The sequence below is a fragment of the Macaca mulatta genome, chromosome X (genome assembly GCF_049350105.2).
Source record: "Macaca mulatta isolate MMU2019108-1 chromosome X, T2T-MMU8v2.0, whole genome shotgun sequence".
NCBI classification, from domain to species: domain Eukaryota; kingdom Metazoa; phylum Chordata; class Mammalia; order Primates; family Cercopithecidae; genus Macaca; species Macaca mulatta.
The window spans coordinates 23620016-23764194 of NC_133426.1; the positions used below are offsets into that span (position 1 = coordinate 23620016).

Sequence of the window (144179 nt, forward strand, 5' to 3'; positions counted from 1 at the left end):
TATATTTGGAAGTTAGAAACAGGGACATGTACTCTGAGGGTGAGGACAAACAAATCAAATACCTATGCATATCCTATAGAGGTTTTGATTGAAACAGAATTAATGCAATTTTGAACTTTCAAGAATTCACACATTCACAATGTATATATCACTGCATTAGGTCAGCACTGTGGGAACACTAAGAAGGACACTTGTCCCGGCCTCAGAAAGATTATAGCCTACTAGGGGAAATCAGGTATGAACAAAAAGGGGTAGAACATGCATGAAGCCATAAGAAACCTAGAATGTGATCTAGGAGTTCAGAGAGAAAAGGTTTTCATGTCTGGAAAGTCAGCTCTTCAGAAAGGTACCAGTGATGGTGAATTCAACAGAAGTACAAGTAAGTTTAAAAGGGTTTGAAAGGGTACAAGCTTTTCCTACATCTCCCATTCTGCACATAAATGAGTAACAAGAACAGAACCTGTCCCAAGGGGAAAACAGCAATCACACAAAGAAGACTGTTAGTAGTAAGTCAAACATCTTTAGGTCAGCAGGACCACCAAGAGCCAGTAACACAACATGAGGAATGGAAAACAATACCATGTTTGTTTGGTAAGATAGAGAGGAAGTATGGAAAGGAGAGGAGGTACAAACAGGAGACAAGTGGGGTGTATGAAGTAGGGAAGGCTCCCAGGAGCACGATGCTTCCAGTTCTGAAGAGCACCTGCAAGGGCAACAATATACTAAGTGGTCTCTGCTTTTCTTCATAAAATGACACAACTTCCAATCCAGGGAAACAGGTCCACCAACAGGCTACAGCTTCCCTCTTGAGCAATGTTGGAACTGAGGGTTGTATTCCTGACAGAAGATTCAGAAAATGAATCAGAGCTTTTTTTTTTTTTCTTTTTTTGAGACAGGGTCTCATTGTCACCCAGGCTGGAGTGCAGTGGTGCAATCACAGCTCACTACAGCCTTGACCTCTGGGGCTCAAGTGATCCTCCCACTTCCGCCTTCTGAGTAGCTGGGAATACAGGAACACATCAGCACAACTGGCTAAGTTTTGTATTTGTTGTAGAGACAGAGTTTCACCATGTTGCTCAGGAGTTGTCTTGAACTCCTGGCTCAAGCGATCCACTCATCTCAGCCTCCCAAAGTGCTAGAATTACAGGCACGAGCCACCACGCCTGGCATTTTTTTCTTCGCCTTGGAGACAGGGTCTCACTGTCGCCCAGGCTGGAGTGCAGTGGCACAATCATGACTCACTGCAGACTCGATCTTCTGGGCTCAAGTGACCCTCCTGAGTAGCTGGTACTATAGGTGCATGTCACTAAGCCCGGCTAATTTTTAATTTTTTATAGAGATGGGGGTCTCACTGTGTTGCCCAGGCTGGTCTCAAACTGCTGGGCTCAAGCAATCTTCCCATCTTGGCCTCCCAAAGTGCTAGGATTACAGGCATGAGCCACTGCAACTGGCTGAATCAGAGCTTTGACAAAGTGCCACAGACACAAAGACACCTATAACTTTCTAAATTTTTTTTTAAATGGGGAGAAATCTATCATATGCTTTCACTACACGAAGGGTCCCAGTGGACACACAGAATCAAAGTTTACAAAATAAATACTATATATATATATATATATATATATGTATATATATATATATATATATATATATTTTGAGACAGAGTCTCACTCTGTGGCCCGGGCTGAAGTGCAGTGGCGCGATCTCAGCTCACTGCAACCTCCGCCTCCCAGGTTCAAGCAGTTCTCCTGCCTCAGCCTCCTGAGTAGCTGGGATTACAGGCACCCACCACAAATTAGCCCAGCTAATTTTTCTATTTTTTAGTAGAAATGAGTTTTCGCCATGTTGAACTCCTGACTGCGAGATCCACCTGCCTAGGCCTCCCAAAGTGCTGGGATTACAGGCTTGAACCACCGCACCTGGCCAAATACAGCATTTTAACACTAACTTCCTTGCCTTTTGTAGAATCCGCTTCTAAATATTTTCATTATTTTTATTTGTGGCAATGTTACATGGGTACAGAGTTTCAAACAATTCTGCTGAGTCTGTTGTGAAAAACAAGTCCCATTGTCTCCCTCTCTCCATCCTTTTTTCTTTCTTTTAGTGATAGAGTCTCCCTCTACGTTGCCCAGAACTCCTCCGCCATCCTTTTCTTACATGCGAATGCTACATAAAAATCCCTTTCTTCCTGTCTTCCTGGGGTTTCAGGAGTGAGTGAGGTATGTATTCACACATACCATTACCTGGAGGCCATTCTCTCATAATTTAGAAGGGATATGGGAGATAAATTAAATAGCTGATATTAAAAAGCTGATGCTTTTTCTGTAGTAAACAAAACATTTAAAATCACCCTGTGACCATACACAAATTGGGGGTTCCTCCTAAGAAAATCCCAGTATTATGTCATCTAAGCATTTGAAGGGCTCACTATGACTTTTGAGTGTGGAGAGCAGTCTTTGAATTCTGTATTTTTCTCCTTCTTTGCCTTTCCCTTGTTCTTCTATGTGTTCTCTACACCTATCAACAAATCAGCATTGAACAGCAAGTCTCACCAGGCATACCTGAGAGGAGAGAATTTACAGACTGACTATAGGGATACTGAGTCTTAAGACTATATATATATGTATTTTTGAGATGGAGTCTTGCTCTGTCGCCCACGCTGGAGTGCAGTGGCACGATCTCGGCTCACTGCAACCTCCACCTCCCGGGTTCAAGCGATTCTTCTACCTCAGCCTCCCGAGTAGCTGGGACTACAGGCACGAACCACCACACCTAATTTTTGTATTTTTAGTAGAGACGGGGATTCACCATATTGGCCAGGCTGATTTGGAACTCCTAACCTTGTGATCCGCCTGCCTCGGCCTCCCTAAGCGCTGGGATTACAGGTTTGAGCCATTGCGCCTGGCCTGAGTCTTAAGACTATTTCACAGGTTGCAGGTGGGCAGGAAAAAGAGTTACTTCCTTGGCTATTCTTCTGTCTTCCAGAGTCACAGCTAAAGTCCAGCAACAAAACTCTACAGTCAGTTAAGATAAAGACCCCTACATGTGAAATACAGATGACTTATTCTGCACTGCTAAGTGAATGAAATGTGAAACACCTGCTTATAAAAACAAACTTTTCTTCCACCCAGGCATTTCCTTGGCTATCATTTCATAAACATAATTAAGCCTGAACTTTGGTCACATCTGGAGTTTGACCTAACTGTATACCGTTAGTGTTATGTGTTGGTTAATTACAGGTTGAGCATCCCTACTACAAAAATCTGAAATCCAAAACACTCTGGAATCCAGTTTTTTGAACACAGACATGATGCCACAAGTGGAAAATTCCGTATCTTACCTTGCGTGACAGGTAACAGTTAAAATATAGTGAAAACTGGCCGGGCACGGTGGCTCACACCTGTAATCCCAGCACTTTGGGAGGCCGAGACGGGCGGATCACGAGGTCAGGAGATCAAGACCATCCTGGCTAACACAGTGAAACCCGTCACTACTAAAAATACAAAAAACTAGCCGGGCGTGGTGGCGGGCGCCTGTAGTCCCAGCTACTCGGGAGGCTGAGGCAGGAGAATGGCGTGAACCCGGGAGGCGGAGCTTGCAGTGAGCCGAGATTGTGCCACTGCACTCCAGTCTGGGTGACAGAGCGAGACTCTGTCTCAAAAAAAAAAAAAGTGAAAACTGACCAGGCGCGGTATCTCACGCCTGTAATTCCAGCACTTTGGGTGGCTGAGGCGGGCCATCACTTGAGGCCAGGAGTTTGAGACCAGCCTAGTGAATATACTGAAACTTCGTCTCTACTAAAAATACAAAAAATTAGCCGGGTGTGGTGGCACATGCCTTTAATCCCAGCTACTAGGGAAGCTGAGACACGAGAATTGCTTGAACCCAGGAGGTGGAGGTTGCAGTGAGCCAAGAGCATGCCACTTTACTCCAGCCTGGGCAACAGAGTGAGACTGTCTAAAAAACAAAACAAAAACTATATATATATATATATATATATGTACACACACACACACACACACACACTCACTCAAAACTTTAATGCACAAAAGTATTAAAAATATTTTATAAAACTACCTTCACCCTAAGTGTATAAGGTGCAAATGAAACAAATGAATTTCATGGTTTTAGACTTGGGTCCCATCCCCAAGATATCTCATTATGTATACGCAAATATTCCAAAATCTAAAAAAATTCCAAAATCCAAAATATTTCTGGTCCCAAGCATTTTGGATACGGGATACTCAACCTGTACTGACTTGAAAGTTGAACATATCAGAAGGGAAACAAAACATCAGACAGGAGAAGGTTTACAGGGTGAAAACCAAAACCTGAAGCAAGTTTCTTTCAACCACTGGTGAATGAAAACATGATTTCCAATACTTACTTTAAATGAAAATCAAGCCATAAGGAGAGTTTAGTCCTACACATGTACTACCAGTCCCCTGACAGTGGTTTCTGCATTAGACTGGATTGGTACATTGAATTAAAAAGTGGAAACTTGGGCTGGGCACGGTGGCTCACACCTGTAATCCCAGAACTTTGGGAGGCTGAGGTGGGTGGTTCACCTGAGCTCAGGAATTCCAGACCAGGCTGGGCAACATGGCTCTACAAAAAATACAAAAACTAGCGGGGCATGGTGGCATGTGCCTGTGGTCCCAGCTACGCAGCAGGTTAAGGTGGGAGAAGCATCTGAACCCAGGGAGGTCAAGGCTGCAGTGAGCTGTGATCGTGCCACTCCACTCCAGCCTGGGCAAGAAAGTGAGACCTTGCCTCAAAGAAAAAACAAAACAAAAGACTTTCCAAAATGATGAGTGCAAAGTGCATTCATTAAGACAAGGTGGAGGCCAGGTGCAGTGGCTCACGCCTGTAATCCCAGCACTCTGGGAGGCCGAGGTGGGAGTTCGGGACCAGCCTGGCCAAGGTGGTGAAACCCCGTCTCTACTAAAAAATACAAAAATTAGCTGGGTGTGGTAGCAGGCACCTGTAATCCCAGCTACTCAGGAGGCTGAGGCAGGAGAACTGCTTGAACCCGGGAGGCGGAGGTTGCAGTGAGCTGAGATCGTGCCACTGCACTCCAGCCTGGGCAACAGAGCAAAACTCCATTTCGAAAAAAAATAAAAAAATAAAAAAAATAAAAAATTAGCTGGGTGAGGGGGTGCACACCTATAGTCCCAGCTACTCGGCAGACTAATGCAGGAGAACTGCTTGAGCCTGGGAGGTTGAGGTTGCAGCAGCTGTGACCGTGCATGCCACTGCACTCCAGCCCAGGTGGAAAAAAAGAAAGAGATAAGATGAGGAAAATATAACCCCTATCTATTACTTTTTCTGAATTAAAGGATTCTGAATTATATGTTTAGACTAATAAAAATCAGTAATATTCACTGCATGACCTAATTTTACCTGTCATTGATTTGCTATTTAACCTCGAGCAAGTCACATTTTTTCATTTATATATGTGAGCACAGGCATTTTGCCTACATTTTGAATTTTTTTTTTTTTTTTTGAGACAGGGTCTTGCTCTGTGGTCCAGGCTAGAGTGCAGTGGTGTGATCTTGGCTCAATGCAACCTCCTCCTCCTGGGTTCAAGCTATTCTTGTGCCTCAGCCTCCTGAGTAGCTGGGATTACAGGCACCCGCTATCATGCCCAGCAAGTTTTTGTATTTTTAGTAGAGACAGGGTTTCACTATGTTGGCCAGGCTAGTCTTGAACTCCTGACTTCAAGCAACCCGCCTGCCTCGGTCTCCCAAAGTTACAGGCGTGAGCCATTGCACCTGGCCTTCTTTCTTTCTTTTTTTGAGACAGTCTCACTCTGTTGCCTAGGCTGGAGTGCGTGGATTGATCTTGGCTCACTGCAAACTCTGCCTCCTGGGTTCAGGCAATTTTTCTGCCACAGACACTCGAGTAGCTGGAACTACAGGCGTGCACCACCACGCCTGGTTAATTTTTGTATTTTTAGTAGAGACAGGGTTTCACCATGTTATCCAGGCTGGTCTCAAACTCCCGGCCTTAAGTGATTCACCCGCCTCGGGTGATTACAGGCGGGTGATTACAGATACCACTGTACCTGGCCTAAAATGTTTTAAAGCAATGTTTCAATACTGAGTAAAAAACTAAAAATGGGAGGTAATATCTTAGATAGGAAGCACTCAAATTATTGATTAATGACCTAAGCATGCTGACGTGTAGGCCATTTCTTCTTAATCTTCTCTAGGTCAGGCAATTGCAAGGAAGAAACTCAAGGAATCGCTACTTTCCAGAGGTGACATGGGAGGCCAAGCCAAATGGAGAAAGCCTGGAACAATAGCATATTTATAATGAGATATAGGCATGGCTTTCATATATTTGGGTGATTGGTACAATAACACAAAAGTACTTTGGCCTAAAAGGAAATAAAAGACTTCTGGGTGACTATGGAGATCATTCTAGGGACAAATTTGCTTCAGCTCATTAATCCGGTAACAATGCTGCCACTGTTCCTGCCATTTTGGCTCTCTTAAATATATATAACACGAATATGTGCATGTCCATCTGTGTATTGCTATCTTACTGACTGCTATCAGTTCTGGAAGGTCAACGATTAGGAATTCAATTGATGATACAAGTATACAAGGAAGATTTAAGAGTTCCCAAATCTAATTGAAATCTGGAAATTCTAAATTCTCTTTGACATTCTGTTCCCCTGCCATCCTTACTGGCTGGCTGACAAGTCAAAAGAGGCTCCTGCAGTGGGACTACAGAGTTCAATGAGCTGTGCATTCAGGCGCCGCAGAGGAGGAAAATACAAGCCATACACATACAGAGAATCCAAACACACACCACATCCCCATTCATCCACTGGCAGAGGACAGCGACCTCTTCATTCTGAATCTCCCACTGGCAATCAAGAATTGCAAGTTCTGTACAAACTAGGAGGTGACAGCCACAATAAGGGGTCACTGTTACTGTTTCCTTTTATATGTCTTCTAATCATTGTCAGGGAAACTGTATTACAAGTTTTGGTCCTTGTGCTGGTTATTGAAGCATCTTTCGGACTCCAGAGCTACTCTTCTATAGTATGTGTTGTGGGGCCCAGACTCTGCAGGCTGCAAGCTGATACTTCCCTAAGAAGAGTTACCTGTTGGCTCTAACTCACATACACCATCCATACCACACACACACACACAAACATGCACCACACACACAAACCATGCATACACACACCATACACACAGGCACCAGATACACTTAGACCGTCACTCAATGATACCGGATTTTTTTTTAACTTGGGTTTTAATTAGGTACATAAATAGCAACATGAGAACGAGGAGTTCTAAGGCTTGTACATTATCTCTAGGTGAAGGGATTCCAGATTAGTTTGCTTGTAGGATGATATCACAGAAGATAACAGAGGTCTGGTCTAGTTTTTCCTGAAGAAGAAAGCCAATTTAATACATTCAATACTGACTTCTCTGCCATTTTTCTGTAGAAATACTGATTTATTCTATGGAGTTTCCAATGTTTACCTATAACTAAAAGAAGGAAAAGAAAAACATAAGTAAACTGTGCCAGAAAAAATTTTGCATCATGAAAATTCTTCAGATTTAAATAGAGAAACCAGGCTGGGCGCGGTGGCCCATGCCTGTAATCCCAGCACTTTGGGAAGCTGAGGCGGGTCGATCACCTGAGGTCAGAAGTTCGAGATCAGCCTGGCCAACGTGGTGAAACCCCATCTCTACTAAAAATACAAAAAAATTAGCTGGGCATGGTGGCAGGTCCTGTAATCCCAGCTACTCAGGAGGCTGAGGCAGGAGAATTGCTTGAACCCAGGAGATGGAGGCTGTAATGAGCTGAGATCATGCCATTGCACTACAGCCTGGGCGACAAGGATGAAACTCTGTCTCAAAATAAATAAATAAATAAATAAAGAGAAACCATAGACAATATTTACATCACCATTATATAACCATAAGAAACATGAGCCAGAGAAAACTATAATTATTCCCATTTTACAGATAGTTAAACTAAGAATCAGAAAGAAGGCCGACTGTGGTGGCTCACGTGTGTAATCCCAGCACTTTAGGAGGCCGAGGCAGGTGGATCATCTGTGGTCCAGAGTTCGAGACCAGCCTGGCTAACATGGTGAAACCCCATCTCTACTAAAAATACAAAAAATTAGCCGGGCATGGTGGTGGGCGCCTGTAATCCCAGCTACTCGGAAGGCTGAGGCAGGAGAATTGCTTGAACCCGGGAGGCAGAGGATACAGTGAACTGAGATTGAGCCATTGCACTCCAGCCTAGGCGACAGAGCGAAACTCTGTCTCAAGAAAAAAAAAAAAAAAAGATTTTGCGTTCCATCAATAGTACATATACTACATTCAGATCCTCAATTGGCTGTGTATCTGAGCGTAATTAACCAAATGGATGGGTGAATAAAAAATAAATGTCTAAATGGCACAGTACACATCACATCTGAAAATTAAACAACTACATTTCCATCTATCTGCTGGAAAGCATGATTACATCACCCTCAGTTTGATGTGTAATTTTCCTCACATCACCCTCATCATACTTTTCTGGAATAAAATACACATATATTCAAAGACAAGTCAAAGACAAACCGAGTCTTCTCCAGATTGGTTTTTTCATAATTTTTTTTTTTTTTTTTTTTTTTTTTGAGATGGAGTCTTGTTCTGTCACCCAAGCTGGAGTGCAGTGGTGCGATCTCGGCTCACTGTAACCTCTGCCTCCCGCGTTCAAACGATTCTCCTGCCTCAGCCTCCTGAGTAGCTAGGATTACAGGTGCCCGCCACCACGCCCAGCTAATTTTTTATATTTTTGGTAGAGACAGGGGTTTACCATGTTGGCCAGGCTGGTCTCAAACTCCTGACCTCAAGTGATCTGCCTGCCTCAGCTTCCCAAAGTGCTGGGATTACAGCCGTGAGCCACCACGTCTGGCTTTTTTTCATAATTTGTAATGAATATACTCAGCAATTAGAGATTTCTTTTTTTTTTTTTTTTTTTGATTCAGAGTTTCGCTCTTGTTGCCCAGGCTGGAGTGCAGTGGTGCGATCTCGGTTCACCGCAACCTCCACCTCCCGGGTTCAAGCGATTCTCCTGCCTCAGTCTCCTGAGTAGCTGGGATTATAGACATGTGCCACCATGTCTGGCTAATTTTTTGTATTTTTAGTAGAGATGTGGTGGGGCAGGCTGGTCTCGAACTCCTGACCTGAGGTGATCCGCCCGCCTCAGCCTCCCAAAGTGCTGGAATTACAGGTGTGAGTCACCGTGCCTGGTGCAATTAGAGATTTCTAAATATTTTAGAGGCCAGTGACTATTCACTTGATTTTTTAATATACAACTAAAAATTCTTAAACATGTAAACTACTAGCTTATTTTTTCTATCTCAGTTTATTAATCTGTTTTTGTCTTCGGTAGGAATTTGACAGATTTATTGCATTGTTAAAAACTAAAAACTGGAAACAACCTATGTTGATAAGGATTAAGTAGATCATGGTAGTCCATACTAGGAAACCATTAAGCAACTAGAGAAGGAATGGGTAGATCTATAAGTACTGAAAGGGAAATATTTACACAATATGTTATATAAAACAAGTTCATTCATTCATTCAACATAGCTTAACATAGTACTGTCTATGGCATTCTTAGCAAAAAAAAAAATTGAACCTAAGTCTAACTAAGCCTTCAAATCCAACTATAAGTTTATGGGAAATATAGAGAAGAAAGGAACCAAGAGATAAACAGAATGATACTAAATGGATACATTCGGCCACAGCCAGAACATGAGAAATTCTTTTTTTCCCCTCCCAGCTCAATCCTTGTAGAACACAGGAAATTCTAAAGGACAAATAAGCCAGGTTTTTCAACAAACAAATAGCAAGGAACAGAGAGGGAGCAGAAACTTTTACAGTTCTAAGAGACCTACCAAACACAACAGGCAGATCTTATTTGGATCCTGGTTCAAACGAACCAACTGTAAAAAGTTATTCATGGAACAACCAGGAAAATGTGTACATTGACTGGATATTAGATGATGTTAAGGAATTAGTGCTAATTTCTTTCTTGCTTGCTTTTTTTTTTTTTTAGACGGAGTCTCTCTGTGTTGCCCAGGCTGGGAGTGTGCAGTGGCACGATCTCGGCTCACTGCGACCTCTACCTCCCAGGTTCAAGCAATTCTCCTGCCGCAGCCTCTTGAGTAATTTGAACTACAGGTATAAGCCACCATGCTCGGCCTTAATTTCTCTTTTTTCTTTTTTTTTTTGAGACGGAGTCTCACTCTGTCACCCAGGCTGCAGTGCAGTGGTGTGATCTCGGCTCACTGCAACCTCTGCCTTCCGGGTTCAAGCGATTCCCCTGCCTCAGCCTCCCGAGTAGCTGGGACTACAGGTGCACGCCACCATGCCTGGCTAATTTTTGTATTTTTAGTAGAGACAGGGTTTCACCATATTGGCTAGGTGGTCTCAAACTCCTGACCTCATGATCCACCCGCCTCAGCTTCCCAAAGTGCTGGGACCACAGTCGTGAGCCACCGCGCCTGGCCCCGGCCTAATTTCTTTATGTATGATAATAAAATTACAATTATATGCCTTCAGAAAGTTTTCTGTGCAGCTACTCAGAAGGGTGAAGTGGGAGGATCACTTAAACCCAGGAGTTGAAGTCCAGCCTGGGTAACACAGCAAGATCCCATCCCACCAGATAAATAACAGTAAAAAGAAAGTTTCCTGTGAACTTGCAGAACAATATGAGGAATATGATCCCATTTTGTCAAAAAAACAAAAACATGCATGTATGCATGAAAATATTATAAATATATAAATTTATTTAATTTATACATTTTAAATATAAATAAATACATATATATTTGTTTTTGAGACAGGGTGTCACTCTGTTGCCCAGGCTGGAGTGCAGTGGAGTGATCATGGCTCACTGCAACCTGTTTCTCCCAGGCTCAGGTGATCCTCCCACTTCAGCCTCCAAGTAACTGGGACTACAGGTGTTTGTCATCACACTCAGCTAATTTTTAAGTTTTTCTGTAGAGACAGGGTTTCGCTATATTGCCCAGGCTGTTCTTGAACTGCCAGACTCATGTAATCACCTACCTCGGCCTCCCAAAGCGCTAGGAGTACAGGTATGAGCCACTGCACCCGGCCTATCTATCTATCTATCATCTATCTATCTATCTATCTATCTATCTATCTATCTATCTATCTATCTATCTATATTTAAAAGTCTGGAATGATACACCAAACTATTAACAAAAATTACCTCTGGAAACAAGAATAAAGCGGCCAGACATGGTGGCTCATACCGGTAATCCCAGCACTTTGGGAGGCCGAGGCAGGTGGATCACCTGAGGTCAGGAGTTCGAGACCAGCCTGACCAATATGGTAAAACCCTGTCTCTACTACAAATGCAAAATTAGTTGGGCATGGTGGCGCATGCCTGTAATCCCAGCTACTTGGGAGGCTGAGGCAGGAGAATCACTAGAACCTGGGAGGCCTCTGAGGCTGCAGTGGGCGAGATTGCACCACTGCACTCCAGCCTGGGCAACAAGAGCAAAACTCCATCTCAAAAAAAAAAAAAAAAAAAAGAAAAGAAAAGAAGAAAGGATAAGACAAGCTTTTAAAATAGTTAGCTAAAAACATTTTTTACAACCAACACGAATCACTTTTATAATTAAAAGCTACACCTCCTCCAATGAAGATCTAAAAACAATAAAGAATGAAATCAAGGTTGTGTATTACAGCAAGCTGAACTCTGGTGCAGAGTATCTTTGAAAACTGAAATGGATACTTACCTAATTTCCCTTTATTCTATGTCTTTTTCATTGTCCCTGTACAGAAATATAACCATTCTGGCTGACAAGGATTTAAAAAAATGAGAGAAATATAACCGTATTAAAAGTCAAGTCCCTAGAGGACATGTGTCACTCTGTGGCTGCTCACCCTCTAGACATCCTTCTAATGGCACATCCCATGCATAACTGGCAGATATGCATTCCCATGCATTCAACAGAGATACTGATTCTGGGGTGGCCTTTGCCTTTTACCAACTCCCCGGGTAATAGTTTGTATCTGAGAACCTACTGATTTTGGGTTACTGTATGAACGGCTATGCAGTGAAAGAGGAACTGGATTTGTTTTCTGTGACCACTAAGGAGACATATTTTTGCTTAGCAGAAGAAACAGCTTCCAAAAAATCAGAATTGTCCCAGGATGGCTGCCCCATGGGGTGAGTTTCCCATCAGTGCTGGTGTAAAAGGAGGAACATACAGGGCTTCAGGGGAGTCTGCTTGAGGCTGGGGGTTCACTTTCAAATTCTCAGTTTATGTGACTCTTTGGGTCTCCAAAAATATAAAGAAAGCTTGAAGAAAAAACCCTTCAAACTCAGGGTTTTCCTAAATTTTAAGTAGGGGCCATGATTTACAATAAATGTAACACCAATTTTCAAAAAATTTTCTGATTATAAAACACATATTCATTGCAGAAAATTTTTAAAATACAGAAAGTTATAAAGAAGAAAAAATAGAAAAATCATCATACCACTGAACGATATACACTTTCTGTTGTATCTCCTGGCTTCTTCCCCTCTATAAACATATCACACTACCTTTTTTTCATTTAACAATAATTGTGCACATGTTCCCATGCAATTAAATACTGTAGAAACAGAATAATAATATTCCACTTTATGGATATACCATAATTAAGCCATTTTCCTATAGTTGAATATCTAGGTTGTTTCCTATTTCAATTATAGTCTTCTAATTACCAGGAAATCACAAGTGCTATTATACAATTTTTCAAATATACACAAACAATATAACTACTGTTTTGAGCCTCTGTGTAACTGTCATGCATTCCAGTGTACACTGAGTACAAGTGTACTTACTATAATAAAGTGTTGTTTGAAAAAAATAAACCTAAGGAATAATGACACTTTCCAATTGTTTGAAATACATTTGTAGACAAATCCCAACTGTCTGATTCTAGCTTGTCTAAAAAACCCAGGTAATATCAGTGGAACAAACACAAATATATAAGTCACAGCATTTAAGCCCAGAAATTAAAGATGGAAGAAAATATGACCCTTATGTTTTCTTTTTTTTTTTTTTTTTGAGACGGAGTCTCGCTCTGTCGCCCAGGCTGGAGTGCAGTGGCGCGATCTCGGCTCACTGCAAGCTCCGCCTCCCGGGTTCACGCCATTCTCCTGCCTCAGCCTCCCGAGTAGCTGGGACTACAGGCGCCCACAACCGCGCCCGGCTAATTTTTTGTATTTTTAGTAGAGACGGGGTTTCACCGTGGTCTCGATCTCCTGACCTTGTGATCCGCCCGCCTCGGCCTCCCAAAGTGCTGGGATTACAGGCGTGAGCCACCGCGCCCGGCGACCCTTATGTTTTCACATCAGTGAAACTGTTTCACAACAGTTTCAACTGTTACAATTAAATTAAATTAATTAAACACAACTCATTTCAGCTGGCACTACAATGCTGAGAACAATCACAGAGATTTCTTGTTCTTTACCTGATTAAGATGGCAGAGCAAGGAGTTTTCTACTTAGTTCCAGGTGAATTCTTCACATTTCCTGGCTTTTAAAACAAAAGAAAGAGCTTGAATGCAGTTTGAAAAGAAATAGTGCAACTCCTTAGTGTCCTGAGTATTTGGCTGAACATGAACATTAAAAATTATTATGCGGGACAGGGTCAAACTATTTTATTGAGGACTTGGGGGGTTGTTGAAGAAAGGCTGAGGAGGACAATGAGATCCCACATTCTCGCAGTTGCTGACCATTAAATATTATTATACTGCAAAGTGATCCATCTCTCAGTAAATTGAAGAAGTTACTAGGGCTCTCTGAGGGCCCTGCTGTAGAATGACTTGGGCAGAGAGAGCAGGAAATAAAGCGCCATTAATCCTCATTATGCAGATTCAGCCAAACAGTTGATTCTATTAAAAAAATCAATATATCTTCCTATTTTATTTCCTGAAATAAAGGTTTTACACCTACGGGAAGGCTTCCTGTAGGTATTTACTCCATGCGTTATTCACCATTATCCACCATAAGGGCCAATCCACAAAACATGTTTACTGTGAAAGAAGTTAGACCACACCCATTCTGCCTAGTGGCCATCCGAGAACATATAATTAGGTCATGTAATCCATAAGAAGCAGTGTAAGAAAAGCTTCTAGTGGGAAAAGTTCACGTGCTAAACTTTTAAGGCCTTTCTTTTCTATATGTTTTTTAGACTTTAATTCTCAAAACACATTAATAGAGATCAGATGGCAGTGTGAAAAACAGGAGGCTGCAGCTGGGTGGGCTACAGTGCTATGATTCTGTTGTATAGACTTGGAGCAGTTTCTCCCGGTGCCCCTCGTTCATAGTTATTCATGGTTGAAGGAAGGGGAAAAGGTGAGAAAGCAGGAGCACGTGACTAACCCTGTCATTTCAGAGCACGGTTTCTAGGCAACTTTGGGGCTCCCTGGAGTGGCTGAGAACTGGTCTATAAGTACTGTTTTATATCCATTGTCCCAGCATAATTAATAGTGTCCCCTTTCACTCTCAAGAGTATCCTGGTTTGCTGCGTGTGTTGGCTCACGCCTGTAATCCCAGCACTTTGGGAAGCCGGGGTGGGAGGATCCATTGAGCCTAGGAGTTCAAGACCAGCTTGGGCAACATTAAAAAAAAAAAAAAAAGTTTTAAAAAAATGAATATCCTGGTTTTGATGATAAAGTATATGGTCACCACATCCGCTTGATGATGGAGTTCTGGGAAACAAGGCCATACGAACTGCTTGGTGGACCAATGATCAACAGACAATTCTCAGCTCTACTTGACATTCTGAACAGGAGTGCTACAGGACTGAGAATCTGCGCCCTTCTCCTCCAGAGCCACTCCCCACCCCGCCTCCTCACATGCATGCACACAAGCAAACACACATACACATACGTGAACACACACCCACCGACACCCCAGAGGCCTTTTTGCTGTTGCTCGAAATTGCCACACTCCCTACTGGGACAAGACCTTTGCAAAATATACCCCTTGACCAAGACCAGTCAATCCCAATTTTTGCCTAGCTAAATGTTATTCATCCTTTACATCGAGGCTTTCTTTGTACCCTGTCCTTCAATTTTGCAGAATCTTCTATTCCCTTTCACAGCACTCATGTACTTCCTGATTGTGTAATTATTTCTTTCATGTTTGAGTCTTTCATTAATCTGTAAGCTTCATGAGGGCACACTATCCCTAGGGCCTCCTAGCACATACTATTCAAATATTTGTTGCATAAACAAATCGAAAGCCGGGGCAGTGGCTCACATCTGTAATCCCAGCACTTCAGGAGGCTGAGGCAAGTGGATTACTTGAGCCCAGGACTTCAAGATCAGCCTGGGCAATGTGCTGAAATCCTGTCTCTACAAAAAAATACAAAAATTAGCCAGGTGGGATGACACATGCTTGTGGTCCCAGCTACTCAGGAGGCTGAGGTGGGAGGATCATTTAAGCCAGGGAGGTTGAGGCTGCAGCAAGTTGTAACTGCACCACTGCACTACAGCTTGGGCAACAGAGTGGGACCCTGTCTCAAAACAAACAAACAAACGGAATGGGGTAGAACTTAGAGATATTATGACTGTAAAAAAGTTTGGGTTTCTATTTTCTTAACACGTTCATGAACACGAATAACACTTTCTGTTAGCAAAATTAAAACTTTAAAAAAATCAAAACATTGATTTCTAATTAGTATGACTGCCATGTGAAGGCTGATTGCCAGCCAAACCTTTGAGGTACAGCAGCCTGCTGAAATGTCTGGGTCCCTCACCAGATTAATGAAGAACAAGAAGAGAGAAAAAAAGGCTTATGAGGGCCAGCGAGATAATCATGTCCAACAATTGGGTCTGGCATAAAAACAAGGTGGTTCTCGGCAGGGCGCAGTGACTCACACCTGTAATCCCAGCACTTTGGGAGGCCGAGGTGGGCGGATCACCTCAGGTTGGAAGTTCGAGACTAGCCTGAACAACAGGGAGAAACTCCAACTCTACTAAAAATACAAAATTAGCAGGGCATGGTGGCGCATGCCTGTAATCCCAGCTACTCGGGAGGCTGAGGCAGGAGAATCACTTGAACCCAGGAGGCGGAGGTTGCAGTGAGCCGAGATCACGCCACTGCACTCCAGCCTGGGCAACAAGAGCGAAACTCCATCTCAAAAACAAACAAACAAAAAAACAAGGTAGTTCTCTACCTAAATATAGTTTAGGTCTGAATTAACATACTGCTTGCCAAATACTTCCAATGATAATCTTATATATTCTACTATCTATACTCGCCAGTACCTCAATCTCAAAAAAAATAAGATGCTAAATTCACAAGCTTTTTTATCTTTTGGACAATAAGAAAATGAGCAAACAAAAGCATTATTCTGATTCAGGAAAACAACTTTGTTGCTAGGAAAATTTCCTTGTTTGGTTACATATCACTTACAGTATAACAAAACATCACAGTCCAATATCTCATTAAAAAAACATTGAGCCCATCCACCACCCTATTACAAATCAGATCTCTCTTGGCAGAGAACTCCAAGATCTCGGACAAAACAACATTCTGACTTCAAAAAACAGTTCGTGATTTAGCACAACCCAGAAATCAATTTTTTTTTTTGCATTTTCAGACAGAGAAACAGTTTTATCTAGAATATTTTATAACTTAACCATTTTAATACATATCTGATTTCAGTTTTTATTTTCTTACCACGTCTATGAACACAAATGACAACTTTTTTTCTTTTGAGACAGAGTTTCCCTCTGTCACCCAGGATGGAGTGCAGTAGTGCAATCTCAGCTCATGTAACCTCCACCTCCTGGGTTCAAACGATTCTCCTACCTCAGCCTCCCGAGTAGCTGGGATTACAGGCGCCCACTACCACGCCCAGCTAATTATTATAGTTTTAGTGGAGACAGGGTTTCACCATGTTAGCCAGGCTGGTCTCAAGGTCCCGACCACAGGTGATTCACCTGCCTCGGCCTACAAAGCGCTGGGATTACAAGCGTGAGGCACCGTGCCTGGCCACAAATGACAATTTCTGCTAGCAAAACTGAAACTTTTTAAGAAAATCAAGACACTGATTTCTAATTAGTATGCCTGCCATGTGAAGGCTGATTGCCAGCCAAACCTTTGAGGTACAGCAGCCTACTGAAATGTCTGATTCCCTCACCAGTTGAATTATTTTAAACAATTACTTAACTTCTCCAAAATGCAGTTTCCTCACTTATAAATGGAGATAATAATAGAACCCACCTCAAAGACTCTTCCTGAGCAAAGAGCTTAGCGCCAAGGGCCAAGCTCACAGCAAGTAAGTGCTCAATAAACATTATCTATCCTATATGGTAGGCCACTTTATTTTTTGGATGAAGAAAATAAAAGGTAAGGATAAATGACCTGTTAAAGATCCCAACAAAATTCTAGTTTACTGGATGAGTAGGCAGAATAATGGCCCCTCAAAGATGTCTTCTATTTCTGGAACCTGTGACTGTTACCTTACATGGCAAAAGGAAATTAAGGTTGCATTGGAATTAAGTTTACTAATCAGTTGCCCTTAAAATAGTGAGATGATCTTGGATTATCTGGGTGGGCCTGATTCAAACATATGAGTGCCTGTAGTCTAAGAGGGAGGCAGAAGAAGGGGTCAGAGGGGGGACCTGCAAAGGACTTGTTGCAGGCTTTGACAATAGAGGAAGGAAGCTGGAAACAGCCCTCAGCCAGCAAAACAGACCTTGGTCCTACAACCTCGATGAACTGAGTTCTGTCAACAATCTAAATGATCAGGAAAGAAATTCTCCCCTAGGGCCTCGAGAAAGGAACGCAACCGTGCTGACACCTTGATTTAGAATTGGACTTCTGACCTACAGAACTAAGATAATCATTTGCATTACTTTCAGCCTGTAAATTTGCAGTCATTTATTTTGGCAGCAATGGAAAACTAAAACAATGACATAAGAACTCCTGACTACAGGGTATGGTTCCATTTTCTATTAGTGGACATTATCTTCTCAGGCAGAAGCGAAAATGTGCAGTATCACATGAGTGGTGGTTAATGACAATCATGTGGCTAGAGTCCATCCATTGCATATGTTCCTCACACAGATAACCTTACTTAATCCTCAAAACAGCTCCAGGAGGGACTATGCCAGTTCCCACAGTGCTGGGGTAACTTCCCAAGGTTTCAGGGCTAGTTAGAGGCAATGGTGGGGTAGGAGTCTGGTGCTCCTGCTCCTCAGTCCACTGGACAACGCTCTATCCTGCCCACTGATACCAATAGTGCATTCCTTTCTAAGGAAGAGATGACAATTATTATTCAGGATTTCTAACTTTTCGTTTTGCCAAATAATGGTGTTTTTTAAAAAGAAAGAAAAAATCATTTCAAAATCATTTCCTAATACCTGTAGTTCTTAGAATTTTAGACAGCAAAAAATTACAAAGAACACAAATTCATAACTTTGTGGAAAACCCATCAAGCTGTCATTTAAAAAAAAATACAGTGGTAAGAATACTTAACATGACATCTGCCCTCTTGGCAGCTTTTTAAGCGTACAATACAGCACTGTTATCTATAGGCATGATGTTGTGCAAGGGGTCTCTAGAACTTATTCTCCTTGCTTGACTAAAACTTTGTTGATTACCAACTCCCTATTTCTCCCTCCCCCAATCCCTGGCAATTGCCATTCTATTCTCTGCCTCTATGAGTTTGACTATTTTAGATACCTCATACAAGTAGAATCATGCAGCATTTGTCCTTCTGTGACTAGCTTACTTCAAAGATGAACATTTTAAAACCACATGACTTACTTTCAGCCAAACTTTGCTGTGTTTAGAGAGCCGAGGAATTTCTAATGGAGGAAGAAAAAGCAGTGCATGTTTACTCAGGGTGGTGGTTGCTGCTTCCCTTTCATTTTCCTGCTGAGCCAGCAAGGGCCTGAATAAAACTATTAACAGCTCAGCTTTAGAAGTTCTGCTCAGTTTTCATGTTGGTAACAGGTTTATGCTTCTTTATTAATTTCCTGCCCTTTAAATAATTAGTGTTGGCCTTTAACAGTCATTCTACAATTCTGTGATAGTAATTTGTTGCATTAAAAAAAAAAGATAGTGAAAAACTAAAATATGATATTTATTGAGACATACTGCTGTGTTTAGCTAATTATAAGACAACTCTAGGCCGGGTGCGGTGGCTCACACCTGTAATCCCCTTCGAGGCCGAGGCAGGGGGATCACCTGAGGCCAGGGGTTTGAGACCAGCCTGGCCAACATGGCAAAACCCCGTCTCCACTAGAAGCACACAAAAAAATTAGCCAGGTGTAGTAGTGAATGCCTGTAATCCCAGCAACTTGGGAGGCTGAGGCGGAAGAATCGCTTGAACCCAGAAGGCGGAGGTTGCAGTGAACCAAGATGGTGCCATTGCACTCTAGGCTGGGCGATAGAGCGAGACTCCATCTCAAAAAAAAAAAAAAAAAAGACAACTCTAGTCTGGTGCAGTGGCTCACGCCTGTAGTCCCAACACTTTGGGAGGCTGAGGTGGGTGGATCACTTGAGGTCAGGAGCCCAGGACCAGCCTGGCCAAGATGGTGAAACCCCGTCTCTACTAAAAATACAAAAATTAGCCAGGCGTGGTGGTGCATGCCTGCAATCCTAGCTACTCGGGAGGCTGAGGTAGGAGAATTGCTTGAACCCAGGAGGTGGAGGGTGCAGTGAATGAGATCGCACCACTGTATCACTGCACTTCACCCTGGGCTATAGAGCAAGACTCCGTCTCAAAAAAAAAAAAAAAAAAAAAGACAACTCTAAAAGAGCCATCTGTGACCCTGAGGACTGACACCCACAACTGGCCTTCATCTCTGATACTGAGACCTTGGGTTAGGACTATTCTGAAAGGGTTTCAGATTAGCAATGGACAATCAATAAGTATTTCATGCTTTTATTAAGCTCCTAGAGTCAAAGAGTGAAAAACCATAATGGAAAAGGTCAATAAATCAACATGAAGAACTTCTGATCATCGAGACACCAAAACTGAAAAGACAAGTCATATTGAGAAAAGATATCTGCAAACATCTGGCCGAAACTATTAATATCTAGGAAAAAAAATAAAGAACCCTTATAAATCAATAAGGGACAAATGACCCATATAAAAAGTGGCCAAAAGACATGAACAGGAATTTCAAGAAGAAGTCAATAAACCTGTGAAAAAATGTTCAACCTCATTAGTAATCAGGGCAACGTAAATGAAAACCACGATGCGAAATTCTGGGAACATCTTCACATGCTAGATAGTGAGGTAACTATCCAGACTACTTGGGTCATGTCAAGAGGACTCAGAACCAACTTCCACTAACAAAATGGGACAGTTTGAACTTGAATAAAGACCAAGAATTACAAAGCATTCAAAACTATCAAATATGTTTAAATCTATAAACCCATAATGATTTTTAATTTATTATTTTAAGAAACGGTCTCAGCCAGGCGTGGTGGCTCACGCCTGTAATCCCAGCACTTTGGGAGGCCGAGGTGGGCAGATCACGAGGTCAGATCAAGATCATCCTGGCTAACACGGTGAAACCTCGACTCTACTAAAAATACAAAAAAATTAGCCGGGCGTGGTGGCGGGCGCCTGTAGTCCCAGCTACTTGGGAGGCTGAGGCAGGAGAATGGTGTGAATTCTCCTGCCTCAGCCTCCCGAGTAGCTGGAACTACAGGTGCATGCCACCACGCCCAGCTAATGTTTTTATTTTTTTTAGTAGAGACGGGGTTTCACCACGTTAGCCAGAATGGTCTTGATCTCCTAATCTTGTGATCCACCCGCTTCGAACCCTCAAAGTGCTGGGATTACAGGCGTGAGCCACCGTGTCTGGCCCTATTTTTTTGAGACAAAATCTCACTCTGTCACCCGGGCTGGAGTGCAGTGACGTGATCTTGGCTCACTGTAACCTCCACCTCCCAGGTTCAAGTGATTCTCCAGCCTTAGCCTCCCGAGTAGCTGGGACTATAGGTGCGTGCCACCACACCTGGCTAATTTTTTATTTTTTGTAGAGATGGGGTTTTACCATGTTGGCCAGGCTGGTCTCGAATTCCTGACCTCAGGTGATCCACCCGCCTTGGCCTGCCAAAGTGCTGGGATTACAGGCATGAGCCACCGCACTTGGCCGATATTTTTAAAGAAAAACTAACAGGTGATCTTCTGAGGAAAGGGAATGAATTCATTATTTTGAAACTGGATAAATAAGAGAAAAAAAATCAAGTAATTATCTTGTTTTTCCTATATAAACTATAACCGGGTAACTAGTAGATAAGGGGTTCTTTATCAAAATATTTCAGCTAATATGAAAAAATGAAACAACAGAAGTAAAACATCACCATTTTCTTTTTTTTTTTTGAGACACAGTCTTGTTCTGTCACCCAGGCTGGAGTGCGGTGGCATGATCTTGGCTCACTGCCACCTCTGCCTCGCAGCTTCAAGCAATTCTCCTGACTCAGTCTCCTGAGTAGCTGGGACTACAGGCATGTGCCACCATGCGTGGCTAATTTTTTTTTTTTTTTGAGATGGAGTCTTGCTCTGTCCCCTAGCTGGAGTGCAGTGGTACGATCTCAGCTCACTGCAAGCTCCGCCTCCTGGGTTCACACCATTCTCCTGCCTCAGCCTCCCGAGTAGCTGGGACTACAGGCGCCTACCACCACGTCTGGCTAATTTTTTGCATTTTTAGTAGAGACAGCGTTTCACTGTGTTAGCCAGAATGGTCTCAATCTCCTGACCTCATGATCCATGTGCGGCTAATTTTTTTGTATTTTTAGTAGAGCTGGGGTTTCACCATGTTGGCCAGACTGGTCTTGAACTCCTGATTTCAAGTGATCTACCCTCCTCGGCCTCCCAAAGTGTTGTGATTACAGGTGTGAGCCACTACGCCCGGCCAGTATCACCATTTCTATCCCCCAAAGATTCAATGGGTCTAGGCATTGAGCATCCACAGCTGCTAAAACAAACAAAAACTAAGCAAAAACCAAACATATGTGCCTACGTGGATCTAGAGCCTTGCCAAAAGAATCAAACAGGATCTGGATCAAGTAGCCTGTGGATCTAGCTGCCAATGTGCAGCGAGTACAGAGAACACGTTAAACTACAGCATAAACATGTGCAAAACCCAAACTGTTAGAAACTCTATGGGTGAAATGTGCCAGATTGTTTTAACAGATAAACTGTAAGGAAGTCAACTCCAAAATATGGAAGGGGAGCCTGTAGATTAAGAGAGAAGAAAGAAAGAAAGAAAGAAAGAAGGAAGGAAAGAAGGAAAGAAGGAAAGAAGGAAAGAAGGAAAGAAGGAAAGAAGGAAAGAAAGAAAGAAAGAAAGAAAGAAAGAAAGAAAGAAAGAAAGAAAGAAAGAAAGAAAGAAAGAAAGAAAGAAAGAAAGAAAGAAAGAAAGAAAAAAAAAAAAAAAAGGCCGGGCATGGTGCCTCACGCCTGTAATCCCAGCACTTTGAGAAGCCGAGGCGGGTGGATTGCCTGAGGTCAGGAGTTTGAGACCAGCCTGACCAATATGGTGAAACTCTGTCTCTACTAAAAATACAAAAATTAGCCGGGTACGGTGGTGTGCGCCTGCGGTCCCAGCTACTCGCCAGGCTGAGGGAGAATTACTTGAACCCAGGAGGCAGAGGTTGCAGTGAGCCGACATCACGCCACTGCACTCCAGCCTGGGCGACAGAGTGACACTCCATCTCAAAAAAAAAAAAAAAAAAATCAAAAGTTGTTTAAGGCAAGTACGTTATTGGGGCAACTAGGGAAATTTGAACATGGGCCATATATTAGATAACATTTGTGTAAATAATGAAGTGTCAACTTTCCTGAGTACAATAACAGTATTGTGATTATATAAATGAATGTCCACGTTCTTTGGAAATACATGCTGAATTAGATACAAATGGAAAATGCAATGATATCTACAATTCATTCTCAAATGGTTCAGGAAAATAAAATATACTCGTGTGTATTAACACCATGCATAGGTAAAAAATAGATTATGCAAATGTAGCAAATGTTAGTGAATCTAAGTGAAGGGTATATTCATTGTACTAGTCCTGCATCTGATTTGTAGTTTTAAAATTTTCTCAAAATGAAAATTGGGAAATAAAGTAAAGCCACATACACATATACTCCACAATGAAAAACTCTTTTAAAGTTACCAGACTGGCAAAAATGGAAACAATTACTTGGCATCATCTAGTAAAACTGAAGATATGCAGACCTTATGAATCAGGAACCCTGGTCTAGAAAAACTGTTCACAAATTATGAAGCCATGCTGTGTTGTAATAGTAATATACTGAAACCCACCCAAGGAGCCACGAACATGGGTATTTTCCCATAAAGAAAATATGACCAGGCACGGTGGCTCATGCCTGTAATCCCAGCACTTTGGGAGGCCGAGGAAGGCGGATCACCTGAGGTTAGGAGTTTGAGACCAGCCTGACCAACATGGTAAAACCCTGTCTCTACTAAAAATACAAAAATTAGCCAGGGATGGTGGCGCATGCCTGTAGTCCCAGCTACTCAGGAGGCTGAGGTGGGAGAATTGTTTGAACCCAGCAGGCGGAAGTTGCAGTGAGTCATGATTGCACCACCGCACTCCAGCCTGAGCAACAGAGTGAGACTCCTAAAAACAAAAACAAAAACAAAACAAAACAAAAACACAAAGAAAACAGTCTACAGCAGTGAAAATGAATGCACTGCTGCCATACATAATCCATAAACAAAATGTTAAGGGAACAAAACAAGTTGCAAAACAATATGTAGTAAGACCCACCTAGATAAACTTATATATATATAATATGTTTATTTAGACTTAAATTTGGTATATTTTTATAAAGGCAAAACCAGGCAGGCTCAACTACAGTATTTCAGAATATATACATATATGGTTAAACTGGAAGAAAAGTTTAAAGAAAAACAAGGGGATGAAATAAAATTCCAGATAGTGGTTCCCTCTGGGGAGACTTGGGGGTGAGGGGACCCATGGAAGACCTGAAAGGCACTGGTAATTTCCTTTTTTTTTTTTTGAGATGGAGGCTTGTTCTGTTGGCCAGGCTGGAGTGCAGTGGTGCGATCTCGGCTCACTGCAACCTCCGCCTCCCGGGTTCAAGCAATTCTCTGCCTCAGCCTCCCGAGTAGCTGGGATTACAGGCACCCGCCACCACGCCTGGATAATTTTTTTGTATTTTTAGTAGAGATGGGTTTTCACCATGTTGTCCAGGCTGGTCTTGAACTCCTGACCTCGTGATCCACCTGCCTCGGCCTCTCAAAGTGCTGGGATTACAGGTGTGAGCCACCGTGCCTGGCGGTAATTTCCTATTTTTAAAGGTAGATGATTGATTGGTACGTACATGGTCATTATAGTGTTGGACTTTAAACTGTATATATACGTTATATATTCTTGTAACTTAAAAGAAAGCCCCAGACTCTACCAAGATGACAATATTTTTGGACACACCTATCTTTGCTTCACAGTTCTGACAAAAAGTTCATTTTAACTAAAGCAGATAAATTCCTCTTAAGTAACCAATGATGACAAACTGAAACACCACTTTATTGGTAGAAGACTCAGCATAAACATTTAGAATTATTTTGTAAGAGGGAAAAGGGATGTGGCAGAGCAGCAAAATGCCACAGACTTGTTTGGGGTATTTCAGAGTAATATAGCCCCATGGGAAAAATACCGTTATGAATTGTGCCATCATTCCTAATTTAAAAATTTTCAGTGCCCTGTTTTATGTATGTATGTAGATATGTATTTAGAGACCGAGTCTCGCTCCTTTGCCCAGGCTGGAGTGCAGTGGCACAATCTCAGCTCACTGTAACCTCCGCCTCCCGGGTTCAAGTGATTTTTGTGCCTCCGCCTCCCAAGTAGGTGGGATTACAGGTGCATGCCACCACGACTGGCTAATTTTTGTGCTTTCAGTAGAGACAGGGTTTCGCCATGTTGTCCAGGCTGGTCTCAAACTTCTGGGCTCAAGTGATCCACCCATCTCCACGTCCCAAAGTGCTGGGATTACAGGCATGAGCCACCACACCTGGCCAGCGCCCTGTTTTAAACACAATGTCCACAATTTCTCTGACTATGTACAACCAAAAGCCAGTACATCTGTTACATGATTAGAATACAAACAATTGGCTGGGAGCAGTGGCTCACGCCTGTAATCCCAGCACTTTGGGAGGCCGAGGCAGGCAGATCACGAGGTCAGGAGATCAAGACCATCCTGGACAACATGGTGAAACCCCACCTCTACTAAAAATACTAAACCCTGTCTCTACTAAAAATTAGCCAGGCATGGTGCCATGCACCTGTAATCCCAGCTACTTGGGAGGCTGAGGCAGGAGAATGGCTTGAACCCGGGAGGCAGAGGTTGCAGTGAGTTGAGATCGTGCCACTGCACCCCAGCCTGGGCCACAGAGCAAGACTCTGTCTCAAAACAAAAACAAAAACAAAAACAAACAAACAAACAAAATATATATATATATGAATTAGATGATACCTAATTGAGACTGGTAATTAAAGCCAGACTTGAAAACCAACTCCCTTGAAACAAGCTAAGAAACAAAAAAGTCTCCTTCATGAAGTGTCCCTTAATTCCCCTCAATGAAGACAAGATATCTTCATCCAAAAATCATACCTTTTTTTCTGTGCCTTTCTTCTGGCATTTATCACATTTTACCTTGTATTTTGGTCATATGCTTTCCTCATCTCCTTTACTAGATTATGAATTATTTGATAGTCTATGAAGAGAATATACTCAGCTCCAGGGTCCCAGAAAGATTCATTTTCCAGGGTAGCTTAAATCTTAGCTCTCATTAAAAAAACAAAAACAAGTCCGGGCCCGATGGTTCACGCCTGTAATCCCAGCACTTTGGGAGGCTGAGGCAGGTGGAGCACCTGAGACCAGCCTGACCAACATGGTGAAACCCCCATCTCTACTAAAAATACAAAAATCAGCTGGGTGTTGTGGTATGGGCCTGTAGTCCCAGCTACTCAGGAGGCTGAGACAGGAGAATGGCTTGAACCCGGGAGGTGGAGGTTGCAGTAAGCCGAGATTGCGCCACTGCACTCCAGCCTGGGCAACAGGGTGAGATTCCATCTCAAAAAGAAATAAATAAACCAAAAAATAAAAAACAAAAACCGGCCGGGCGCGGTGGCTCAAGCCTGTAATCCCAGCACTTTGGGAGGCCGAGACGGGCGGATCACGAGGTCAGGAGATCGAGACCATCCTGGCTAACACGGTGAAACCCCGTCTCTACTAAAAAATACAAAAAGCTAGCCGGGCGCGGTGGCGGGCGCCTGTAGTCCCAACTACTCGGGAGGCTGAGGCAGGAGAATGGCGTGAACCCGGGAGGCGGAGCTTGCAGTGAGCTGAGATCCGGCCACTGCACTCCAGCCTGGGCGGCAGAGCAAGACTCCGTCTCAAAAAAAAAAAAAAAAAACAAAACAAAACAAAAAAAAAAAAAAAAACCCCTGAAGCCCATGAAATCTAAAGTGGGGGTGAAACAAGATCAACAAAAAACAATGACACTTCATTATATCAAGTAATTCCTGAACTCTAAGAATATTGAACTTTGAATTAATAGGGCCCTCTGCTATTTTTTCCTTTAAAACTTGTAATAGGCCAGGCATGGTGGCTCACGCCTCTAATCTCAGCACTTTGGGAGGCCGAGGCGGGCGGATCGCGAGGTCAGGAGATCGAGACCACCCTGGCTAACATGGTGAAACCCCGTCTCTACTAAAAATACAAAAAATTAGCAGGGCGTGGTGGCGGGCGCCTGTAGTCCCAGCTACTCGGGAGGCTGAGGCAGGAGAATGGCGTGAACCCAGGAGGCGGAGCTTGCAGTGAGCCGAGATCGCACCACTGCACTCCAGCCTGGGCGATAGAGCAAGACTCCGTCTCAGAAAAAAAAAAAAAAACTTGTAATAAAAATTTAATGCAGTCAACATCAATTTTATTACCTTTTATTTTAATTTTATTTTTTTTGAGACAGAGTCTTGCTCTGTTGCCCAGGCTGGAGTGCAGTGGCACGATCTCGGCTCACTGCAAGCTCCGACTCTCGGGTTCATGCCATTCTCCTGCCTCAGCCTCCCGAGTAGCTGGGACTACAGGCGCCCGCCACCACGCCCGGTTAATTTTTTGTATTTTTAGTAGAGACAGGGTTTCATTGTGTTAGCCAGGATGGTCTCGACCTCCTGACCTTGTGATCTGCCCACCTCAGCCTCCCAAAATTGTGGGATTACAGGCGTGAGCCACTGCGCCCAGCTGTTTTTTTTTTCTTTTTGTTTTTTATACAGGGCTTCACTCCCATTCCCCAGGCTGGAGTGCAGTGGGGTGAACACGGCTCACCACAAACTCCACCTCCTGGGCTCATGAGGTTCTCCTGCCTCAGCCTCCCAAGTAGATGGGACTACAGGTGCATGCCATCACACCTGGCTAATTTTTTTTTTTTTTTGGTAGTTTTTGTAGAGACGGGGTTTTGCCATATTGCCCAGGCTGGTCTTGAATACCCAGGCTCAAAGCGATTTGCCTGCCTCAGCCTCCCAAAGTGCTGGGATTATAGGTATAAACCACTGTGCCTGGCCCTGATTTTATTACCTTCTACTGAGAACAGACAGCTGTCAGTAAAATTATGCTTGGAGAGTAACAAACAGGAGAAAGTCTTAAGTTCTCAATGACTCTGAAGAAGGCAAGGGTATAAAGAGAGAGAGAAACACAAACCAATTAAAAATCTTTATCACCTCACTCCAAAAAGATCTGCATACAAATTTGAGTAGTTTTAATATCTAATGTTTTCAAATTATCAGAAAATGTTGGCCTGCTTAACTGGTATTCTAACCACAGTCCAGTTGCTTCTGCACTGGGCTGAATTCTTAGCGCAGTCAGAGAATGCTGTTTCCAAGCCAGAGGCTCCCACAGCCCCCACTTTAGCTTTGGTGTGCGTGTGTGTATGCACAGACACCACAGTGAGCACTCCAGGGAGCCTACGGGACTCCCTCCAGCTTTGGTGTGCCTCAGTCTGCAGTCACACCACAATGAAGGCTCGCAGTTGAGGCTTTTAGGCTCACTTTCCACATTTCTGTCTAGGGCTGTGTAGAGATTTCTTGATATTTTACTTCCTTTCCCATATAAAATTTAGTGGGCATTTGTTTTTTTGTTTGTTTTTGTTTTTTTGAGATGAAGTCTTGCTCTGTTGCCCAGGCTGGAGTGCAGTGGTGCAATCTTGGCTCACTGTAACCTCCACCTCCCAGGTTCAAGCAATTCTCCTGCCTCAGCCTCCCAAGTAGCTGGGATTACAGACGTGCATCACCATGCCCAGCTAATTTTTGTATTTTTTTTAGTAGAGACAGGGTTTTGCCATGTTGGCCAGGCTGGTCTCGAACTCCTGACCTCAGGTGCTCCACCCGCCTTGGCCTCCCAAAGTGCTGGGATTACAGGCGTGAGTCACCGTGCCCGGCTGCATTTGTTAAGGAATTTTTTAAGAAAGGAAGCTTCCATAGAAAATATCAGAGAAATAAAACAAAACAAAAAAACACCTATGAATGTTTACTCTTTAAAAGGGATTGCCAAAAGACACTTGATATTGGTATAGTACTTCCTATTCAAGAGCTAGTTTAAATAGGCTCAAGAGGGACTAATTCCTTTAGAAACCACCAGTATAAAAAGTAGTGGGTTTTTTTTCTTTTTCATTTATTTATTTATTTATTTAGAGACAGGGCCTCACTGTGTTGCTCAAGCTGGAGTGCAGTGGCGCAATCATGGCTCACTCTATTTAGCCCCTTACCTTCTGGGCTCAAGCAATCCTCCCACCTCAGCCTCCCAAAGTATGCTACCATGCCTGGCTAATTTTTTTATTTTTTGGAGAGATAGGGTCTCACTATGTTGCCTAGGCTGGTCTCAAACTCCTGGGCTCAAGTGATCCTCCCACCCTGGCCTCCCAACGTGCTGGGCGTGAGTCACTGCACCTGGTCAAAAAATGAGTCTTAAGATTTCACTGGAAGATTACTTATGTAAATAATAAAGGGGGCTTATAATTTATTCTGTTACTTCCAAATCCCAGTTCAAAATTCTGGATTTTAATTCTGAGATAGTTATTTATATGTATTTTTAAACTTCTCAGTGATTTGAAGCTCATTTATATTTTTTAAAAAAGTATTTTCAGCCGGGCGCGGTGGCTCAAGCCTGTAATCCCAGCACTTTGGGAGGCCGAGAAGGGTGGATCAGGAGGTCAGATCGAGACCATCCTGGCTAACACGGTGAAACCCCGTCTCTACTAAAAAAAATACAAAAAATTAGCCGGGCGTGGTGGCGGGCGCCTGTAGTCCCAGCTACTCCGGAGGCTGAGCCAGGAGAATGGCGTGAACCTGGGAGCTGGGAGGTGGAGCTTGCAGTGAGCCGAGATCACGCCACTGCACTCCAGCCTGGGCGACAGAACGAGACTCCTTCTCAAAAAAAAAAAAAAGTATTTTCATTGAAAAATGAATTTTCTTCAATTTGTGATGTAGAAGGTATATTAATTTAAGAAGTCCAATTCTTCCTTAGCTGGCTGTGCTTCTGAGTGCTTAGTAGAGACACGATACCTTATTCTCTACTCATTCTTCCTTATCAGTGGGAGGAAGGGAATGTTCCAAGCGAACATAGGCAAGATTTAATCAGCTATGTGGCCACTAAAAGAGATGAAAGGTGACAAGTTCTTGCAATTACACAACTTCTTTCCTCTGTTGCTCATGTACTAGACAGCACAGAGAACGTGGTCTTTAGCTGGTAGCTAGTCCTCAACATACCATGGCTCACACCCTCAGCTGAGTTGAGAAGCCTGGGGGATAAACAGAAACGGCAGTGCTAGGGAAAGAACAGAACTTATGATAAGTGAAAAACCAAGAGGAAGCGGCTCTCAATTATGTCTTTTTCCTGGGAGCACAGTACATTCCCTTTGAATTCAGTTTCAATAAAACTTTTAAATAATATGCTATACTTGGAGGAAACTATGAATACACTATAATGGAAAATATGGTCTAAGACTATGGTGGAATGCATTGCATTTTATGGTCAGCACTTATTTGGCCCTGCTGATAATAACCAAATGCTCAGAAGTTCTACTGCTCTACCAAGGAAGGTCACCTGAAAAATCTGAGCTGGAGACATAACTAGAAGCAAACAGAAAAAGCAATAAATCAACAGGGTTATCAAATATTTTACAAAACCCTAGAGAAACCACATATTTAAACCAAAAGGAAGAAGATGAAAAAGATGTTTCTCACCTTTTGAAAGTTCTCCTTCCACAAATCTTCTATGACTATATATCCTCGTAAACCCCAGTCATATAATCTCTCCCCACTGACCTTGAAACAAAATAGAAAAGATCTTACCATTTGACCCAGCAATCCCTACTATTGGGAATAATAATGGAATGATGGAATATAAATCATTTTACTATAAAGATATATGCATGCATATGTTCATCATAGCAGTATGCATAATAGCAAAACATGGAATCAACCTAAATGCCCATCAATGGTAGATTTTTTTTTTTTTTTTTTGAGATGGAGTTTTCGCTCATTGCCCAGGCTGGAGTGGAATGGCGCAATCTTGGCTCACTGCAACCTCTGCCTCCTGGGTTCAAGCAATTCTCCTGCCTCAGCCTCCCAAGTAGCTGGGATTACAGGCACCCGCCACCACACCCAGCTAATTTTTTGTACTTAGTAGAGACAGGGTTTCACCACATTGGTCAGCATGGTCTCGAACTCCTGGCTTCAGGTGATCCACCTGCCTCAGCCTCCCAAAGTGCTGGGATTACAGGTGTGTGCCACCATGCCCGGCCAATGGTAGACTTGATAAAGAAAATGTGGTACTTATACACCACAAAATACTATGCAGCCAAAAAGAATGAGCTCATGTCCTTTGCAGGGACAGGGATGGAGCTGGGGGCCATTATCTTAAGTGAACTAACATAGGAACAGAAAATGAAATACCACATGTTCTTACTTGTAAGTGGAAAATTAACCTTGACAACAAATGGACACAAAGAAGGGAACAGAGACCAAGGCCTACTTGAGGGTGGAGGGTGAGAAGAGGGCGAGGATCAAAAAACTACCCATCAGGTACTAGTCTAATTACCCAGGTAACAAAATAATCTGTACACCCAACCCTCATGACACACAACTTACAATAACAAACCTGCACATGTACCCCTAAAGCTAAAAGTTAAAATAGAAAGAAATTAAAAAAAAAAAAAAAAAAAAAAAGACTCCTACTCTGGAGACAGCCACATAGGCTTCTCAACCAGCAACCAAGTTCACCCTCTCCACTCCAGCCATTTACTGCTTAAACCATAACAGGCTGAAATAATGTTTCATTATTTTTATATCTAGGGCTGGAAGATGTTACTCACTGTTCCTGACCTGGGGCTGGAGCAGGGACAGAAGCATTAACTATCTGCCTCCAGGACTGTTACAAACAATGTTGAGCAAATGCTGGAAAGTATTGGTATTTGTCACCAAAGCCATCAAGCTCCCTGAGCTGGGGCCACTGGACTCCCACATACAACCGTAGCCCACTTTAGGCATCTGGACTCAATTCTGTCATGAACAACCAAGGGAGCGCAGTCTCAGGTCAGTCTGGCTCAGAGTCCAATTCGGGTGACTGCACTGCTGTCTGCTCCTGGAACTGAGTTTCCGTGTGATGTGGTAGTTCGAGCAACTAAAGTCCCTGTGTCCACAATCTGCCCAGGACCTCAAAACCTAGAGCCTGCCTTGCTCTTACCAGTTTCTGAGGGACACCATCTCTAGCGTTCCACTAACTCCAGGTATCACCCTTTTCAGACTACCTACTGGTCTCCATCAGTGGTTCTCAAACAACATAGGCATTAATAACAAACCACCGGAGGGCTTGCTAAAACACAGACTGCTGGCCCTTATTCCCAGAGCTTCTGATTCAGCCAGTCTGGGGTGGGGCCTGACAGTTTGCATTTCTAACAAGTTCTCAGGTGATGCTGCTGCTTCTGGTCTGGTAATGCACTTTGAGAATCGGTGGTACAACTTTATCCATGTTGCCTGCCACTGTGATCGACCTGCCTGCCAGGGTACCATAAGACTGAGGCTTCAAGGGTAAGAAAGGAGCAGTCAATTGAAAGCCCCGAAAAGGGCACTCCCAGCAGAGGGGATTACAGTCCCCAAAGTCCTCAGCAAGGAAAGCAAGGGCACCAGCACCAGGGAGTAGAGGAGGTCCGAGCAGTCTGTGTCTACAATACCAACAAGAGCAGGTTGTGACTGGACACGCATAAACTGAGTGACCCATAATTACCAGCTTTGGAATTTGAGTCTGTAGACTTTCATGTAAGTATACAAAAAATTTATCTTAAATTTTTGCTGATGAATATTCAAACAATCATGCAAATTCGTGTTCAAATTCTGTGAACACTGGCATTACTGGAAGAAGGACCAGAACTGAGACATATAGTGGAGAAAATAATTTAAATTTGCTGTATTCACCTATATGTACAAACAAATTTTAGTCTGGTGTTATAAGAACTGCAAAATAAAATAAAATTAAGCGTCAGATTCATACACACACAAACAAGAATGAGGGACATCAGGGATTACAGAGTTTCTCTTACCTGGGCAAACACGATGGCTTGTTGTGGATAATAGAGGGAGGCAGCTAATCCCATGAAACCAGGCGGATACACTAGCTTCTTTATTTTTGAACCTAATAAATAAAAGGTTGTACACGCCATCAGATGATTCTTTATCCTCACCATCACAATTTACCTTATCCATTTAACACGGAACGAGGCCAGGCACAGTGGCTCACGCCTGTAATCCAAAAGCTTTGGGAGGCCAAGGCAGGAGGATCACTTGAGGCCAGGAGTGTGACACCAGCCTGGGCAACATAGTCAGATCCTGTATCTACAAAAGTTAAAATAAAAAAATTAGCCAGGCGTGGTAGTGTGTGCCTATAGTCCTAACTACTTGGGAGGCTGAGGTGGGAGGATTCCTTGAGCCCAGGAGTTCGAAGTTACAATGAGCTATGATCACACTCTGCACTCCAGCCTGGGTGACAGAGCAAGACCGTGTCTCTTAAGAAACCCAAACAACAAAACCAAAATAACCCCACCAATGAATAAGATTTCTTTGGTCCTAAACTGAAAGAATGTGCCAAATAAAGTCGTGTGCACCAAAACGCTTTTGCACAGCTTTATTGAGATAAAATTCACATTCATCCATTTAAAGTACAGTTCAATGGCTTTTAGTATATTGACAGAGGTTTGTAACCATCATTACAATTAATTTTACAGCTTTTTCATAAATCACCAAAAGAAACCCATTAGCAGTCACTCCTCAACTCCCCTGTACTGTCCAGCCCTAGGCAACCACTGATCTACTTTCTATCTCTTTATGTTTGCCTACTCTGGATATTTCTTTCTTTCTTTCTTTTTTTTTTTTTTTTTTTTTGAGAGTTTTGCTCTTGTCACCCAGGCTGTAGTGCAATGGTGCAATCTTGGCTCACTGCAACCTCTGCCTCTTGGGTTCAGGCAATTCTCCTACCTCAGCCTCTCGAGTAGCTGGGGCTACAGGCACACACCACCACGCCCTGCTAATTTTGTATTTTTAGTAGAGATGGGGTTTCGCCATGTTGGCCAGGCTGGTCTCGAACTCCTGACCTCAGGTGATCCACCCGCCACAGCCTCCCAAAGTGCTGAGATTACAGGTGTAAGCCACTGCGCCCGGCCCTCTGGATATTTCATATAAATGGAATCATGCAGTAAATATATGGTCCTTTGTGACTGGCTTCTTTCACTCAGCACCAAGTATTTTCAAGAGAACACCTTTTTTTCCCTAAGAGAGCAGAAAAAAAGATCGTTTTAAAAACAAACAAATGAGTATTTTGGTTTCTAGGGTTTATGTTCTTTTACAGCAGTCTGGCTTCCTATTTAAATATTAAACACAAGCGTTCCTCTTCTCCCCTTTCTGCAACCCTGTTAAAAAAACAGTAAGAAAAAACATTAATAAGCCAGGCGTGGTGGCTCACACCTGTAATCCCAGCACTTTGGGAGGCCGAGGTGGGTAGATCACAAGGTCAGGAGATCAAGACCATCCTGGCTAACATGGTGAAACCCTGTCTCTACTAAAAAAAATACAAAAAAAATTAGCTGGGCGTGGTGGTGGGCACCTGTAGTCCCAGCTACTTGGGAGGCTGAGGCAGGAGAATGGCGTGAACCCAGGAGGCGGAGCTTGCAGTGAGCAGAGACCATGGGCCACTGCACTTCAGCCTGGGTGGCAGAGCAAGACTCCATCTCAAAAAAAAAAAAAAAAGGAAAAAACATTAATAAATCCACTATGAAGAGAAAATGTGTGGAGGGGCCACTGGCAGACAGGAAGTGTCAATCAATTTTCAGAAAATGGAGAGTGAATGGAAATAAGAGGACACACTGCCTTGAAATCTTGAAATCTTGAGGAGGAGTGCGGCCTCAGAGGGAGCGGATCTGTCCCAGGCAGCCCCAGGGAGATGCCAGATCCAGAGACGGCAGGTACTGTGGGGAGTGGAGATGGCAACCAGGGGGCAAGACAGGGGGACAGGACAAATGCAAGTCCGATGCAGGGACCAGCACGGCCCTTGCTTCCCCTATGCCATCCCAGTACAAAACTACCCCTGGCCAGGAAGTCACACCAGGTCAAAATGTTAAAAAGGGGCAGGGTTACTGGACACGGTGGCTCACATCTGTAATCCTAGCACTTTGGGAGGTCAAGGCATAAGGATTGCTTGAGGCCAGGAATTGAGACCAGCTGGAGTAACATAGCGAGACTCCGTCTCCATTTCTTTTCTGTTGAGAGAGGGTCTCACTTGGTCTCCCAGGCTGGAATGAAGTGACACAATCATGGCTCACTGCAGCCTCGACCTCCCAGGTTCAAACTATCTTCCTGCCTCAGTCCCTCAAGTAGGTGGGACTAGAGGTGCAAGCCATCATGCCTGGTTAATTTTTTTTTTTTTGTAGTTTTTGTAGATACGGGGTTTCCTCACATTGCCCAGGCTGGTCTTGAACTCCTGAGCTCAAGCAATCCACCTGCCTCAGCCTCCCAAAGTGCTGGGATTACAGGCGTGAGCCAGTATGCCTAGCCCCCTATCTCTATTTCTTAAAAAAAAAAAAAAAAAAAAAAAGTGAGCCAGATGCAGTGGCTCACACCTGCAATCCCAGCACTTTGGGAGGCTGAGGTGGGAGGACTGCCTGAGCCTAAGAGTTTGAGACGAGCCTGGGCAACTTAGGGAGACCACATCTCTACAAAAATTAAAAAATTATCAGGTGTGGTGGCATGGGCCTGTGGTCCTAGTTTCTCAGGAGATTGAGGCAGGAGGATTGCTTGAGACCAGGAGTTCAAGGCTGCTGTGAGCAGTGTCTATGCCACTGCACTCTAGACTGGGTAATAATTTGGATGTTGTTCCCTCTGAATCTCATATTAAACTGTAATCCCCAATGTTGGAGGTGGGGCCTGGTGGGACCTGACTGGATCATGAAGGTGGATTTCTCACAGATGGTTTAATGCCATTCCCTTGGTGCTGTCCATGTGCAACAGTGAGTTCTCTTGAGATCTGGTTGTTTAAAAATGTGTGACACCTCCCCCACCTCTTTCTCTTGGTTGCACTCTTGCCATGTGAGATACCAGCTCCCCCTTTGCCTTCCACCATGATTGTAAGCAGCGCAAGGCCTCACCAGAAGCCGAGGAGATGCTGGTGCCAGGCTTCCTGTACAGCCTGCAGAACTGTGAGCCAAATAAACCTCTTTTCTTTATAAATTACCCAGTGTTAGGTTATAGCAATGCAAGAATGGCTTAACACACTGGGTGGCAAAGCAAGATCCTGTCTCAAAAAAAAAAAAAAAGAGTTAAAACAGTAGGGGCAGGGTATCACTAAAGAAACACCACGGATTTCCTGCTGAGAACCAAGAGAGCTGGAAGGGGTGAGTATGTCAGTGCCTGAGAGTAAAGCCCTCCTCACACTGGCACCCTCGTATATGGTCACTTCCTGTCCAGCTCCCCTGAGGTAGAACCTGCCTGTCAGTGGGTCCCATGTATGGACAGGGAGTTCTTTTTTTTTTTTTTTTTTTTTTTGAGATGAAGTCTCACTCTGTTGCCCAGGCTGGAGTGCAGTGGCGCCATCTCAGCTTACTGCAACCTCCACCTCCTGGATTCAAGCGATTCTCCAGCCTCAGCCTCCTGAGTAGCTGGGATTACAGACACCCTCCACCACACCTGGCTATTTTTTGTATTTTTAGTAGAGATGGGGTTTTGCCACATTGGCCAGGCTGGTCTTGAACTCCTGACCTCAGATGATACTCCCGCCTCAGCCTCCCAAAGTGCTGGGATTACAGGTGAGAGTTCTTATTAGCATTTCAGCTGCCTCACTTTGAAACATGACTGGATAACCCAGAATCACCAGTCATTTGTGGAAAGCCTGAAGCATAAAGGAGAAAGACCAAGACAAGCCCAAAGAAAAAAAAAAAAAAAGACCCCACAGGAAACAGAATTTCAAAACAAAAATAAACCTATTACTAAGTATCATCAAATAAATTTTAAAAGCCACTACATTAAAATAAAAAAGAATTCTATGAAAAAAAGAACAAAAAAAGAATAGGAAGGAGCTCTTGGAAATGACCAAAGCAAAAAAAAATTCAAAAGGAACAAAAGTAATCAAGAAAATATAAGAGACGCATAGGGTCCTTTTAAATAACCCAATTGCTAATTAATGAGTTGAGGAAGGAAAAAGAATGAGAGTAAATTTTCAAAGATACACAAGATAGGCTGGGTGTAGTGGCTCATGCCTGTAATCCTAGCACTTTGGGAGGCTGAGGAAGGAAGACTACTTGAGCTCAGGAGTTTGAGACCAGCCTGGGCAACATGGTGACACCTGGTCTCCACAAAAAATACAAAAATTAGGCGTGGTGGTGCACACCTATAGTCACAGCTACTCAGGAGGCTGACATGGGAGGACTGCTTGAGCCTGGGGAGGTCAAGACTGCAGTGATCCTTGATCATGCCACTGCACTACAACCTGGGTGACAGAGTGAGACCATCTCTCGGGAAGGGGAAGGGAAAAGGAAAGGGAAGGGAAGGATAGAAAGAAGGAGGGAGGGAGGGAGGAAAATAAGATACTTTCCTTCAGCTGGATGCTGCAAGCCACCATATTGTTTAAGCAAGAATGAAAACACCTATATCCAAGGCCGGGCATGGTGGCTCATGCCTGTAATCCCAGCACTTTGGGAGGCTGACGCGGGTGGATCACTGGAGGTCAGGAGTTCAAGACCAGCCTGGCCAACGTGGTGAAATCCCGTGTCTACTAAAAACACAAAAATTGGCCGGGCGCGGTGGCTCAAGCCTGTAATCCCAGCACTTTGGGAGGCCGAGACAGGCGGATCACGAGGTCAGGAGATCGAGACCATCCTGGCTAACACGGTGAAACCCCGTCTCTACTAAAAAATACAAAAAACTAGCCGGGCGAGGTGGCGGGCGCCTGTAGTCCCAGCTACTCAGGAGGCTGAGCCAGGAGAATGGCGTGAACCCGGGGGTGGAGCTTGCAGTGAGCTGAGATCTGGCCACTGCACTCCAGCCTGGGCAACAGAGCGAGACTCCGTCTCAAAAAAAAAAAACAAAAAAAAAAAAACAAAAAAAAAAACACAAAAATTAGCCAGGCGTGGTGGTGCATGCCTGTAATCCCAGCTAATCAGGAGGCTGAAGCACGAGAATCACTTGAACCCAGAGGTGGAGGAGGTTGCAGTGAGTGGAGATTGTGACAGTGCACTCCAGCCTGGGCGACAGAGTGAGACTCTGTCTCAAAAAAAAAAGAAAAGACCTCTATCTAGTCACAACACCACAGAAATCCAGAACACTAAAGATTCACAGAAGATCTTCAAAGCTTCCAGGAAGAAAAAAAAAATGTATCACCTGTTCAGAAGCAGCAAATATCCAGACTGGCTATTGACTCACATCTACAATGCCAGATGCTAGAATACATGGCTTTGAAAGTTTCGATGGCAAACAAATTCAGCGTCCAACCAAACTATCACATGGTATGAGGGCAGAAAGTGATTTTCAGACATGGAAGGTCTTGGGAAGTTTACCTCCAACTTGGTATGCTTGGGAAGCATACCTGCACATGCTTTTTTGAAAGTGACTTAAGCATGTAGTTCGATAGCATGGCAGAGTAAACCAAGGAGAAGATGACATGGAACCCAGGAAAAGAGGGCTTAAACCCAAGAAAGTGTGAAGAAGACCAGTCCCAAAACAAGAACTGTGTTGAAGTCTCAGGCCAGATTGTAGGAGGATATAGAGCTGTGGAGCAAGGGGAATGGACAGAAGAGATAGCAGGACACAGAACTTGGAGAAACCTGAGAATGAGGTTTAAAAAACCAGTAGAGGATGAAACTAGAGAACACACATGGCCTTGACTCCACTGAGAGGCACAGTGTTTTTGTCATGGGACCCATATAGATGTTAGCAGCATGTGTGTGTTATTGATTTTTTTTTTTTTTTTGGATAGAGTTTTGCTATTGCTGCCCAGGCTGGAGTGCAATGGTACGATCTCGGCTCACTGCAATCTCTACCTCCTGGGTTCAAGTGATTCTCCTGCCTCAGCCTCCCAAGAATCTGGGATAACAGGCATGCGCCACCATGCCCAACTAATTTTGTATTTTTAGTAGAGATAGGATTTCACTATGTTGGTCAGTCTGGTCTCGAACTCCTGACCTCAGGTGATCCACGTGCCTCGGCCTCCCAAAGTGCTGGGATTACAGGTGTTAGCCACCATACCTGGCCGATTTTTTTTTGAAATGGGGTCTCGCTCTGTTGCTCAGGCTGGAGTGCAATGGTGCGATCTCGGCTTGCTGCAACCTCTGCCTCCCGGGTTCAAGTGATTCTCCTGCTTTCGCCTCCCAAGTAGCCAGGATTACAGGCGCCAGTCACCATGCCTGGCTAATGTTTATATTTTTAGTAGAGGTGGGGTTTCACCATGTTGGTCAGGTTGGTTTTCAACTCCTGACCTCAGGTGATTCATCCGCCTTGACCCTCCGAAGTGCTGGGATTACAGGTGTGAGCCACTGTGCCCCGCCAGAATGTGTATGTTAATCCTTAAACAGTTCTAATCATGTAAGTGCTGCTTATTGGCTTTAAAACTTTAAACAGACAAATCCCCAAAGATGGAACTGGGGTTGCTGAAGAGAATACAAATATTATCAACCTAGACTATTAATGATTTACTGTTTCTCTCTTGATCCTGTTGCGTGAATTGAAAGGGTGTAATTCTCCTGGAAGAGAAAAGCCTGTCATAACCCTGCATAGTGCTTCTCCCCTGCTCCCACCCACTTGAAGCAGCTCACCCAAGTGAGGACCAGGGAAAGAGCAGCCAACCTGCCACCCAGTCATTTCTCACTCCTCCAGGGAGAGCCGAGAAGTGGCAGCTCTCGGGCCTCCAGCTCCTGCTGGTTCACACAATGAGCTGGGGACCCCAGAACTTCAGGAAGGAGGTGTAATCATATTCCCCGGCCCCTACTTCCATGCCCACATCTCCCAAAAGGCCAGTGGTATGGGTTGTCACTATCAGCACTGCCAGGGGCTGGGGGAACCACTGGTGCCAATGCTGGGGAGAGCCACCAGAAAGCAACAATAGTGTCAACAACCATGTGTCATCTTGGAGTGGTCCGGCTGGGCCCACCTCCTCTGAATGAACATCCATTCACCTCTCTGAGAGCCTCTTGTCACCATCACAGTCATGGCAATCCTCATCAACTGAAGCAGACTACCTTAGCAGATATGCTCAAGAAACCCCACCAGGCTGGGCATGGTGGCTCGCAACTATGATCCCAGCACTTTGGGAGGCTGAGGCGGGAGGATCACTTGAGGTCAGGAGTTCAAAGACCAGCCTGGTCAACATGGTGAAACCTCGTGTCTACTAAAAATACAAAAATTAGCCAGGCATGGTGGTGCACGCCTGTAGTCCCGGCTACTTGGGAGGCTGAGGCAGGAGAATCACCTGAACCCAGGAGGCGGGGTTGTGGTGAGCCTGAGATCATACCACTGCACTCCAGCCTGGATGACATAGCAAGACTCTGTCTCAAAAAAAAAAAAAAGGAACCCCATCAGGAGGGACCTTCTGCACCCACCCATCCTGCTGCTGCCCTCAAAAGGGACCATCCACCTGGAGGGGCCTGCAAACCACTCTGGCTACCCACAGACATCCCTACCACCCCACTCATCCTGCTTGGTGAACCCCTCTGATGCTACTCACCTCAGGCCTTTCTATACCCAGAGCTCAGGGGAAAAGACCTGCTAGTGCACATGTGTGTGTGCGTGGCTGCATGAAATATTTGTGAAAAAGAACTAAGGTGTCAAATTATTTTAATACTACCAAGCTCTCCCCAGGAAAAGGAAGAAGAGAGATAGAAACAAACAAAATCAGAGAACTAGGACCCACTGTAGCAGATATCCTCATGCTGCTGCTCTGGCCAGGAAAGCACGGTCTCCAATCCTCCTTAGGATGGTCACCCTAGTGGGTGTGCCGGGGACAAACTCTCGGCACTGTAGGAACGTACCCACAGCACAGAAAAAGTTTTCTTTGGACCTGGAAGACTTCCCTAGGGCCACGCTCTAACCACGGAGAGGGAGGGGGAAGCTCCTCTCACTCACTTCTACATTCCTATCTCCCTAACAATAGCTGAAATCCCAACACCCTGGCCTTGGGATGTTCATCAATCTCAAACACTATCTAAATAAGACCGAATGCTCTTTTGAACAGCTTTGCAAGAAATGAGGTGAAAGAAGTTTAGGGGAAAATGTTGGTTCATACGTTTATTACAAAAAATAAGCTGGAAATTTAATTCTGACATATTCTGCATGAGACGGGAGGAGGGCATGAAGACTGTGACATGAGTTGCTTTCACAGGTGAGCTGGTAGCGCCACCAGGGCAGTGTCTACCCTCCAGATTAAAAAATAACAGCCATTAGCAGGGCACGGCAGCTCATGCCTATAATCCCAGCACTTTGGGGGGCACCAAGGGAGGTGGATGGCTTGAGTTCAGGAGTTCAAGACCAGCCTGGGCAACATAGTGAAACCCCGTCTCTACTAAAAATACAAAAATTACCTGGGCATGGTGGCAGGCGCCTGTAATCCCAGCTACTTGAAAGACTGAGGTGAGAGGATCACTTGAGCCCAGGAGGTCCAGGCTGCAGTGAGCTATGATCACACCACTGCACTCCAGCCTGGGTGACAGAGTGAGACCCTGTCTCAAAAAAGAAATCAACTTAAAAAAATAAAATAAGGCTGGGCGTGGTAGCTCACACCTGTAATCCCAGCACTTTGGGACATTGAGGCAAGCCAATCACTTGAGGTCAGGAGTTGGAGACCAGCCTGGCCAACACGATGAAACCCCATCTCTACTAAAAATACAAAAATTAGTTGGGCGTGGTGGTGCACATCTATAATCCCAGCTACTTGGGAGGTTGAGGCAGGAGAATCATTTGAATCCAGGAGGCGGAGCATGCAGTGAGCTGAGATTGTGCCACTGCACTCCAGCCTGGGCGACAGAGCAAGATTCTATCTCAAACTAAACTAAACTAAAGTAACAACTATTGCATGTAGAGGGAAGATTTTTTAAATTGGAGGAATAGGACTGATACAGTTTTAATGATTCTATCCTCCAAAACTCATGTTGAAATGTGAATCCCCATGCTGGGAGGTGTTTGGGTCATGGGGGTGGATCCCACATGAATGGCTTGGTGCCCTCCCAGTGGTAATGAGTAATTTCTCACTCTGTTAGTTCACACGAGGGCTGGTTGTTTAAAAGAGCCTGGCATCTCTCTAGCTCCCTCCCTCACCATGTGACGCACCTGCTCCCCCTTTGCCTTCCACCACGATTGGAAGCTTTCTGAAGCCCTCAACAGAAATAGATGCTGATGCCATGCTTCTTGTACAGCTTACAGAACTGTGAGCCAAATAAACCGCTTTTCTTTTTTTTTTTTTTTTTTTGAGATGGAGTCTCGCACTGTCACCCAGGCTGGAGTGCAGTGGCTCGATCTCAGCTCACTGAAAGCCCCGCCCCCCAGGTTCACGCCATTCTCCTGCCTCAGCATCCCAAGTAGCTGGGACTACAGGCGCCCGCCACCACGCCTGGCTAATTTTTTTGTATTTTTAGTAGAGACGGGGCTTCACCGTGTTAGCCAGGATGGTCTCGATCTCCTGACCTTGTGATCCGCCTGCCTCGGCCTCCCAAAGTGCTGGAATTACAGGCGTGAGTCGCCATGCCCAGCACCTCTTTATAATTACCCAGCCTCAGATATTCCTTTAGAGCAATGCAAAACAAACTAATACAGGGACCAAACTAGTCTCTATGGTTCTTTTACTGCGGTCTGATTACAGGGTTCATAAACTTTCTTCATTAGGAACGATGGTAACGTCAGAATTTTATATCATAAACATTAAGTTTCCAACCAGTGAAACTTCAAGTAGTTCATAACAAACTCATCTCATCATAGCAAAGTATTTTATCAGCCTTTATTTCCTATAGATATTTTATAATTTAGCAGTATAGTAATACTTTTAAGTTGGCATTTGTTAGCATTTAATTTTAAGCATTTTTAAAGTTTTTGTCATCACTGACTGAAGTCATGACAAATCAAGAAGGTAATAAAATCTCTATTAAATCACTGCTGTATTTACTGTGATTAATATAGCCTGATCTTAATAGTGAAATGTTTAGGAACAGTTTCTCAGGTGTGAAAGACTTTAAAATTTTGCTCTTTCTGGACCGAAGAATAGTAGAGATTTGATCAAGTAAATGTGCCTATAAAGGATAACTTCTTTTTTTTACCAAGATTATACAATTTCTATTTATGTTTAAAATCAAATATGATAACCGTATCAATTATACATTAAGAAAGCCATATTTAGGAACCAACTCATTATTCTGAAACCTGGTAAATGAAGGGAAAGAATGAAACATATATTCTATCTCTGCTTTATGAGCTGACTGTTAAACCCACAAAATTGCACCTACCTCTAGCCAAAAGGAGTCCAATAAGTCCAGCAAAACCAATAACACCAAGTCTTGGAAAAAATCCAGGAGGTGCATTTTGGAGATAATCATAGCTGTCTACAATAGAATTAGACCAGGAAGCAGTTCCATAAATTTCTCATTAAAAAACAAAACAAAAAGTCTTATACAGTATATAATATGTATATACAATATCAAGGGCTTTTCAAATCACATATTCTCTGCATTCTGCTACTGTACTTCTTTTCAACATATTCTTTTTATATAACATATAAACAAGATTTACTATTCACATAACAAGTGTCCAATTTTCTTTTCTTTCTTTTTTTTTTTTTTTGAGATGCAGTTTTGCTCTTGTTGCCCAGGCTGGAGTGCAATGGTATGATCTCAGCTCACAGCAACCTCTGCCTCCCAAGTTCAAGCGATTCTCCTGCCTCAGCCTCGAGTAGCTGGGATTCCAGGCGCCCACCACCTCACCCGGCTAACTTTTGTATTTTTAGTAGAGATGTGCTTTCACCATGTTGGCTAGGCTGGTCTCGAACTCCTGACCTCAGGTGACCCACCCGCCTCAGCTTCCCAAAGTGCTGGGATTACAGGTGTGAGCCACTGCGCCTGCCTGCAAGTGTCCAATTTTCAACTACCTTTGGTCCAACAACTTACTGACAATGAAGTAATGTTAAATTACTTTCATATTCCTGAAAGCAACAGATCTGAATCAGCAATTTGCACAGGGAGGAATACAAACACAGGGATCCTATGCTATTCAAATTCTTGTTATGTAAACACAAAAACAGAATAGATTTGGATAAATCTTTGGATAGATCTATTGCTATCTGAAGCTTTGCTACTTGCTCTCTGAAACTCAGGAACCAAAAACAAGCTGTGAGTGGTGGCTCATCCCTATAAGCTCAACACTTTTCAAGGGTAAGGCAGAAGAATCACTTGAGTCCAGGAGTTCAAGGCTGCAGTGAGCTAGGTCCGCACCACTGTACTCCAGCCTGACAGCCTGAGCCACAGAGCAAGACACAGCCTCTTAAAAAAAAAAAAAAAAAAAAGGCCAGGCGCGGTGGCTCACTCCTGTAATCCCAGCACTTTGGGAGGCCGAGGGGGGAGGATCACAAGGTCAGGAGTTCGAGACCAGCCTGACCAACATGGTAAAACCCCATCTCTACTAAAAATACAAAAAAATTAGCTGGGCGTGGTAGCACATGCCTGTAATCCCAGCTACTCAGGAGGCTGAGGCAGGAGAATTACTTGAACCCGAGAGGTGGAGGCTGCAGTGAGCCAAGATCATGCCACTGCACTCCAGCCTGGGTGACAGAGTGAGACTCCTCAAAAGAAAAAAAAAAGAAATCAAATATCTTAGACTCAGAAAAATAAGTATCCTTTGCCATCTGAACTCATTATTCAAACTCAAGAACAGAATAAATTTGGATAATAAAGGAAACTTGTAAGTTCACTCAGGAAATAGCCACTGTTGACCACCGCTGATGGTGATAGAATCAATAAAAATAAGTACAACATGTGAACCTATTCATCATGCCTGAACATGCCTTCTGACTTCATTCACATAATGCCTCCTCTCCTTTCCACTGAGCCAATCCCACCTCATAAAAGCCAGCTTGAGTCCTACCTCTACACAAAAGCCTTTCCTAAGCTCATCAGTCCATACCTCTCTCCCTCCTCTAAAGTCCCATCATATTTATTCTCTGTACCATCACTTGGTACCTAATCCTATAGTACCCTGTGTTTAATTATTCAGGTGTGTATCTGGTGTCTCCCCAAGGAGAATGTAAGCTCCATAATGATGGATTGCTTATACTCCTGTGTTATCTTCCTTCAGTGGTAATAACGGATGTTCATTCAATAGATATTTATTAAGAATGATGGCCGGGTGTGGTGGTTCACACCCGTAATCCCAGCACTTTGGGAGGCCAAGGTAGGAGGACTGCTTGAGTCCAGGAGTTCAAGAACAGCCTGGGCAACATGGCAAAACCCTGTCTCTCCAAAAAGTTTTAAAAAAATTAGCCAGGGGTGGTGATGCATGTCTGTGGTCCCAGCTACTTGGGAGGCTGAGGTGGGAGGATTGCTTCAGTCCAGGAGGTCAAGGCTGCAGTGAGCTATGATCATGCCACTACACTACAGCCTAGGTGACTGAGACCCTGTCTCCAAACAACAACAGGCCAGGCGTGGTGGCTCACGCCTGTAATCCCAGCACTTTGGGAGGCTGGTGAGGGTAGATCACAAAGTCAGGAGTTCGAGACCAGCCTGACTAACATGGTGAAACCCCGTCTCTACAGAAAATACAAAAATTAGCCAGGCGTAGTGGCGTGTGCCTGTAATCCCAGCTACCCAGGAGGCTGGGGCAGGAGAATCACTTGAACCTGGGAGGCAGAGGTTGCAGTGAGCCGAGATCATGCCATTGCACTCCAGCCTGAGCAACAGAGCAAGACTCCGTCTCAAAAAAAAAAAAAAAAAAAAAAAAAATCACACTGCCAGGAGTTGATAAATACTGGATGAATTAACAAATGATTTTTAGCTAGGTCATGACTTAAACAAAGCCCTTGTCTCCTTCTCAATCTCATCTTCAGCACTCCCTATCTGCTTAGGGTTCCTCAAACATCCAATACCAACTCACACCTCTAAGCCTGATCATGCTGTGACCAGTGCGCAATGCCTGCTTCCAGCAGTCCCATCCCCACCTTTTGGTGTGGCTAACACTGTTCCTTCAAGATTCACTTCAGAAATCCTTCCCTGACTGCTCCCACCTCCTCAATTTCGATTAAACTAATTTCCTTCCTCTGAACCTTCAATAACGGTCTGTGATTATCTCTGTATTTGCACTAGTACTGAATAATGTGTTACATGCATCTCAGTGGTTGTGACCACTGTCTTAACCAATCTCAATTTTCAAGGTCTGGCAGAATGGTGACTTAGAAAATATATGCAGAACTGAAGTAATAAACTGGAAAATTCAGTAATTCTGTCCCCTAAGTAATACCAGATACATGCCAGTTTTCCTTTTCCTGGGTTCTTTGGGAAATGTGATCATTTTAAATACGACTATAGGACTTGTATTATGTTTGCATTAATTACTGTCTGGCCTGTTACTTATTTTGCCTTTAGCCTAGTTTTTACTTTCCATCCTCTAGTCTGGGTCATTTGAGGCAATTTTTTACTTCCCTTTATTTTTGCCTACTAGCCCAGTGTTGCTCAATTCTAGATGTGTACACAGAGCAGTTGACAGAGGGACACCCAGATGGCTGTGGTGAGCTGGGCCAAAGTGGGTAAATCACAAAGAAAGGGGAAAGAAGATATGTTTTAAGACTGCACAGAGTCTGGGCAACAAAGTGAGACCCTGTCTCTACAAAAAAATGGAAAAAATTAGCTGGGTGTGATGGCACATGCCTGTAATCCTAGTTATTCGGGAAGATGAGCTGGGAGGATTGCTTGAGCCCAGGAAGTCGAGGCTGCAGTGAGCTATGATCATATCACTGCATTCCAGCCTAGATGACAGAGTAAGTTCCTGTCTCAGAAAAATTTAAACAAGAGACCTCTCAGCCACACACGTACAGATAAAAGACTATATCAGGAGTTCTCTAATTTCCTCAGATAAAAATGAAGATAATAAGGTATCTGTCAGGTTGTTATGAGGATTAAATTAATATATATATATATATTTCAAATTTTTGTGGGTACACAGTAGGTATATATATTTACGGAGTAAAGGAGGTATTTTGGTTCAGCCATACAATGCATAATAATCACATCAGGGTAAATGAGGTATCCTTTACCTCAAGTATTTATCATTTTTCTTTGTGTTACAAGCATCCCAATTCTACTCTTTTAGTTTATTTACAATAACTAAAAGAGTATAGCTTTTTTAGTTAAATAAAATGTACAATAAGCCAGGCACGGCGGCTCACACCTGTAATCCCAGCACTTTGGGAGGCCGAGGTGGGTGGATCGCCTGAGGTCAGGAGTTGGATACCAGCCTGACCAATATGGTGAAACCCGTCTCTACTAAAAATACAAAAAATAGGCTGGGCGTGGTGGTGTGCGCCTGTAGTGCTAGCTATTCGGGAGGCTGAGACAGAATTGCTTGAACCTGGGAGGCGGAGGTTGCAGTGAGCCAAGACAGTGCCACTGCACTCCAGCCTGGGCAACAGAGTGAGAATCTGTCTCATAGAAATAAAAAATAATGGCCGGGCGCGGTGGCTCAAGCCTGTAATCCCAGCACTTTGGGAGGCCGAGACGGGCGGATCACTAGGTCAGGAGATCGAGACCATCCTGGCTAACACGGTGAAACCCCGTCTCTACTAAAAAATACAAAAAAAAACTAGCCGGGCGAGGTGGCGGGCGCCTGTAGTCCCAGCTACTCAGGAGGCTGAGACAGGAGAATGGCCCGAACCCGGGAGGCGGAGCTTGCAGTGAGCTGAGATCCGGCCACTGCACTCCAGCCTGGGCGACAGAGCGAGACTCCGTCTCAAAAATAAAATAAAATAAAATAAAAAAATAAAGAAATAAAAAATAATAAAATAATAAAAAATAAAATGTACAATAAAGTATTGTTGACTGCAGTCACCCTACTGTGCTATCAAATACTAAGTATTATTCATTCTAACTATATTTTTGTACTCATTAACCATCCTTACTCCTCCCCCAATAAACTGGAATTTTTAAAGCACTTAGAATAGTACCTGACATTTAAGTATTAAATAAGTGTTTATGAAATTAATAAAATTAAGATGTTACTTATTAACATGCCTTAATAATTTAAAGAACCAGTAGGGGGCCGGGTACAGTGGCTCACACCTATAATCCCAATACTTTGGGCCAAGGTGGGCAGATCACTTGAGGTCAGGAATTTGAGACCAGCCCGGCTAACAAGGTGAAACCCCGTCTCTACTAAAAATACAAAAATTAGCTGGACATGGGGTGCACGCTTGTAATCCCAGCTACTCGGGAAGCTGAGGTGGGAGAATCGCTTGAACCTGAGAGACAAAGGTATTAGTGAGCTGAGATTGTGTCACTGCACTCTAGCCGGAGTGACAGTGAGATTTTGTCTCAAAAAAAAAAAAGAACCAGTAGGCAGCTATTACTATGTCTGTCTTCTAATGATAAATTTATCTGACAGTCTCAGAAATATCAGGACATCAATACACTATGATGATCTTAGCAAAGAAATAAACTGTATTCATGTTTATTTTGTTCTATCATGGAAACAAACCCTTGTAAAAACAAGATTTTGTTTCCGAGATACCAAATAAGGGGAATGAAATACGATCGGCAGCTTTACTAATTCACCAGTCTCTGATGAACATTAGTCAGAACATGGACTGTGAATCCAGTTTGTGAGTATATGTGATAAGTGGCCCACAACTGAAAAACAATCAAGGAAAATAAAACCAAATGAAAAAAAAAATGTAAGAACACTATCAATTATGCAATAAGACCTTTCACAGGAGTACCAGCTCAGCTCCTTCCTGCTTCAAAACTTCTAGAGCATGTAATTGCAATGCAAATGAACTATTCCGATTCAGAAAATCTATTGATGAATTAGTATGGTGTATTACACTGCACCTGGAAATGAGATTCTTTTTTTTTTTTTAAGCAGTGTATCTGTACTTGCTAGCCCAAGAATCCTAACGATCTGGAAGAGACTTACCTGACTATTTGGGGACACTAGTTGCCTGAAATCTGATGAAAACAACAGTTCCTCTTCCCAGAAAAATCCACATAGCTCTGAAATTCTGCATATACTTTTAAGGAATCCACAGATTTCTTGGAGCTCATTCATGGAACTCCGATTAAAGAGTTCAATGTTAATGAAGTAGCTGATTATGCCTAATTTAAAATCAACTTACCTAACCCCCATTGAACCAAATTTTGCATCTTGGGCTTAGTTTGGGAGTACGTTTCCTAAAAAGGTAAAAAGAAACTGAATGAAACTATTCACAGGATCTGCTGATTAGAAAGTTAACAGAATAAATATACTTGTCTTTACTGAATAAATTATCATGTTATTAACACTTTTTGAACAAAGGGATACACTGTCTATCTGGGTCTTTTTGTTTGTTTTTCCTATTATAATCTTCCCTTCACTGCAAATAACTCAGCAGAATGGCTTATTACTGCCACAGGAAGCAGATTCCAAGCAGAGTGGTTTCAACAATCCAGCCGTTTCACTCTTCCATTAAAATGGAAAAAACAGACTAAAAACCAATCTCCTTGATACTTAACTGGCAAGCTTTTCTCCATGAGATTAAATCTGTCTTTCATATTAACTACTTCCTGATCTGCCATTAATTAGAGCCTACATCTGGAAACTGCCCATTTGAAGCAAGAATGACCAGCTTTAATGAGACAAAGAAGCCTATAGCCCAAAGCAAATGAGGTGTCAACATTCTCTTAAAAACAATAAAAAGGCTTTGTGGCCAGGAATGATGGCTCCCTCCTGTAATCCCAGCACTTTGGGAAGCCAAGTTGGGCAGATCACCTGAGGTCAGGAGTTGGAGACCAGCCTGACAAACATGGTGAAACCCTGTCTCTACTAAAAATACAAAAATTAGCCGGGTGTGGTGGCACGCGCCTCTAGTCCTAGCTACTCAGGAGGCTGAAACAGGAGAGTCACTTGAATCCAGGAAGCGGAGGTTGCAGTGAGCCGAGATGGTGCCACTGCACTCCAGCCTGGGTGACAGAGCGAGACTCTGTCTCCAAAAAAAAAAAAAAAAAAAGGCTTTGTACATGAACATCACATGATCCTAAAGAAAACAAGGGGACCGCTAGAAGGTACCCACCTTCAAGAAGTCTACAGTGAAGACAAGAAGAAATACATGGGTATCAGAAGGTATCAAAACTAGTTGCCATTTGGAAAAGGATTTTTTTATTTTTATTTTTATTAATTTTTTTTTTTTTTGAGATAGAGTTTCGCTCTTGTCGCCCAGGCTGGAGTGCAGTGGCGCAATCTCTGCTCACTGCAACCTCCGCTTCCTGGGTTCAAGTGATTGTCCTGCCTCAGCCTCCTGAGTAGCTGCGATTACAGGCGCCCACCACCACACCCAGCTAATTTTTGTATTTTTGGTAGAGACAGAGTTGCACTATGTTGGCCAGGCTGGTCTCCAACTCCTGACCTCAGGTGATCCGCCTGCCTCAGCCTCCCAAAGTGCTGGGATTATAGGCGTGAACCACTGCGCCCTGCCTGGAAAAGGATTTGTTTTGTGTGCTTCAGTTTAAGTCAGGACAAGCTATCCTCATTCTTTTAAATGACCTGAAACAATAAATGCCGAATTAGGCAGAAGATCTAAAGAACTGAGTATCACTTCATTAGAATCCATTATTTCACACCTGTAATCCCAGTACTTTGGGAGGCTAAGGCAGGAGTATCTCGTGAGGTCAGGAATTTGAGACCAGCCTGGGCAACAGCAGAGACCCCATCTCTACAAAAAAATAAAAATATTAGCTGGGCATGGTGGTATGTGTCTGTAGTCCGAGCTACTTGAGAGGCTGAGGTGGGCAGATCTCTTGAGCCCAGGAGTTCGAGATCAGCCTGGGCAACACGGTGAAACCTTGTCTCTACTAAAAAAAAAAAAAGAAAAAAGAAAAGAAAGGAAAGGAAAGGAAAAGAAAAGAAAGGAAAGGAAAGGAAAGGAAAAGAAAAGAAACGAAACCTTCAGATCAATATCTAGAATGATTGCCCACTTCTTTTGATAGCTTAATATTTTTACTATTAAAAAAAATTTAAGGCTGGGCACAGTGGGTCATGCCTGTAATCTCAGCACTTTGGGAGGCCGAGGTGGGTGGATCACAAGGTCAAGAGATCAAGACCATCCTGGCCAACATGGTGAAATCCCGTCTCTACTAAAAATACAAAAATTAGCTGGGTGTAGTGGCACATGCCTGTAGTCCCAGCTACTTGGCAGGCTGAGGCAGGAGAATCACTTGAACCCGGGAGGTGGAGGTTGCAGTGAGCTGAGACTGCGCCACTGCACTCCAGTCTGGCGACAGAGCGAGACTCCGTCCCCCCAAAAAAAAACAAAAAACAAAAACAAACTTAAATTGGTTCTTCAAGAAAAGGGCCAGAAATTCCTGGTCTGAAAAAGGAACCAGGAATTAGAAATATTCCTATTCACGAAGACTTTGTTCTACCCAGGAAAATAAAACCATTATAATTACAAAAGCTATTATAATTACAAGAAAGTTTTTATATTTAGTAGTAGTGGAAATAAACATGTAGATAACTAATCTATCATCCAGAGAGCTATTTTGCTGCACTGAGTATCACGCATGGAAGAAAAGGTAAAAAACAAAAAGCAACCTTAGGCTAAAAGGTACAAAGTACTTTTATTGCCAAAAAAAAAAAAAAAAAAAAGACAGACTACAAATAACAGTAGTCATGCCTACATGATACAAAAATATCCACACAAATTTGCTGACTATATCTTAACTACCAGAAGTTTAAAAATCTTTTAGAACAAGAGAATAAAATCTAGTCATTTTACAACACATTATGTATAAAGTCTTTAGGTATTACTTAACTCAATAATATGGTTATGATACTTAAGTATAACGGCCTAATTTATATTGTTGATAGAGTCCATGCTTACTATTTTCTTTCTAAATTGGTGAACAAAAGTTCAACAGCAGCATAGGCAAAGGAAATTAAAAATTTTTAAACAAGCTCTGGATGAAAATTGAATTTAGGCCAGGCATGGTGGCTCACACCTGTAATCCCAGCACTTGAGGAGGCCAAGGTGGGCAGATCACTTGAGGTCAGGAGTTCAAGATCAGCCTGGCCAACATGGCGAAACCCCATCTCTACTAAAAATACAAAAATTAGCCAGGCATGGTGGCTCGTGCCTATAATCCCAGCTACTCGGGAGGCTGAGGTGGGAGAATTGCTTGAACCCGGGAGGTGGAGGTTGCAGTGAGCCGAGAGCACACTACTGCACTCCAGCCTGGGCAACAGAGCGAGAATCCGTCTCAAAAAACAAACAAAATAAAAAAACAAAAACCAGGCCGGGCGCGGTGGCTCAAGCCTGTAATCCCAGCACTTTGGGAGGCCGAGACGGGCGGATCACGAGGTCAGGAGATCGAGACCATCCTGGCTAACACGGTGAAACCCCGTCTCTACTAAAAAATACAAAAAACTAGCCGGGCGAGGTGGCGGGCGCCTGTAGTCCCAGCTACTCTGGAGGCTGAGGCAGGAGAATGGCGTAAACCCGGGAGGCGGAGCTTGCAGTGAGCTGAGATCCGGCCACTGCACTCCAGCTCGGGTGACAGAGCGAGACTCCGTCTCAAAAAAAAAAAAAAAAAAAAAAAAACCTAAAAACCAAAAAGACTAAATTTATAAATCTCAAGCAAGGTAAATCTAGACAATTTCCCACACATCTACATCTATTAATTTTTATTAAATTTGTCCTCAATTTTCAAAATCAGGATCAAGTATAGCAAATATATGTATCAAAGCCTACAAAAGCATTCTATAGATTGTAAACGTTGGTTACTTATGTTAAAAATCACATAAATACTTTTCATTTACGTAATGACAAATGCCTGACCTAAAACCCAGGCAGGGACAGACACCCATCTGTATATGTAGTTCTTTGGTCACTAGGACAAACAATTCAGTAATCTAGTATGGAATTCTACCCTATTTTAGTATCTACCCTCCTATTATGGCATTCAAAATGCCATATCCACTCCTGGTTTAAGTGGCACTGATTTGTATACTGGGGGAGAAAAACTTCGCAATTTTTATGTAAGTGTTTACACTGCATCTTTTTCCTTTGTTTAGAGTTCCAGGCCACAAGCCTCCCCTGGTAGACAACAATGTTTTCATAACTGCAAGCAACAAGGTAGTTCCTAGCCCCTCTGCTCTCTAGTCAAGGTGTTACGCACTGCCCAGGGAGAGGGAAATTCTCTCTGCAGCTGTGGCAACAGCTGTCACCAGGAAGCTAGAGCATCTCTACACCCCCTCCTCAGATGGCACTGAAGAACATCTGTAAGTCAGGCACTTTTAACTTGGAGCCTGTTATTTAAAATTTTTTTGTGGGTATGCAGTAGGTACACACATTTATGGGGTACATGAGATGTGTTGACACAGGCATGCAATGTGAAATAAGCACAATATGGAGAATGGGGAATTCATCCCCTCAAGCATTTATCCTTAGTGTTACAAACAATCCAATTACACTCTTTAAGTTATTTTAAAATGTACAATTAAATTATTGACTGTAGTCACCCTGTTGTGCTATCAAATAGTAGATTTTATTCATTCTTGCTATTTTTTTTTTGCACCCAGTAGCCATCCCCACCTTTCCCCCAGACCCCCACCCACTACCCTTCCCAGCCTCTGTCAGCCATCTCAGGGCCCTTTATCATGCCTTTTTCCAAAAACATGCAGCCAATACAGACTTTTCTCTATTGACTCTAAACAGAAATGCGTTCACTCCATTTTCAGAACAGTTGTACCTGACACCAGGTTGTGTATGGCTCGCAATAGTGTCGGAGCTGTGAGATGCTTTCTTCAAGCTGGCTCCTTGCCTCCTCCACATACTTCGATTGACCCTCGGGAACTGAATAGAGTGAAAGCTGCACACATTAAAACAAAACAAATATTTAAAAGACGTATTTTCTACAGGATAAATTTACCAAATTTGTAAGTATTTAATATAATATTTCTAATAATTCATGAATTACAGTGACTCTGTGGTCGGGTGTGGTGGTTCACGCTTGTAATCCCAGCACTTTGAGAAGCCAAGGCAGGCGGATCACTTAAGGTCAGGAGTTCGAGACCAGCCTGGCCAACATGCCGAAACCCCATCTCTACTAAAAATACAAAACTTAGCCAGGTGTTGCGGTAGGCGCCTGTAAACCCAGCTACTCGAGAGGCTGAGGCAGGATAATCGCTTGAACCTGGGAAGTGGAGGGAGCGGTAAGCCAAGATCTTGCCACTACACTCCAGCCTGGGCGAGAGTGAGACTCCATCTCAAAAATAGTAATAATAACACTTCATGAATTCCAGTGACTCTTAAGGGTTACGAGCAACCTGAACTTTACCTCGAACCATCTCTGCACCTTATTTCCTTAATCAACAAGGCCAAGGCCAAAAGGGCAGGGCTATGAGGTGTCCTACCTTCTCCCCACCCACTGACTGCAAACAAAGCAGCTCCTCTTTATCCATTTTATATACTGGTATTTGGTATTCCACCTTAGATTGAGTTTGGAAAAAGGATTTTATTACTCTAAAGGGTGGGTAAAGGGGTTAAAAAAGCTTGAGAGTAACCAAAGGGCATGTCATTCAGTTCAAATGATTGGTCTGATGTTAATCAAAGCAGGAGAGCAGGTTTGTTCCCCACCCAGAGAACTTCTCACAGCCACGGCTGGCTGCCTTCTTCACCCTCAAAAAATGCCACTGTGCCAAGGCCTGAGAAGAGAGTAAAGGGCAAAAGATAAGCTAATTAGCTTTATGTAAACACCAATCAAGTAACCCTACCCAGGACTGAAGGTAGATCCTTACCTCACTTTATTCAAAGGCAACAGAAACTGAATATCCAAAATAGTTAGTGGGAAGTACAGACCAAAAAGGAATGTAAACAGTAGAGAGAAGATTTCTTGTTTTTTTAAATTTAGTATTTATTAAGTATATACTTATGAGCGTCTCCTCTAGCCAAGAAACAGAAAGGATCCAGATCTCTAATTTCTTAGAGAAGAAAAAATGTGAGTATCTTCTTGGCTTGATAAGAATCAAGATAAGCCAAGAATCAGAGAGACCACTTAGAAAAGTGAGTTGTGCTTATAACCTATCTGGACACAGTGGATTCCCCAGTAAACATTTATAAAGTATTCCTTAATTGTGCCCTTAGCTAAGTATCATTAAAGTTTACCTGTTGAAAAAGCCATAGTTTAATAATTTCCCACAAATTAAACAAACTATAAGGAAATATATTTTCTCCGTTTAAATGTCTTCCGGCTGGGCACGGTGGCTCATGCTTGTAATCCCAGAACTTTGGGAGGCTGAGGCGGGTGGATCACCTGAGGTCGGAAGTTTGAGACTAGCCTGGCCAACATGGTGAAACCTCGTCTCTACTAAAAATACAAAATTAGCCAGGCGTGGTGGCACATGCCTGTAATCCCAGCTACTTGGGAGGCTGAGGCAGGAAAATGGCTTGAACCCAGGAGAAGGAGGTTGCAGTGAGCTGAGATCGCACCATTACACTCCAGCCTGGGCAACAAGAGCGAAACTCTGTCTCTAAATAAATAAATTAATTAATGTCTTTTAAACAGTCACATCTTCCTGATATACAATTTGAAAAAAATTATCCTACAGTAACTAAATCAGACACTCAAAATATATCACAACATGAACAACATGTTACCTCATCAACCTTCACGGAATTTTTGGGAGGTGAGTCCTTTTTTGGTGCTGCATAGACTTTGAAGGTGAGCAAGCTCAGGCTGGCTGGCCCCACGGACCTCTGAATTACCTGAAATGCAGAAGCAATCTTAAACCTTCTATCTTACAAACCGAAGGTGAAGAACGTGAGCATATTTATAACCTCAGCCACTCCACACCCTGAAAAGCTTACTGTGCTTTATTTTAATTTATTTTTATGTTTTCGAGATGGAGTCTTGCTCTGTTGCCCAGGCTGGGCTGTAGTGGCATGATCTCAGCTCACTGCAACCTCCACCTCCCAGGTTCAAGCGATTCTCCTACCTTAGCCTCCCAAGTAGCTGGGATTACAGGCGTCTGCCACCACACCCGGCTAATTTTTGTATTTTTAGTAGAGATGGGGTTTCGCCATGTTGGCCAGGCTGGTCTTAAACTCCCGACCTCGGGTAATCCGCCCGCCTCGGCCTCCCAAAGTGCTGGGATTATAGGCGTAAGCCACTGCATCTGGCCTACAAAATATACTTTTTAAAAATCAGCCAGTCATGGTGGTATGTGCCTGTAGTCCCAGCTACTCAGGAGACTGAGGTGGGAGAACTCTTGAGTTTGAGGCTGCAGTAAGCCATGATTATGCCACTACACTACAGCCTGGGCAACAGAGTGAGACTCTGTTTCACACACACAAAATAACTGCTCCAAAAAAAAAAAAAAAAAAAAAAAAAAATGATGGGCTGAGAGGAGGGGAGAGCTTTGGGTTTATTAATTTAAACTGTAAATATAAAAAATCTGCTCACGCCTGTAATCCCAGCACTTTGGAAGGCAGAGGCAGGTGGATCACCAGGTCAAGCGTTCGAGACCAGCCTGACCAACATAGTGAAATCCCGTCTCTACTAAAAATACAAAAAAAAAAAAAAAAGAAAAAAAATTTAGCGGGGCATGGTGGCAGGTGCCCATAATCCCAGCTACTCAGAAGGCTGAGGCAGGAGAATCACTTGAACCTGGGAGATGGAGGTTGCAGTGAACCGAGATTGTGCCACTGCACTCCAGCCTGGGTGACAGTGCCAGACTCCATCTCAAAAAAAAAAAAAAAAAAAAAATTCGGACCCCTCCTGTGAAGGTCGTGGCAGTTTTCTAGGAGGGATATTGCTCTCCTTAGGTTGTATCCTGGTGCTGCTGGTTCTGCCTAATAACTGTGATGGGCACAAACCACACGAACAAATGTAGCTGGCTAACACGTATTGCAGAAGCAAAAGAAATCTATAGCAAAACTGCCTTGAAATTAAGACCTCAAGCTGCATACTTAATACTTCAAGATGTATCAATTATTTTTAAACCAGTTAAAGTAATAACCACTCTTTTTTTTCTTAATGGCTTTCAGCTCTTTATTTGCTTCTGAAATATGGGAATTTGCAGGCATACATTTCAACAGACATCTTTGTTATATTTTAGCTGGTATTACGCTTTGCATTACAGAACAGCCTCGTCTTTCACATTATAGGCACTGCAAATCTCAGTAATATGATTTCCAAGATACTAAATCATGCCCAAATAGTTAGACAGAAATCAATCACTCATTTATTTTTCACCTCTCCTCCATCCATTTCCTTTGTCTCATTTGAGCAGGAAATAAACAATTATTGAGCATGCCTTGTGTGTTAGGTACAGCCACAGAAATAGGAATATGGAGTAAGACATATCCTCACCCTGAAAGGGCTTCCATTCTGGTAGGAAGAACTCGATAGATGTAAAAAAATGGACAAACTTTTTTTTTTTTTTTTTTTTTTACACAGGGTCTTACACTGTCGCCTAGGCTAGAGTGCAGCGGCAGGATGCCTGCTCACTGCAACCTCCCCATCCCAGGTTCAAGCACTCTTCCTATCTCAGTCTCCCAAGTAGCTGAGACTACAGGAGTGCACCACCATGCCCAGCTAATGTTTGTATTTTTTTGTAGAGACAGGGTTTTGCCATGTTGCCCAGGCTGGTCTCAAATTTCTGGATTCAAACGATCCACCCACCTTGGCCTCCCAAAGTGCTGAGATTATAGGCATGAGCCACTGCACTTGGCCTGGGACGAATTAAAAAATAAAATAAGGGAGGCTGAGGCACAAGAATCGCTTGAACCCGGGAGGTGGGGATTGCAGTGAGCCAAGATACTGCCACTGCACTCCAGCCTGGGCGACAGAGCGAGACTCTGTCTCAAAAAAATAAATAAATAAAATAAAAGTGATAGGGGAGGGGCAGGCAGGGAAATGCTGGGTAGAGAAAGGCATGGTCCCTGGCTAGGGCTCCACCCCGGGCCTGTGCCCACAGACCTAGGTGAGGACAGGCATTTCTGTTTTTGTGCCCAAATGCTGCATTTCCCAAGACTACCCTGGCCCACCACACCCCCAATCTTGTGCCTATAAAAACCCCGAGACCCTAGCGCGCAGGCACACAAGTGGCTGGACGTCGAGAGGAACACACCGGCAGAAGAGCACACAAGCAGCTGGACGTCAAGAGAAGCAGAGGCGAGGAAGAACACACCAGCAGAAGAACACACTGACAGACGCCGGCAGGCCACCAACAGCAGAATGGCAGGACAACGCAGAGTTTGGCTGAGGGCGGTCGGAGGAGAGCCCGGCTGCTAAGCGGTCTGACTCCAGGGGAAAACCACCTTCCCACTCCATATCCCTTCTGGCTCTGTTTCCATCTGCTGAGAGCTACTCCCACCATTCAATAAAACCTTGCACTCATTCTCCAAGCCCACGTGTGATCCTATTTTTCTGGTATACTCAGGCAAGAACCCCAGGATACAGAAAGCCCTCTGTTCTTGCGATAAGGCAGAGGGTCTAATTGAGCTGATGAACACAAGCTGCCTACTGACAGCAAAACTAAAAGAGCACATGGTAACACATGCCCACTGGGGCTTCAGAAGCTGTAAACATCCACCCCTAGATGCTACCATGGGGTTGGAGCGCACACTCCCCAGAACCTGCCTGTCTGCCTGCTTCCTCTAGGGGTTTTCGGCAGTGGGGCACCTAAGAAGTGAGCCACACCCCCATCACATACCCTGTAAGAGGGACAAGGGAAATTTCCTCGTTTCAAAAGCATGAATTCTCCCTGCTCTTAGGCAGTTCTACAGAAAGACAAAACAAGCATAGGACATTACAGACAGAGGAATCAGCATGTGTGAAGCCATGAAGCTAGGAAACAGCATGGGAGAAACATAGGGAGTTGGAGTTTTGTGGGAGGGGACAGAGTGACAGAGACTCAGAGAAGCTGGTTGTAGCCAGATCACAATGCGACTCGTGTGGCTCACATGAAAGTCCTCGGTAATAAATACCAAAAGATCTCAAATAAGGATACAATATAGAATCGAGTTTGCCGTTTAGAAAGACACATTTCTCAGTGTGGTGGTTTAAGTCATTAAAGGGCCAGATGACCAGTTATGGTGCTGCTAAAACAATGCAGGAAAGAAATGAGGGCCCAAGGAAAGACTGCACAGGAGATGAGAAAGAGGGGAAAGTAGAATTGAGATAGTTTAATAGGCAGAATTAGCAGGACTTAGTGACCAAGGGGAAAGGAGGAGTGACAATGACCTTGGTTTCTTTTTCATTTTTCATTTATTTTTAAATTAATTTTTAAACTGACAAGAATTGTATATATTTATTGTGTACAACATGCTGTTTTGAAATATGTATACATTGTGGAATGGCTAAAATGAGCTAATTAACATATGCATTACCTCACAATTTTTGTGGAATCTAAAAATGTTGAACTAATGGAAGTAGACAGCACAGTGGTAGCTACCAGGGGCAGGGGCTGGGGGGAGTTGGGGAGATACGGGTCAAAAGTACAAAGTTTCAGTTAGACAGGACGAGTAGTTCAAGAGATCTGTTGTACAACGTGGTGACTACAGTTAATAACAACGTATTGTATTCTTGAAAATCAGGAAAAGAGTAGATTTTAAGTGACCTTGGAGTTTCTGATGAGTTTTTCTAGTTGGGTGGTGACACAGCATTCCTGAGAGAGGAAGTAGAAAAAGAGGGGCAAGTCTGAGGGAAAAATGATGAGTTGGTTTTGGACATGTTCCAGAGACAGAGAGACAGCTAGAGTCTAGTCATCTATCTATGTATCTTTTATTTTACTTGTAAAGCTAAAGTAGACAAACTTAGAAACTGTTGTATTTTGGAAATTAAGAAAAAGTTGACCTGAAATTTTAAGTCCATGAGAACATGTTTTTTGGGTCTGGACTTCCTCAGCACTTCAGGGGTGCATTTATTTCTCACAAAGCACAGTAAGGCTGGATGCGGTGGCTCACGCCTGTCATCCCAGCACTTTAGGAGGCCAAGGTGCGCGGATTACCTGAGGTCGGAGTTCGAGACCAGCCTGGCCAACATGATGAAACCCAGTCTCTACTAAAAATACAAAAATTAGCCAGGCATGGTGGCAGACGCCTATAATCCCAGCTACTCGGGAGGCTGAGGCAGGAGAATTGCTTGAAACTGGGAGGCGGGGGTTGCAGTGAGCTGAGATTGCGCCACTGCACTCCAGCATGGGCAAATATACACATATATATTATATATATTTCTCTCTCTATATATATATGTATATAACTATACATGTAACTATATATATATTACACTCTCTCTATATATTACTATATATATAGTACAGACAGGGTCTCATCATGTTACTCAAGCTGGTCTCGAACTCCTGAGCTCAAGCAATCCTCCCGCCTTGGCCTCCCAAAGTGCTGGGATTACAGGTGTGAGCCAACATGCTCAGCCTATCTTTGATTTTTAAATCTCAGCTCATTTACTTTAACATTTTATTGGATTCTTAATTATTAATTTCTACTTTACCTTTCCCTCTTATCTTACTTGTTTTTCTAGTTTTAATATTATTCTAGGCCTGCCTCCCTTTACTGCCTAAACTGTTTTCTTCTTCCTCTTCTCCTATTAGTTTTCCTCCCTAAGCCCACCCTGATACCCATCCCGCAGCAAGAATTGTGGCCACAAGGATGGTAGCACCAAAGAAAGCTGGCTCCTGCAGTGGCCTTCTCAGCTTCCAGCAGGCTCTCAACAGACAAGCAAACAAAACAAAGAAAAAGCAAACCTCACCCCAGGAGACCTGGGAGACCTACAAATGAACACTCCCCAGGGCCATAATTCCTAGGTTGCAGAGAACACATGATTTACTCGAGGATTTCTCAAACTCAGCACTACTGACATTTGGGCTGGGTCCTTCTTCGTTGTGGGGCTGTCCTGTGCACTGCAGGAAGTTTGGCAGCATCCCTAGTCTCTACCCACTAGATGCCAGTAGCACCTCCTCCCAGTCACAAGAGTCAAAAACATCTCCAGACACTGCCAAATGTCTCCTGGGGAGCAACTCTCCCACTGAGAACCTCTGATTTACTTGAGTAAGTATTACTTTCTGACATCTCTCACCATCCAGACTTGAAGAAAATCTGTATGTTTTAAAACCCATGGCTTCGGCCGGGCGCGGTGGCTCACACCTGTAATCCCAGCACTTTGGGAGGCCGAGGCAGGCGGATCACAAGGTCAGGAGATCGAGACCACGGTGAAACCCCGTCTCTACTAAAAATACAAAAAATTAGCCGGGCGCGGTTGTGGGCGCCTGTAGTCCCAGCTACTCGGGAGGCTGAGGCAGGAGAATGGCGTGAACCCGGGAGGCGGAGCTTGCAGTGAGCCGAGATCGCGCCACTGCACTCCAGCCTGGGCGACAGAGCAAGACTCCGTCTCAAAAAAAAAAAAAAAAAAAAAACCCATGGCTTCAAACATAGTGAAAGAAACCAGAACAATCACTACTAGGCAGGGGAGGTGGGAGTTGGAAGTGGACTTACTGAGAAGGGGCACAAGTGAACTTTCTGGGGTGAAATAATCTGTATCTTGATTGGGGTGTGGGTTATTCAAGGTGTATACATTTGTCAAAGCTCAAATTGTACAACTAAGATTGTACAACTTAAAAATCTATGTATTTCACTCTATGTAAATCAGACTTTTAAAAAAATCCATCAGCTCTAGCATACCTAATCCATGCCAAGCTCATTCCTAAGAAGGAGCCAGCCACACACCTGACCATGGTAAGGAACTGGTATAGATCTGTGTGATGGAAACCCATGGGAGGAGCCTTGGTAAAAGGTCCCCAGGCGGACAAGGTTGAAGGTGATGCACTCAACATCTTGGCTGATTCATCTTCCTTTCTGGCATCAAAGGGGGCTCCTCCTGGTGCGAGATGACCCCACCCTGCCTCAGCATGCTCACCACCTTTCCCTCTAACAGTAAAAAGGAAGCTGGCCAGACGATGTCATCACAAATGGCCATCTTCGACACTGTGTGCCTGCCAGGTGGTTATCATAATTTGTTAGGGCTCATATTGAGTATTCAGGCCAACCTATTCAAAATCAGGATTTAAGAAGGGAAAAGCTAAGATGCGTAGAGATCACCCCAGGACAGTGTAAGGGCACAAAGAGGAGATGAAGAACCTTCTTCAATATTTTGTCTCCCCAAGGAAGAACAATTCAGTTCTTTGAAGAAACATAATCAACTTTCAGGGTCTGGGACATAATAAAAAAAATCTCTAGCTTTATCAACTTTCCTCCTGTTCACACTCTGGATGGGTTGCTTTCTAAGACATGAACACAAAGGTATTCTTCTCTCCATGAGGAGTCCTGACCCATTATGGTATGATGGGACTGAATATACCTCCCAAGAAGTGAAATCTCCCCCAGACTTTTTCTTTTTCCCATTTTTTTTTTTTTTTTTTTGAGGCGGAGTCTCCCTCTGTTGCCAGGCTGGAGTGCAGTGGCATGATCTTGGCTCACTGCAACCTCCGCCTCCCGGGTTCAAGCCATTCTCCTGCCTCAGCCTCCCAAGTAGCTGGGACCACAGGCGTGCACCACCACACACGGCTAATCTTTGTATTTTTAGCAGAGACGGGGTTTCACCATGTTGGCCAGGATGGTCTCAATCTCTTGACCTCGTGATCCGTCTGCCTCGGCCTCCCAAAGTGCTGGGATTACAGGCGTGAGCCACCGTGCCCGGCCTCCCCCAGACTTTTTCTGATGCAGGGCTGGAATCTCTAAACTGCAAGTACCCATGCCCTGAGCACTCCCTGTCCCAAGTGACAGTCCTTGAGAAGCCTGTTGCCAGGTACACTCCCCGGTCAGGGCAGAAGACTTGGCTCAGAAAATGAGTACATATGCACCTGCCAAGAACTGATTAGATATGGTCTACTTTGCATTATATGAGTTAGGCTTGCTCAAAGTCAAGCAAGCTCTGTTAAGAGCTGAATCTCCAATTAGTGCTAAGTTATAGGCTAGATCAAAGGTGGCATTTCTTTAGATCCAGCCCCTCAGGAGTGTACCCTTCAGTTACTAAATGCCTTTCTTGGAATTCAGCTAGTTGGGAGTCTCAAAGTAAGGGCTCTAACGTGTTGGCTTCTCTGAGGTTTTGAAGCTGTAAGACCCATAGTTACAGAGAAAATGAAAATTTGGCTTAAAGGTAAACTGGTGGCCTTTAGCTCTGCAAACCTCAGAGGGAGTGTCATTGAGTTTTCTCAGTCTTGTGGCTAACTCTCCTTTCTTTCTGGTCTGATCCTACTCCCCAGCAAAGTATCACGGTACACTCTATCTTGGACCTTGGACTCTCTGCGTCTCAAAACTTTTGTTTCACACAGACCGCAAGGTGCTTGTCAATGGAAACAGAGCTACCAGGATTGGTGCTGGGTTAGATGAGGCGCTAACAAGAAATGTAAAGGGGTAGGCTGTCATTATCTTAAAGACATTTATTTGGTTCTTACTCTCTCTCCACTGAAGCTTGCCAAGGACTGATGTCGGCAAAACAAATCTGGTCAGGCAAGCGAGGTCATATGTAACAATTAGAAGAGGTCAACCAGGGTTTTATTTCTAAAACAAATATTTACTGCACACCCACAACATGTCAGGCATGGTGCTAAACAGATACAACATATAAGCAGACATGGTCCCTGCTCTTACAGAGCTTCCAGGAAGCTTACGAATGTAAACAGAGAGTCAGGCCACAATTTAAAAAATAAATTAACATTCAAAAAAAGATTCAGGGCCTAGCACGGTGGCTCACACCTGTAATCCCAGCACTTTGGGAGGCTGAGGCGGGTGGTTCACAAGGTCAGGAGTTCAAGACCAGCCTGGCCAACATAGTGAAACCCCATCTCTACTAAAAATACAAAAATTAGCTGGGCATGGTGGCATGTGCCTGTAGTCCTAGCTATTCGGGAGGCTGAGGCAAGAGAATCACTTGAACCCAGGAGGTGTAGGTTGCAGTGAGCCAAAATCACACTACTGCACTCCAGCTTGGGCAACAGAGTGAGACTTCATCTCAGGAAAGAAAAAAAAAAAAAAGATTCAGGCTTAAGATTGACTTTATTAGGAGGCTGAGGTGGGAGGATCACTTGAGGCCAGGAGTTTGAGACCAGCCTGGGCAACATAACAAGACTCCATCTCTACAAAAAAAAACAAAAAAAAAAATTAGCTGGGTGTGGTGGGGCATGCATATGGTCTCAGCTACTTGGGAGGCTGAGGTGGGAGCATTACTTGAGCCCAGGAGGAGGTCAAGGATGCAGTGAGCTATAATCGCATCACTGCATTCCAGCCTGAGTGACAGAGCAAGACTCTGCCTCAAAAAAAAAAAAAAAGAAAGAAAAAGATTGAGTTTATCAGTCAGCTCCCTCAGCTTTAAAGGTAGATTCTTAGACACAGATTACCAAGACATGAATCTGGTGAGGTTGTTAACAAACAAATCATAATGGGTACCTAGAAGGCTAAACTGTTTCTTGCTTTGCAAATAAAAGTACACTGCCCAGGATTCCATAGCTCTGGGATCACATTGTGATCTGTAAAAAAAAAAATATATAGGCTGGGTGTGGTGGCCTGTATTTTTCCAGTAAAACTGCCTTAAAGACAAATAAAAACCTTAAGCTAAATAAGACATCCTCAGAATTATTCAGACTCTCATGAATGGTGGGGCTCAAATCCCTAACAACTAGTTTTCTTTTTCAAGTCTATAGAGAATCTAGTGTATAGTCTCTCCCATTTAAAAAAAGGGTGACTCTTTTCTCCCACAATTACAGAACTATTATCTTATTAAACTTCCATTTATAATATATGCCAGCTTCATGATAGAAGGCCTTTGCAGGCCTGTGTACACAAGAGGTTTCAGAATTACCTGGGGATTTTTTTTTTCTTTGAGACAGAGTCTCACTCTCTCGCCCAGGCTGGAGTGCAGTGGCACGATCTCGGCTCACTGCAAGCTCCACCTCTTGGGTTCCTGCCATTCTCCTGCCTCAGCCTCCCCAGTAGCTGGGACTACAGGCGCCCGTCACCACGCCCGGCTAATGTTTTCTATTTTTAGTAGAGACCGGTTTTCACCGTGTTAGCCAGGATGGTTTTGATCTCCTGACCTCGTGATCCACCCACCTCGGCCTCCCAAAGTGCTGGGATTATAGGCGTGAGCCACCGCGCCCGGCCCACCTGGGGAGTTTTTTAAAAGCATAGACTCTAACACCTTCCCCCAGAGTGTCTGACTCAGCGAATCTAAGAGGAGCCCAAGAATCTATTCCCAAGATAAGCAAAGTTTTGAAAACCACTATTCCACAAACATATGCTTAAAGAACAGTTATTCAACTTAAGTTTGTGCAAGTACTCAAACATACTTTTAAAAACATTTGAAAGTATAAAATGAAAACTGTCCTAAACATAAAAAGAAACAGAGTGACTGGTCACCCACTAGAGAAATTATGACATTTATTTACATTCAAGAAAATCTCTCCCATCTAAACAAAACACAACAAATACCTTCCACCCCTAATTCCCTCTCTAAGTACTACCTTACCCTTCTACCAACCTCCATTGACAAATTATTTTAAAAGTAGACTATGGTTAGAAGGCAGAATAGTGGATACCCTTAGCAAGCCGGGGAGTGACTAGAAGGGCCATGAGAAGAGCTTCTAGAGTGCTAGTATGTTTAGTTTGTAAAAATTCACTTATGACCCGTTTACTTTCCTATATGTATGTTATACAAATGGTCTCCGACTTACAAATGGTTCAACCTTACGATGGTGCAGAAGCGATACGCATTCCGTAGAAATCGCACTTTGAGTACCCATGTAACCATTCTGCTTTTCACTTTCAGTACAGTATTCAATAATGTACATGAAACATTCAATAGTTTATTATAAAATAGGCTTTGTGTTAGATGGTTCTGCCCAACTGTGGGCTACTGGAAGTGTTCTGAGTACATTTAAGGGAGGGTAGGCTAAATTATGATGTTTGGTAGGTTAGGTGTGTTAAATGCATTTCTGACTTAATGATATTTTCAACTTATGATAGGTTTATCAGATGCAACCCCACCACAAGCTGAGGAGCATACACATTTAAGCACAAAGTCAAAAAGACAGACTCTGCTTTCTCAATTTTTATCTCCTCCTCCTTTTACTACTCAATACACCTAAAACCTTTCTTCCCAAGGCCACCAATGGCTTCCCAGTTGCTAAACCCCAATGGACATCTGGTATCCTGGTTGCACCCTGAAACTGGTGACTACTCTACATCTTCAAACCCTTTCTTCGGCTTACAGGATTCTACCCTACCCCTATTCTAGAAGCTTTCTAGGTACTCTCCTCCCCTTTTGGGCCTTCTCTTCCTCTGCATAGCTCTTCAAGGTTGATGAGTCATGGAGTAGTCTTTAACTCTCTCCTCTTCTCACTCCAGGGCAATTTCATTGAAATCTAATTCTTTTTTTTTTTTTTCTTTCAGACAGAGTCTCCGCTCTGTCACCCAGACGGGAGTCCAGTGGCACGATCTCGGCTCACTACAATCTCCACCTCCCGGGTTCAAGGTATCCTCATGCTTCAGCCTCCCAAGTAGCTGGGATTACAGGCACCCGCCACCACGCCCAGTTAATTTTTGTGTTTTTAGTAGAGACAGGGTTTCGCCATGTTGGCCAGGCTGGTCTCAGACTCCTGGACTCAAGTGATCCACTGTGCCTCGGCCTCCCAAAGTGCTGGGATTATAGGCATGAGCCACCGCGCCTGGCCAAAATCTAAGTCTTTAACTCCCACCCATATGCTACTGATGCTCATATCAGTATCCCTAGCCTGGGCCTCTCCCTAAGCCTCAGGCTTGTGTGTTTCTTGTGTTTCTAACTCCCTGATGGACATGTTACCAGGCTTTTCAACTGCTACTTCAAACAGACTATATCCAAAGGTGACCTTTTTTTTTTTTTTGAAGTGATGGAATATATTATTTCTTTTATATTTTCCATATATATAATTTAAACTCTCTCTATATAAGTATATACTTACACTACCTTACCCTTCTACCAAGTTTATATATGTATATAAACGATATGTCTATACATACTTATATATACATATATACTTAAAAATAGTTTAAATATATATATAGTTTAAGTATATATAATATAGTTAATGTATTTCTATATATAGTTTAAATTTATATATTTAAAATGTATGACATTATGTTTTCAACTATCTTTCTCCAAAACCTGTTTTCCTGAGATTGTCTACCTTATTTAATGATCCTACAAGACACACAAAGGACAACATAAAAGCAACTCTTCAATGATAAAGAATGAAAAAAAAAAAAAATTTTGTTGAGACAGAGTTTTGCTCTTTCGCCCAGGCTGGAGTGAAGTGGTGTGATCTCAGCTCACTGCAACCTCTGCCCCCCTGGGATTCAAGCAATTCTCCTGCCTCAGCCTCCCAAGTAGCTAGGATTACAGGTGGCCGCCTCCACACCAATTTTTTTTTTTTTTTTTTTTTGAGATGGAGTCTCGCACTGTCACCCAGCCAGGAGTGCAGTGGCATGATTTCCGCTCACTGCAACCTCCATCTCCCGGGTTCAAGCAATTCTCCTGCCTCAGCCTCCCAAGTAGCTGGCATTACAGGTGCCCGCCACCATGCCCGGCTAGTTTTTTTGTATTTTTAGTAGAGACAGGGTTTCACCATGTTGGCTAGGCTGGTGGTCTCAAACTCCTGACCTCAGGTGATATGCCTGCCTTGGTCTCCCAAAGTGCTGGGATTTGCCGAGGCGGGCGGATTACAAGGTCAGGAGATCAAGACCATCCTAACACGGTGAAACCCCGTCTCTACTAAAAATACAAAAAATTAGCAGGGCATGGTGGCAGGTGCCTGTAGTCCCAGCTACTCGGGAGGCTGAGGCAGGAGAATGGCGTGAACCTGGGAGGTGGAGCTTGCAGTGAGCTGAGATCATGCCACTGCACTCCAGCCTGGGTGACAGAGGGAGACTCCATCTCAAAATAAATAAATAAAAATAAATAAAAATCAGGAGAAATAAAATGAGTCCATAATTCTTGAAACGTCAAAAGAATATAGAATACTCTCCTCCATAAGGAGCATTCAGGACAGTACTTACATTTTATACAGCAATCTCTTATTTTATTTTTATATTTTTTATTTTTTGAGACAGAGTTTCACTCTTGCCACCCAGGCTGGAGTGCAGTGCCGCAATCTCAGCTCACTGCAACCTCCGCCTCCTGGGTTCAAGTGATTCTCCAGCCTCCTGAGTAGCAGGAATAATAGGTGCCCGCCACCACGCCCAGCTAATTTTTTTTTTGTATTTTCAGTAGAGACAGGGTTTCTCCATGTTGGCCAGCCTGGTCTCGAACTCCTGACCTCTGGTGATCTGCCCGCCTCAGCTTTCCAAAGTGCTAGGATTATAGGCATGAGCCACCAGGCTCGGCCAGCAATCCTTTCTAATCTGGAGGGTCACACACCAAACAGAACAGAGGCTTTCTCTGGGAAGGGGGCTGGCAGGAGGCGGACAATAGCAACCTGATCAACTGCACTATTTTGACTTTTTACAAGGAAAAGGTATTTCAGTATTACTTATAACATTTAAAAAAAAATAGACGTTTTCTTTTCAAAGCAGTTACCTTGATAAATCATATGTGGAGTCGGAATTTATTGCAACTATTTATATAAATTTCATAAGTGAAATTTATTTTTTAAAATTATTATTATTATTATTTTTTGAGACAGAGTCTCACCCTGTCACCCAGGCTGGAGTGCAGTGGTGTGATCTCGTCTCACTGCCACCTCCGCCTCCCGGGTTTAAGTGATTCTCCTACCTCAGCCTCCCAAGTAGCTGGGATGACAGGCACACGTCACCATGCCTGGCTAATTTTTGAATTTTTAGTAGAGATGGGGTTTTGCCATGTTGGTCAGGCTGGTCTTGAACTCCTGACCTCAGGTGATTCACCCACCTTGGCTTCCCAAAGTGCTGGGATTACAGACATGAGCCACCACACTCAACCAAAATTTACTTTTAATATGTAATCATATGGCTTCCATTTCTAAATGCCTTCAGATCACATTTTAAGCCTAAAAGACAATCAGTCTCAGCCAGGCGCAGTGGCTCACACCTGTAATCCCAGCACTTTGGGAAGCCAAGGTGGGTAGATCACCTGAGATCAGGAGTTTGAGAGTAGCCGGGCTAACATGGTGAAACCCCGTTTCTACTCAAAATAGAAAAAATTAGCCAGGCATGGTGGCGTGTGCCTGTAATCCCAGCTACTCAGGAAGCTGAGGCAGGAGAATTGCTTGAACCCTGGAGGCGGAGGTTGCAGTGAGCCGAGATCACGCCACTGCACTCCAGCTTGGGCAACAAGAGTGAAACTCCATCTTAAAAAAAAAAAAGTAAAGAAAACCACTCTCAATTTTATTTTATTTTATTTTATTTATTTATTTTTTTTGTCGCTGGGGCTGGAGTACAGTGGCCGGATCTCAGCTCACTGCAAGCTCCGCCTCCCGGGTTTACGCCATTCTCCTGCCTCAGCCTCCCAAGTAGCTGGGACTACAGGCACCCGTCACCTTGCCTGGCTAGTTTTTTGTATTTTTTTAGTAGAGACGGGGTTTCACCGTGTTAGCCAGGATGGTCTCGATCTCCTGACCTCGTGATCCGCCCGTCTCGGCCTCCCAAAGTGCTGGGATTACAGGCTTGAGCCACCGCGCCCGGCCAACCACTCTCAATTTTAAATAAGACTGGTAAAGAATAGAAAATGGGCCGGATGCAGTGGCTCAGGCCTGTAATCCCAGCACTTTGGGAGGCCAACGCAGCCAGATCACCTGAGGTCAGGAGTTTGAGACAAGCCTGGCCAACATAGTGAAACCCTGTCTCTACTAAAAATACAAAAATTAGCCGGGCATGGTGGTGGGCTCCTGTAGCCCCAGCTACTCAGGAGGCTGAGGCAGGAGAATCGCTTGAACCCAGGAGGCAAAAGGCTGCAGTGAGCCGAGATCGTGTCACTGCATTCCTGCCTGGGCAACGAAGTGAGACTCTGCCTCAAAAAAAAAAAAAAAAAAGAATCACTATCTCCACACACACACACAAAGATTAGAAAATGGCATCTGTACACGTATGTTTATTGCAGCACTATTTACAATAGCAAAAACTTGGAAGCAACCCAAATGCCTATCAATGATAGACTGGATAAAGAAAATGTGGCACATATACACCATGGAATACTATGCAGCCATAAAAGAGAGTGAGTTCTTTGCAGGGACATGGATGATCCTGGAAGCCATCATTCTCAGCAAACTGACACAGGAACAGAAAACCAAACACCACATGTTCTCACTCATAAGTGGGAGTTGAACAGTGATAATACATGGAAGGGAACATCACACACCGAGGCCTATCAGGGGGTGGAGGGCAAGAGGAGGGAGACCATTGGGACAATTACCTAATGCATGCAGGGCTTAAAACCTAGATGACAGGTTGATAGGTGCAGCAAACCAACATGGCACATGTATACCTATGTAACAAACCTGCACATTCTGCACATGTATCCCAGGACTTAAAGTAAAATAGAAAAAAAAAATTACAGTATTAGTCATCATTAAAACAATCTCTACTTGAATCTTTTCTACATCTCCCAATTAAACATAGTGTCCAACATAAGCTTTTCTTTCTGTAGTGGTGGTGGTAAAGAATCAAGCTTTATGTAAACTTGATCAATAATAAGATTATCTCATTCTACAAAAAAAAAAAAAAAAAAAGAAAAAAAAATGGCATTTGTTTTAAAAAAAAAAAAAGGGGGGGGGGAAGGGGACTTGTAGTATTATTCCACTGAGTTTTTTGAAAATGTCATACCAAGGGTATATTTGAATATGTCCAGAATGGAGTATAAAAAGATGTTAGGGTCGGGTGCGGTGGCTCACGCCTGTAATCCCAGCACTTTGGGAGGCTGAGGTGGGCAGACCACGAGGTCAGGAGTTCGAGACCAGCATGACCAACACGGTGAAACCCTGTCTCTACTAAAAACACAAAAATTAGCTGGACATGGTGGCACGCGCCTGTAATCCCAGCTACTCAGGAGGCTGAGGCAAAAGAATCACTTGAACCCGGGAGGCAAAGGTTGCAGTGAGCCAAGATCATGCCACTGCACTCCAGCCTGGGCAACAGAGTGAGACTCCGTCTCAACAACAACAAAAAAAAGATGTTAACAGTGGCTGTCTATAGGTGGTGATATTAAAGGTAATTCTTAATATTATCTGTATTTCCTAAAGTTTTTACAAAAAAACATTGATTTGTTTTGTAACATGCAAAGAACAAAAATGGCTTGCTCCTGAGAATATTCTAAAGAGCTTGCCACAAAGTTTGAAGATAATTCCAAACGAGGAAGAGCAAAAATGCTTTGATCAGTAATAGAATTTTTGGAATAAATATATTGACAGTATAATTAAATCTATCCTCTCAAAACAACTGTTTTGATGCATTCATTTGAATGTAAAATTTGAGAGCACTCATACTTAACAATAACAATAAAAGCCATAATCATTTTGATCTGTTTCACAGCAAAGGAGGTTATAAAGCCAATAATTTATCCCCCTTTGTCACTCAGGCTGGAGTGCAGTGGTATAATCACAGCTCACCGTGGCCTTGAACTCCTGGGCTCACCTGATCCTTCTGCTTCAACCTCTCAAATACCTAGGACCATGGGTGCAATGGAGCACACTCGGCTATTTTTTTCTTTTCTTTTTTTTTGGTAGAGATGGGGGTCTCACTACATTTCCCAGGCTGGTCTCGAACTCCTGGCCTCAAGCAATCCTCCTGCCTTGGCCTCCCAAAGCGCTGGGATTACAGGTGTGAACCACCATGCCCAGTAAAGTTCAGACTTTAAACAATATAAAAAAACTCTTCCTGCTGGGGCAAATGTAGAACTATTTTATGAGAAATTTTTAATTCTTTAGTTCTGTACTACAGTAATTGGTATTTCCTAGTTCTTTCTCACCCACTATAAACAGACTACAATCTAAAGAGATAAGCAAAGAAAAAAATGAGACTGTTTTCGAGACTAATATTATCTTTTTCTCACAGAAAACCGAGTTTTATCTTATCTTTGGAGGGTAGAATTCACCACAAAATTAGGTCAGCAAAGCAAACAAAATGTCTCATCTGCAATTGTTTCATTTTCTAGTCTTTAAAAATAGCGATTAGATTTTATAAAATTCATGTAGAAAAATAATAAACTTGTGTGATAAACGGGAAGAAAACCTCAGGGCCAAAGAGTGAGATAATTGTTCATTTAGGCAGGTTTTGAGTCATCCAGTTGGGCTATACTGGTTTCAAAGACTTGGAACACAGATAATATGTAATTTATCAGGTTCAGAATTTATTTTGAACTTCCTCATCCAGACAGAAATTTACTGCTACCTAAGACTCCTACATATATATGCTTTTTTCTCTATTAGAATGGCATCCTGGGATCCACTCAATCTTTTCTGAATTAAGGGAACATAGGGAGGAAAAAATCATAAGGGAACATTTACTTCAAGTTTAGCTTTTCTAATGCATCTATGTTTTCAAGCAACTAATAAAATGTACATCATTTAATAGGAGAGCTATTCTGTCAAAGTAAAATCTATCTGGGCTGGGTATGCTGGCTCACACCTGTAATCCCAGCACTTTGGGAGGCCGAGGCAGGCAGATCCTTTGAGCCCAGGAGTTCAAGACTAGCCTGGGCAACAGGCTGAAGGTGAAACCCCTTCTCTACAAAAAATACAAAAAATTATCTGGGCATGGTGGCACGTGCCTATAGTCCCAGCTACCCAGGAGGTTGAGGTAGGATTGCTTGAGCCTGGGAGGTGGACGTTGCAGTGAGCTAAGATTGCACCACTGCACTCCAGCCTGGGCGACAGAGCATGACTCTGTCTCAAAAAAAAAAAAAAAATCTATCTAGACACATGGCTCTGTCTCAAAAAACAAAAAATATCTATCTAGACACAGGTTTCTATCTAGACATACGACTCTCAAAACAAAACTCTATCTAGACACAGGTTTCATATCTCTTTTTTTTGCTGGGGGGGATAGGGTCTCGTTCTGTCACTCAGGCTGGAATGCAGTGGCACGATCACAGCTCACTGCAGCCTCAACCTCCTGGGCTCAAGTGATCCTCCCATCTCAGCCTCTTGAGTAGCTGGGACTACAGGCAGGCGCCACCACACCCGGCTAATTTTTGCATTGTTTGTAGAGACGGGGTTTAACCAAGTTGCCCAGGCTGGCCTCGAACTCCTGGGCTCAAGGAATTCTCCTGCCTCAGCCTCCCAAAGTGCTGGGATTACAGGTGTGAGCCACCACGTCGGGCCTTGACCCAGGTTTCATATCTTAACAGCCCACCATGTGCACAGAGAACTCTGAACTCACTAATAAAAACTGCCTTCAACTTCATCTCAGTTACTCATGTGCATGCTTCTTCTTTAAGGAAAACTGTAAGCCTTTTTTGAAAAAAAAAAAAAAAAAATCACATACAAGACTCAATTTGGCTGATGACCATCTGACCTCATAATGAAAATCTGCAAAAATAAGGAACAAAAACAAGGAAAGTAAATGTTTGGACTATACCCAGCAACTTCAACAGGACTCCCAGATGGTGTGACTCCACAAACAGGCTCAGTTCTATCTGCCAAGTGAGGTAAACCATTAACAGACAATTTAGGAAACTTCTTGGAGCCCTCATAATCACTTTTTGCTTACTTACTCACTCACCAGTCTAACCCATGTCACATGAATCAGCACCTCTAATAGGAGAGGAGACTCATTTCAGCAAGCACAAAGAAAAACAGGCTAGTCACAAGGACTGAAGTTTGTGGAATGGGGGAAGAGAAAAAAGAACCTTTATTAGTTAGTTTCATATATCCTATTTTAAAAGACTGTTCAGAAGAAGGAATAGACATATCTGAAAAAAAAACTACTGGGAATTCCTCCACACTAAGGCAATGAACATGCACTTGTGGATCTATCTCTAGCTACCACAGAGGGGGCTCCTCATCCTCATGGAACCAAACAAAGAAGTCCTTAAGCGGGAGCCAGTGTGGGCTTTGAATAAAACACTCTGCATTGCTTCAAACAGCCAGAAATAGGAAGACAAAGGGTAACTGTACTTAAAGTGCCTTTAAAACAATATTCACTCAAAATTCAACTATACTATCCATAATGCATAAAGCTGTATCAGGAAAATATAGCTCAACAATCAAAGTTATAGGCTTTCAGCATACTGAAAACTCTACGACCCTTGCCCTACATTCCTGCTTCTCCAAGTTTTAGTGAACACCGAAAATAAGTTTAAAAACCTACCACATTAAGAAATTGGCACTGATTAAATTTTCTAACAAAACTGGCACGAGGCCATACAAAAATTAGGAAAAACTCAGCAAAAGTGAAAAATAAATAACTTCCAAATTCTAAAATATATCTTCAGACTAGGATTTTTTTGCCCCTGAAAATATATAAAGTTTCACGCTATATGAACTAACTGTAAAATTCCACTTAAGCATTAGTGGGGAAAATCAACTGATACACTCTAAAAATTCCTTTATTTTAAAGATCTTTTAGTACTTTCTTGTCGTATTAAAAATAAGTCTAAACTTTTTGAAACAGATATCTTTGCTATTGAGATTTATTATATACCTAATAACTTGCATTTATATATCTAATTTTAAATGTACAATACAAACAAACATGAAAGTTCATTTCCTAGCCTCTAAGAAGTCCCAGTCTAGCCTAGAAAGGACATGGGTGTAGAACACATATACATGTAGATTATAAATTAAACCTTTATGTCATAAAAGTCTATAAACATCAACACGCCTCATGGGGTAATCAATTCATTTATCATAAATGTCTGGTACATTATCTACTTTTTTCCTCCACTGTGTCTCTAATCTCCCCATTCTTTTTTTTTTTTTTGAGACGGAGTCTCGCTCTGTCCCGGGGCTGGAGCGCAGTGGCCGGATCTCAGCTCACTGCAAGCTCCGCCTTCCGGGTTTACGCCATTCTCCTGCCTCAGCCTCCTGTGTAGCTGGGACTACAGGCGCCCGCCACCTCGCCCGGCTAGTTTTTTGTATTTTTTTAGTAGAGACGGGGTTTCACCGTGTTCGCCAGGATGGTCTCGATCTCCTGACCTCGTGATCCGCCCATCTCGGCCTCCCAAAGTGCTGGGATTACAGGCTTGAGCCACCGCACTCGGCCTAATCTCCCCATTCTTTTAATGTATCGTTTTACCTCTTCTTTCTCCTCTTCCACTGTTAGTTACAACTGTGAGGCTATCTGCATTTTAGAAGTAGATAGAAGAATGCTACAGTGTCCTGAGCAGAATTCATTTCCAAATGATAAGTGAAATAACCCAAGTTAATTCACTTTTTAGAGTTGTTAAGTCCAGAGTGCTAACCTGCAAGCATAGATCACTTCAGTGGACAAATGTGATACAAGAGGAACAGAAAACACCTTACACTGATATAGTACTTTGTAGTTCACAGTTCTTTTCACGTATCACCTCATTTGAATCTCCCAACAACCCTGTGAGATACGGAGGGACATATCACTATCCCCACAGGATCATGATCAGAGGACGCTGAGAGATTAAGAAATCTCAACGGGCCGGGCGTGGTGGCTCATGCCTGTAATCCCAGCACTCTGGGAGGCCAAGGAGGGCAGATCACTTAAGGTCAGGAGTTCGAGACCAGTCTGGCCAACATGGTGAAACCCCATCTCTAATAAAAATACAAAAACTAGCCAGGCGTGGTGGTGCATGCCTGTAGTCCCAGCTACCTGGGAGGCTAAGGCAGGAGAACGGCTTGAACCCAGGAGTCGGAGGGTGCGGTGAGCCAAGACTGCGCCACTGCACTCCAGCCTGGGTGACAGGGCAAGACTCTGGTGCAAAAAAAAAAAAAGAAATCTCAACAAGGGCGCTCAGCCAGAAACACAACTAGAACCTGAGGCTGAAAAGATCGCATCCAGAGCTACAGAGCAGTTTTTTCTTTGTCTCTGTGATCTACTGTCTAACTTCTTTGAAAGGTAAGAAAAGAAAAAGAAACAACCAATTAATTCTGTATATAAAAAATGTATTTGTGTGAGGCCGGGCGCGGTGGCTCAAGCCTGTAATCCCAGCACTTTGGGAGGCCGAGACGGGCGGATCACGAGGTCAGGAGATCGAGACCATCCTGGCTAACACGGTGAAACCCCGTCTCTACTAAAAAGTACAAAAAACTAGCCGGGCGAGGTGGCGGGCGCCTGTAGTCCCAGCTACTCAGGAGGCTGAGGCAGGAGAATGGCGGGAACCCGGGAGGCGGAGCTTGCAGTGAGCTGAGATCTGGCCACTGCACCCCAGCCTGGGCGACAGAGCGAGACTCCGTCTCAAAAAAAAAAAAAAAAAAAAAAAAATGTATTTGTGTGAGTAAAAATGTAGTTACTATAATTCCTCAAGAATTCCCTTGAAGATGCTTAAACTGTTAGGGAAAAAAACCTTTATTATCTTTCCAAATATGTGGCTTTTAAAATAATGTTCAAGTATAAAAGTTACATTACTCTTCCAATTTACAGATGATTTTCCTTTTCCATTTAGCATTGTAATTCTCCCTCAGTTTGTACTAGTAACATACTAGTAACATGGTAAGAAAATTAATTTCAGGAAGACAGGCAATGTAAGTATTACACTAAGCCACAAAGAATGTGTGAGGTAATAACGCCTTATAGCCATGGACATGTTCACTCAGGCTCCTCAGTGTGGTGAGCTCTGAGTACAGGTCACATTACTTGTCCTTGAGGAAGGAAGTGACACAGACCAGTTTTCACTAGGCCACCTTCTTGCCCTGGAGGCTTCAGTTAGCAGCTGACGATTTCCCAATTTCCAGTCCACGTCTGAGGCAGGAAAAGTCCATACCCTTGGGTTCTACATCAACTGATTTCCCCCTCCCAATGCCCAGATATTTCAACAAGCCCAACCCGCTCAAAACCAAACCGTCACCTCCCTTTCAAACCAAACTCAACCTTCTTCCACTTTCCCACCTCAATGAATAGTTCCCACAGTCAAAAGTCAAAAGCCTGGGCAGAATCCTCAATTTATCCTTCTCCCTCATCTGCCACATCCAACTGACTACCAGTTTTGAAATAAAAAATACTTTTGGAGAGCCCCAAGACTGTGCACTACCGTAACACTATGTTAGCAGCCTCTTACAAGATGCCAACTAAAAGTAACAGCTCACATTTCCTGAGCCCTTACTTTTAGTCAAGCATTGTTCTAAGCTTTGGGTAGGAATGAATTTAATCCACGCAATAATTTGAGGTTGGTAAGCATCTCATCCTTGTTTTACAAATGAGGAAGCAGCTACAGAAAACTTTAGTATCTCTCACAAGGAACACAATGAAGCCCAAGGTCTTAACATTGTTCTGAACTCTCTCACACTTCTGTGTCCTTGCATGCGCTTTTCTTCTCTGTTTGGAAGGCCCTTTCAACCTTGTCTGCCTAGCTCCAAAGGCCAGCATAGGCATGTTCTCTATAAAGCCTTCTGATGCCCCCTGCTGTTGCTCTTCCCTTTCTCTAAGCCAGTAGTTCTCAAGGCTGGCTGCTTGCTCCAAAAACTAGATGCCTAATCCTACCCCTAGAGATTTCTGATGTCATTGGTATAGGTTCTAGACTGGGCATTGGGACTTTTAAAAGCTCCCCAGGTGGCTCTAACATGCCAAGGTCAAGGTTGAAACCCACTGCATCGTAATGGACCTTTAATGTCTGTGCTGGTAACTGCATTGTAAGCTTCTGAAATGAAAGTTTCATAATCACCTTGGGGGGCTTTTTCAAAACTAGTGGTTCCTGGACTCCACCTAAAAAGTCTGTCAGAACCATGGGCAGGGGCTTCGAAACTGTCTCCTTGAATAATTCTGATGTGTGGCCAGATTTGGGACCTCTCTCCTAGATAAGAACTGGGTCTTTTCACTTGTACCCACCAGAGTCCAGCATGATGCCCAGCCCATAGTTGGACTAGGATAAAATCTGTATAATGAAGGAAATCTAGTAACGTGAATCTGGGTATATGTATCCAATATTCAAACTCCTGCAGCAGCACAAGGATAAGCTGCTTCCTACAATGGAATGCGAATACTGGGCAGCTTTTCAAATGTGTTTTTTAATCCACCAATGCCCCCTAGTGACCTGAAGATGAATAACTATATCAAAACATTACAGTATATATTTTAAGTACAGTGTGTACTTAATATGCACATAACTAGTCAGACACATTGTACTTGTACCACCATTGTACTTTTACTACCAACACCTATACTATTAACTCCTTTGCCCTCCAGTTATAGTTGACCCAAGCTGTTAACTCCCAAATCCCGATCGATCCTACCGTTCACTCCACCCCCAGTCTGCACAAACATGCAGGAGGAGCGCTCTCAGTAGAGCCCTCAAAGGGTCTGGCCTATCTTTTTGTTCCTTGGTCAGTGCCAGTCCCAAATCCCACCACGTTCATAAAACCATCCATCTTGAAAACACAAGAACCATTCATCTACTGATTTGCCTCCATTCTTGCTATTCAAAGGGGACCAACGAAAACTACAGAACCCGGAGCTAGTCAAAAAATGGAGAATCTGGCCTGGTGCGGTGGCTCACGTCTGTAATCCCAGCATGGTGGGAGGCCGAGGCAGGCAGATCACAAGGTCAGGAGTTTGAGACCAGCCTGGCCAGCCTGGTGAAACCTCGTCTCTACTAAAAATACAAAAAATTAGCCAGACATGATGGCGTGTGCCTGTCAATCCCAGCTACTCAGGAGGTTGAGGCAGGAGAATTGCTTGAACCGGGAGGCAGAGGTTGCAGTGAGCAGAAACTGCACCACTGCACTCCCGCCTGGGTGATAGAGCGAGATTCCATCTCGGAAAAAAAAAAAAATGGAGAATCTGAGGCCACATACCAGACCTACTGAATTGGAATCCATTTTAACAAGAGTCACATGCCCGTTAAAGTTTGACAAGCACTGGTTCTCAACTACTAGACCTAACATCACCATTTTATGACAAATATTTTGTGACACTCTTTTGGTATCCTGAAATAAAATTCATCACTAAGTTACATGCATAAGTCCAAAATGTAAATCAGTATAGTATGATGGTAGCATAAAGGTGAATAAAAAGGAAAGATTTATGTGAATTATATTTCAGTATGTAAATGTTCAACACAACTAAAGACATAAAGAACAACCCCATTTTCAGCTATAATTTTTGTAACGTTTAAAAAAAAAAAAAAGAGGGCTGGGCACAGTGGCTCACGCCTGTAATCCCAGCACTTTGGGAGGCTGAGGCGGGCGGATCATGAGGTCAGGAGATCGAGACTATCCTGGCTAACACAGTGAAACCCCATCTCTACTAAAAATACAAAAAATTAGCCGGGCGTGGTGGCGGACGCCTATAGTCCCAGCTACTCGGGAAGCTGAGGCAGGAGAATGGCGTGAACCCGGGATGTGGAGGTTGCAGTGAGCCAAGATCGCACCACTGCACTCCAGCCTAGGCAACAGAGTGAGACTCCGTCTCAAAAAGAAAAAAAAAGAACAATCCCACAAGTTTCCAAAATGTACCATTCTGTATAGTCGTACCATTCTATAGAGAACCACTGGTCTACAATCCCTCGCACCTTTCTTTTCCTTCCATCTGTCGGGTGGGAATCTCTCTTCCTTGCAAAGCTGAGGTATTCTCTCTAGAATCTTGACTGAACATATCCTTCTAGTTACCAAATTCTCTCTCCTTTCCTTGACAGTCAAGCTTATCAACCACCATAGTGTCCATTTACTCAGCCCTCAGTCACCAACCCAGGTTAATCTACCCTTCACTTCAATCAATAAACCTAAAGTTTAAGGATCATGAAAGCTTTCCAAAGTGCCCAAACGAACACACCTCATGATATCTAACTAACTCATATCTCATCTAGCTTATATCTCCGTCATGGACATTGTTGGTTGCATATCCAATCTCTATTCTCCCTCTTCCTTCCTAAAAGAACTCCATTGTGTTCATGAATGCATTCCTCTCCCCTGTGATTAAGTGATACCACCCTGGGTTGATCCTGTTTAGTCTAAGCCAATAAGATCATGTCATTCCTCTGACAACTGTTATAGGGTCAGACAACTGACCTAAGTTGGTCCAATCAGACTGAAGGACCAATTGTGGGAGTTTTTTCTCTCTCCTCCTCTTGCTCTAGAGAATGAGAAAGTGTGTATGCTACTGATAGTCATTTTGCAACCCTAAAGGAAACCAACCTGACTGTGGAAAGCCAAGAAGAGATGGGTCCTTGATGACACTGTTGACCAACCGAATCAGAACCTGGAATCCATTCTTCCTCTGGACTTTGTGAGAGAATTTTCCTTACTATTTAAGCAATTGGGTTTTCCCAGCTGAAAGTATCCTAATATAGCCATTTTTCCTTGAAACTTTTCTCTCTCGATTTTCTAAACATCACTCTTTTCTGCTCCTACTGCTACTTCTCAAGTCTGGCCTCCCCCTTTCCTCTGCCTACTCCTTATATTTTGGTGTCCTCCAAGGTTTGTTGTGATCTTTCTACTTTTCTACCCAAAGTGCATGTTCACCTGAAATAATCTCAGTTCAGTCAGGCGCGGTGGGTCACACCTGTAATCCCAACACTTTGGGAGGCTGAGGCGGGCGAATCACGAGATCAGGAGTTTGGAGATCGAGACCAGCCTGGCCAACATGGTGAAACCCCATCTTTACTAAAAATGCAAAAAAATTAGCTGGGTGTGGTGGCAGGCGCCTGTAATCCTAGCTACTGGGGAGGCTGAGACAGGAGAATCACTTGAACCCGGGAGGCGGAGGTTGCAGTGAGCCGAGATCGCACCACTGCACTCCAGCCCGGGCAACAGGGCCAGACTCTGTCTGAAAAAAATAATGATAACAATAATAATCATCTCAGCTCACTGTATCTTTCCCTTGACACATCAAAACTGAGTTTCCAGCACTTCCCCCAATGGAATACCACTGATGTTCCCCCGCTCATTTACCTGAAGAACTCCTACCTGTCTCAAAACTAAATTTAAGTGTCCCGTCTGTGAAGCCTTCTCTGAAGTCCCCAGGGGTTCTTTACCTTTTGTTGTGCCATGGACCTCTTTGGCCGTCGGTGAGACCTATAGACCCCTTCTCAAAATGATGCCTCTAATTGCATACAAAAAAGTGCCAACTATATTGAAATAATCTTATTTTTTAAACACAAATATCTGATATAAACAGTATGTGCTTCTTTACTAGCCCACTAAACAAAAAGATCTAGCAGTGAGTCTTATTAACTATCATAGTTCTGAAGTAGTAATGAGCATAAATGATATTTTGAGATCTGCAACAACTGTAATGTGATATGAAAATGTCTGTGACTTGTGCTGATACTGTGACTTCCACTGGTAACAGGTACTGCTAATACTACTGTGGTTTGTTAAGGTAGGAGCTTGTAAAATGAATGGCCCCAGTGAAGTGCACCAACTCATGTCTATGACCTTGTGTAGTTCCCCACTGTATCAACTCTGGACTTGGCTGCGTGACTTGTTTTGACATCAGCAAACATGATGCTGTGTTTGTGCCTTGGGACTTGCCCTCTTGGAAGTCAGTAACCAAGTGAGGAAGTCCAAGCTAGGCACACGGAGGGGCACCAAGCCCCCAGACATGCGAGTGAGGCCAACTTTCAGTCAAGCCACCAGCAGAACTACCCAGCCAACCCATAGATTTTGAGAAACAATTCTTGTTTTAAGGCACTGGTTTGCAGTGATTTGTTACCCAACAATAGATAATTGAAACATTACCCATAACTAAAGGAAGTGCTCAATTCCAATTGGAGATTGCTAAAAATAGTTATATTTTTTCACCATCAGAGTTCAGGGACCCCCTGAAATTTATGTGCAGGTCCTTTGAGGAGCTGAGGGCCCCAGGTTAGGAACCCCTGGTTAAGCCAAGTGGATCCTGCTCTCCTTTTCACTACCTTACTACAGTGTTGGTACACATATAGTTAAACTGGCCACAGCATATCTTTCCTTGTCGTAACCCTGAAATGGAGCTGAGCTCCTAGCACATAACAGGTGTTTAATACACAAATTTATCAAATGAATGTTGATTATAGGATCTGTCTTCCTGACTAAACTGTGAGCTGCCTGAAAACAGAGTAAGAGCAAATACTAGGCCTTTTCCAAGTGCTTTACACATACCAACTTACTTACTCCTTATAACAACCCTATGAGGTAGATGTTTTTACACCAATTTCACCAAAAAAGAAGATAGGCACAGAGAAGGTAAGTGACTTGCCCAAGGTCACACAGCTAGAAAGTGGCAATGCCAGGACTAGAAGGCAGAATGCATGTTCTGATTTTACAGCCTTTATTAACGTACCCAAAGCACATTGCAGAGCTCAACAAAACTTTTAAATGAATACTACAATTCTGAGATTTCATTAGCACTATTTTATGGGTACTATGCTTCTTGAAGACTCAATTTTGTAGATTAATTTCTGGTAGCCTGTGATTTTTTATGACAAAATACATATAATTTACTTTTTAAAAAGTAGAATAATGGCTTTATACTACAGTGCAGATTTTCGAAATTAAGTCTTCATTGTAAAAGTCTATTTTTTTCCCAAAGGACACGAGTTCACAAAACGCAGGGAAGGGGGTCCACTGGTCCGTATTAAATAATGTTCCCTGGGGAGTGGAGCAAAGCTCCAGCTTTCGTCGTCACCCAGCCATCCCACCCCAGCCTCCCCCATACCCTGCACAGCTTCTCCTAAAATGACCCTCCCCCATCCACACATCAGGTTCTGAAACCTGACCCTGCCAGGCAACTAAAGCCGCGAACCCCGCAGTGCCCTGAGCTGGCCTCCCCCTACCCACGATCCCAAGAGGGCACCAGCCGAAGGGATGGGTACTTTGGGGGAAGGCACTTTACATTTTCAAAGTGTTTAATTCACGAAAGCACAACCCAAAGGGCCGCCCCCCACCCACCCGGGGGTCTCTCGCCTCCGCCCGGCAGCCGCTCATCCACAGTAGACCAGTGAATGAACCGCGGGGCCGGGACGCAGCCGGCCCAGTGGCGGGAAAAGCCTCGGGCCTGGCCTGCGGAGAGGCCCCAAGAGAGCGCGGGGAGGGCTCGGGCAGCCGGGAGGGGGCGGTGACAGCTGTGACCCGGCTCCACGCTCTCACCTTGAACATGTCGCTAGCAGCGGTGGCTCCGGCAGGGTCACCCCGGCCTCGGCCACGCCCACTACAGAGAGGTGACTACGGAGGCCCGGTAGGGCCTTGATTTCTCCAACCGCAAGCGGGCCGCGGTGCGGGTAACGGCCGTACTGCAAACTCGGTGCGGCGAAGGCTTAGTTCAATCACCCCGTTCTAGAAGCCGCGTCGCTGAGCTGCAGCGCGTCGCGCCCGGGCGGCGGATGAACGCAAACCCCGCCCTCCAAGAGGCTCCGCCCCTGCGTCGGCGGTTGCTAGGCGGCAAGAAAGCGCCGGCTCTGTGTGGGTGGTACGCGGAGGCGCGAGGAGGGAGGTGCCTGGCGTCGCGCGGCGCTGGGAAACTGTCTTTGCCGCGGCGACCGGGCGCCCAGCGGCGTGGACTGGGATTTCTGTGAGCAGAGGCTGCCGGGAGGGGGCGCTTGGAGGGTCTCGGGCGACTTCGAAAGCCTCGCAGCCGGAAGCCGCCGGTTGGCGGCCTGGATTTATCTTACGAAAGGTTTTAACCGTGGACTGGAGGTTTCTCAGGTTTTAAATTTAAACTAATATGCTGTGTCCTTTAATCGGAAAAGGCTCTGACCTTATTTTTTCCCTTTAAGAAACAAGCGGTAAGCCTCCTCTCTGGGAATCAAATGTTTGTCCCTTAATACTTGTAGAAGTAAATGATAATGGCAATAATTATCTTATTAACAAGAGTAACAAGCACTGATACAGCACTTTGATATGCGCAGTCATGATCTAAGTTCTTTATTCACATTTATCTAATCTTTCCAACGACGGAAGTAGGTGGGCATGGTTATTATTCCCAATACATACATGAAGAAACTGAGGCACATAGAAGTAATTTGTACGAGACCACACAGAAAGTGGGAAGCTAGGATCCAAACCCATTAGTCTGCCTTTGAAACCTGTGTTCTAGCCAAAACAATTGTTTCACTGTCTCATAATGAGGATGTATTTCCTATTTCATTCTGTATTTCTGCCCTAATCCTATAAAAAGTGTAAGCCCTATCCGGGCGGGCATCTGGAAAAATTTGGAATTTGTGCAGTGATGTGCCACTGCCCTCCAGCCAAAGACCACTAGGGGCACACCTGTAGTTGAAGAAAATGGGTTTCTCATTGCTCCAAGGAGAACGCACATGTAGGAACACAGTGGCATATTTCAGTAAAAGAGTTAGATTTATTATAGGATTTGGGCTTTGGTTCGGTGATTTTGGGGTACGTTCAAGGAAGCAGGAGCTTTGCTCTGGATCGGGTGTTGTTAGGAAGCAGTGGTAACACCAAGGCCCAGCTGTGACTGCCAGCCAACTCCCAGATGTTAAGGGCTGCTTTTCTCTTTCTTAAGAGGATTGTATATTCCAAGGCATCCCCAAGGAGAAATATTGAATAGACTCAGAAGGCTCTCTGCATCAGCAGTGTAACATCACACATACGTAAAAGTGTGAAACATATTGATAAATTAGGGCAGAAGGTCTTAATTCATGGGGTGTGCGAACTTGTATGGGGGAAAAAATGACAACTTCATTTTCACTAACCTCTAACTGAACTTTGTTTCTTTCAATTATAGTGTAGACAACAAGCCACAGTAGTATTAGCATTGATGACTTTGTCATCAATAGAAAGCACAGATATTTTCATGTTACCTTGCAGTCGTGTCAGAGATCTTGAAATATTTACGCTCATTACTGCTTCAAAAATACAGTAGTCATTAGAGCTCATTTAATGCATTAAGACACATTTACTATAATTTTGTTTTAAAAAATATTTTAATGATTTCAGTATAATTGGAACACTTTGTAATCCTATGTATGTTATGCGGTTTTTTTTGTTTTGTTTTTTGTTTTTTTGAGACGGAGTCTCACTCTGTCGCCCAGGCTGGAGTGCAGTGGCACGATCTCCACTCACTGCAAGCTCCGCCTCCCGGGTTCACGGCATTCTCCTGCCTCAGCCTCCCATGTAGCTGAGACTACAGGCGCCCGCCACCCCGCCCAGCTAGTTTTTGTATTTTTAGTACAGACGGGGGTTTCACCGTGTTAGCCAGGGTGGTCTCGATCTCCTGACCTCGTGATCCGCCCGTCTCGGCCTCCCAAAGTGCTGGGATTACAGGAGTGAGCCACCGCGCCCGGCCATGTTATGCGTTTTAAAGAGATCTGTCCCTAGGGGGTCCATGGCACCAAAAGAAATGATAACGAGCCCCTGGTTTAGTAACAAAGACCAAGCAGTGACTAAGAATTTGGGAGCTGCATCCAAATTGGAGTATTACTGCATCCAGATTGGATGCTTTAAAGAATAGAAAGTTGGAGGTGGAATCAGAAATTTAGTGTATACCCTCTCACTTTACCAAGGAGGGAACTGAACCACTGAGAGGTTAAGTGACTTGCTCAAAGTCTCACTGCTATTTGATGATAAAACTGGGACAAAACGTTTTTAGACAAACATGTAAAAACTCTCCGCTGTGCTAGGCACTGAGGACTCCATAGTCAACAAGATGCCTCCTGCCCTCAATGAGCTTGTTGGTAGACAGCTGGGGAGTGATGAGATTGAATTATTGAGTTAAAAAGTTAACTCCGGGTGTAGTGTGGAAGATGAATAAGAGGAGAAAAAGACTGGAGACAGACCAGTTATAAGGCTGTGGATAGATTTATTTGTCTTTTCCATATACCATATAATATTTTTAGTACACAATGTAAACTGTAAGCAACTTTAAGAGATCCCCAATGCCTTCTTTTTTTTTTTTGAGACGGAGTCTCGCTCTGTTGCCCAGGCTGGAGTGCAGTGGCCGGATCTCAGCTCACTGCAAGCTCCGCCTCCCGGGTTCACGCCATTCTCCTGCCTCAGCCTCCCGAGTAGCTGGGACTACAGGCGCCCGCCACCTCGCCCGGCTAGTTTTTTGTATTTTTTTTAGTAGAGACGGGGTTTCACCGTGTTAGCCAGGATGGTCTCGATCTCCCGACCTCGTGATCCGCCCGTCTCGGCCTCCCAAAGTGCTGGGATTACAGGCTTGAGCCACCGCGCCCGGCCCCAATGCCTTCTTTTTTAAAGGATTCAGAATTAGTACAACAATCATAAGGCACTTGAGTCTTGTCCAAACAGTGTAATAGTATAAATTATGACCTCAAAGGCTTAATTTATGTACTTTCAGATTACTTCATTGGAGGGAAAATGAACCGTTCCTCAAATGTACCAGGTAAAGGTATTCTGAAATCAGGTACAAAATCCTTAGGAAAAGTTCGCAGAGTACGTTTCGCAAATGCACCAAATTCAAGATCATTACTATCGTAAGTACCCGTATTTTGCCTTGTGTTATCTTCCACAACTGTACAGTTTCCAAACAGTACTTATCCAGATAATTTCAAATGCTTCTTGTTTTGTAAATCAGAGATTTTGTGTTTTAAAATTACTTTCAAATTGAATAATTATAATTGCATTTTCTAATTTACAAAGCATATTAACACACATCTACTCGATCCTGATACAACCTTGTGAAACAATTTTTATATTTTATAAATGAAATAGTAGCAACCGGCAGAAGGTAAGTGGCTTGAAGAAAGTTAACAGCTAATAAATGGCATCAGATAGGATTCAAAGGTTTGTCTCCATACTTCAGGCTTTTTCCTTTTTTTTGAGATGGAGTCTCGCTGTGTCGCCCAGGCTGGAGTGCAGTGGTGCGATCTCGGCTCGCTGCAACCTCCATCTGCCGGATTCAAGCAATTCTCCTGCCTCAGCCTCCCGAGTAGCTGAGATTACAGGCGTGCACCACCATGCATGTCAATTTTTATATTTTTAGTAGAGACGGGGTTTCACCATGTTGGCCAGGCTGGTCTCGATCTCCTGGCCTCAGGTGATCCCTCCCGCCTCGGCCTCCCAAAGTGCTGAGATTACAGGCGTGAGCCACTGCACCTGGCCTAGCCTTTTCTTCTTTATATCTTGTAGCTTGCATTTTGCCAGCCAATGGGTAGCATTATGCAGGAGTACCTGTCTTTGTACATAGCACTGTAAGGGGTAATGACGGAGTGAGAAGGTATGAAGGAGGAGACCCCTACAACCTGCCAGTGCTGGGATATGACCAAAAGTAGAATAATTCTGACTTGACCTGGATGAGCCTGGTTCAAGCAAAGATCAGAGAAGGAAGTTTCTTTTTCTAGGGCGTAGTCGTCCATCCCCAGAAGAGAACTGGGCCTCCTGTAACTTTGACTATTCCCCATTCCATTTTCATAGCACTTGAACTAGTTGTACGTTTCATTTCAGGTCGTGAATGTTTTTGGGAAGTGAGCTTGTCTCCTCACACTTTTTATTTATAATATATATGCCTCTTAATGATACATTTATATTTTATATGCCTTTTGATGATAAAGTTTTAGCCAGGACTTTTTTTTTTAAATCTCAGGGGAAATCTCCTCAAGTATTTCATATCCTCATTCTGAGTGGGTTCTGCAAATGACCACTTCCAATTACCACATCCAAATGTTCCTCATTAGGTCAGTCTTAGAGTGGAGGATGGGGAGGTACAGGAGGAGGAAGCATAAATTGATAGTTCTCTAAGGTTTTAGGAAAATGAAAACTACTTTATAAATATTAACCTCTTTTTTTCTCTCAGAATGCTTAAAGACATTTCAGCTCAAATAATACAGAGGGCTTGGTTATCTCATACAAACAAAATGATATTTCGACTCCTGAAACACGCAATTTGTGCAGCGGTAAGTAGTTTGCTTCTTTTTTTCTCTGATGGATTTAATTATCAAGCCAAAAGATCTATTAATTAAAGATCGAATAGATAACCTTCTTTATCTCTTTTTTTTTTTTTTTTTTTTTTTTTTTTTTTTGAGACGGAGTCTCGCTCTTTCACCCAGGCTGGAGTGCAGTGGCACAATCTTGGCTCACTGCAACCTCTGCCTCCCGGGTTCAAGTGATTCTCCTGCCTCAGCCTCCTGAGTAGCTGGGATTACCGGCACCTGCCACCACACCCGGCTAATTTTTGGTATTTTTAGTAGAGACGGGATATCACCATGTTAGCCACGATGATCTCGCTCTCCTGACCTTGTGATCTTCCCGCCTCAGCCTCCCAAAATGCTGGGATTACAGGCTTGAGCCACCACACCCGGCCCTTTTTTTATCTCCTATTTGCATCTAATAATATTGCATGGAGTTCTGGAATTGTTTTTTCTGTTATCCCTAAATGAATATTTCTGGATTTTTTGAAATGTGGATGACTATTATTTTTTCTGAAATTAATATACTGCTTGTTTTGTTTTGTTTTTAAATTTGATTCCTTATTTGAAAATGTGAAACAGTTCTCTTCCAACAATAAAAAACTCCGAATCTGTAAGGTGCAGTGTCTCACACCTGTAATCCCAGCACTTTGGGAGGCCAAGGCAGGGAGGGCCAGGAGTTCAAGACCAGTCTGGCCAACATTGAGAAATGCTTTCTCTACTAAAATACAAAAAGATAGCCAGGCGTGGTGGCATGCACCTGTAGTCACAGCTACTTGGGAGGCTGAGGCAGGAGAATTGCTTGAACCCAGGAGGCACAGGTTATGGTGAGCTGAGATCATGCCACTACACTCCAGCCTGGGCGGCAGAGTGAGACTCTGTCCCCCCTCAAAAAGCTCTGAATTAAAAGTTCCCTTACCTTTCATCCAGCAATTTTACCTCTTAGAATCTATTCTACAATACATATACAATTTGATTGCACCATTGTTTGTAACAGCAAAGGAAGTAAACTGTATAATATCTAGTGATAGGATGCTGGTTAAATAAATGTTGCTGCTTTTATTTTATTTTATTTTATTTTATTTTATTTATTTTTTTTTTTTTGAGTCGGAGTCTCGCTCTGTTGCCCAGGCTGGAGTGCAGTGGCTGGATCTCGGCTCACTGCAAGCTCCGCCTCCCGGGTTTACGCCATTCTCCTGCCTCAGCCTCCCGAGTAGCTGGGACTACAGGCGCCCGCCACCGCGCCCGGCTAGTTTTTTGTATTTTTTAGTAGAGACGGGGTTTCACTGGGTTAGCCAGGATGGTCTCGATCTGCTGACCTCGTGATCCGCCCGTCTCGGCCTCCCAAAGTGCTGGGATTACAGGCTTGAGCCACCGCGCCCGGCCATGTTGCTGCTTTTATAGTGTTAAACTTTGCAGCTTTAACATGATTATGCAATAGAAAGAAAAAGGAAGATAGCTCATCAGTTAAAAAAGCAAGCACCAGACAGTATGAAGAATATGATCCTACTTGAATGAAAAGCAAAACCAAAAAAAAAAAAATGCATATCCCCCCTCCTCCAGAAAGCAACTCTGGCAACCTTAGCAGAGCCTTCCTTGGTATAGTACCAAATATTCTAATAAAACAACCTATAAATCCAGTAGTCTATTACTAGTGATACTCTTTTTTTTTTTTCTTGAGATGAAGTCTCACTCTGTCGCCCAGGCTGGAGTGCAGTGGCATGATCTTGGCTCACTGCAACCTCCACCGCCCAGGTTCAAACGATTATCCTGCCTCAGCTTCCCTAATAGCTGGGACTACAGGTGCGTGCCACCATGCCCAGCTAATTTTTTCTTTTTTTGTATTTTTAGTAGAGACAGGGTTTCACCATGTTAGCCAGGCTGGTCTCGAACTCCTGACCTCAGGTGATCCGCCCGCCTTGGCCTCCCAAAGTGCTGGGATTACAGGCATGAACCACCACACCTGCCCAATTAGTGATACTCTTAAGGGAATTTTAGCAGCTCTGAAAAAAATAATAAAGTCTGAGCAATGTATACACCGTTCATCTGACCCACAAACCTATTTCTGATGTCAGTAAAAGCAGAATACGGCCGGGCACAGTGGCTCACGCCTGTAATCCCAGCATGAGCTGGGATCTTTAGGAGGCCGAGGCGGGTGGATTGCCTGAGGTCAGGAGTTTGAGACCAGTCTGGCCAACATGGTGGAAACCCATCTCTATTAAAAATACAAAAAAATTAGCTGAGCGTGGTAGGGTGTGCCTGTAATCTCAGCTACTCGGGAGGCTGAGGCAGGGGAATTCCTTGAACCAAGGAGGTGGAGGTTGTAGTGAGCCGAGATTGCGCCACTGCACTCTAACCTGGGTGACAGAACAAGACTCCATCTGAATACTTCGGAGAAAACCCACCCAGGTAAACTCCTGACATTTCAGGTCTATTATCCATTGTCTTCAAATATGGAACTTGTATTTAATTTTATAATGCTGGTTTCATAGTATTTTTAGACTCTTCTGTAACAGAAGGAAATTCTTTTTTATCTGTTATAGTAATGCTTTAAGTTAATACCTTAAATTAATAATGTTTTATCCTTTTAAAAGCTATTTATTTATTTATTTTGAGATAGAGTCTCACTCTGTCACCCAGGCTGGAGTGCAGTGGCATGATCTCGGCTTACTGCAACCTCTACCTCCCAAGTTCAAGCAATTCTCCTGCTTCAGCCTCCAAAGTAGCTTGGACTACAGGCACCCGCCATCACGCCCGGCTAATTTTTGTATTTTTAGTAGAGACGGAGTTTCACCATGTTGGCCAGGTTGGTCTCGAACTCCTGACCTCAGGTGATCCTCCTGCTTTGGCCTCCCAAAGTGCCAGGATTATAGGTGTGAGCCACAGCACCCAGCCTAAAAGCCCTTTAGTGTACATTTTTATGTGATTATCTTAAGCATAAAGGGGTTGTTTGGGATTGTTTGGGGGAAAGAGTTGGGGCTTTAGAGTCAAACAGAACTAAATGAATCCTGGCTTCCCAATTTACTACCTGTATGCCTTTTTATAAATTACAAAAATTCCCTGAGCCTCAACCTTCTCTTCTGTAAAACAGGCATGATAACAGTCTCATAATGGGCCAGGTGCAGTGGCTCACACCTGTAATCCCAGCACTTTGGGAGGCTGAGGTGGGTGGATCACCTGAGGTCAGGAGCTCGAGACCAGCCTGACCAACATGAAGAAACCCCATCTCCATTAAAAATACAAAATTAACCCGGCATGGTGACACATGCCTGTAATCCCAGCTACTCAGGAGGCTGAGGCAGGAGAATCGCTTGAACCCAGGAGGTGGAGGTTGCAGTGAGCTGAGATCGTGCCATTGCACTCCAGCCTGCTTGGTGGCTCACACCTGTAATACCAGCACTTTGGGAGGCCAAGGCAGGTGGATCACAAAGTCAGGAGTTTGAGGCCAGCCTGGCCAATATGGTGAAACCCTGTCTCTACTAAAAAAATACAAAATTAGCCAGGCGTGGTGGCAGGTGCCTGTAGTCCCAGCCACTCGGGAGGCTGAGGCAGGAGAATTGCTTGAACCTGGGAGGCAGAGGTTGCGGTGGGCGGAGGTTGCGGTGGGCAGAGGTTGCAGTGAGCTGAGATCGCGCCACTGCACTCCAGCCTGGGCGACAGAGTGAGACTCCGTCTGAAAACGAACAATTCTCATAGTGTTGCTGGTGTAAGGATTAAATGAGCTGATGTATATAAGGCACCTAACATAGTATATGGTGCATAAAAGGTACTTAAAAGCTAGTAACTTATTACTATTGTCATCCTCATCTTACAGTGATTCATTCAACAAATACTTGTTAAGCATCTGCTGTGTTCCAGGCACTGTATTAGATGCTAGGAATATAGTGGTAAAGAGAAAAGCCACCATGCCTACCTTCATGAAGTTTACAGTCTAGTAGGAGGCACAAACAAGTTAATAAGTAATTATAATATATTGTGAAAAGTGCTGTCATAGGGAAATAATAGTACCTTTGATCTCAAAGAGGGACAGATACCCAAACTTGGAAGCAAAAATGATTAAGTAACTGGCTTAAGGCTACACAGATGGTAAGTGGAGGTGCCAAAACAAAAACCCACCCCTTCAGAACTCCAAGGCTAGCGTACTGTTCACTTTACCACGTTGCCTCTGTTATAGTCCATAAATTATGTCTGGGTGGGATACTGCTTTCCCTTTACAGTTCTGTCCTCTATTTCAGGAATTCTGTGTGACACATGAAATACTGAAGAAAGTGTCCCCCTTAGAGGCTAAGCTTATTAAGGATCCTACCATGCAGTGTAAAATTAGATTCAGGTAATGTATCTATGCTGATTTATTTCAAGAAGTACTTAGTTAATATGAGGAAATCTTAGATATGGATTTTTTTAATCCTCATAACTTCTCAGAACTTAATTACAAAGTAAATGTGTTATCTTTATTTACATTTGTTATGTGAAGAAACTGAGGCATGACTCTGTGGCTAAAAGTTGCGATGAGAGTAGCTCTCATCTCCCATTCGGTATTCAGTCTTACACAGGTGTGAGAATAGTTGTGAGCACACCAAAGTGTGGGTCTTACCTCCTACGTGATCCATTTAATTACCAGTTCTTTATATGCTCTGACATAGCTTTTACCCTGTACGCAAGAAACTATACGAACTATCTTAAGTATAAGGGGGAAAAGCAACTGAGCCCAAAACCTGATGCCAAATAACTAATTTTTTATCTTTATTTCAGATTTAGAGGTGAAACGTTTCCACCTTTCATCGTGTTTAAAATTTTTCTTCATACTGATGGCCACGGTTACAAGTATTTTAGCGGAAAAAATGTATTAATGCCGTCAAGTGAGGTGACGTTTCATGATGTACATTTTATGTTAATTTAGCTTCTTAACATTTATGTAGTATCTGAATTGCATTCAAATTATACAGAATTAGTTATTTCACCATGAAACAGCCCACCAGGTAGTGTGTGTGTGTGTGTGTGTGTGTGTGTGTGTGTTTTAAGCACCATGTTTCAAAGTGTCTCCACTTATTACCTAAAAATAAATTTGGAGTGAATTACTTAATTAAGACTCTAGAAAATATCCATCCATTTTTTGTATTAAAATTTTGATTTGTTAATAATAGACTAGGCCAGGCACAGTGACTGATGCCTGTAATGCTAGCACTTTGGGAGGCCGAGGTGGGCAGATCACCTGAGGTCAAGAGTTTGAGACCAGCCTGGCCAACGTGGTGAAATCCCGTCTCTACTAAAGATATAAAAATTAGCCAGGTATGGTGGCACATTCCTGTGATCCCAGCTACTCGGGAGGCTGAGGCAGGAGAATCGCTTAAACCCAGGAGGCAGAGGCTACAGTGAGCCAAGATCGTACCACTGCACTCCAGCCTGGGTGACATAGTGAGATTCCATCTCAAAATAAAAAAAAGACTAAAATTGGTGAGGGCTCTTAAATTATGCAGAACATTTAATGCCATTTTATTTGTTTTAATGGAATGTTATTGTTTCTTTGATTCTGGTAGCACATTTAGAAACAAAATTTGCTGGACTATGCTTTTGAAAATGAACTTTCAGCCGGGCGCAGTGGCTCATGCCTGTAATCCCAGCACTTTGGGAGGCCAAGGCGGGCAAATCACCTGAGGTCAGGAGTTCGAGACCAGCCTGGCCAACGTGGTGAAACCCCGTCTTTACTAAAAATACAAAAATTAGGCGAGCGTGGTGGTGCATGCCTGTAATCCCAGATACTCGGGAGGCTGAGGCAGGAGAACTGCTTGAACCCAGGAGGCAGAGGTTGTGGTGAGCTGAGATCGCACCACTGCACCCCAGCCTGGGCAACAGAGTGAGACTCTATCTCAAAAAAAAAAGAAAAAAGAAAAAAAAAAGAAAATGAACTTTCAAAATATTTATCCTTTTTTCACATGAATTATCATCATACTTATTTATTTATTTCTTTATTTTGAGACAGAGTTTCGCTCTTGTTGCCCAGGCTAGAGTGCAATGGTGCGATCTCAGCTCACCACAACCTCTGCCTCCCAGGTTCAAGCGATTCTCCCACCTCAGTCTCCCAGGTAGCTGGGATTACGGGCATGCGCCACCACACCTGGATAATTTTTGTATTTTTAGTAAAGATGGGGTTTCACCATGTTGGCCAGGCTGGTCTCGAACTCCTGACCTCAGGTGATTTGCCCGCCTCAGCCTCCCAAAGTGCTGGGATTACAGGCATGAGCCACCACGCCTGGCACTCTCCCCATACTTTTAAGTTTCATGAATATTCACCACAAATTGTGTCTACAGTACAGGAATCACCTGGGAATCTTGTTAAAATGCTGCCGCTGCTGCTGGTCCATAAACCACACTTTTTAAAAAATTCATTCAGCCACTCTTTATCTTTTGATTGGAGAGTTTAGTCCATTTACATGAATGTTATTACTGATAAGTACAGACTTAGTTTTGCCATTTTCTTATTTGTTCTGGTTGTTTTGTTGTTTTCTTCTCTTCCTTCTTTCCTTCCTTCCTGCCTGCCTTTTAGTGAAGGTGATTTTCTCTGGTGGTATGTTTTAATTTCTTGCTTTTTATTTTTTGTGTATCTGTTGTATGTTTTTGGATTTGAGGTTACCATGAGGCTTGCAAACAATATCTTCTAACCCATTATTTTAAACTGATGACAGATTAACACAGATTGCATCAACAAACAAACTCCGTCTCAAAAAAACAAACAAAAAAAAACAAAAAAAAATCACAAGCAAAGAGAAACCAAGTAAAAACTCTGCACTTTAACGTCATCTCCCCACTTTTTAACCTTTTGTTGTTTCTGTTAATATCTTATTGTATTATGTCTTGAAAAGTTATTGTAGTTATTATTTTTGATCAGTTCATCTTTTAGTCTTTCTATTCAATATATGAGTAGCTTACACACTACAATTGCAATGTTATAATACTCTGTTTTTCTGTGTACTTACTATTACCAGTGAATTTTGTAGTTTCAGATGATTTCTTATTGTTTATTAATGACCTTTTCTTTCAGATTGAAGAATTCCCTTTAGCATTTCTTGTAGGACAAGTATGTTATTGACAAAATTTCTAAGCTTTTGTCTGAGAAAGTCTTTCTCCTTCATGTTTGAAGGATATTTTCACTGCATATACTATTCTAGGATAAAAGTTTTTTTTTTTTCCTTCAGCACTTTAAATATGTTACATCACTCTCTCAGCCTGTAAGGTTTCCAATGAGAAGTCTGCTGCCAGACGTATTGGAACTCCTTTGCATGTTGTTTGTTTCTTTTCTCTTGCTGATTTCAGGATTCTTTCTTTATCCTTGACCTTTGGGAGTTTGATTATTAAATACCTTGAGGTAGTCTTTGGGTTAAATCTGCTTGGTGTTCTGTAACCTTCTTTACTTGAATATTGATATCGGTCTCTGAATTTGGGAAGTTCTCTGCTATTATCCCTTTGAATAAACTTTCTACCCTGATCTATCTCTACCTCCTTTTTAGGGCCAATAATTCTTAGATTCACCCTTTTGAGGCTATTTTCTAGCTCTTGTAGGCATGCATCATCCTTTTTAAATTTTTTTTTCTTTTGTCTGCTCTGATTGTGTATTTTCAAATAGCCTGTCTTCAAGCTCACTAATTCTTCTGCGTGATCAGTTCCTCTGTTAGGAGACTCTGATGCATTCTTCAGTGTGTCCATTGCATTTTTCAGCTCCAGAATTTCTGCTTGATTTTTAATTATTTCAGTCTCTTTGTTAAATTTATCTGATAGGTTTCTGAATTCCTTCTCTGTGTTATCTTGAATTTTGTTGAGCTTTCTCAAAACAACTATTTTGTTTGTTTGTTTTTTGTTTTTTTACGTCAGAACATGAACACAAAAACAGCTATTTTGAATTCTCTATCTGAAAGGTTACATACCTCTGTCTCTCTAGGATTGATCACTGGTGCCTTATTTAGTTTCTTTGAGGTCATGTTTTCCCGAATGGTCTTGATGCTTATGGATGTTTGCCAATGTCTGGGCATCGAAGAGTTAGGTATTGTAGTATTTATTGTAGTCTTTACAGTCTGGGCTTGTTTGTAACCTGTCCTTTGTGAAAAGGCTTTCCAAGTATTCAAAGGGACTCAGGTGTCGTGATCTAAATCTTTGGTCACTGCAGCCATATCTGCATTAGGGGGCACCCCAAGCCCAGTAATGCTGTGGCTCTTACAGACTTGTAGAGGTACTGCCTTGTTGTTCTTGGCTAAGATCTGAAAGAATTCCCTGGATTACCAGGCAGAGACTCTTGTTCTCTTTCCTTACTTTTTCTCCAATAAATGGAATCTCTCTCTTTCTGTACTGAGCAGCCTGGAGCTGGGGGAGGGGTAAAACAAGCACCCTTGTGGCCACCACCACCACTGGGACTGCATTGGGTCAGACCTGAAGCAGGCACAGCACTGGGTCTCTCCCAAAGGCCCACAGTGACCACTGCTTGGCTACCATTTATGTTCACTCAAGGCCCAAGGGCTCTACAGTCAGCAGGTGGCGAATCCGGACAGGCTTGTGATATAAACCACACTTTTAATAGCAAGGCTCTACAGTACAGGTTTTACTCCTTGGACCCTTATATGTGACTATAATTAAGTTTTAAAAAGATGGACATTCTCATATTTAGCCATTTATAAACCACATATCAAAGGTTATTTTTCTGTAACCCTGGCAAGATTCTGCTTCTGGAAATGTTGTACACAAAAACTATGGCCCATCTTAAATCATGAGTTCTAGCACGTATGCAGGAGGGAAGACCACACAGCCTGGCAGTTTCTGATCAGATCCTGCATGTGCGGCATTGACTCTGAAGAGTTTTAGAAAAGGAAAAGGGACTACTTTTCTCTGTGTTCTCAGGTAGTATCAGATAAAATTTAACTTTATTTCAGAAATATATCAAATGAGGCCAGGCACGGTAGCTCACACCTATAATCCCAGCACTTTGAGAGGCCGAGGCGGGAGGATCACCTGAGGTCAGGAGTTCGAGACCAGCCTGACCAACATGGTGAAACCCTGTCTCTACTTAAAATATAAAATTAGCCAGATGTGGTGGTGGGCGCCTGTAATCCCTACTACTTGGGAGGCTGAGGCAAGGGAATCACTTGAACCCGGGAGGCAGAGGTTGCAGTGAGCCAAGATTACACCATTGCACTCCAGCCTGGGCCACAAAAGCAAAACTCTGTCAAAAAAAAAGAAAGAAAGAAAGAAAGAAAAAACCTAGAAAATGAGCTACATGTTTTCATTATGGAATATGGTATTTCAAGAACATTAATATTTATATAGATTGACTTCAAATGTGGAAGTATATGTTTATCCTACTTGAAGGATAAATTTATGCCACATTTACGTATGGAATAAGCTTGTAGTTACCCCTATAACACATCATCAATTGTTTCTTTCCTAAGATTATATAATGAGGCTTTTTCAAGAACTGAGATCCTCCTGGGTCTCCTCCTGCCAGCCCCCATGCTGTACATGGGTTTGAGCAAATGAGAAACTTAGAGGCAGTGATTGGAAATCACTGCTTATGCATTAAAACTCATCATAATGCTGTATAATAACTTAAATGTTTGTTTAAATTAGCCCACAGATAGAAAAATATGCCTCTGTGCCTTTATCTTCTGTGCTACAACTTTCACTCTCCTGGGGTAGTCATTGTTAATGGTTTGCTGTGTATCCTTCATGTTTCCCATGAAAATATACACACAGAGATTTTAAAATTTTGTTCTTATTATAAAAATGTGGTCATACTATTGACCTTGAATTTTTCACTAACCATCATAATGGGTTTCAAATGATCAGAACATACCCAACTTGAAGAGAACAGTTTAAGGTTACTTTTTCCCTTTAGTTCGGCTTCAAAACAAGATTTGTGGTTGATACAAAACTTATAAATATGGAATTTTTCTTACTCTAAGCTTACTCAACTCTATTGTTACTTTGTCTTTTTGTGTTTGGTGTTTGTTTGTTTTTTAAGACAAGGTCTTAATCTGTTGCCAAGGCTGGAGTGCAGTGGGGCAATCTCGCAATCTCGGCTCACTACAACCTCCTGCTCCCAGGCTCAAGCAATTCTTATGTCTCAGCCAGCTGAGTAGCTGGGATTACAAACATGTGCCACCACGTCTGGCTAATTTTTGTATATTTTTTAGTAGAGACAAGGTTTTGCTATGCTGGCCAGGCTGATCTCAAACTCCTGGCCTCAAGCGATCTGTCCACTTCAGCCTCCCAAAGTGTTGTGCCTATTGAGCGCTTTCTGTTAAATATGATCTTAAACATTTTATGCACGTTACTATATTTAATTATCATAAACACTACAGTGTATTTTCTGTTATTATCCTCATTTTAAAAGAGACTGAGGGCCGGGTGCTGTGGCTCACGCCTGTAATCCTAACACTTTGGGAGGCCAAGGCAGGTGGATCACTTGAGGTCAGGAGTTCAAGACCAGCCTGGCCAACATGGTGAAACCCCGTCTCTACTAAAAATACAAAAATTAGCCAAGCGTGGTGGCACATGCCTGTAATCCCAGCTACTTGAGAGGCTAAGGCAGGAGGATCACTTGAACCCAGGAGGTGGAGGTTGCAATGAGCCGAGATTGCACCACTGCACTCCAGCCTGAGTGACAGACTGAGATTCTGTCTCAAAACAAAACAAAACAAACAAACAAACAAAAAAACACTAAGTAACTTGCCTGAAGTCTCATACCTAGAAAGTGAAGGAACTGAGATCAAGACCTAGTTAGCCTGCCTCCAAAGTCCAATTTCTTAACCACTCCTGAGATTTAGGAACTATGCTAAACAGCAGCATACACATTCTCTTCGATGGCCCTGCAATAACTCTGGTTAGGGACACATTGTTCCCATTTTCCCTGTTAGGAAGCTAGAAGTTAGAAAGACTTGCCAGGAGCATAACTGAGACTTGAACACTTCTCTGTGTTTCCACTGTACTATATACATTTTGAGGTTAAAACAACCATGTAGTTATGGTGGTTTTGTTTATTCTGAGCCTGTATATAATTGAACTGTTCCAAACCAAGAAACTGTTCCAATGCAGGGATACCAGTTATTACCTCCTCCATGAATGACAGTTCCCAGTAGGAACGGGAAAGTGTCTTGAGATACTAGAGTAGCTTTACAAGCCCAAGTGTGGATCTAGGCCAGCAAATAGCCACAGAGCTGTGGGGGCTTCTGGCCACAGAGATGCTGAGTATCAGGATAAGTGCCAGATTTAGAGATGGCCCCCTTTGACCCTTTGAGTCACCCACCAAGAACAGAACCTGCATCTTGAATCATACCCTGATTGGCTGGTATCCTGGAATCTTTGCCTAGTTTTTGCCCTTGCTTTTCTCCTGGCTCTGGGCTCTTCTTTCCCATTGCTTCCTAAGGAGAAGGACTTTCTTGAATTTGGCCATACACTGCAGATGTCTGAGAAAGAATATCTTGGCCATTGGATGGCAAACATTTTTCAAACCCCTCTCATAGGTGGCCAGAGAGCTTGCCTTATGCTGCCAGGCGTGTTTTTCTTTGGCTGAGGGACCAGAATGGGCCAGACACAGATGAGGCACACAGCTGAGACACTGCACACATAAGGAAACTGGATCTTGGAGAGATTGGTGGTGGTGACTGAGTAGGGCAGTGTAGGGAGGACCTGTCAATAAATACCTTTTTGGGAGGCTAAGGTGGGCGGATCACTTGAGGTCATTTCAGGACCAGCGTGGCCAAAATGGCAAAACTGTCTCCACTAAAAATACAAAAAAAAAAAAAAAATTAGCCAGGCATGGTGGCACGTGCCTGTAGTCCCAGCTACCCAGGAGGCTGAAGCAGGAGTATTGTTTGAACCCAGGAGGCAGAGGTTGCAGTGAGTCAAGATGGCGCTACTGCACTCCAGCCTGGGCGATAGAGGGAGACTCTGTCTCAAAAAAAAAAAAAAAAAAAAAAAAAAAAACCTAAATAAATACCTTTTGTACTGTGGCTCACACCTGTAGTCCTAACACTTTGGGAGGCCAAGGTGGGTGGAACAGAAGGTCAGGAGTTCGACACCAGCCTGGCCAACATGGTGAAACCCCGTCTCTACTGAAGATACAAAAATTAGCTGGGCGTAATCCCAACACTTTGGGAGGCTGAGGTGGGCGGAACAGAAGATCAGGAGTTCGAGACCAGCCTGGCCAACATGATGAAACCCCGTCTCTACTGAAAATACAAAAATTAGCTGAGCATAATCCTAACACTTTGGGAGGCTGAGGCGGGTGGAATAGAAGGTCAAGAGTTCGAGACCAGCCTGGCCAACATGGTGAAACCCCGTCTCTACTGAAAATACAAAAATTAGCTGGGCGTGGTGGCATGCGCCTGTAATCCCAGCTACTGAGGAGGGGCAGGAGAATCGCTTGAGCCCGGGAGGCGGAGGTTGCGGTAAGCCGAGATGGCACCACTGCACTCCAGCCTGGGTGACAGAGCAAGACTCTGTCTAAAAAAATAATAATAAAAATTTTAAAAACCCTTTTTTAGTAACGAGCTAAAGTAAATTATAGTTATGCCTACAGAAATTCCTAAAGCAGAAATTATATGGTCTTCATACCTGTTCAGTGTACAATTACTTGTTTTTACCTTTAGTGTCACTGTGGGGCTGGTTAATTAGAACCATAAAATGTTGGAAATTAATTGCAAGAAAACATAATGGAGAGATTTGCCAATACTATAATTAATTAATTAATTAATTTTTGAGATGGAGTCTTACTCTGTCGCCCAGGCTGGAGTGCAGTGGCACGATCTTGGCTCAGTGCAACCTCCGCCTCCCGGGTTCAAGCGATTCTCCTGCCTCAGCCTCCCAAGTAGCTGGGATTACAGGTGCTCACCAGCTCGCCCTACTAGTTTTGGTATTTTTTAGTAGAGACAGGGTTTCACCATGTTGGCCAGGCTGGAATCAAACTCCTGACCTCAGGTGATCCACCCCCTTCGGCCTCCCAGAATGCTGGGATTACAAGCGTGAGCTACTACACCCGGCCTATGTTTTCTTTAGTTGTGTAATGTATAAAGAAATTAATGAAATATAAAGCAAAAATGATCTACCTAAAGGAAAGCTCCATGTCACATTTTCACTAAACTGTTTGTCTCTTCAGTTCTATACATTAGGAATAAAACTTCAACCATTCAACTATTTGAATGTTTTCTTCCTTTTTCGTTTTCTGCATGTGTCTGTGATATTCTAAGCTCTGGAATTTAAAAAAATAAATAAAGGAATAGTCTGAATAACAAAAGTGAGAATTGGAATAGAAAATGCATTATAGCTTGCTGTTGTGTGTTAAGTAAAAAGAACAATGATTCTCAGTTTTGATCCTGTCTCAACCACTCTTTCTTTTTTCTTTTTCTTTTCTTTTTTCCTTTTTTTTTTTTTTTTTTTTTGAGACAGCATCTCGCCCTGTCACCCAGGCTGGAGTGCAGTGGCATGATCTCAGCTCACTGCAACCTCCGCCTCTCAGGTTTAAGGGATCCTCCTGCCTCAGCCTCCCGAGTAGCTGGGTTTACAGGCACACGCCACCACGCTAGGCTAATTTTTGTATTTTTAGTTGAAACAGGGTTTTGCCATGTTTGCCAGGCTGATCTCGAACTCCTGACCTCAGGTGATCCACCTGCCTCGGCCTTCCAAAGTGCTGAGATTACAGGTGTGAGCCACCGTGCCTGGCCTCAACCACTCTTTTAGGCCTTGTATCAACATTATAACACAGAGTTCCCATACTTTCACAAATACCACATTCTGACATACAAAGGAAAAAAGAAACTTATCTGGAATCAAAAGATATTTGAATTTTCTTTTCTTTTCTTTTTCTTTTTCTTTTTTTTTTTTTTTGAGACGAGTCTTGCTGTGTCCCCTAGGCTGGAGTACAGTGGTGCGATCTCTGCTCACTGCAACCTCCACCTCCCGGATTCAAGCGATTCTCCTGCCTCAGCCTCCCGAGTAGCTGAGATTATAAGTGCCTGCCACCACGCCCGGCTAAGTTTTGTATTTTTATAGAGACGGGGTTTCACCATGTTGGCCAGGTTGGTCTCGACCCCCTGACCTCAGGTGATCCACCTGCCTCGGCCTCCCAAAGTGCTGGAATTATAGGTGTGAGCCACCATGCCCACCCTGAATTTTCTTTTGTGCTATCCTTCCTCCATATAAACATACCCTTTGTGGCCAGAAGTACAGATCTGTAATATAAATATATGTTAGAAGAGTCAGCATATACTTATGGGGGGGGTGCAAAGTACTTAAGTCTCTACTCACAGTCTATGTATAGCTCTTAGCACAGGATACTTATATGTGGAAGGGTATGGTGTAAGTAGGGCCCAACAGGATTTGAGCTTCCATGTATTCTGTGATTCTTCTGTCTCTGACCTCTCAGGTGCTTTCCTTGAGCATAAAATGTTGACATTTGGAAGAGAAAAGAAAATCCCTTTATTTGCTACTTTTTTTTTTTTTTTTTTTGAGACGGAGTCTCGCTCTGTCGCCCAGGCTGGAGTGCAGTGGCGCAATCTCGGCTCACTGCAAGCTTCGCCTCCCAGGTTCACGCCATTCTCCTGCCTCAGCCTCCCGAGTAGCTGGGACTACAGGCGCCCGCCCCTGCGCCCGGCTAATTTTTTCTATTTTTAGTAGAGACGGGGTTTCACCGTGGTCTCGATCTCCTGACCTTGTGATCCGCCCACCTCGGCCTCCCAAAGTGCTGGGATTACAGGCGTGAGCCACCACGCCAGGCCTATTTGCTACTTTTTAGCTGCTGAGAATGAAGTCTGAAGGGAGAGAGGCTTAAACAATCTGAAACATACATGTTTCCACTTACTGGCAGTGTATAAATACATAAAAGAGAGGTGGTACCAGTTGACACCTTTCATTGCAGTTCCTACGATAACTCATTGAATCACCAGATAAGTTTTCTCTGCATTGACAGCACAAATGATGTTATAGGTTTGTTTTGCTTTTTAAAATAAAAGGATTAAAAGTCTTTTAATGGGAAAAACCAGCTGTTTTAAAACTATGTTCTCTGAGGATTCTGGACTCAGCAATTCCTCTAGCTGCATTTGAAAACTATGTAGATGGCCTGGTGTGGTGGCTCATACCTGTAATCCCAGCACTTTGGGAGGCCGAGGTGAGCGGATCACGAGGTCAGGAGATGGATACCATCCTGGCTAACACGGTGAAACCCCGTCTCTACTAAAAATACAAAAAATTAGCCAGGTGTGGTGGCAGGCGCCTGTAGTCCCAGCTACTCCGGAGGTGGAGGCAGGAGAATCTCTTGAACCCCAGGAGGCGAAGGTTGCAGTGAGCCGAGATGGCGCCACTGTTCTCCAGCCTAGGTGACAAAGCAACACTCCATTTCAAAAAAAAAAAAGCTATGTAGATAAGGCTATGGAAATAATTTTAAGTGGTTTAATAATCCCTATATGATCTCTTTGCAAATGCAACTTTTCTATTGAATAGCAAGCTGCTAGAAGAAAGGAACAATATTTGATGTATTTGTCAGAAGAAATATGTAAAGGGTGTGCTGATAATTAATGCTGTTCTACTATTTTTAAAGCCTGTTTTCTATTCTCTTTACAGGCAGTGGTTGATGCTTGCAAACTAATGGGGGAAAGGAAATTTCACCGTATAATTGTGGAAGATGAGCGGATTTTCCCAAAGTCCAAAGTAACTGATATAATGGATGTTGTCACCATGCAAGATTATATACAAGTAAGGAATTTAGATTTAGATGTTGAAAAACAAACCAGGCAAGTCTTCCTAACTCTGTCCTCCAAGAAGAAAGAATCATACTTTTTTATTATGGTAAAATATAACACAATATAAAATTTACTATTTTATTATATTTTATTTTATTTTTCAAATATATTCTATAGAATGAAACTTATTTTTGGATACCCAAGCACTAGAACTTTCTTTTTAAATTTTTTAAAATTCAACTTTTATTTTAAGTTCAGGGGTACATGTGCAAGTTTGTTATTGTATATAGGTAAACTTGTGTCAAGGGAGTTTGTTGTTCAGATTATTTTGTCACCCAAGTATTAGGCCTAGTACCCATTAGTTATTTTTCCTGATCCTCTCCCTCCTCCCACCCTCCACCCTCTGGTAAGCCCCAGTGTGTGTTTTTCCCCTCTATGTGTCCATGTATTGTCATCATAAAATTGACCATTTTAAAGTGTACAATTCAGGGGCATTAAGTACATTCACAGGGTTGTGCAAGCATCACCACCATCTAGTTCCAGAACCTTTTCATTATCCCAAAAGGAAACCCTGCATCCAGTAAGCAGTCACTCTCCATTCCTGCATCATTCCAGCCCCGTAAACTACCACTCTGCCTTCTGTCTCTATGGATTTGCCTAATCCGAATATTTCATATAAAGGAAATCATGTGATATATGGCTTTTTGTATGTAGGGAGGGTGATAGCTAAGGAATTTGGGGGTTCTTTTGGGGTGATGGAAATATTCTGAAATATTCATAGGACGTGGTAATAGTTGCACAACATTGTGAATATACCAAAAACCATTGAGTTGAGTTGCATACCTTTTTTTTTTTTTTTTTTTGAGACGGAGTTTCGCTCTTTTCGTCCAGGCTGGAGTGCAGTGGTGCAATCTCAGCTCACTGCAACCTCTGCCTCCCAGGTTCAAGCGATTCTCCTGCCTCAGCCTCCCAAGTAGCTGGGATTACAGGCGTGCACCACCATGCCCAGCTAAATTTTTTGTATTTTTAGTAGAAACGGGATTTCACCATATTGGCCAGGCTGGTCTTGAACTCCTGACCTCCGGTGATCCGCCCGTCACAGCCTCCCAAAGTGCTGGGATTACAGGCGTGAGCCACTGCACCTAGCCGATATTGTGTTTTCACAAATGGAAGGTTTGTGGCAAACCTGCATCAAGCAAATCTATCGGTGCCTTTTTTCCAATAGCATGTGCTTGCTTTGTGTCTCTGTGTCACGTTTTGGTCATTCTTGCAATATTTCAAATGTTTTCATTATTATTATATCTGTTATGGTGATCTGTGATCAGTGATCTTTGATGTCACTATTGTAATTGTTTTGGGGTACCACAAACTGAACCCATATAAGATGGCAAACTTAACCAATAAATGTGTGTGTTCTGACTGCTCTACCAACCAGCCATTCCATTATCTCTCTCTCTCTCTCCTCTCTTGTCTCTCTATTTTCTGAGACACAACAATATTGAAATTAGGCCAATTAATAATCCTACAATGGCCTCTAAGTGTTCAAGTGAAAGAGTCACGCACCTCTCACTTTAAATCAAAAGCTAGAAATGACGAAACTTAGTGAGGAAGTCATGTCAAAAGCTGAGATAGGCCAAAAGCTACACCTTTGCACCAAAGAGTTAAACGTGTGTGTGAATGCAAAGGAAAAATTTATGAAGGAAATTAAAAGTGCTACTCCAGCAAATACATAAATGATAAGAAAGCAATACAGCCTTATTGCTGATATGGAGAAAGTGTTAGTGGTCTGGATAGAAGATTAAACCAGCCACAACATTCTCTTAAACCAAAGCCTAATCCAGAGCAAGGCCTTTGCTCTCTTCAGTTCTGTGAAGGATCAGAGAGGTGAGGAAGCTGCAGAAGAAACTTTGGAAGCTAGCAGAGGTTGGTTCATGAAGTTTAGGGAAAGAAGCCATCTTTATAACATAAAAGTGCATGGTGAAGCAGCAAGTGCGGATGGAGAAGCTGCAGCAAGTTATCCAGGAGATCTCGCTAAGATAATTGTTGAAGGTGGCTGCACTAAACAACAGATTTTCAATGTAGACAAAACAGCCTTATACTGTTGGAAGGTGCCCTCTTGGGCTTTCACAGCTAGAGAGGAGAAGTCAATGGCTTCAAAGGACAGGAGAAGCCTGGCTTCAAAGGACAGGCTGAGTCTCTTGTTAGGGGCTGATGCAGATGGTAACTTTAACTTAAAGTCAGTTCTCATTTACCATTCTGAAAATTTTAGGGCCCTTAAGAATTATGCTAAATCTGGCCGGGCGCAGTGGCTCAGGCCTATAATCCCAGCACTTTGGGAGGCCAAGGCGGGCAGATGACTTGAGGTCAGGAGCTCGAGACCAGCCTGGCCAATATGGTGAAACCCCGTCTCTACTAAAAATACAAAAATTAGCCGGGCATGGCGGCACATGCCTGTAGTCCCAGCTACTCAGGAGGCTGAGACAGGAGAATTGCTTGAGCCCGGGAGGTGGAGGTTGCAGTGAGCTAAGATTGCACCACTGCACTCCAGGCTGGGCAACAGAACAAGACTCTGTCTCAAAAAAAAAAAAAAAAAAAGAAAAGAAAAGAAAAGGAATTATGCTAAATCTATTCTGTATAGAGTAATTATATAGCCTGTGCTCTATAAATGGAATAACAAAGCCTGGACGACAGCACATATATTTACAGCATGGTTTACTGAATATTTTAAGCCCCCTGTTGAAACCTACTGCTCAGATCAAAAAAAAAAAAAAAAGATTCCTTTCAAAGTATTACAGCTCATTGACAAGGCACCTGGTCACCCAGGAGCTCTGATGGAGCTGTACAAGGAGATGAATATCTTCATGCCTGCTAATACAACATCCATTCTACAGCCCATGGATCAAGGAGTAATTTCAACTTTCAAGTCTTACTATTTAAGAAATACATTTCATAAGGCTATAGCTGCCATAGACAATGATTCCTCTGATGGATCTAGGTAAAGTAAATTTTAAAAATCCAGAAAAGATTCACCATTCTAGATGCTATTGAGAACATTCATGAGCTGGGCACGGTGGCTCATGGCTGTAATCCCAGTACTTTGGAAGGCTGAGATGGGAGGATCTCTTGAAGACAGTTTGAGACCAGCCTGGGCAATATAGGGAGACCCTGTCTCTACAAAAATTACCCCCCCACAATTAGCCAGGTATGGTAGTATGCCCCTATGGTCCCAGCTACTCAGGAAGCTGATGTGGGAGGATTGCTTTAGCCATGATTGCACCACTGCACTCCAGCCTGGGCGACAGAGTGAGACCCTGTCTCAAAAAAAAAAAAAAAAAAAGCCACATCCACCCCAACCTTCAGTAACCAGTATCCTGATCAGTCAGCAGCCATCCACATGAAGGCAAGGCTCTCCACCAGCAAAAAGAATAGGACTCACTGAAGGCTCAGATGATCATTAGCATTTTTTAGCAATAAAGTATTTTTTTTTCTTGTTGTGGAGATGGGGCCTTGCTATGTTTGCCAGGCTGGTCTCAAACTTCTGGACACAAGTGATCCTGTCAGCTCTTCCTCTGTAAGTTCTGGCATTACAGGCATCAGCCATTGTGCCCAGCCACAACAAAGTATTTTTGAATTAAAGTATGTACATTTTTTTGAAATAATGCTGTTACACACTTAACAAACTACAGTATAATGTAGACATAACTTTTTTTTTTTTTTTTTTTTTTTTGAGACTGAGTCTGGCTCTGTCGCCCAGGCTGGAGTGCGGTGGCCGGATCTCAGCTCACTGCAAGTTCCGCCTCCCGGGTTCACGCCATTCTCCTGCCTCAGCCTCCCGAGTAGCTGGGACCACAGGCGCCCGCCACTTCGCCCGGCTAGTTTTTTGTATTTTTTAGTAGAGACGGAGTTTCACCATGTTAGCCAGGATGGTCTCGATCTCCTGACCTCGTGATCCGCCCGTCTCGGCCTCCCAAAGTGCTGGGATTACAGGCTTGAGCCACCGCGCCCGGCCTAGACATAACTTTTATACGCACTGGGAAACCAAAAAATTGGCATGACTCTATTTGCAATATTCACTTTATTACTGTGGTCTGCAACTGGACCCGCAATATCTCTGAGGTATGTCTGTATACAGTCTTAGCTATTCACTCATTTGCTTCAGTGTGAAACATGAAATTAATGCAATGCCTTAGAGACTCACAATTATGTTTTTCTTTTAGAGTCTTAGCCTATGAGTTTAGGGAAGTGAACCAGGAAATAAATAGAGGCAGGGATGGCAACTATCTTTGCTAAGGACAAAGGCCACATACTTTCAGATTGTGAACATGTCAAGGATTAGTGTCAGAGAGAGGAGTCCCCAGATAGACATATTGGAAGAGAGAGATAAGATCATTGTTGACGTTTGTTGAGTCCTTATACGGGTGTGGCACTGTCTTTATCTCTTTACATGCATATTATCTTCTTTCATCTTCAAGTTTGTAAATTATGTGACCTTTTTTTACAAAAGAGAAAAATGAAGTTTAACAAGCCTCAAAAAAACTTGCCTGAGGTCACAGACAGATCTGCTAAGTGACTGCGCAGATGATTGACAGAGCTATGATATTTACCCATTTTGCAACTTCACTGAGGAAAAAAAAAATACACAGTCTTACTTTGCATGTCATTGCAGGACCATAAAAATGACCAGCAAATTGAAACCATGCAAAACAAACTTAATATCTGGGGGGAAAATTGTGATTGTCCTGTGACTTTTCAAAATGTTTGTCTGTAGTCCCAGCTACTCGGGAGGCTGAGGCAAGAGGATCACTTAGGTCTGGGAGTTTGAGGGTAGCCTGGGCAACATAGTGAGACGCCATCTCTAAAAAAAAAAAAAAAATCTTCTTTATCAAAACATTAAAAACTCTTTTGCTGTCTCTTATAAATACGTAGGAAAATGGAAGGAAAAAACCCAACACATTTAGTACACTTTTAGTACACTATAATTTAAAACATTAGAAACACAGACAAAGTGTTTTGTTTCTTCATAAAATATCTTACCAACTGTGAATATACGGGAAACCATTGAATTGTACACTTTAAATGGTGGATTGTATGGTATATGAACCTCAATAAAGCTGTGAAAAAAAAAAAACTTACCAAGAGTACTTTAAATAGTGCTTGCCTTCTTGTTCTTCTAGTACCACTTATAAGCATCTTTTCTATGTCTTGGTGTATTGTCATATTCCTTTTAAAATTTGGATCAGCTGCCAACATTTTATTCTTTGCGCTTTAAATGTTGCAAAATATCTCAGAGTTCCTTCAGTATGAATTTTTTTTTTGGCCAGCATCACTTCCACTGGGAAAGCTTCATCCTTTTATCACAGCCACTTTCCTCATTTATGTTGATAAGTTCATCCTCACCAAGTTCCTATAGCTGTAGATCTGCAACGTCTTGAATGATGGCAGTGTCAGCATCCCCACAGTCACCTATTTCTTCTAGAACTCCATGTACGGTTGATTCCAATTTCACTTCAAGTGGTACCACTTTTTGTTTCTTTGATGGCCAATTCCCTCTTTTGATTTTCCATTTTTGTAAAATGTCACATGGGTTTATCACTGGGAGACAAAAAGGCAACACAACTGTATACTTTGCTGTTTGTGTGTGAAATGAATAACAGATTCACAGTGACCAGTCACTGATTGACTTTGGAAGCTATGACATGATTTGTCACTAATCATGATGAACATCTGTCATTTATATTGTGATCTTTGAGCTGAAGAGCTAGCAACAGGAGGCCGGGCATGGTGGCTCATGCCTGTAATCCCAGCACTTTGAGAGGCTGAGGTGGGTGGATCACCTGAGGTCAGGAGTTCGAGACCAGCCTGGCCAACATGGTGAAACCCTGTCTCTACTAAAAATACAAAAATTAGCCGGGCCTGGTGGCACACGCCTATAATCCCAGCTACTGGGGAGGCTGAGGCAGGGGAATCGCTTGAACCCAGGAGGCGGAGGTTGCAGTGAGCCGAGATTACGTCACTGCACTCCAGCCTGGGTGATAAAGCAAGACTCCATCTCAAAAAAAAAAAGTTTGAAAAGGCCGGGTGCGGTGGCTCATGTCTGTAATCCTAGCACTTGGGGAGGCAGAGGCCGGAGGATCGCTTGAGCCCAGGAGTTTGAGACCTGCCTGGGCAACGTAGCGAGACCCCATTCTCCAGAAAAGGGAAAAAAAAGATGAAATGGTGCAAAAATAGGATTGCCTGTGTGTGTGTATGTGTGCGAGTGTGTATGTGTATATGTGAGTGTGAGGGTGTGTGTTGAGAGTGTATGCATATGTGCATCTGTGTGTGTGTGCTTGAAAACATGAATGTGACTGTGTAATATACCCTAAAGGCCTTGTTGTTATTCTGTTTCCTAGCACTGTAACTTCTCCTGCCCTATCCCTGGCTCTTAAATGCACAATTATAATGTTAAATTGATGATATATATTTGGTATTTTTAATTCCTAATTTGATATCATTTTAAATTGGAAAAAAAGAAAAGTGGGATTTCTACAAATACTCTAAATGAAAATAGTGAAATTCTCCACTTCATACTAGAGATGTACTCATATTTCTAAAGAGGTTTGTGCAAAAGTCCTCTCAACAACCTGGGCAACATAGTGAGACCCTATCTCTACAAAAATTAAAAAATTGGCCAGGCATGGTGGCTCACACCTGTAATCTCAGCACTTTGGGAGGCTGAGATGAGCGGATCACCTGAGGTCAGGAGTTCGAGACCAGCCTGGCCAACGTGGCGAAACCCCATCTCTACTAAAAATACAAAAAAATAGCTGGGTGTGGTGGCATGCACCTGTAATCCCAGCTACTCGGGAAGCTGAGGCAGGAGAATCACTTGAACCTGGGAGGCAGAGGTTGCTGTGAGCCGAGATCGAGTCACTGCTCTCTAGCCTGGGCAACAGGAGCGAAACTCCGTCTCAGTAAAAAAAAAAAGCCAGACATGGTGGCATGTACCTGTAGTCCCAGCTACTCAGGAGGATCACTGGAACCCGGGAGGTTGAGGCTGCTAGCCATGATCATGTCACTGCACTCCAGCCTGGATGACAGAATGAGACCCTGTCTCAAAAAAAAAAAAGTCCTCTCAACCCAAGCATGTCATGAACAAGCTCTACCAGGTATGCAGAACACATAGCTATTATCATTAATTTTTAGGCCCATCTGAGTTTAACTTATCTGAGTTATATTTGCCATAAAAATTTTGATGCATTAAATAAATATTTAGTGAGTATGATACTATGTGCATGATAATGTGTAGCATAGCTCCTGCCTTCCAATAAGGGAGCTAAGTCATACACAGATGACTAAAACATTGAGTAGTCAGTAATAAGAGTCATAGAAGAGAGATCCCAATAAAGTTCAGAGATGGGATCAAAGAATACCTTTTGGATGAAGCGACATTTGAATAGAACTGTGAGAAATGTGTCTAAAAACATTTAGAGCGCCCACAACCAATCAATTTTTTTTTTTTTTTTGAGACAGGGTCTTACTCTGTCACCCCAGCTGGAGTGCAGTGGTGCAGTCTCGGCTCACTGCAACCTCTGCCTCCTGGGCTCAGGTGATCCTCCTGCCTCAGCCTCCCAAGTAGCTGGGACTACAGATATGCGCCACCAGGCCTGGCTAATTTTTGGATTTTTTTTATTATTATACTTTAAGTTCTAGGGTACATGTGCACAACATGCAGGTTTGTTACGTATGTATACGTGTGCCATGTTGGTGTGCTGCACTCATTGACTCGTCATTTACATTAGGTATATCTCTTGATGCTATCGGGTTTCACCATGTTGGCCAGGCTGGTCTCGAACTCCCGACCTCAAGTGACCCAACGGCCTCAGCCTGCCAAAGTCCTGGGCTTACAGGTGTGAGCCACCGCACCTGGCCAACTATTCATTCTTGTTTCTCTTTTTCTTTTTCTTTCTTTCTTTTTTTTTTTTTAACTGAGATGGAGTCACTCTGTCACCCAGGCTGGAGTGCAGTGGCACGATCTTGGCTCACCACAACCTCTGCCTCCCGGGTTCAAGCAATTCTGCTGCCTCAGCCTCCCAAGTAGCTGGAACTACAGGCGCATGCCACCATGCCTGGCTAACTTTTGTATTTTTAGTAGAGATGGGTTTTCACCATGTTGGCCAGGCTGGTCTGGAACTCCTGACTTCAGGTGATCCACCCACCTCAGCCTCCCAAAGTTGTGGGATTACAGGTGTGAGCCACCACACCTGGCCAACTAATCGTTCTTAATTGTTTTTTCCTCACAGTATCGCAGTTTTTTCGATGAGGCCCCTGCATTTTCTGGCGGCAGAAATAACAGCTGGCGCAAATTAAATCTTGAAAGTATTCCCAGGACAATGCTAATGTATGACATAGTTCATTATTCAGAGTCTGGAGTAATCTCAAACCGTCTACGAAATGAAATGAAGTTTCTATTACAGAGACCAGTAACGCAAGAGATCCATAAGCACCAGCTACGGATTGTTTCTGAAAACAGGTAAAACAGATTCTTCACTGGGGTTACAATACTAGGGGTATATCTGAAAATGTTCACATTCTGCCAGATAGCTCACTAAAGATAATAGGATATATGGGAAAAATAGAGTTGGGGCAGATTGCTCAAAACATATGCAACTTTGTAAACACAGCACCAACAAAAAGGACAATTTGTACTTGGGGAGATGACTTGTACCACCAGACAGGCAACTCAGTGTAGCTGGAGGCTGCCACAGAAAATATAAAAAATGAACAACCATCGAGTGGAGATGCTGGCAACTCTTTCATTAGAGCAGTTAGTGGGCATGGAGACAGTGCACATGGAAGTGGGACCCTGGGCCAGCGTGGTTGCCTTTTTTTTTTTTTTTTTTTTGAGATGGAGTCTCACTGTGTTTCCCAGGCTAGAGTACAATGGCGCAATCTCGGCTCACTGCAACCTCCGACTCCCGGATTCAAGCGATTCTCCTGCCTCAGCCTCCCGAGTAACTGGTATTACAGCTGCCCGCCAGCATGCCCGGCTAATTTTTGTATTTTTAGTAGAGACTGATTTTCACCATATTGGCCAGGCTGGTCTCGAACTCCTGATCTTGTGATCCGCCTACCTCAGCCTCCCACAGTGCTGGGATTACAAGTGTGAGCCACAGTGCCCGGCTGCATGGTTGCCTTTTAAGTGGACATGAGAGGCAGTGCGATCTGCCAAGAACCAGGAGCCATCCAAGGCCGGAGTGGGGGTAGGGGAGGAGTAGGGTGAAGGGCAGCGAGGGTGAGTTGGGGGTGGGGTGTGCCTCTCTGGGAAGGCAGCACTTGATGCGGGTGCTCATTTTTGTTTTCATGAATACAGCCAAAAGGGCTACCCTTGCCCATGCAGCACAGAACTAAGGGCTTTTTCCTTTTTTTGCTGAAGGTTATAATTCTATTCTTGCTACTCTGGCTCCCCTTGCCTAAGATAAATTGCATATAAATTAGAGTGACGTCATTCCCCTTTTTACCAATAGCATGTGAGCCAGTTCACATTGTAGAAATGGATGTTGTAGCAAAATAGATGTATTATGATCTGAAACAACATGGACAGAATATAACCGCTCCCATTATATTCCTTTTCTCTTTCCATTACTAAGCCTCACTTAGCCCATCTTACTTACAAATTAGCTGCTTTCTTAAAAGAAGAAAGAGATAATAATATGTAAGAGGACCTACTGGTAATCTATTTTCACACTCTTATAATTAAAATGAAAAATACTCCCTTTGTGCCTGAAGAAGACACTGATGACCCACTGTCAAGAAAACACGCTGGGTTTTTTTTTTCAGGAGTAGAGATGAGTGATTCTGACCCAATAACATAATTTAACCCATATATTTTATGATCAAGGCTATACATTTGCCAGACAGATGGCCTGGTTTAGGGCACAGTCTGTCATGAAATAGATTTTCTCTAACTCATCCATATGAGCACTGAGTATAGAATTTAACCCTATTACCACCAAGGTCAAATAAATGATGTAATTTTCTCTGCCACCATATATAACTCCAATTTCCCTGCTATGTGGATTTATCCTACTGAGTATCCAAGAATAAGTCATTTCAGAGCCAAATAAGTAGACGAATTATTAATCAATTGAATAGAAAAAATACTTTCATAAAGCCATCTTTGAATGCAGTTGTAGTTTAGCATCTCCCAGAAGCAAACCCTGAGACAGAGATTTGGGAGGTGATCTCAGGAACAACTGAAGGGAGAGGGTAGAAAAGTGGAAGGCAGCCAAAACAGTGTGTGTTAGCAAGCAAGTTACCACTGTGGGTAACTGGAGCTTAATCCCCCCTGGGAATGTGAGATTCAATGTAGAACATGCAACTTAGAATTATCCCACAAGGGACAAGGGAATTACAGTATTGATACATCAACACCCATCAGTCATTGGTTAAGGGTTGCTTAGGAAGGGACATATTAATTCTCAGGCACTTTTGACCTTCCCTGCACATGGGCTTTTTTCTTTTCTTTCTTTTTTTTTTAGACCGAGTTTCGCTCTTGTTGCCCAGGCTGGAGTGCAGTGGCGCGATCTCGGCTCACTGCAACCTGCGCCTCCCGGGTTCAAGCGATTCTCCTGCCTCAGCCTTCCTGAGTAGCTGGGATTACAGGCATGCGCCACCACGCCTGGCTAATTTTGTATTTTTAATAGAGACAGGGTTTCTCCATGCTGATCAGGTTGGTCTCTAACTCCTGAACTCAGATGATCCGCCCGCCTCGGCCTCCCAAAGTCCTGGGATTACAGGCGTGAGCCACCGCGCCGGCGGGCTTTTCTTTTCAAAGAAAGTTTTCAGACTGAGTGATGCAGATGCTGGCAGTTGAAAGTTGAGTCTATGTGCCTTATAATAGTAAGGACAGGGGGCATAGCATCTGATCCCAGCACTGACAAAAACAGCTTGTCTGTCCAACCATTATGAAATGTAATACTTTTTTTTTTTTTTTGAGGCGGAGTCTCGCTCTGTCGCCCAGGCTGGAGTGCAGTGGCGTGATCTCTGCTCACTGCAAGCTCTGCCTCCCGGGTTCACGCCATTCTCCTGCCTCAGCCTCCCAAGTAGCTGGGACTACAGGCGCCCGCCTCCACGCCTGGCTAATTTTTTGTATTTTCGGTAGAGATGGGGTTTCACCGTGTTAGCCAGGATGGTCTCGATCTCCTGACCTCGTGATCCACCCGCCTCGGCCTCCCAAGTAGCTGGGATTAAAGGCACCCGCCACCACACGCAGCTAATTTTTGTATTTTTTTTTTTTTTAGTAGAGACAGGGTTTCACCATGTTGGCCAGGCTGGTCTCGAACTCCTGACGTCAGGTGATCTGCTTGCCTCGGCCTCCCAAAGTGCTGGGATTACAGGCATGAGCCACCACGCCTGGCCGAAATGTAATACTTTTTTGTGTTAGTATATGGTGTAAAAAAATAAGATTCAAATGGCTATTACACAGTATTTTCTAGGAAAGCTAATTTTAAATTGATAACAGGTTTTATAATTTTTATAATCATTGCTGTCAATATCATCATCTGTACACCTTCATAAGTGCCAGATAAAGAACTATGCTATGTAAACTCAAGCAGAAATGATAACTTTAACCTAAAAGCTTACATGAAATGCTGCTCCAATGTTGCTGAGGTTTATGATATATTTGCTAGAGAAAGCTTTAATAAAATTTGGAACTTGCTTTGCATTTAAATTTTATTCTGTGTGATTTTTCTCTTTTTAATACAAACATTTTCTAGGGGTCCATCCTTAACTGTCCAACCTCTGTATCGGCCCTACAAACAGCAAAATCAAGTTAAATTTCTGGGTCGCCGGTCCAAGCAAGCTCAAATGAAAGTTGAAAAAATGAGAAAGGTGTATTTGGCAAAAGAAAAAAATACTTCTGAGGTGACTGTAAGTTTAACTTGTACTGAATTCATTGTTTTGGACAATATTCAAACTGTCTGTAAAGTAGCTGTACTTACGTAAATGAAATTTTCCTAATCTAAAGTTCAAGGCTGAAACACATTTGACACATTTATCATGGGTAGTATAAAGCAAATTTCATCTTGGTAATATTTTTTAAAAATTCTTAATATTGGTAGCAATTCTGATAAAAACCAGCTGTTTTGACTCCATATCAACATGAGTTGGCAAAAAAAATTATTTTCTCTGTATGTTCACACTGTTGATTCAGCACATCTCTGATGGTGGTTTTCTCAAAATGGAAGTCATTTCTATCTAAATTTATTAAGAACTATGCTATATAAAGTCTGCCTCAGTATACTTTTACATCATAGGAATTTACAACAGACATGTATTCATGTATTACTTTGTAATTTAAAAAATCGCTGTAAATATTTTGAGATGAGGATAAATATAGTCAAATATTAAAATATAAAGTAGTAAAAACCAAATATATAACACTTCCTACTTTTATTGATAATTCTGCCTAGGAACCAAAAACGGACCCATCAGGTACAAAGGATAACTGTCATCTCCACTCCATCTTTTGACATTGTGAAAACTAAGGAATCTATGTCAGAGCATCAGCTGGAAAAAGAAAAAAGAGGACTCATTTTCCTGGTATCAAAACTTGGCAGTTGGTGATTCTCCATCATGATAATGCACAGTTAATTGACAGAAAACCAAAGTTGTTTAACAATCTGCTTGTCTGTCTATAAATGATGAGTATGAGTAATAAAGGAAAATAACATAGAATAAGTCCTGAGTATGCTCTCTTAACTAAATGTGTGACATATTTTAAGCCTTTTTGAATTGCCATAGGAACAAATTCTTTTTGGTTTGTTTTTTTTTTTTTTTTTTGAGACAGAGTCTCGCTCTGTCGCCCAGGCTGGAGTGCAGTGGCGCAATCTCGGCTCACTGCAAGCTCTGCCTCCCGGGTTCACGCCATTCTCCTGCCTCAGCCTCCCGAGTAGCTGGGACTACAGGCGCCCGCCACCTCGCCCGGCTAGTTTTTTTTGTATTTTTTAGTGGAGACGGGGTTTCACCGGGTTAGCCAGGGTGGTCTCCATCTCCTGACCTCGTGATCCGCGCGTCTCGGCCTCCCAAAGTGCTGGGATTACAAGCTTGAGCCACCGCGCCCGGCCAGGAACAAATTCTTTTACTGAAAGAATTTTAATCTAAACAAATTATTTCTGTTAGATGCCCTTGAACTAGCAGTATACAGTTTTGTTCAAGAGATCAGTCCGTGGGACTTTTATTCAATTTTGATTTTCCTTCATTTAAACAAATATCTGAACAGGCCATGCTTAGCATAAATATTAGAATTCATAGAATGAAAGGCTCCTTTTGAGTCAGCTTCTAGTATATATTTTTTTTTTTTTTTTTTTTGAGACGGAGTCTCGCTCTGTCGCCCAGGCTGGAGTGCAGTGGCCGGATCTCAGCTCACTGCAAGCTCCGCCTCCCGGGTTCACGCCATTCTCCTGCCTCAGCCTCCCGAGTAGCTGGGACTACAGGCGCCCGCCACCTCGCCCGGCTAGTTTTTTGTATTTTTTTTAGTAGAGACGGGGTTTCACCGTGTTAGCCAGGATGGTCTCGATCTCCTGACCTCGTGATCCGCCCGTCTCGGCCTCCCAAAGTGCTGGGATTACAGGCTTGAGCCACCGCGCCCGGCCGCTTCTAGTATATTTTTTTAAGTTGAAATTCATTTTTACAGAACAGCTTGTGAATGACCTATTCTGAATTATAATAAAAGTAATAATGGATTTATTGCTACGGGAGGCGTGACATGGCATAACTAATCATTATTGAGCATTGAAGCACCTGAGACAGAATGCTGCATCTGCTTTAATCTACTTTGGATGTTTTTCAAGTATCAAGTCTGTTTGGAGTAATATTTATCAATTTCATTTTTAATTGATAAATTGTCATTCCTAATATAGTATAAATTATTGATTTCTTTTGTGATCCAGGCTGTTGGATTATATCAAACTTTACACAGAGGCTATGATAATTAAAGTGCAATAATTTATTGAACTTCAAAGATTCAATTTTTAATTTTACTTAACATCTAAAACGTGTAGGTTGATTGCTGATCTAATTCAGGCACGGCAGCCTATAAAAAGGATCTCATTCTCTGCTAAAATATTCTCTTACATGATAAAGAATATTGGAGTAAATGTGTATGATTCTCACTGGAATATATTTAACATAAATGTTCTCTCTTTGATATTAATGCATTGTCATTTGATGTTCACAAATGAAGTGATAATCCCCTTGTTTTCAGAGCTTGTACTGGACACTGGTTGAATAGAAAAACAGCTATTTGTCCTCATGAGTCACACATGTTTTCATTCATTAATTTGGGATGTAGTCTCTCATCTGATCAAATGCATATCAGACTCCATCTATAGTGTGTGTAATAACAAACGAAGATTTTAGGTAGCAAGATGGAGGGAAAAGACAAAGGAAGGACATACTCTTTATGTTTCAGGATTCCCATTTCTCATATTTCATTAGCTATAACTTTGTCTCATCACAACATCTAGCTCCAGGAGAGGCTGGGAAATGTATTTTTGTTTGGGGCATGTATGTACCCAACTAAAATTCTGTCGTCATAAAAGAAATGGTAGTGGATATTAAGCCACAACTAGCTTCTGCTCCCAGAGATCATGCCTTCTATCAATTCTTTTAACTCACAATAAACAATATAACCACATCACAGAAAATCCTTTTGAAAGTAGAATTACACATAATCCCATCACCATAATAAAACAACTGTTTTAATTTGCTTATACCTTTCTAATCTGTCTAGATGCACACATATTTTTCACATAGTTGTAATAATAGCTAACATATAGATTTAAACTTTTCACTTATACCTTTTTTTTTTTTTGAGATGGAGCTATGCTCTTGTTGCCCAGGCTGGAGTGCAATGGCATGATCTTGGCTCACTGCAACCTCTGCCTACCAGGTTCAAGCAATTCTCCTGCCTCAGCCTCCTAAGCAGCTGGGATTACAGGCATGCACCACCCGCCTGGCTAATTTTGTATTTTTAGTAGAGACAGGGTTTCTCCATGTTGGTCAGGCTGGTCTTGAACTCCTGACCTCAGGTGATCGCCCGCCTTGGCTTCCCAAAGTGCTGGGATTGCAGGCGTGAGCCACCATGCCCGGTCACTTTTCACTTATATCTTAAACGTAATCCACTTAAAAATAATTTAATGGGTATACAATAGCCCATTGAATTGATAAAGCATAATTTATCTAGCCATACTCATATCATTGGATATTTCAGTTGTTTCTATTTTTTTTTTACTACTACAGGTAATTAACATTAGAATGAACATTTTCTTTTTTTTTTTTTTTTTTTTGAGACGGAGTCTTGCTCTGTCACCCAGGCTGGAGTGCAGTGGCCGGATCTCAGCTCACTGCAAGCTCCGCCTCCCGGGTTTACGCCGTTCTCCTGCCTCAGCCTCCCGAGTAGCTGGGACTACAGGCGCCCGCCACCTCGCCCGGCTAGTTTTTTTGTGTTTTTTAGTAGAGACGGGGTTTCACCGTGTTAGCCGGGATCGTCTCTCGATCTCCTGGCCTCGTGATCCGCCCATCTCGGCCTCCCAAAGTGCTGGGATTACAGGCTTGAGCCACCGCGCCCGGCCTAGAATGAACATTTTCATACACAGTCTTCTTTTGTTTTTTTTTTTTTTGTTATTTATTTTTAGCATAATTGCACTATAATCGGAGAGTATGATTTGTATGATACTGATTCTGGGAAGCTTGTTGAGACTTGCTTTACAGCTAAGTACATTGTCCATTTTCATAAATGTTTCTTGTACTCTTAAGAAAAAATGTGCATTCGGCCGGACACAGTGGCTCAAGTGATCCTCCCGCCTCAGGTTCACTCAGCTTCCCAAAGTACTGGAATTATAGGCATGAGCCACCACTCCTGGTCCCTTTATTCCTAATAATGCATTTTGGAAGACTTTTTTGTTTGTTTGTTTTTTGGTGTTTTTTTGTTTTGTTTTGAGACGGAGTCTTGCTCTGTTGCCCAGGCTGGAGTACAGTGGTTCAATCATAGCTCACCACAACCTCTACCTCCTGGGTTCGAGTGATTCTCCTTGCTAGCCTCCCGAGTAGCTGGGATCACAGGCATGCACCACCATGCCCAGCTAATTTTTAAAAATATTTTTAGTAGAGGCAGGGTTTCACCATTTTGGCCAGGCTGGTCTTGAACTCCTGACCCCAGGTGATCCACATGCATCAGCCTCCCAGAGTGCTGGGATTACAGGCGTGAACCACCATGCCCGGCTAGAAGACTATTTTGTCTCATGTGAACAGAGCTACTCTAGCGTTCTTCTGGTTAGTGTCTGCCTGGCATATCCCTTTCCATCTTTTTAAATTTTCAACCTTTTCATGTGTCAGAAACTGGCTAGATGCTCACTGACTTCATTTTCTCTTCCTGAGAACACATTTCCCAACATTTTTTTGCAGCTCTGTTGGGACCCTGTGAACTGACTTCTGGCTAGAGGAATGTGAGCAGAAGTGATGTATACCACTTCTAGCCTTGGCCCCTAAAATAAATGTGGTCTTCTATTCCCCGCTCCCCTTCCTCTCGTTCCTGTGGCTGGAGGCAAAGAACTCCATGGTGGTAGAAGCAGGATTGAAGGATTCCAGATTCCTATTCTCCTTCAATCCTATGACTGATTGAAGAAGAGACAGCCAGAGCAGCAGCCTGACTTGATGAACTGTAATGTGAGCAAGAAATAAACTTCGTTGTGTTAAGTCCCAATAATCTCGGGAGTTATTTGCTACAACAGATAACATCAATCATTCTGATATAATGTCAAATACACTGTCTTTGTGTTTTAGGTTTTCTCTAGGATACTGCAAATATCTAGATTGTTTTTGTTTTAATTCAATCCCAGGACATCTTTAACTGGTGAGTTTAATTCATTTATACTTTATTGCAATTTTAATTAATTGCTAACATATTTGGAATTATTTTTACCATTTTATTTTGTGCTATCTCTCCCGCATTTTCTTTTTCTTTCCCCTGCCGTTCCTGTTTTCTTTCAGATTTCAATTCTACATTTTTCCCCCTACTATTTTGGAAGTTATACACTCTGGGTTTGTTGTTGTTGTTTTTGAGACGGTGTCTTGCTTTGTCACTCAGACTGGAGTGCAGTGACTCGATCTCAGCTCACTGCAACCTCCACCTCCCGGGGTCGAGCGATTCTCCTTCCTAGCCTCCCGAGTAGTTGGGATCACATGCATGCGCCACCATGCACAGCTAATTTTAAAAAATATTTTTAGTAGAGGCAGGGTTTCACCATGTTGGCTAGGCTGGTCTCAAACTCCTGGCCTCAAGCGATCCTCCTGCCTCAGCCTCCCAAAGTGGTGGGATTACAGGCACGAGCCACTGCGCCTGGCCAACTCTGTTTTTATTCTTAGTGATTATGTGTAAATTTTGGCACGTGTACTTACAATCTAAAGTTAATCAATAGCTCCACTCTCCTCCCAAACTAAGAATGCTAATCACCATCCTTTTGTCATACAGGTTATTGCTATATCTAATATTTTAGCACTATCTTGTTTTTAACTTCCAGCTTAGATATTATTATTGTTAATCTCAGACTTTCCTTCTGAGATCATTTTTCTTTATCCTGATGTGTATTCTTAAAATCTCCTTTAAGGAGCATCTTTTGGTAATAATTACTCTTTCAGTTTTTGGTTTTCTGAAAATGTCCTCATTTTGCCCCTATTCTTAAATATGTAATTTAGGTAGGTGTCAAATTCTACATTGGCTGTGGTTTTCTCTCTGCAATGCGAAGTCTTGTTCCACTGTCTTCTGGCTGCTGCCTCCAGTCTAATTGTTATTCCTTTTAAATGATCTCTTTTTTTTCTCTGACAACTTTGAAGATGTTCTCTTCATATTTTGTGTTTCTCAGTTATACTGAAGAAGACTATCTCTTCCATGTTCTTTCTCTATTTACATTTCTTTTTACCTTACTGTCCTTTGAGGGTCTGACTTTATGTAGAGGTCTCATTGTCAACCCCCTACTTTCCCTGAGCACAAGAGCTTGTCTTCTACACACCTGAGATCATTAAAATCAAAACTTGGCCGGGCACAGTGGTGGCTCACGCCTGTAATCCCAGCACTTTGGGAGACCGAGGAGGGTGGATCACCTGAGGTAAGGAGTTCAAGACCAGCCTGACCAACATGGTAAAACCCCATCTCTACTAAAATACAAAAATTAGCCAGGTGTGGTGGTGGGAGCCTGTAATCCCAGTTACTCAGGAGGCTGAGGCAGGAGAATCGCTTGAACCCAGGAGGCAGAATTTGCAGTGAGCCGAGATTGTGCTATTGCACTCCAGCCTGGGCAATAGGAGACAAACTGCATCTAAAAAAAAAAAAAAAAAAACCCGAAACTTTAGGTCCCTGGTGTTGACACAAGTGCCCAGGGTTTCAGTCATTTACCTTGCTAGTGTGTAGCTTTCTCTTTATTTTTCACTCCTGAGGACTTTTCCTTCTTACAAGCTCAATTATGCCTTTTAAAAGATGTTTTTGCATTTTATCTAGAATTTCTATGGTTTTTACAATGGGTTGGTTTTTTTCAGGATGTTTGGTCTACTGATTTCTCCTAAGCCAGAGTCCATGTTGTCACTTCATTATGTTTAATTATAGGCTTAGGCTAAAATCTTGAGAGTGGTACTACTTACATCAGAGATTTTAAACATTTTTATAGCTGTTTATATGCATTGTCATATTGCTTTTCAGCCGTTTGCTCTTTGAGTGGTGTGATATTGATGTTTGTTTATACTTCATGGAGGCAGAGTGCTATGATAGAGTATGGGCTTTGAATCTGCCAAATTTGGTTCTCTCTCTCCCTATCGTCATCTCTCCCTCAACCTCTCCATTATTTACATATATAGAGATTAGAGAACATTTTTTCCTTAAATGTTTTGTTGTGGTTTGAAATGTGAGAGAATTAAGAAAAAAGGTGCCATTTGAGAGGGAGAGAAGGAAGATATATGTAGGAGAACTTCTGGCTAAAAATGCTGGCTTGAGCATCGAAGTCTCTTCCCCCCTTCAAACCCCACTTCAATAACAGTAAGGAGATTTTTTTAGAGCCTAAACCTTGATGAAGAAGAGAAATCAGAGAAAACAGTAGCAACATCTTGTCAGCCAGAAAGCTTTTAAATGAGTGCTGGTTGAATAGCAGATCTGAGAAAACTGAGTTTTAAACTGGTGTTGAAAAACAACTAAGAAGCAAATCAGTTTACACTGAGGGAACCCCCTAGAAGACTCAGGCATTGGCAACAGCAGGTAACCTTTGGAAGTGAGGGGTGAAGTAGAAGGAGTTGGTTGAAAATTTGTTTAACAAGCAGTTACAGCACCAAATCCCTTCCCCACTGTTAGGGGTTGAATTGTGACTACCCCGCCACCTCTCATCCCTCCAACCCTCCTCTGAAAAAATATGTTGAAGTCCTAACCCCCAGTACTTTAGAATGTGACCTTATTTGGAGATAGGGTTGTTGCAGATGTAATTCATTAAGATGAGGTCATACAGAGTACGTTGGGCCCCTAATCCAATATGACTGTTGTCCTTATAAGAAGACAGCCATGTAAAAACAAAGACCCATGGGGAGAACACCACGTAATGATAAAGAGACTGGAGTTATGCACTTTCAAGCCAAGGGATGTCAAAGATTGCCAGCAAACCACCACAAACTACACAGAGGCAGGGAGTCTCCTCTGCAGGTTTCAGGGGGAACATGGCCCTGCAGACACCTTGATCGTGGACTTCTAGCCTCCAGAACTGTGAGACAATAAATTTCTGTTGTGTTAAGTCATCCACTTTGGAGTATTTTGTTACTGCAAATACCTAGGAGACTAATATAACCACCTTGCAGTCAGGCAACTGCTTCTCCTTCACTTGGGCACAAAACCGGACACTTTTTTGTCTAGAGAGAGCAAAGCAAAAGTTCTCTGAACTGGAAAACATAAGGGACAGCTAGGGGCCAAGGTACTGTCCTGAGGACAGCGGTTAAGCAAAAGTTGACATATTGAATGTTGAGACTCCTGCCTTCTTCTCCCACCAGGCACTCAAAATGCTGGCCGTTAGGGTTACACCCTCCATGAAATTTGGAAGAGACTTCTCTGGAGAGTCTGGCCAACAAGGGAAAAGACTTCAAAATACTGGTATGAAGGGAGTCTTACAACTCATGGCCCAACTAGGCAGGGAAGCTTATAGCTTCTGTGTAGACAACTACACAGAGCCTCCAATCTTGTTTTTTTGGCTCCCCACTTATAAATAAGCACAGATGGCTGGGCGCGGTGGCTCACACCAGTAATCCCAGCGCTTTGGGAGGCTGAGGTGGGTGGATCACCTGAGGTCAGGAGTTCAAGACCAGCCTGGCCAACATGGCAAAACCCTGTCTCTACTAAAAATTCAAAAAATTAGCTGGGTGTGGTGGCATGCGCCTGTAGTCCCAGCTACTCGGGAGGCTGAGGCACGAGAATCACTTGAACCCAGAAGATAGAGGTTGCAGTGAGCTGAGATCACGTCACTGCACTTCAGCCTGGGAGACAGAGTGAGACTCCGTCTCAAAAAAACAAATAAAATAATAAGAAACAGGCCGGGCGTGGTGGCTCAAGCCTGTAATCCCAGCACTTTGGGAGGCTGAGACGGGCGGATCACTAGGTCAGGAGATCAAGACCATCCTGGCTAACAAGGTGAAACCCCGTCTCTACTAAAAAATACAAAAAACTAGCCGGGCGTGGTGGCGGGCGCCTGTAGTCCCAGCTACTCCGGAGGCTGAGGCAGGAGAATGGCGTAAACCCGGGAGGCGGAGCTTGCAGTGAGCTGAGATCCGGCCACTGCACTCCAGCCTGGGCGACAGAGCCAGACTCTGCCTCAAAAAAAGAAGAGGAAGAGGAAGAGGAAGAGGAAGTAGGAGAAGGAGAAGGAGAAGGAGAAGGAAATAAGCACAGATAACCAGCCATCACTGGACATCTGAGGAAAGCTTGTGGCATGAAAGACAGAGAAGCAAACAGAGGAGAAAACTTGAAGGAAATAAATGATCCAAATATAGAAACCTCAAAAAAAAAAAAAAAAAAACATACCACTAATAAGATACAAGAAAAGATACTGCCTTCATGAAATAAGAACAGCATGGTTGGCTAGGCACAGTGGCTCACACTTGTAATCCCAGCACTTTGGGAGGCCAAGGTGGGTGGATCACCTGAGGTTGGGAGTTCGAGACCAGCCTGACGAACATGGAGAAACCCTGTCTCTACTAAAAATACAAAATTAGCTGGGCGTGGTGGTGCATGCCTGTAATCCCAGCTACTCGGGAGGCTGAGGCAAGAGAATCGCTTGAACCTGGGAGGCAGTGGTTGCGGTGAGCCGAAATCACGCCATTGCATTCCAGCCTGGGCAACCAGTGAAACTCTGCCTCAAAAAAGAAAAGAAAAGAAAAAAGAACAGCATGGTTATATGTATGTGTGTGTATGAAAATTCTAATCGTTTTGGATTTTAAAGCCTCAAAGATTTGAATTTAAAGTTAAGGAAGTCAAGGCCAGGCACAGTGGCTCACACTCGTCATCCCAGCACTTTGGGAGGCCGAAGCAGGTGGATCACTTGAGCCTGGGTTCGAGACCAGCCTGGGCAATATGGCAAAACCATGTTTAATTTAATTTTGTATTTAATTTTTAATTATGAAAATTAGCCAGATGTGGTGGCACACACCTGTGGTCCCAGCAACTCAGGAAGCTGAGGTGAGAGGATTGCTTGAGCTCAGGAGGCGGAGGTTGTAGTGAGCTGAGATTGCCCCACTTCACTCCAGCCTGGGCAAAGGAACAAGACCCTATCTCAAAAAAATATATAAAATAAAGTTAACAAACTCTTCCAGGAGTAAATCAGAACCACAAGGTTTCATTGTAAAATTTTAAAATACTGGGGACAAAGACAAAGAAATGGTCCCATAAATTTCCAGAGAGGAGAAACTGATTTTACATATAGAATCAAGATCAGACTTCTCAATAGCAACACTGAAGCAATCAATGTCTTTATAATTCTGAGGAAAATCATTTCCTACCTAGAATTCTAAAATCAGGCAAACTCTAAATGAGTTTGAGGGCAGAATAAGGACATTTTCAGACATGCAAGAGTACAGGAATTTTTACCTCCCATATGCATTTCTCAAGAAACTTTAGAGGATGTTGTTTCACCAATACAAAAGTATAAACAAGGAAAGAAGGTGAATATGGGATCCAAGAAACAGGGGATGCAGCGTAAGAGAGGTAAAGGGAATCCCTGATGAGAAAGTCTCCAAATAGCAGACATTGAGCAGACTTAGAGAAACAAATCCAGATTGGAGCAGACCACATGGTTCCAGAAGAGACTTTTTAGGTAGATGAACTCATAAACTTAATATGTTTGAATATGAAGGATTTATGCAAGTGAGAGAAAGTCTGAGGATATGGATTTAGGAAACCAAACAAAAGGGAAAAAATGAGAAAAAAAGAAACCCAGAACAGTAATTAGCTTCAGGAAAAAACCAAAAAGTTGGAAAGGAAGAATAATCATAGTATATTACACATCTGAGCAGTAAATAACATTTTCCTTTACTGATCTAACTAAAATTAGAATATAACCATATGTGAAACCTGGAGGGATAGGAAATGTGTATGTGTGTAGCTGGGTAGGGAATGAGAGAGAATTTAATCCTTACGTCCCATAATGGAAAGTCAATAAATGATGTCTGTCTTAGTCTGTTCAGGCTACTATAACAGAGTACCATAAACAGGGCGGTTTATAAACAACAGAAATTTCTCACAGTTCTGGAGGCTGAGAAGTCCAAAATCAAGGCACTGGCAGATTCAGAGTCTGGTGAGGCCTTGCTTCCTGGCTTGTAGGTGGCTGTCTTTTCCCATGACAGAAACGGGCAAGTAAGCTCTCTGGGGTCTCTTATGAGGGCACTAATCCCATTCATGAGAGCTCTACCCTAGTGACCTATATCACTTCCCAAAGGCCCCATCTCTACCATCACACTGGAGGTTAGAATTTCAACATATGAATTGGAGTGGAGGTGGGAACACAATCATTCAGTCTATAGCCATGTCCAAAACTGAAAAATCAAGAGGTATCTAATTTTGAGAGGTGGAGGTCAATACCAAAAGAATCAGATAAAATACTTGAAACTGCTGCCTCTGAGGATCAGAAAATGGAGAACTATTTGATTTTTAAAACTGCAAGTATGCATTTGCTTTTAAAAACTAAATTTAAAAAGCACAAGAAAGTTGAGGAATTGTTAGGATGAATACAAGAGTGTGCTAAAGTGGCTCACACTTAGCTTGCTGTTGTTAAATTTTTAACACTCATTGTTAAATTTTCAGGAATTTTGTGAGCTGGTTGTTAAGTATAGCCATTATTAAAAATTAAATTGTAGTCAGGCACAGTGGCTCATGCCTGTAATCCCAGTGCTTTGGGAGGCTGAGACAGGTGGATCACTTGAGCACAGGAGTTTGAGACCAGCCTGGGCAACATGGCAAAACCCCATCTCTACAAAAAAAGTTTTTTAATTAGCTGAGCATGGTGGCATACTCCTGTAGTCCCAGCTACTTGGGAGACTGAAGTGGGAGGATCGCTTGAGTCTGGGAGGCAGAGGCTGCAGTAAGCTGAGATCGTACCACTGCACTCCAGCTTGAGCAACAGAGCCAGACACTGTCTCAAAAAGAAAAAAAAATTGAATTGTATAAACTTGCAATTGTATAGTTTACTTAGGTAAGCTATATTAAAATTACAGGTAAAACTACTCAAAAAGCATCACTTCTAATTATTTTAATTATTATTTAAGGAGAATCATTCTAATGATTCTCTGCATATATGTATATTTCTTGTTGTGTATTTCTTAAACTTTTAAAAGTATAACACATCTGTAGAAAATCGTATAAAATGATTTTACAGTTGAATGCATTATTGTAAGGCAAGACACCTTTGTAACTACCATCCATGTCAGAAGAAAGAATCATACCTGACCACCCTAGAAACCTTCTACCCGGCCTTGCACCCTGTCTCTTAAGAGTAACCATTCTCCTGGCTTTTATGGTAATCACCTCATTCTTTTATAGTTTCCTCACCTAAGCACGCACCCAGACACACTGTAGTTTAATTTTGCCTCTTTTTTTTATATGGCTTTTATTTCTTTTTAATCTGTAGGTTCCCTATCTGCCTCTTTTGTTCTCCCCCTTTACAATTTGTTAATGAAACTAGATCATTCATTCTGTAACATTTCCCATGATCTAGACTTTGCTGATTGAATTCCTTGGTGTAGCTAACACGTAAGTCTGTCCTCTGTATTTCCTGTAAATTGGATCTAGAGAATCATTCTTTTTCTTCTTCTTCTTCTTTTTTTTTTTTTTTTGAGACAAGTTTTCACTCTGTGGCTCAGGCTGGAGTGCAATGGCATGATCTCGGCTCACTGCAACCTCCACCTCCCAGGCTCAAGCAATCCTCCCACCTCAGCCCCCCAAGTAGCTGGGACTACAGGCTGTGCCACCACGCCCAGCTAATGTTTGTGTTTTTTGTAGAGGCAGGGTTTCGCCATGTTGCCCAGGCTGGTCTTGAACTTCTGAGCTCAAGCGATCGGGCCACCTCAGCTTCCCAAGGTATTGGGTGACCCACCATTCCTGGCCTTAAGAGACTAATTCTTTATTATTAAAAACAGTGACAACAACAAAAATACGAATTCAGCAAATATATGTTGAATATCTACTACATGCCTGAATAGGATAAAAATATGAAGTAATTATTAAGGATGTTTATCATTTTAGGCAACTTGGCAGGATCTTCTCGGGGGACAAATTGTTGTGGTTTACTCTGTGCCCTTAGGTTGGTCATCAGCTCAGGAGATAGCTCCAAGAACGTGAGGCCTTATGGGTGAAATACATATTAACTGACAAAGGGACTCCTCAGAATAGCATAGAAATAGTGTAGCAGTGCCTTTCTGAAGAAATTATTAACTGCGTGACCACTTGTATAGAAACAGTTGTCTATTTTTCAAGGCTGGTTTTAACAATGGTACATTGACCAAGCACCACTGACAATGATTACAAATTTTGTAGGAACAATTTGCAGGAATTCAGCAATCAAGGATTTTTAAAAAGAAGAGGAATAAATTTACTACATATTTCTATTATTAGAACCTATAATTAGAAATTATCAGAACCTTAAGTTTAAAAAGGACACAGAAGGCTGAGTGCAGTGTCTCACGCCTGTAATGCCAACACTTTGGGGGGCCGAGGCGGACAGATCACCTGAGGTCACGGGTTCAAGACCAGCCTGGCCAACATGGTAAAACCCCGTCTCTACTAAAAATACCAAAAAAAAAAAAAAATTAGCTAGGCATGGTGGCGGGTGCCTCTAATCCCAGCTACTTGGGAGGCTGAGGCAGGAAAATTGGTTGAACCCAGGAAGCAGAGGTTGCAGTGAGCCAGGATTGTGCCACTGCACTCCAGCCTGGGTGACAAGAGTGACTCTCTCTCAAAATAAATAAATAAATAAATAAATAAATAAATAAAATAAAATAAAATGAAAAGGACACAGAATAATAAGATTCCCAACCTGATGCTCTCTATCACTTTTTCCTATAGTGAACCAATAACACAGTCTCCCTAACCAATGCTAATTATTTGTAGAATAATATTGACAACTTGAAGAAATGTTGATTTGCTTGAAAGCAAACAGCAAGCCTTCCTTTTCATTAACAGTATTTGGCTAAATTATTTTAAGTGTGGCTTAAGTTACAATTGTTTTGTAGCTTATTTTCAGAATGTACTGGTGAATGTGTATACTGTTTATACAATTAATGAAGTTTTAGAAACATGAAAACTTACTTTACCTCTCCTATTAAAATCTTTATAAGTAAGGTGAGTTGCTCAGATTTCTGGGCCAGGAAGATGTGAAAGAGTGAAGATTGTCTAAAGTCCAAAAATTTTCAACCCTAATCTATAAATTTACAGTATTATATTGGCTATGATTCATAGAAATCACATTAAGTTTAAAATATTCATGCATATTATTTTTTAAAGTTCTCCAAGAGTAAGTCATTTCCTTCTGTATTTTTGGAAAAGTGAATATTCATTTCTCCCTGGTAATATTAAATTATGACAATCTTTAGCATTCAAATTAACCTGTCAAATTATATTCTTCAAAATTCTCCAACATTTGCAGAGCTATGAGAAACTTCTGAAAGTGAAAAATATCAAGATTTGGTGGCTATGGACCAGAGTGAAAAAAATAAATACCAAAAATTATACAATTCCATCATAGACTATTAAGAAAGAATCAGATACAACCTAAGCATATTTTGGATCAATAATTATTACAGATTTCTATGAATAAAAAAACCTCCAGTGTTAAAAGACGTTGGATTAGCATTTCCAGAAATCTATGACTAATGCCATTATACTCTCTGTCCCAGGGATTTTATTATTACATCATCTCTTAAGAAACTTTAAATATTAATCCATAGGTTATTCTCAGCATGCAACCCATTACCTTTTTTTCTCATTCAGGGTACCTTCTAATTTAGCACAAATAAATTAATGTAATTCTTTTAACGTGCTAAAGTAAAGAGAATGAGATGATGATATTTAAGTTTGCATTAATTTAAAGTGAATAGAAATACTCTATGCAAAGACTGTACCTTGCCAGTCTCTTTTTGTCTTCACAGATTATTTCTGAAGGCACAACCTCAAAGGAGTATTATTTTTGACAAATAAACCCCCAGAAATATTCTATAATTTAAGTAATCTTGAAATAAATCACAACATTCACATTTTCCTCCTAAAATCATACAAATCCTTCTTCGGAAGATAATTTCTCTCACGTGTTAACAAGGTAAGTCTCCTACCCTGCTGTGACACACGCAGGTGTAGGTGGGCTGCCTTTATCCTCTCACCTTTACCACTTCTGAGCACACAGCTTGACTTCAAACTTACCAGCTCAAGGACTTCTTTGTTTAGGGCATTCTCCGTTGCTGGAACCCACTGCCACTGGTGCTTATGCAAGCAGGCCAGAAGTGCCAGGGAATGAATGCCCCTCTGGTTGCTCTCACTCAATGCCTGAGAGAAATGGGTGTATAAATATCTCAGCTCTTTCTGCCCTGGGTGGAATAACCGAGGTGTATGTGTGTGTTTTGTACTGGTTCTCAGAATGTCCCCAGGACCAGTAAGTTCCAGGAACCCACAGTGGTAACTGACTTAGTAATACATCATTTATTGGCTGCCTTGCCTTTCTTACTTCCCCAGTAACTTCCCCATTCTACTGTGGTGGTTTCTTTTTGGTTTGTTTTGGTTTTGCACCTTCTAAATAATTATTATACTTGCCCTGGAATGCTTGCCTCAGGATAGGCTTCTGGGGAAAACCAGAAGACCCTGTTTCTGGTTCATTCTTTCCTCAACATTTGAATTCATTTGTCATTTCTTGTTTTTATAGTTCAGTGAAGACAGAAAATGTCAAATTTGTTAGGAAATGGCTTTTCAGCTATTTCTGAACAGACTGTCTTCTTTGTACACTGTGTTAAGAATAGTCATTTTATTCCTTTTTTAATCCTCCAAGGTATAGAAATCTACCATTGATTTTGGCTACCTGGAGAGAAAAAATGGGGTCTCTGGTGTCTTTATAGTCAAATCAATGTTCCAGTCAGTACTGGGTGATTTCGAGGGTGTCTTTCAGTTTTAAAATTCTATGAGTTTTAGCACCAATTCTACAGAAACTATTCCAGAAAACTGAAGAGAAGGGAATATTTCCCAACTTGTATTATGAGAAGGTTAAGAATGGTGAAATGGTGAAGACTGAATGTCTATAGTATAGTTAACAGTAATTTACCAATATCAGTTTCCTGGTTTTGATATACTATGTCTTCATAAGATCTCACCACTGGGAAAAACTTGGGGAAGGGCACATGGGGCACTTTGTACTATTTTTGCAACTTCCTATAAGTCTACAGTTATTTCAAAGTAAATTTTTTTTTTTTTTTGAGACGGAGTCTCTCCCAGGCTGGAGTGCAATGGCATGATCTAGGCTCACTGAAACCTCCACCTCCCAGGTTCAAGCAATCCTCCTGCCTCAGCCTCCCGAGTAGCTGCGACTACAGGCACACGTCACCACACCCGGCTAATTTTTTGTATTTTAGTAGAGACGAGGTTTCACCATGTTGCCCAGGCTGGTCTCGAACTCCTGAGCTCAGGCAATCCACCTGCCTTGGCCTCCCAAAGTACTAGGATTACAGGCGTGAGCCACCGCGCCTGGCCTCAAAGTAAATTTTTTAAAAATTCTGAGTTTATGTGATCATAACAGGAGAGGGAAAAGGCACGATAGGTATTGGTTTTAGATTCTTGGCTGCTGTCACTTTGCAGGTGATAAAAGTATATAGACTGATAAGAGGTGCCCAAAGGCGATAAAAACTATTAAGGCCTGCCTGGGGCTAGAATAGTTACTTCTAGTCTACTGGTTTTTTTCACCGCATCACAGTGCCTCATTATCATTCCTGCAAAGGAATGGGAGTGGGATGGGGAGGAAAAGAGGCCTGGCCCACGTACTTTGCTATCCTTTTTGGTGTCGCCTCACTTGGCACACTAATAAGACTGAAGCAGGTGTACTGACAGGACAAACTGTATTCTTGCCCAGTGAGCCTTTCCCCAGCTCACTAACGTGGGAAACGCTCTTTAATTAGAGAAAAATATATTTAACTCACAATTAGAAATGGTGTTCTTTAAAATATAATGTCCTAGGACAGTAAGCACGTTAGTGTGAGTTAAAATGTGAATTACACATCATTATAAAACAGTATTCTTGAAGCTTAAAGGAGAAGAGTTTGTTTTGCCTATTGGGGTGGAAATACTCTCACAGGGCACAACCTTTTCTGCCTTTTCTACTGTTCTTTGTGTTTCTACCTGCTCTTCTGTCTGTATTTTGCCACTACTGGGAGTACAGAAACGTTCATCAACTCTATATTATATAATTATAAAATATCCATTTTTGTCTTATCAAATGTTTGCTGCTATGAATTCTGCTTTGCCTATTATTAAAATTTCCACAACTCTTTCTTTTTCATCAGAATTTGTTTGGTATAGCTTTGGCTATGTTTTTTTTTTTTTTTTTTAGACCAAGTTTCACTCTGTCGCCCAGGCTGGAATGCAATGGTGTGATCTCGGCTCACTGCAACCTCTGCCTCCAATGTTCAAGCGATTCTCCTGCCTCAGCCTCCCAAGTAGCTGGGATTACAGGCGCCCGCCACCACACCAGGCTAATTTTTGTATTTTTAGTAGAGACGGGGTTTCACCATGTTGGCCAGGCTGGTCTCAAACTCCTGACCTCAGGTAATCCACCTGTCTCGGCCTCTCAAAGTGCTGGGATTACAGGTGTGAGCCACCATGCCCGGCCCCAAATTTTATTTTTAACATTTGCTTGTCATTTGTGTCTTTGATAAACAGCATATAGCTGTGTTTTTCTTTGTTTCCTCAATATGAAAGTCTTTTGTCTTTTAAAGAAGAAATTTACCCTATCATGCTTATTGTGACAACTTACTTTTGGTCTTATTTATATTATTTTATGCTTGCTGCTTCCTGTGTGTTCTTTGTTTTGCGGGCGATGGGCGGAGGTTGTTTTTTGAGACAGGGTCTTGTTCTGTTGCCCAGGCTGGAGTGCAGTGGCACAATCACAGCTCACTGAAGCCCTGACCTCCGGGCTCCAGTGATACTCCCACCTCAGCCTCCAAAGTAATACCACCATGCCCAGCTAATTTTTTTGATTTTTTGTAAAGCCAAGGTCTTGCTATATTGCCCAGGCTGATCTTGAACTCCTGAGCTCAAGCTATCCTCCTGCCTTGGCCTCCCAAAGTGCTGGGATTACAGGATTGAGCCACTGCACCTGGCCCCTGTGTTCTTGGTGTTTCACTTTTTTCCTTTCTGACTTTTGCTAGGGTTATTCAGTTTTCATTGATCTCTATTTTTCCTCTAGGATTTGTGAGACTTGTATTTTTTTTTTTTTTGAGACAGAGTCTGGCTCTGTCGCCCAGGCTGGAGTGCAGTGGCCGGATCTCAGCTCACTGTAAGCTCCGCCTCCCGGGTTTACGCCATTCTCCTGCCTCAGCCTCCCGAGTAGCTGGGACTACAGGCGCCCGCCACCTCGCCTGGCTAGTTTTTTGTATTTTTTTAGTAGAGACGGGGTTTCACCGTGTCAGCCAGGATGGTCTCGATCTCCTGACCTCGTGATCCGCCCATCTCGGCCTCCCAAAGTGCTGGGATTACAGGCGTGAGCCACCGCGCCCAGCGAGACTTGTATATTATTTTTATTCTACTGTTATTTTCCTTAATTTCTAATTTTAATTCCATATTTGAAACTATTTACTATTTGAATTAATCATGAAAAGTAAAGATTACATCCACCCCACCCCATGCCCATCAAGAAATTTAACACACTTTAACCCTACCCATATATCAAATATGTTGTTGAAATATCTGGGTTTGAATTTTTTTTTTTTTTGAAACAGAGTCTTGCTCTGTCGCCCAGGCTGGAGTGCAGTGGTGCGATCTCGGCTCACTGCAAGCTCCGCCCCCCGGGTTCACGCCATTCTCCTGCCTCAGCCTCCCAAGTAGCCGGGTCTACAGGCACCCGCCACCACGCCTGGCTAATTTTTTGTATTTTTTAGTAGAGACGGGGTTTCACCGTGTTAGCCAGGATGGTCTCGATCTCCTGACCTCGTGATCCACCCACCTTGGCCTCCCAAAGTGCTAGAATTACAGGCGTGATCACTGCACCTGGCGAGTTTTAATTTTTTTATCTTACCTTTTTTCCAAAATTGCTTTTTATCACAATCATATTATTAAAAGGTATGTATATTTATTGCTTTTGTTGGATTCATTGCTTACCAACGTTTCTCATATCTAGAGCTTACTTGATTCTGATTAATATTTCTATGGCATTATATTATTGCTTCCAATTATCTTTTTAGAGAGGGACATGACTCCTGAAATGTCTGAAAATGTCTGCCTTTACACATGAAAAATAGCTGGATCAGGGCAGGGCGCAGTGGCTCACGCCTGTAATCCCAGCATTTTGGGAGGCCGAGGCGGGCAGATCACTTGAGCTCAGGAGTTCGAGACCAACCTGGCCAACATGATGAAACCCCATCTCTACTAAAAATACAAAAACTGCCGGGCGCGGTGGCTCAAGCCTGTAATCCCAGCACTTTGGGAGGCCGAGACGGGTGGATCACGAGGTCAGGAGATCGAGACCATCCTGGCTAACACGGTGAAACCCCGTCTCTACTAAAAAAAAAAAATACAAAAAACTAGCCGGGCGAGGTGGCGGCACCTGTAGTCCCAGCTACTCGGGAGGCTGAGGCAGGAGAATGGAGTAACCCAGGAGGCGGAGCTTGCAGTGAGCTGAGATCCGGCCACTGCACTCTAGCCTGGGCGACAGAGCGAGACTCCGTCTCAAAAAAAAAAAAATACAAAAACTAACCGGCTGTGGTGGCAGGAGCCTGTAGTCCCAGCTACTCTGGAGGCTGAAACAGGAGAATCGCTTGAACCCGGGAGGCAGAGGTTGCAGTGAGCCGAGATCGTGCCACTGCATTCCAGCCTAGGGCAACAGAGTGAGCCTTGGTTTTAAAAAAAAAAAAAAAGAAAAGAAAAGAAAAAAAAAAAAGTCCGGGCATGGTGACTCACGCCTGTAATCCCAACACTTTGGGAGGCCGAGGCGGGTGGATCACGAGTTCTGGAGATCAAGACCATCCTGGCTAACACGGTGAAACCCTGTCTCTACTAAAACTACAAAAAATTAGCCGGGCATGGTGGCACGCGCCTGTAGTCCCAGCTACTCAGGAGGCTGAGGCAGGAGAATTGCTTGAACCCAGGGGCGGAGGTTGTAGTGAGCCAAGATCACACCACTGCACTCCAGCCTGGGTGACAGAGTGAGACTTGGTCTCAAAAAAAAAAAAAAAAAAAAAAGCCGGATCAGGAGCTGAATAAGAGTCACATTTCTTTTCTGACAGAACTCCGTTTTTTCTATCATTTGGCTCCAGACTTGAAGTTCCACAGTAGCGAAATTAATAATATTTAATAGTATTTTGGTCAGACTGAGATAAGAGATCAACAATGATAATGAACAAAACAGTATGGTAGTTATTTTAAATGTAATGTTTTCTTATCTTTCATTTATTTCCTTCCTGCCTTTACTAAAACGCTCCACATTTCAGCCAAATGTTGAAGTGTATTAATTGAAGAAGCTGAATTCTGCAAGTAAAAAGAATCATAATTTTCAAAGAGGAAAAAAAATCATTTAATCCTTTAATCCCTGTTTTTCTGTTTCTGATAATTGGTGAGTGCCTAGTCAAGCACGACTATGGATATCATCTTCCCTTGTAAAACTGGGCCAAGGAAAAAATTCTCAATACAATGTGAAAATTATAAAATAATTTTTTAAAGTTAACTGCTTTATTAAGGTAGAATTGACATACAGTATATTACGCATATTGCACAAGGACAATTTGATAAGTTTTGACATATGAAACTATCACCACAATCAAGATAATGATCCCCATACATTTTCTCATGCCTCTTTAGTCCCTCCCTTCTGTCTTTCCCAGCCCCCATTTCCAAGTGACCACTCATCTTTCTGCCAGTATAGTTTGCATTTTCGAGAGTTCTATATAAGTGGAATCAACTAGCATATGCTTTTCTTGGCGGGGGGCGGGGGGGCTGGCTTCTTTCACTCAATATAATTATTTTGAGACCCACCTATATCTTTGCATGTATCAAAAGCTCATCTAGGTTGCGTTCCATTGTTTCAATATACCACAATTTGTTTATCCATTCACCTGACAATGAACAGTTGGGTTATTTCCAGTTTTTAACTATTGCAAATAAAACTATTTTGAGCATTTACGAGCAGTCTGTGTGGTTGTAGACTTTCATTTCTCTGGATATTGTCAATCTTTTATATTTTAGCCGTTCTAGTAGATATGAAGTAGTATCTCACTGTGGTTTAATATGCATTTCCTTAATGACTAAGGATATTAAGCATCTTTTCATATGCTTATTTCCCATTTGTATATTTTATTTGGTGAAGTGTCTTTAAATATTTTGCATATTTTTTTGGCTGAGTTGTTTGTGTTATTACTGACTTTTGAAAGTTCTATATGTATTCTGCTTACAATTCCTTTATCCAAGATATGTTTTGCAAATATTTTTCTCACAAGGTGGTTTATTTTTTTTCCTTCCTTTTCTTAATAATGTTCTTTCAAAAAGCAGCAGTTCTCCAGGCGCGGTGGCTCATGCCTGTAATCCCAGCACTTTGGGAGGCCGAGGCGGGCGGATCACGAGGTCAGGAGATCGAGACCATCCTGGCTAACACAGTGAAACCCTGTCTCTACTAAAAATACAAAAAAATTAGCCAGGCGTAGTGGCAGGCGCCTATAGTCCCAGCTACTCGGGAAGCTGAGGCAGGAGAGTCACTTGAACCCGGGAGGCGGAGGTTGCGGTGAGCCAAGATTGCACCATTGCACTCCAGCCTGGGCAGCAAGAGAGAAACTCAGTCTCAAAAGAAAAAAAGAAATGCCTTTGCATTCTTGCCAAAAGATCAATTGACCATATATGTGTGGGTCTGTGTCTGGACTCTGTTCCAGATCTATGGGTCTGTCCTTTTGCCAATACTACACTATCTTAATTACTCTAGTTTTGTAGTACTTGTTGAAATCAGGTACTGTGAGTTCTCTAACTTTGCTCTTCTTTCTCAAAATTGTTTTGACTATTCTAGTTCCTTTGCTTTATCATGTAAATTTTTTTTTTCTTTTTTTTTTTTTTTTTTTTTGAGACGGAGTCTTGCTCTGTCACCCAGGCTGGAGTGCAGTGGCCGGATCTCAGCTCACTGCAAGCTCCTCCTCTCGGGTTCACGCCATTCTCCTGCCTCAGCCTCCCGAGTAGCTGGGACTACAGGCACCCGCCACTTCACCCGGCTAGTTTTTTGTATTTTTTAGTAGAGACGGGGTTTCACCGTATTAGCCAGGATGGTCTCGATCTTCTGACCTCATGATCCGCCCGTCTCGGCCTCCCAAAGTGCTGGGATTACAGGCTTGAGCCACCGCGCCCGGCCTATCATGTAAATTTTAAAGCCAGCTTGACAATTTCTACAAAAAATCTTTCTGGGATTTTGGTTAGGGTTGCATTGAATCTATTAATCAATTTGGGGTGAATCGACATTGTATTATCTATTACTGCATTACCAATTAGCCCAAATTTTAGCAGCCTACAACATCAAATATTTATTATCTCACAGATCCTGTGCGTCAGGAATCTGGGTGCAGCTTAGCTCAGTGCCTCTGTCTCAAGGTTTCTCACAAGGTTGCAAGCAATCAAGTTGTCAGCCAAAGCTGAGTTGAAGGCTCAACTGGGGGAGGTTCTGCTTCCAAACTCACTCGTGTGGTTGTTGGCAAGATTCAGTTTTCTGCTGACTGTTGGCTGGAGGCCTCCCTCAGTTGCTTGACTTGTGGGCCTCTCTGTAAAGCACCTCACTACATGGCAGCTAGCTTTCCTCAGAACAAGAGAGTGAAAGAGTGCTCAAGGCAAAAGCCATAGACTCTTTGCAACCTAATCGAGGAAGTGACATTTCATCATTTTTGCCTATTCTGTTCGTTACAAGTGCATGACTAGGTCCAGCCCACCCTTATGGGGAGAGGATTACACAAGGGCAAGAATATCAGAAGGCAGGGATCACTGGGGACCATTTTAAAGGCTGCCTACCACAGACATCTTAACAGTGAGTCTTCCACTTTAGGAGCACAATGTATCATTTATTTAGGTCTTCTTTGAGTTTTTCATTGATGTTTTGTAGTTTTTAGTGCACACACCTTGCACATATTTTATAGGAATTATACCTAAAGATTTCATATTTCCGGTGCTACTGTAAATGGCACTGTTTTAAAATTTCAATTTCTAATTGTTTATTGCTAGTTTTGTATACAATTGATTTGCATATTGGCCTTATATCCTGTGACCTTGACTAGCCCACTTACTGCTTTGAGTAGCTTTTTCTGTAGACTCTTTGGGTTTTTCTACATAGACTGGTTGTTAATAGAAATGGTTTTATTTCTTCTTTTCTGATTTGTATACCCTTTGTTTCATTTTCTTGTCTATTTTGTTGACCAGGACTTCTGATACAATGTTGAATATTGATCACTTTTTTTTTTTTTTGAGATGGAGTCTCACCCTGTCGCCCAGGCTGGAGTTCAGTGGCGTGATCTCAGCTCACTGCAACCTCTGCCTCCCAGGTTCAAGTGATTCTCCTGCCTCAGCCTCCCGAGTAGCTGGGATTACAAGCACCCGCCACCACAACTGGCTAATTTTTGTATTTTTAGTAAAGACGGGGTTTTGCCATGTTGGCCAGGCTGGTCTTGAACTCCTTACCTCAGGTGATCTGCCAGCCTCGGCCTCCCAAAGTCTTGGGATTACGGGCATGAGCCACCATGCCCGGCAATGATCACTATGCTTTCATCCCAGAGGTTCCACCTAGAATCGTGTTTATCCTTCTGGGATATATTCTTTTTTTGTTTTTATTTTTTTTGAGTCAGAGTTTTGCTCTTGTTGCCCAGGCTGGAGTGCAATGGCGCGATCTCAGTGCACCGAAACCTCCGCCTCCCGGGTTCAAGTGATTCTCCTGCCTCAGCCTCCTGAGTAGCTGGGATTACAGGCATGCGCCACCACGCCCAGCTAATTATATATTTTTAGTAGAGATGGGGTTTCTCCATGTAGGTCAGGCTGGTCTCGAACTCCCAACCTCAGGTGATCCGCCCATCTCGGCCTCCCAAAGTGCTGGGCTTGAACCACCACACCCGGCCTTTTTTTTTTTTTTTTTTTTTCTTTTTTTGAGACAGAGTTTTGCTCTTGTTTCCCAGGTTAGAGTGCAATGGTGCGATCTCGGCTCACTGCAACTTCTGCCTCCCAGGTTCAGGCGATTCTCCTGTCTCAGCCTCCCAGGTAGCTGGGATTACAAGTGAGTGCCACCATGCCTGGCTAATTTTTTGTAGTTTTAGTAGAGACGGGGTTTTGCCATGTTGGCCACTCTGGTCTCGAACTCCTGACCTCAGGTGATCCACCTGAGGTGGTGAGATCCCAAAGTGCTGGGATTACAGGTGTGAGCCACCATGCCCGGCCTGGATATATTCTTTAAAAGTTATTTTTATTTATTTATTTATTTATTTTGAGATGGAGTCTCACTCTGTCGCCCAGGCTGGAGTGCAGTGGCGCGATCTCTGCTCACTGCAAGCTCCGCCTCCCGGGTTCGCACCATTTTCCTGCCTCAGCCTCCCGAGTAGCTGGGGCCACAGGTGCCCGCCACCATGCCCAGCTAATTTTTTGTATTTTTAGTAGAGACGGGGTTTCACTGTGTTAGCCAGGATGGTCTCGATCTGCTGACCTCATGATCTGCCCACCTCGGCCTCCCAAAGTGCTGGGATTACAGGCGTGAGCCACTGTGCCCGGCCAAAAGTTATTTTAATGATGTCTGTTTATGGTTGAAAATATCTTTATTATACCCTCATTCATAAAAGTTTATTTGCTGGGTGTAAAATTCCAGGTTGACAGTTACTTCTCTTGCCACTTCAAAGGACCTATTTCATTGTCTTCCAGCTACCATTATTGGAATGTCTTCTTGCTTGTCTTTGATATTCTGACATTTTATTACTACGTGTCTAAGCATAAATTTATTTTTAATTATCCTGCTTGGAATTTCTTGGGTTTCTGCATCTGAAAATGGGTGTCTTTCACAATTTGTTTTCTTTCTTTTTTTTTTTTTTTTTTTGAGACTGGGTCTCAGTCTGTCACCCAGGTTGGAGTGCAGTAGCACAGTCATAGCTCACTGCAGCCTCAACCTCCTTGGGCTCAGGTGATCCTCCCATCAGCCTCTGGAGTAGCTGGGACTACAGGCAGGTGCCACCATGCCCTGCTAATTTTTGTAGTTTTGTAGAGACAGGGTTTTGCCATGTTGCCCAGCTGGTCTTGATCTCCTAGACTCAAGCCATCTTCCTGCCTTGGCCTCCCAAAGTGCTGGGATTACAAGTGTGAGCCACTGTGCCCGGCCCATAATTTCTGAAACATTATCTCTTTAATATTACCTTTCCCTCTATTATCTTTCTTCCTTCCTTCTGGAACTCTAGTTGGTACATATATTGGACCTTCTCACACTATGCTCCATGCTCCATTTCTCTGAACCCCTAATTAATATTTTCTGTAATTCTGTCTTTTTTGTCCTATATTGATAATTTATTTACGTCTATCTTCTAATTCTCTTTTCTCTTCAGTTCTATCTGCTGTTTATAACATCTTTTGAATTTCTAATTTAAATAATTTTTTTGGGTGGGGGACAGAGTCTTGCTCTGTCACCCAGTCTGCAGTGCAGTGATGTACTCTTGGCTCACTGCAACCTCTGCCTCCCAGGCTCAAGCAATTCTCCTGCCTCAGCCTCCTAAGTAGCTGGGATTACAGGCGTGTGCCACCACGCCTGGCTAAGTTTTTTGTACTTTTTAGTAGAGACAGGGTTTTACCATGTTGGCCAAGCTGGTCTCGAACTCCTGGCCTCCTGTGATCTGCCCGCTTTGGCCTCCCAAAGTTCTGAGATTACAGATGTGAGTTACTGCACCCAGCCCCTTTAATTCTTTACACACTATAAATGTTATTTTATACTCTATATCTGAAAGTCTCACTATAGGTTTTTGTGTGTGCCTTTTTCTGAAATTGATATTTCGGCTTATTCTCACTAATGATGGGGTATTTCCCCATGGGTTTAGTGATTTTTTTTTAATCCTGAATTTGTAACTTTATAGCAATTCTTTTAAGTCTGTAAAGTGCATTCCTCCAAAGAATTTTTTTGTTTGTTTTTCTGGTGGTTTTCTCTACCAAGGACCACTTTGAACTCTATTTTTGGCATAGTGTTTATTTGGGGCCACAGAAATTCAGGTTTAGGTCTGTCCGATGCTGGTGTGAGTTTGTTTGTGCTTGGCTAGTCTCGGGGAGTTTACTTCCATCACTTCCATCAGCAGCATGGGCTCTTTCCAGTTGAACTTCTCTGTTTTTGTTTTGTTTTGTTTTGTTTTGAGACAGTCGCAATTTGTCACCCAGACTGGAGTGTAGTGGCATGAGCTCCACTCACGGCAAGTTCCACCTCCCAGCTTCAAGCCATTCTCTTGCCTCAGCCTCCCAAGTACCTGGGACCACAGGTGTACGCCACCACGCCCGGCCTAATTTTTGTATTTTTAGTAGAGACGAGGTTTCATCACGTTAGCCTGGCTGGTCTCACACTCCAGATCTCAAGTGATCCGCCCGCCTTGCCCTCCCAAAGTGCTGGGATTATAAGCGTGAGCCACCATGCCCGGCCCCAGTTGAACTTCTTGAGGATGTTGCTCTTTGGCTCTCCTGCCTTCCTGCAAGGATCTCCAGTCTGACCTCGTACAGTGCTTGGACTCTAGGCTTTATCTCCTGTCCCCCACAGGAATGACTCATTAAAACCTGGGGCCAGAACCATAGGAATCAGCAGATAGCTCCAGAGTAAATATGGTCTGCACCTCTCATGGATTTGTGCTCTCCTCTCATTTCTGGCCCCACAGGAATGTCCATACTTTCTTGCCACTACCCTACATATTAAAATATTAAAACTTCTTCTGGCTGGGCACAGTGGCTCATGTCTGTAATCCCAGCACTTTGGTTGGCCGAGGCAGATGGATCACTTGAGGTCAGGAGTTTGAGACCAGCCTGGCCAACATGGTGAAACCCCGTCTCTACTGAAAATATAAAAGCCAGGTATGATGGTGCATGCCTGTAATCCCAGCTACTTGGGAGGGTAAGGTCGGAGAATCACTTGAACCCCAGAACTGGAGGTTGCAGTGAGCCAAGATTGTGCCACTGTGCTCCAGCTTAGGCAACAGAGTGGGACTCTGTCTCAAAAACAAAACAAAACAAAACCTTTTTTTTTTTTTTTTTTTTTGGTATTTAATGTTCTGAACCAGAAGGAGTTTCTCTGAACATTTCAACAAGTTGTTGGAAACAGAAAGTCCTGCTATTAAAATATAAAGTGCATTCTTTTTCAGAAATTTTTTCTATGCAGATATATAGTCTGTATACTAAGAAAACACCATGCATACTACTTTATAACCTATCATTGTGTCCTTTAGCAATATATTTTGAACATCTTTTTACATTAATAAATATGTCACTGCTGTTGTGGGTGGGGTTGCCCAGGAAACAGACTCTGAGACAGAGATTTGTGAGCACAAAATTTATTAGGTTGTGCTTTTGAGGTCGACACCTACCGCGGAAGGGAATCAAGTAGGATTAGGCAGAGGGGAAGCTGGGAGGGCGATGCAGAGCTGTCTGGAATTGAAGAAAGAAGGCTGGGCCTTTATACTCCTGCTGGGATGCTCCCGGGAAGGGATTCGGGGTTACATTGAGCAAGGCAGCGGGCTACAGCTGAGTGCAGTTCCTAGAGGTAGCTCCTAGAGGAAACAGCCCACAGCACTCCAAGTATCTGGCAGCCTTGAAAGGAGACCTGGGCAGCACATCACAGAATCCACCATGCTTAGGGACACTTTTGGCTCCAAATAACAGAAAATACGACTGACCCCCTTTCCTAACAAATACTTAATTTTTCTTATTTAACATAAAGTGTGCAGTAGATGATTGTTGGCATCGACATCTGTCCCTGTCATTAGGAAAGCAAAAATCCTTCTCAAAAGCCCCCAGTAGACCTCTCTATACATCTCAATACTAGAACTGGACCACATGGTCACTCCTAGCTGTAAGAGAAGCTGGGAAAGTGGGATCAGGATTGTCCTAATTTTGTGCCTTGAGCAGTGAACATTGCTGCCCTGAGCAATATCTGGGTGCTGTTAGCATAGAAGAGAGGAAAGGATATTAGACCTGCAACGAACAGAGTCTGCCATAAGATAGACCTCTACCAAATTTTTTTGAATAATTGAATACAGATGTAAGTTACTAAAACAGTCCCCATATTGCTGGATGTATTAGTCTGTTCTCATGCTGCTGATAGAGACATATCCAAGACTGGGTAATTTATAAAGAAAAAGAGGTTTAGTGGACTCACAGTTCTACATGGCTGGGGAGGCCTCACAATCATGGTGGAAGGCAAAAGGCACGTCTTACCAGACGGGAGAGAATGAGAAGCGAAAGGGGAAACCCCTTATAAAATCATCAGATCTACAGGAGGCTGAGGCAGGAGAATTGCTTGAACCCGGGAGGCGGAGGTTGCAGCGAGCCGAGATTGCACCACTGCACTCCAGACTGGTGACAGAGTGAGACTCCACCTCAAAAACAAACAAATTATCAGATCTTGTGAGACTTACTCACTACCACGAGAACAGTATGAGGGAAACCGCCCTCATGATTCAATTATCTCCCATCAGGTCCCTCCCACGACACGTGGGAATTATGGGAGCTACAATTGAAGATGAGATTTGAGTGGGGAAATAGCCAAACCATATCATTCCACCCCTGGCCCCTCCCAAATCTCATGTCTTCACATTTCAAAACCAATCATGCCTTTCCAACAGTCCCCCAAGGGACTCAAAAGGCCACAGTCCCATTTCAGCATTAACTCAAAAGGCCACAGTCCCAAAGTTTCATCTGAGACAAGGCAAGTCCCTCCCACCTATGAGCCTGTAAAATCAAAAGCAA

General features: G+C 43.0%; 2 protein-coding genes across 8 annotated transcripts; one reads left to right on the forward strand and one right to left on the reverse strand.

Moving 5' to 3' along the window:
* Positions 1–7253: 7253 nt before the first annotated feature.
* On the reverse strand, positions 7254–83264 carry APOO (apolipoprotein O). Of its 6 annotated transcripts, none has more exons than XM_015127089.3 (9): positions 83020–83058; positions 55472–55579; positions 53565–53684; positions 48959–49013; positions 43095–43190; positions 32673–32764; positions 30319–30399; positions 13524–13588; positions 7254–7409 (listed from the first exon to the last, which is right to left on the reverse strand). In XM_015127089.3, the coding sequence occupies exons 1-8, from the start codon at positions 83026–83028 to the stop codon at positions 13553–13555; spliced, it is 597 nt and encodes a 198-aa protein (XP_014982575.1). In that variant the 5' UTR covers positions 83029–83058; the 3' UTR covers positions 7254–7409; positions 13524–13552. The 6 variants fall into 6 exon arrangements, with proteins under 6 accessions (XP_014982575.1, NP_001244561.1, XP_077843702.1 ...); NM_001257632.1 differs by having other exon boundaries at positions 7255–7511; positions 83020–83264; XM_077987575.1 differs by lacking the exon at positions 7254–7409 and adding an exon at positions 11794–11833.
* CXHXorf58 (chromosome X CXorf58 homolog) lies at positions 83103–116181 on the forward strand. Of its 2 annotated transcripts, none has more exons than XM_015127100.3 (9): positions 83103–83654; positions 86189–86324; positions 87644–87743; positions 91991–92085; positions 92508–92619; positions 103353–103484; positions 111754–111983; positions 115231–115384; positions 115927–116181. In XM_015127100.3, exons 2-9 carry the CDS (start codon positions 86209–86211, stop codon positions 115984–115986), a joined length of 999 nt encoding a protein of 332 aa, XP_014982586.3. In that variant the 5' UTR covers positions 83103–83654; positions 86189–86208; the 3' UTR covers positions 115987–116181. The 2 variants fall into 2 exon arrangements, with proteins under 2 accessions (XP_014982586.3, XP_077844451.1); XM_077988325.1 differs by having other exon boundaries at positions 115231–115378.
* The last annotated feature ends 27998 nt before the right edge of the window (positions 116182–144179 follow it).

Bases quoted from the DNA above. Each gene is read 5' to 3' on its own strand.
- APOO (XM_077987573.1), bottom strand. The intron at 53,685-55,471 runs GTAACATGTTGT...TAATGTGTGCAG, and splicing joins ATTCCGTGAAGGTTGATGAG to CTTTCACTCTATTCAGTTCC. The intron at 15,016-32,670 runs AAGAGAAACTCT...AAGGTCTTGTCC, and splicing joins GCCATCGTGTTTGCCCAGGT to CAGTAGGGAGTGTGGCAATT.
- CXHXorf58 (XM_015127100.3), top strand. From the start codon at position 86,209: ATGAACCGTTCCTCAAATGTACCAGGTAAAGGTATTCTGAAATCAGGT. The intron at 92,620-103,352 runs GTGACGTTTCAT...TTCTCTTTACAG, and splicing joins TATTAATGCCGTCAAGTGAG to GCAGTGGTTGATGCTTGCAA. The intron at 111,984-115,230 runs GTAAAACAGATT...AACATTTTCTAG, and splicing joins CGGATTGTTTCTGAAAACAG to GGGTCCATCCTTAACTGTCC.